The 113,050-nt window shown below is 38.0% G+C and overlaps 2 protein-coding genes across 2 annotated transcripts; one reads left to right on the forward strand and one right to left on the reverse strand.

Moving 5' to 3' along the window:
* The first annotated feature begins 5,512 nt into the window (after window positions 1–5,512).
* Window positions 5,513–35,915, forward strand: IST1 (IST1 factor associated with ESCRT-III). Its single transcript, XM_074199955.1, has 10 exons — window positions 5,513–5,751; window positions 13,311–13,410; window positions 15,700–15,880; window positions 16,057–16,144; window positions 16,451–16,534; window positions 18,066–18,176; window positions 19,081–19,293; window positions 19,931–20,023; window positions 21,091–21,136; window positions 26,908–35,915. The coding sequence occupies exons 2-10, from the start codon at window positions 13,323–13,325 to the stop codon at window positions 27,105–27,107; spliced, it is 1,104 nt and encodes a 367-aa protein (XP_074056056.1). The 5' UTR covers window positions 5,513–5,751; window positions 13,311–13,322; the 3' UTR covers window positions 27,108–35,915.
* PKD1L3 (polycystin 1 like 3, transient receptor potential channel interacting) lies at window positions 28,474–93,719 on the reverse strand. Its single transcript, XM_074212554.1, has 32 exons — window positions 93,425–93,719; window positions 90,461–90,595; window positions 84,692–84,811; window positions 83,125–83,168; window positions 79,037–79,294; window positions 76,025–76,156; window positions 74,225–74,401; window positions 73,576–73,703; window positions 73,359–73,485; window positions 71,919–72,047; window positions 71,179–71,410; window positions 63,480–63,673; window positions 59,739–59,969; window positions 57,446–57,547; window positions 56,213–56,391; window positions 54,972–55,118; window positions 52,836–53,038; window positions 51,549–51,751; window positions 48,904–49,087; window positions 47,319–47,511; window positions 46,989–47,223; window positions 44,274–44,373; window positions 43,338–43,481; window positions 41,897–42,082; window positions 39,266–39,584; window positions 38,157–38,290; window positions 35,230–35,354; window positions 34,564–34,724; window positions 32,549–32,759; window positions 31,591–31,692; window positions 29,525–29,656; window positions 28,474–29,220 (listed from the first exon to the last, which is right to left on the reverse strand). Exons 1-32 carry the CDS (start codon window positions 93,717–93,719, stop codon window positions 29,068–29,070), a joined length of 5,415 nt encoding a protein of 1,804 aa, XP_074068655.1. The 3' UTR covers window positions 28,474–29,067.
* Between the last annotated feature and the right edge of the window lie 19,331 nt (window positions 93,720–113,050).

A 113,050-nucleotide genomic window follows, 5' to 3' on the forward strand; every position in this document is an offset into this window, starting at 1 on the left:
AGAGAGAGATTGAGAGAGAGAGAGAGAGAGAGAGCGCCTTACTCTCCCTTCTAGAAGTATCAAAGTCCAGTGACAAGTCAAAAGTCAAGCCAGGGATGCTGTGGATGACTTTGGGACTTTGGTGTCTTCCATGTATGACCAATCTCTAAACACTCCTCAGGATCTGCTTCACGGCTCTTGAAACAAATTGTTCTTATTGGCCCATTCCACCGGGGGAAGTCTTCACATGCTTGGGGTCAGCATCCCTTGAAGCATTGATGGAACTCTTATTAAATTTCTGAAAAAATTATATTCATATTGACTTTTTACATCATAGTCATTTCCTAGTATTTTATTCTGCCCCCTATCCAGTGAACCTTCCTTTGTGAGAGTCAATCTGTAACCAAGGACCACAACTACTACTTCTAATAGAAAAAAAAGGATATTCAGCATTCTGTCCCATAGCCCCCCACCTTGATAGTAAAAAGAGGGAGATGTGTTTCCTTATTTCTGTTTATTAAAATCACATTGCCTTCAACTTAGTGGTCTTTCTGTTGACATATTTCATTTTCTGTATTCTGATGACTTGACTCTGAATCAATTCATAAAAATCTTCTATTTCTCCAAATTCAAGAGCTTACCTTTTCTGTTTGTTACCTTGGGGAATTTCAGTGGAAGACATTTCTTCTGTCAATGCAGATCAGTCCCTTTTCTGCCATTTTGTAGTCTTTTAAGAGTTCCTTGAGTGCACTCAGAGGTTCAGTGATTGGCCTAGGGTCACAATGTCAAAAATCTTACTTTCAAATGAGTTATAATTATTGAGGACTGTCTTGGGAATCAGTTATTGTTCTCTAATACTTTAACCTCCTCCAGGGAAAGAAAGGTTGCTCTTTTTTTTTTAACCATAGCTCTTGATAATGATCATTGCCATGAAATGAAGTTTACTTTGAAGATGATCATACAGGGTGTCTCAAAAGTCTTATTGCAATTTTCAGCTTTAATAACTTTATAAGTATCAATGTTACAAACGTATATAAATATTTGAAAGATTATTTAAATTTTTCATTAAAATTCAACATCACTGTTGTACTAGTATATCTTAGATTTTCAAACTTTATACAAATTTTTATCATGTTTAAAATTTATAATTGTATGAAATTAGTCTCAAGCTGATCCAAAGAATGAAGTTTCAATGCAAACATGATGGTTTTGAAGTGACCTTAAAAGAAAACAAAACTAACAGAAATGGATCAGGTGATTTTGATCCACAAGAAAAACTGTCACACTCACAATGCATAAACTTGAATTATTTTTCAAAATTCACAAAACTAAACTATTAAAGAAAATTAAGTAAACCTTCAAATCTTGTTTTCTATATGTTTGTAGTATTTGTATTTTTGAAGTTATTAAAGTTTAAAAGTCATTGCAACTTTTGGGACAGTCTATATTCTGACATTTGAAAAGAATTCAAAAGTTGATTTACTCAGTTCTTCAGAAATCAGTATGGCAAATGAAGAGAACAATGCCATAAATTACTTTTTAATATTAAAATCAGAGTCCATAAAAATGCAGAGGTAAAACTGATGTAAGCATTTTTGCAATTCTTCACTAGTTTTGCAAGAAACTTTCTCTCTATATATGTATTATAGGATTAGTGATATGAATGGTACTTGCCATTCCAGATAATTTGGCTTTCATTCAATTACCTTCAATGCTTCAAGAAATGTTATTTTCTAATAGAGGATCTCCTTTTGTTTCTTTTTCCTTACACAGGTATTTTTAAACTTACTTTGTTGTTGAGACCTTCCTTAGTGAAGCCTCCCTTTTTTAAAATAAAAAGTAAAAAAAAAATAAACAAGCTCTTTACTTTTAATTTGGTTTCCCTTTTTAATCCATTACACATTATGTATTTGTTTGAACCCCTTACATAAGGTTCAAATATACACATAACTTATAAGTATTCATAATTATTCTTATGGTTGTAGTTGGGTTATAGTTCTATGTTTTGAGTCATTACACTGAAATACAGTAATTAGTTCATCAACAAGAAATGAGGATGGATCATTTTTCACAGTAATGATAAAATTGGATTTTTTTTTAGTTTTTTTGCAAGGCAATGGAGTTAAGTGGCTTGCCTGAGGCCACAGAGCTAGGTTAATTATCATGTGTCTGAGACTGGATTTGAACTCAGGTCCTCCTGACTCCAGGGCCAGTGCTCTATCCACTGCGCCACCTAGCTGCCCCAAAATTGGGTTTTTAAAGTCAAAATTGGAGTGGAGCGTATATAGATGTATCTGGGGAAACATTATTTTCATTGTGGGTTTATATCCTATAGGAAACTGATATGTCCAGTTAATCCAAGATAAAGCCATTCTATATAATAATTTAATCATCCAGTTGGTTATATTTAATTGATCTACTCTTCCAAGCTCAGACCACAATCCTCTTTAGCTAGATATGGGATTGTTTTTTTAAAGATTTTATTTAGTTTTAGTTTCACAATTTTCCCCCCATTCCTGCTTCCCTCCTCCCATCCCCCACAAAAAGCATTATTAGTCTTTACATTGGTTCCATGTTATCATGTTATGCAGTGATATCATTTGAGTATGATGACAGAGAAATCATTAGATATGGTTCTTAACTGTTTTTGTATTATAAGATTCTTCTGGAAGTCTGATAAAGCTTATGGACCCCTTATTTTTTATTTTTTGCAAGGCAAATAGGATTAAGTGACTTTCCCAAGGCCACACAGTAGATAATTATTGTGTGTTTGAGGCCAGATTTGAACTCAGGTGCTCCTGACTCCAGGGTTGGTGCTCTATCCACTGTGCCACCTAGCCACCCTGACCCCTTTTCATAATCATGTTTTTATATGCATAAAATACATCAAATGACAAATGAAATTATATTAAAATACTTGTATTCAATAAACTATATATGATAAATGTATATATATAAAGCATGCAATATATTGCTACATATGTTCACATTTTATAGAAATATAAGCACATTTAAGTGTTTTTATACAGATGTTTTATTTACATATGTATATGGGTTATCTTCAATTTATCCTATTGTTTCTGTATAGTTCTTTGTATGTTTTGTCCCCAATTAAGTAAGCTCTGTGAGAAAAGAGTTTGCCTTTTGCCTTTCTTTCTATCCTCAGAGTTTCACCTAGAGCTTGGTCCACAAGAGATATTTAATAAATGGTTGATTGTTGGGTAAAAGGAATGTGACTTTTTTTTTGCATAATACTAGTTTTTTAGAATGGCTGTACCAGTTAAGGGTTTCACCACTAACTAATATCTTCCCACACGTCTTTTATAACTGTTTTCATCTTTTATTATCTTAGTCAGTTGAATGAGGGGCATATGGAGTATTCAGAGAGGACTAGCCCACACTAGTTGGAGGGCTTGTGAGCCCTTTTTAGGGCTCTTATCCACCTTTGATGTCTTATCTCTCATTTAACTGTCACCTCTGAGTCCAAGAAGTTGTAACAGGCACAGCTGTAATATCCCAGTAAAGTCATTGTGGCAGGAAAGCTGAATTAGGGGGAATGTCTATCTCAAGTATGTTATTCTGGAGGAATGGACTGATGAGAACACTTTGTTCCAATGATCATAAAGGTGCCCGAAGGAGGCACTGGGGAAAATGTAGTTTGGCCATACATAGAAGATGCCTAAGTCATCCAATGCATCATGAGGTCATTGCCAGCAGCCCCAACTTTTGTCCTGCTACTGAATTTTGATGACTCTAGAAGAGAGTGAGTCTGACAACTCTGTTCAATACCGCCTCACTCAAATCCAATTTTCTTGCAAATCAGAACATCACTCTGTGATGTGACTGATCCTTGAAAATGAAGGGTGAACAACAACAGTTGGATGCATGTGTCACCATGGATTTTCATCAACTTCTGGAACTAGATTTTATTTGGAAATACCAAATATCTCAAATGGTTATAAGATTGTTAATTTTATACAAGAGATATGGGAAATAAAGAAACATAAAGCCTGGTACTATTTCTATAAGACTATTAGCAATGTTGTGAAATGGATATAGTAGTGTTGCTGGAGTTAGAAAGATCTAAGTTCAAAGCCTCCCTAAGATGCTTACTAAACTGTGTGACCCTGGGCAAGTCACTTAACCTCTGCCTCAGTTAACTCATCTGTAGAGTGGAAATAACAGCACCTGCATGTTAGGGTAGTTGTGGAGTTCAAATGAGATAACAGGTAATGCGCTTTGTAAACCTTAAAGCTATATAAATTATTATAAATAATATTTGTCCTCCATTCTCAAAGACGACTGACATCAGGGAGGTGATGCCATGACAAGTACATGAACTGGATTTGAGTGAGGGGGCGCTGTGCCAAGTCCTCAGCCTCACTTTCTCCTCTAGAGCATCAGGGTTCAATTAGCAGTTATGAATCAGGGCGACTGGAGATGGTTGTGGACAGAAGGTCATCAGGTTCACACAGACAGTGAGGGCCAAGTGTCTGAGGACAGGTTCCAACTCCTGTCCTCCTGACTCCAAGGCAGTGCTCTATCCATTGTGCCAACAAACATTTCAAAATATGGTCTGAGGAGATAGCTGCCGTAAGGCAACAAGCAGAAAGTTTGATAGGACTCTAAACCAGATGACCTATAGAAATCCATTCCTACCACAATCACAGAGAATTATAGTTTCTGTATTTAGGATGCTAAAAAACTATACTTATCCAGCCTGGAATTACAAGGTTATGAGTGCAAATGCGAACTCACACTTACTGTGTGACCCTGGACAAGTCACTTCACCCTATTTGCCATAGTTTGCTCAGCTGTAAAATTAGTTGAAGAAAATGGCAAATCACTGCAGTCTTTTTTTGCCAAAAAGACTCCGAAGAGGGTCACCAAGAATCAAAACAGCAGCCAAAAAAACCTGATCTGCAGTTCGATCAGCACAGTGAGAGGTCAAGCTTTGCAGAAATCTCAGCTTTTTAGAACAAAACGTGCTTTTTAGTTTTGTTGAAGGCAATGGGGTTACACGGCTGGGTCATTACTAAGTGTCTGAGGTCCTGACTCCAGGGCCGGTGCTCCATCTACCTAGCTGCCCCTAAAACTATTTTTAAGGGGTAAAAATTAGAAATTTTAGAGAGAATTAGAAAGTCCGGAGAGCGGGTGAGGCGGTGCGGGCGGCCCCGGGTGGGCGAGGGAGGCGGCGCGGGATGCTCGGTAACCATGGTGACCAGGCGGGGGAGGGTCTGAGGACGGCAGCATGGGGGCGGGGAGGCCTCAGTTTCCTCGCTGATGAGATGGCGGTTGGGCTGGTGCCCTCCGAGGCCCCAGACCGGCCCGGGATCCGGCCCGGACTAGCGGCCGCCGCCCGCCGCTCCAGGTGTGTCCACCCCGGTGACCCAGGCCACGTGACCCATCGCGCGGCCGCCCTCCGCAGGTGCAGCGACTTCCGCAGCGGGAAGTAATCCCCGCTCGGAGGGCGCGTCGCCCGGAAGCAGCCTAGAGCCTTCGGGAGCCGGAGGTGGGAGGGGCGGCGGGGGCAAGGCCTGACCTCCAAGGGGCGGTGCCCATCGCCACTAGCGAATGAGGCCTCGCCGGGGCGGGGCCTGGCTTATCCCGACCGGCAGCCGGACCTACCCCGGGAGGGGGCGTGGCCACCCTCCCCGCGGATCCCTCCGCCTGCGCCAGCGGGACTGAGGCCGAGCGAGCCGCCATTTTGGACGCTGGTCTCCCGCCGCCGCCTTCCTCGCCGCCGCCGCCGCCCCGTCCGCTGTCAGGCCGGTGAGTGTGCGGCTCCGGGCTCGCCGCCCCCAGAGACCGCGGGGCGAGGGGACCCCGGAGTCGGGGCCGCTCCGCGAGGGAGCGGGCGGCGCCGCCGGTGCCGCGCCCCGGGCCTTGGGGGTCGAGGGGGAGGGCCCCCAGCTGCCTCGGGTGGGCGGAGGCTGCCAGGAGGAAGTGCCCCGGAGGGTCTCCGCGGGGGCGGGGCCCGCCCTTTGTGGGGACCCCCCCCCCCGTGTCCCGGCCTGGGGCTCAGCCGCGGCCGCCGCCGGTGCCTTTGCAGCCCCGCTCACTTCCAGCCGGGCCCTTGGGGGGGCGAGGCCCACCCGCGGGCGCCGGGCCGGGCTGGTGTCGGGGGGAGGCGCCCCCAGGCTGCCCCCTGAAGCCGGGGTACTCGCCCCGGGGGCCGCCAACTTTGTATCTAATTTTATCGTGATAATCATATTTCAGTATAATTGGGTTTCCATGTCTTCCTCTGCATTTTGATTTTTTAGGGTTTTTTGGCAAGACAATGGGGGTCATTAGTAAGTGTCTGAGGCTGGATTTGAACTTGGATCCTCCTGACTCCAGGGCCGGTGCTCTATCCACTGCGACCCCCAGCCGCCCCCCATCCTATGCATTGAAAGACATCTGAGAAGACCACATTAAGAAAAAAGATTCAGAACCCCTCTCTGAGGGAAATGAACTTGGCCTGGGGTCAAACAGCTCTTACATGGCAGAGGCTTGACTTTGAGGGTCATTATCTATTCTCTAGGATTAATGCTTGATTTGATCTGCTAGGCATCTTTGTTTCCTACTTTTTCATTGTTTCTTTTGGCCTGCCAGAAGAATTCATTAATATTTTCCTAACTCTGGAAAACAATTCTTCAGTCACTTGGTTGGCCTAACACTGAATAAATAAATTGATTTAGGTAGTGTTTCTCTATCCGTGTAACATCTCGAACTACTTTAATGATGTTTTTAAGGCATCTGTGTTTATAATTTTTATAATATTTTATATTTATAATATATAATTATAAATTTTGTAATAATGATAAAATGTAAACAAGCACTTGAAATTTGGTGCTTATAGCCTCTGTTAATGAATAGCAGTGTTTTGTTGAATTGCAGATAGCAGAGATTATAGGAAAGAATTCATTGAAGAATTCTATAAAACACAAATGTTAAAATTATTTAGATTTAAGTTTGAATTTAAAAAATGGTAAAGTTTTCAATGGAACTAAGAATTATATTTCCCATTACTCATTTTTCTTTCAGTCTAAGTTGTTAGGATTGCTTAAATATGCTTCTTTGTCAGCCTTGTGTGTGTGGCTGGATTTAGACATAAAACAGTGCTTACCTCAGGACCCTACTGCTTTTGAAATAGTCTGGGTAAGAAGTATACAGAATTTGCTAGGCTGTGAATACTTTAGCAAGCCTACTTAACTCAATTTAGTACTATTTCATATAGGAGGAAGTCTTAAGTTCATGATAGTATTTTTGTACTCTTTATTGCTCCATTTAGATTTCCATTAGACACTGTAAAATACTCTTGGACTAAAGGGTTTTTTTTTTCCCCCAAGTCTTCATGGCACACTTCAGGAGGCTGCTAAGTGGCTCAGTTGGTTGATGGCTGGAATAAGGAAGACCAGAGTTCAAATCCTGCCTCAGACACTAGCTGTGTGACTATGAGCAAGTCACTCACTTAACCTGTTTGCCGTAATCCATTGGAGAAGGAAATTCTAGTATCTGCCAAGAAAACCCCATGGGCGGTACCATGGGGATATGTATAGTCAGACATGACTAAATAACAGCAATTAAACACACTTTCATTTTGATCAACATAGTGATTCCAATCTGGGACTGTTTTGAAAAGAATATAAAAAATGAATCTTGCTTATGTGTATGTCACAGGGTTCACGATTTAAAAAAAAAGGGTTAGATCATCAAGGTTTTGAATGTAATTTATGGTGTAACATAACAGTAAACTACTTTATTATCCAGAATTCTGTTAACTGAGTCTTTCTAGTAATTGACACTTCCTCAGTGTTTATCCTGAGGAATATTATAATAATGTGCCTTTTTAATCACCAAAGAAAGCTCAGGATGGTTTGTGTTAACTTTATTGTGTTGTGTTCTTTTTCTTTAAAATTGATAATCTTTTACTATGTGGTAAGACTATTAATCAGAATAATTGATAAATGTTTCATTTCCAACTATTTAATATAGTTTACTGTAGCTGTCTTTGGAAAGAAATTCAGGTACTTCAATGTGGGTGCTCCCCTCAAATCCTTTGAAGTCACTTTCATCCTGAGGAATTCTAGTCTATCTTCTCCCATCATTTCTCCATAGGGCCTCTCCCCCAGTGTCATTTATTTTAGGAAATGGAAATACTGGACTTGCCCAAGGCCACACAGCTAGGTAATTATTAAGTGTCTGAGACCGGATTTGAACCCAGCTACTCCTGACTCCAGGGCCGGTGCTTTATCCACAATGCCACTTAGCCGCCCCCTGAGGTTGGATTTGAACTCAGACCAAGTGCTCTAGCCACTGTGCCATCCTGCTGCCCCCAGGTGATCTCATTTGTAGCATGTGTTAACACATATATGGGACAGGTGTCATTGGAGGAGAACCTTTAAGGTGGGGTGTTGCTCTGCTTTGTCAGACAGACCTTTTAGTCAACAAACAGTAAACAGGGGAACCTGTTAGTGATAGGATATGGTAGAATTGAGTAAGCTATAGGCTAGGCTATGGTGGAAGCTCTGACCTTTCCCCTGCCGTCTCCCAGACTCTGCACTTGTGGGGATTGTTGTGACAGGAAGCCATGCAAACCTGGAGCAGTTAACTTTGCCCTTTGGCAAATTTGTGTGGGAGTCAACTGTGGACTTTTTGGGCTAGAATATAACAGTGGTATTTAGAACTTTGAAAGGTTGCTCCTCAGACCCCAGGGAACATTATCAGAAATTTTGTAGAAAGTAAGTGTGTGAGTCTGTAAGTTATCAGTGGCCTCTCAATTTCTCTTCTCATTCATTTAGCAAGCATTTTTCAGGCCCTTACTTTCTACTGGAGCTTTGTTATGGATCAGTAATGCTTATAAGCTTTCAGTGTCTTTCTCCCTCAAGTTTTGCAAACAAGTCTAAACTACAGTTGTACTTGGCTATCATGGTTTTCTGCTTGCAAAGGAGATCATTTCAATGTTGCTTGAGCCATTTTGGATCACTTGATCTTATTGTGGCAGTTGATTTGTGATGGTTAAACTTCCATAGGGAATTGTGACAATCCACATTGATGTTTTTTCCAAATTTATATTGATAAACTTGTTTGGAAAGATTAGAGCTCTTTTAATTGTCCCTGTTGTAGTTTCTTTCTCCATTATTTCATTTTTGTCATACATAAAAATGACAGATTATTAGATATTAATTTGATAAATGATTAAAATAGCAAAGGAAAAGTAAACAGTTAAGTTTCTTAGGCATCTTTCTCTTGGGTATGTTATCTATAGTTTTAAGAAAATGAAATTTTCCAAAGCCAACATTCCATAAATTCCACCTAAATCCTATGGCTGAGTCCTTGTAGGAATAACAGGAATGCCAACCAAGAATCCCTTTCTGGTACTTCCTGGTTTCAACAATTTGTTAGTCATTTCTATATTCAGTGGTTAAACAGCAATTTCTGAATAGTATTCTCAAAGTAAATTTTTTCATTCTGTCCACTATTGCTAGATAAGTTACATGGGAATTAATTTATTATTGTTTTTAATACAGTAAAAACTGGATTGACAAGAACTAATTTCTTAAGTTCTTCAGGCAGTTTAGCTTTAGATGGAAGAAACAAATCATAGGAAAATAAGCTAATAGGTTTTTTAAGCTGCTTCCAAGGAAAATCTTGGGGTTACATTCATCCGAGCAACCTAAACTCTATATGAGATTTAAAAAAAATATTTTATTAAAAACTTTAAACTTTTATTTATTGATTGAGCTAGCTAGGCCCTATTCAGGGTGTGGATGATAACCAGGACCTTATTTGTTTTTGTTTTTGTTTTTGTTTTCAAGGCAATGGGGTTAAGTGGCTTGCCCAAGGCCACACAGCTAGGTAATTATTAAGTGTCTGAGGCAGATAACAAGGACTTTAGATGAAATTATCCCAGTTTGCAGAAGACATTCTAATGTGGGAGACCATATAGACATATATAAATCTGTGTAGAACTTTAAATGTACCCACCTTTAAATGCACATACACACACACACATACATTTAGTACCTGAGTGAAGGATGGACTGAAGTACAAAGATCTGAGGCAGGCTATTGCAGTAATTCAGGTAAGTAGGGCAGTTTTAGAATCTGCTCAATTTTTCACATTCATATTGAATATTTTTGCTTTTAATTTTTTCAAAAATGATCACCTCAGCAGGTTGAAGAAGCCATTGGTGGGGGAGCTGAAAATTGTTACAGCTTTTCTGGAAAGCAACTTAGAACTGCCCCAAAAGTCATTGAGTGGTGTTTATACTCTTTGGCCTCACAGTGCCATTACTGGGCCTAGATCTCAGAGTCAAGAAAGTGGAAAAGTATTGGTTATAATTTGTAGTTACAAAGAACTGGAAAGTAAGGTGATGGAATTACTTGGAGAATGCCTGGTGTTACATGAGTGTAGTAGAATACTGACTGGTATGATGAAAGAGGAGCCCAGAAAGGCATGGCATGCACTTTATACAATAGCAATGGTTCTGTTGAGAAAACTCTGATTAATGCAGCAACTGTATCCCTTAGGCCTGAAATGCTTCATCACCTCTGTCCTTCCAGACTGCTCAGGTTCCCCTTCCAGAAGTCTCTGTCTCTACTGGTTGTTAGGTCTCTCCTTTCTTCCTACTAGAACTGTATTTGTTCCTACGTTGTATTCCTCTGGATTGACTTCTTTAGGGGCTCTTGTGAGGCCCGGGGTTGTCTCTCTTTTCTCTTGATTGCTCAGGTAGTAAATGGAGGCCCTGTCATAGCAGGCACTTAGAAGGTTCCTCAACCTGGTCGGCCTACTCTTTCCTGAACATCTCCATTGCCATGATGGAAAGAAGATTCAATAGGACTCCTTTCATTTCAGTTGCCTGTGTGGAGTTCCTGGGCTAGAGAATCTTTAATTTTAAATTAATCTTGTAATCTGGAACTATAGCTTTTTCCTTATTGTTCTTTGTTTATGGGGGGAAAGCCAATATGGGAAAAGAGTTGTTACTGTTTGAAACAAATTGTAACTTATACAATTTCTGCACTGGCTGTTTGGAAAATCAGAGCAAAAGTTACTTAGAAGAATCAAGGAGTGGTATTGATCTAGTCAGTTTATGTTTACAATCATCTTTTGATGTTAACCATTTCTTTATACTGGTAATTTAATTCAACTATGTTGTATTGAATTTTGTAACTTACTCTAAAAATTATATTGTAGCTAATTTTTATGTAGAAAATTTTGTAGCCACCTTGGCAACACAGCATTAAAGTTCTGACCTGGAAGCCTTTTCCCACTATTTTAGTTAATACAATCTCTAGTGTAGTGTGCTCTTTGACTTGCTAATCTAGTTTCAGTGCTGAAATTTGGATGTTCATTGAGATATGGTTGATGGGTGGTGGGTTTCAGGGTACATAAAAAGAAGAGAAAAATTTGTTGGAATGCTTTCCATTATTTTTTTTCCCCCAAAGCAAAAAATAATGTCTTTGGGCCATTTTTTTCCTGTACCCCTTATATTTGTCAAATTTTTTTTTTGGTTATTCTAAAAGAAACTGTCTTGTTTTTAGAGACTGAGTTGTTTTGAAGATAAGTGGAAAGATTATTGGAGAGAAATAAAAACTGTCCTGACTAAAAAGAGACTACTACTTTTTTTTTTAAGATTTTTGCAAGGCAAATGGGGTTAAGTGGCTTGCCCAAGGCCACACAGCTAGGTAATTATTAAGTGTCTGAGATCGGATTTGAACCCAGGTGCTCCTGACTCCAGGGCCGGTGCTCTATCCACTGTGCCACCTAGCAGCCCCCCCCCACAAGTCTTGTTAAAGAGTTTCCTGTTTTAGAATTTGATGTGGGATGATTTTTCTCTTGGATTGGACAATATATTCCTTTGTGGCCCTCTTTTTCTTTCTCCTCTTTCTGTTTCCCTCTGTCTTGCTTTCTCTTCTCTATTCCTTCCCCCCCCCCCTCCATTTTTGTACACAAGTGGATGTTGGTGGTTAATTTACTCAGCCTTAGGCATCAGTTTCTTCCTAAGGACTGAAACTTGATTAACAGGAAATGAAATGAAAAATAAAAATGAAATGTAAAATCCAAATTAGAACTTCTGACTTATTTGTTTCTTTAGTACCCCCCCCCAAACCCTTTTAGATTCTGGGAGACTTAGGGGATCTTTGTAGTTTTTTTCCTTGTCTTAATTTTGCCTTTTTTTCCTAAAGAGTATGTCGGATGCAGTATAGATCTTTGAATGGCATTTTTATAGCAAAAAGTGTTCCCCTTATAACACTTCTAACAGACCTTGAAAGTTCCCTTAGGTGTTTAGTGAATGATTATTTAGCAATTTGATTTTCTTCATGTTCCCTTATTTTAGAACTACTGGAATTCTATTGAAAGAAATAAGTAGAGAAGCTTTTGTTACAGAATTGGTAGGAGGTCATAGAATCATAATATCGAAATTAAAAGAGGGACCTAGGGCTCCATCCTATCCAAACCCTTCATTTTATGGATAAGGAAACTGAGACCCAGGGAGAATAATGTACTTGTCTAAGATCACACAGGTAGTGAGTATTCAGAGATAGGATCCATCACCTCTGTCTCCTTAGCCGGTACTCTTTCTAATATATCTTATTGATTATGTCCCCTGAAGATAACTTTTGTTAATTTATATGGTTAATAACTCACTTTGCCCATCTTTTCTAACATTTTGTAGAGTTGGGTAAAAATAGGAGTTGCCTGGGCTTTCCTTTTTAGCAGGAGAGCAGGAGGGAGGGGAATTGGATTTGGTTTCCTGTCACTGGAATAAATCAGCATAGTTTTCTATAGCTACCTCAAACAAAATTGTCAGAAAACCTTTTAAAATGTCTCATATTTACCTTATTGATGCAAACATAGTTGGCATCTTCTCACACCCTTCTTCTCGTCTCCCACACACGCTTAATAAGTTTATATAAAACCTGAGTATGACCAACAACCTTTGTTATTTTTAGTGTTATACATTTTTTCCTTTTGAATCTCATTTTATGGGTGTGATGTTTATGCTAATAGTATCACAAATCATCAAATCACATTTCAAATATAAGGCACTGCAAAGATAACTTCAGACAAAATTCTTACCTTAATGATATAATGATAACTATTTTTATATGTAACTTCTTGGCATAAAAATTAAATTAGAGCAACTGTAAAGTGTTAGAGGCAGTGTACATTAGAGGGAAAAGCAGTAGATTCAAAGCTTTAGTAGACTTGACTTCTATTCTCACCTCTGCTGTTAAGCTATAATTTTATCTGTAAAATGTAATGTTCTTTAATTCTGTAATGAATTTGTGATTATTTAACTAGGATTTGACTTTCTAATCAAGCTCCTGTAATTTTTCCTAAAGGAAGTATAAATCATGCTGGGCTCTGGGTTCAAGGCTGAACGCTTAAGAGTCAACTTGCGCCTGGTTATAAATCGTCTCAAACTGCTGGAAAAAAAGAAAAGTGAGTAGTTTGATACATCTCATTGACTTAATTTTTCTTTTTTCCCCAAGTTTTTCAGTGGATCTTGGTGGGCGTCTTCAGTTTGGTTCCCCAGATAGTTTGCTTTCAGATTGTGTAAGATGAGTGACTGAATCTCTTTGAAGGTTAGCTTGTATGAATGAACAGCAAATATAATGAAAACATAGTATATTTTCACAAAGCATTCACCAAACAGCAAGCATTTATGAAGTTCTGGGAACAGTGCTAGGTTCTGGACATACAAACATGAACTTCTTGACTCTTCAGTTCCTCCCAAATTGAGACATTTTTTTGGCTCATAGAACATTTGGTCTTAAGAGTTAATAAAAGCTAGAGAGATATACCTCTCCCTAGCTTCCAAGTCTGTCAAAGGATAGACTTGAAGTCAGAAAGACCTGAGTTTAAATCCAGCCTTAGACCATTACTGAGCAGTGTGATCAATGTATACCATGGAAACAATGTAAAGACTAACAGAATGCCTTCTTGTGGGGGATGGGGGGAGGGAAGCAAGAGTAGGGGAAAAATTGTAAAATTCAGAGTAAATAAATTTAAAGTGGAAAAAAATCACTTCTATCTATCTCAATTTCCTCATACAAAATGGGAATAATAATGGCATCTATCTCCCAGGGCTGTTGTGAGAATAAAATGAGATAATATTTGTAAAGTGCTTAAAAAACCTTAAAGAGCCATGTATGTGAATGTATGTGAATAAATGCTTGCTATTATTGTTGTTAACAAAGTAATTTTTTAATTTTATCTTTATATACATGTTTTATTTGTTTTCCAATTATATACAGTAGTAGTTTCTACCAGTCATTTTCTCCACAAAGTTTTGACTTCTATAACTTTTTCACCTTCCTTCCCCCCTCCCAACAGAAGATCATCTGATAGTCTTTTTATTTGTTTCCATGATATACATAGATCAAAATTGAATGTGTTGAGAAAAAACATATCCTTAAGGAAGATTGGAGATTGGAAAATTATGTAATACATAGGACAACTTTATAAAAACTGAAGATAATTTTTGATCTTCATTTAAAGTCTATATTCCTTCTTTGGATATGGATGTTATTCTCCATCACAGATCCCCTATAATTGTCTCTGATTATTGCCCTGATGGAATGAGCAAGTCCATCAAGGTTGATCATTACTCCATGTTACTGTTAGGGTATACAATGTTTTTTCTGGTTCTGCTCATCTCGTTCAGCATCAATTCATGCAAGTTTTTCCCTTCTGATTTTTAATAGAACCAGTAGTGTTCCTTCATAATTTGTTCAGCCATTCCCCGGTTGATGGACATCCCTCAATTTCTAATCCTTTGCCACTACAAAACAGCTGTTATGAATATTTTTGTACATGTGGAGTTTTTACTCATTTTTCATGATCTCTTTAGGGTATAGACCCAGTAGTGATATGTTGGATCAAAGGGGATACATATTTTCATTGCCCTTTGGGCATAGTTACAAATTGCTCTACAGAAAAATTGGATCAGTTCACAGCTCCACCAGCAATGCTTGTGTCCCAGATTTCCCACATCCTCTTAAGCATTGATCATTATCCTGTCTGATTACATTGACCAATCTGAGAGGTGTAACTGTACTTCAGAGATGCTTTAATTTGCATTTCTCTAATCAGTAATGATTTAGAGCATTTTTTCATATGACTATAGATAGCTTTGATTTCCTCTCCTGAAAATTGCCTTTGCATATCCTTTGACCATTTGTTAATTGAGGAATGATTTTTTTTTACAAATTTGACCCAGTTCTGTATATATTTTAGAAATGAGCCCTTTGTCAGAAACACTAGTTGTAAAAATTGTTTTCCAGTTTATTATATTTTAATCCTAGTAGTTTTGTTTGTGCAAAAACTTTTTAATTTAATATAATCAAAATTATCCAGTTTGTTTTTTATAATGTTCTCTAACTCTTCCTTGTTCATAAACTGCTCCCCTTTCCATAGATCTGACAGGTAAACTATTCCTTGTTCTCCTAATATGCTTATAATATTATTATATCTACATCCTGCACCCATTTTGATCTTATTTTGGTATAGGGTGTGCAAAAATAATTTTACTAAGGGAAAAGTAATAAACCATTAACTATGCTCAAAAATCTCAAGTGGGCTAATTTGGAGTATCGGGCTAACTCAGAAAAATCACTTTTCTGTAGGTCTCATGTTTAGAAGTTTTATAACCTAGATGCAGTGCCTCTTTCCTGATGATTGAAAAACATATTACCAATGTGTAAAGAATATGTATGGTTTATGTCACAGCGGAACTAGCCCAGAAAGCAAGGAAGGAGATTGCAGATTATCTGGCAGCTGGGAAGGATGAACGGGCTCGGATCCGTGTGGAGCATATCATTCGAGAAGATTACCTGGTGGAAGCAATGGAGATATTGGAACTCTACTGTGACCTGCTCCTAGCCCGATTTGGCCTGATCCAGTCCATGAAGTAAGACATGTTAAACTCCCCTGGGATTTTGGCAGGAATGGGCTTGGGAAGGCTGGCATGATGTTATTTTCTTTATCTAAATTGACTGATCTCACAAAGTAGACAAATTAGAATGTCTTTAAGAAACAATTTACAGCACTGTTATTGGAGTTTTTTTCATTTTTATATTTTCTTAGAGAACTTGATTCTGGTCTGGCTGAGTCTGTGTCCACATTGATCTGGGCTGCTCCTCGACTTCAATCTGAAGTGGCTGAGTTGAAAATAGTGAGTACAGTTGATTTCAGTAATTTTTTTAATGCTTCAGAGAAATATTAAGACATCTATCTATATGTTTGCTGCCCATGTTTAGTTCATGTGTGTAGCTGGAGTATTATTATAATTTTTTTGAGGATGGGAGGGAATTTGTATTTTTTTGTCATGTGGAAAAAAAAATTCTTGTTCTAAGATCTTATTTCACCAGATTGATAAAATGTTTAGTAGGGAGTGGAGAAGAAAATGAGCTTTTCTTTTTTTTCCAGTTATTCATTGAGTGGTTTCTGCATCTTTTCTGTGTTCTCTTATTCTCTCTAGGTTGCGGATCAGCTTTGTGCCAAGTATAGCAAGGAATATGGCAAACTGTGTAGGACTAATCAGATTGGAACCGTGAATGACAGGGTAATGAACACACTTGTCAAAAACAAAAAACAGCACAGTGGGCAAAGGGTACTTTTTAACCTCAGATTTTATTAGGGACCCCTGGAAACCTAGAGTAATATAGAGTTGTACACTTCATTGTAGGGAAGGAGAAAAAGGAACAGACTAGGATTATACCATATTTCCCTAAAAATAAATCGTATATGATTTCTCTCTCATCACATCCAGTTTGAATCAATGTATACCATGGAAACAATGTAAAGACTGGCAAATTGCCTTCTGTGGGGGGCGGAGAAGGGAAGTAAGATTAGGGGGGAAAATTGTAAAACTCAAAATAAATAAAATCTATTAAAAAATAAATCCTAACTGGAAAGTAAACCCTGGCATGAATTTTTCAGGATACCTGTAATATAATCCCTACCCCCAAAATAAGCCCCAGTCAGCTAAATGGATGTATTTAGTATATCTGTTGCCACACATGACAGACATATTAAATTATAAAGTAATATTAATATATAATGCAAATAAATATTATTTATATTGATAATTAAAATAAGTGATCATATAAATTATAATTAATTATTTGGAAACACCAGAGAGGACGAGTTTGCATGGAAGGTAAATGCCTATGTAAAGATGGACTTGAAACTTATTGCTGAATGACCACTTGGAGTATAGACACAGCTCACAAATAACACGTGTATTTGATAACATCTGACTGGAAAGGAAGCCCCTCTTCTATGCTCATTTAAGGAGAGCTCTGTTAACTGGACATGAGAAACTAGGACCAGTGGGTCAACAGGAAATGGAATCGCAAGAAATTCAGACTGGAATTTGGGGTTTTTGGAGAGTTGATATGATGTTTCAAAAGAAGATGATATGACAGTATTTGAGTAAATTTAGATTGTTGTACTTGAAAAAAATAAGTCATTCCCTGAAAACAAGCCCTAATGTGTCTTCTGGAGCAAAAATTAATAAAAGTACTGTCTTATTTTGGGAGATATAGTAGATTGATGGGACAGTGATATTGTGGCTGTAACTTTGGTGGTTTGTTTTTTCATCCTAGTCCTGTAATGTTGGCCTATTTTATGTCTTATCACTGTATTCAACATTTATTCAACAACCACATGAAGCACCTACCATGTACTAACCAGAATGACATCATCCCTTTCCTCAAGGAGCCATCTTCCACTGTCTTAATTAACTATGATTGGAAAGGGGACAGTGGAGGAAGAAATGGATTCCAAGTGTGTTAGCAACTCACCCAGATTGTTCAAGCAACCAGCTCTAGTCATTGAGGAGACAAAGACAAAAAAAATTAGTTTTTAGAAGATGGACATATTCGTTGTGTCTAGGGAAAATGTGAATACCAACTCTGCCATGACTTTGGAAGAATAATTTCTTTTCACTTTACTTTTTCTTCAACCATAAAATGAAAAGACAAAAGAACTCTGTAATGAACAGTGTACTAGTGTAGAAATAGTAGAAATATCTTGAAATGAAAATGGGTGTACGTGTTTCCCAAGTAATCTGTTTTGTTTTTTTCCTTCAGCTAATGCACAAATTGAGTGTGGAGGCTCCACCCAAAATTCTGGTAGAGAGATACCTGATCGAAATAGCCAAAAATTACAATGTTCCTTATGAACCTGACTCTGTTGTCATGGTGAGTATAATAGGTCCATTCAAAGTGCTGAGGAGAGGGAGGGTCTCTTAGTAGGATCACCTTCTCCAAATGACTGAATTCCATGTGATGACTTCTGTTTAAAGAAACTGGTAACGCAGGGATCAAATTTCTATCTCTGACTCCCTGGTAATCTGTAGGAATAGTAGCAGCAATATTCATGTATCACATTAAAGTGATCCTTATCTTCCCTGGAAGAAGGTAGCTGCTGTTATCCCTATTTTAGAGCTGAAGAAACTAAGGCAGAGACTAAGTGACTTGCCTAAGGTCACCAGCTATTCACTGTCTGAGACTGGAGGTCACCGTGGGCCTGACTGACTCCAAGTCCAGCACTATCCACTGAACCACTTTTTTTTTTTTTTTTTTAGGTTTTTGCAAGGCAAATAGGGTTAAGTGGCTTGCCCAAGGCCATATAGCTAGGTAATTATTAAGTGTCTGAGACTGGATTTGAACCCAGGTACTTGTGACTCCAAGGCCGGTGCTTTATCCACTACACCACCTAGCCGCCCCCTTTTTTTAAATTATTTTTTAAAAAATTTTTTTATTTTTTAGATTTTTGCAAGGCAGTGGGGTTAAGTAGCTTGCCCAAGGCCACATGGCTAGGTAATGATTAAGTGTCTGAGGCTGGATTTGAACTCAGGTATTCCTGACTCCAAGGCCAATGCTCTATCCAATGTGCCATACTGAACCACTTCTGTGTACTACAAATTACCATCCTTTCCTGTTTCAGAGTTGTGCAGGTCAAGTGAAGTAAATGGTATTATCTTCATTAACATAGATATTCTTTCTGACTTTGAGAAATCCATAATTCCTTACATTGTGAGATGACCCCCCCCCAAACCTCTGGGACTATGGTGTAATTATATTGGTTCTGCTTTTACCTCAGGCAGAAGCTCCCCCTGGAGTTGACACAGATCTTATTGATGTTGGATTCACAGAAGATGTGAAAAAAGGTGGGCATGGAAGAGGAGGAGGAGGAGGAGGTGGTGGTGGTGGATTCACTGCACCAGTTGGTCCTGATGGAACAGTGCCCTTGCCTATGCCTATGCCCATGCCATCACCAGGTTCTCCTTTCTCATATCCACCTCCAAAAGGACCGGTAAGTGTGTGTGTGTGTGTGTGTGTGTGTGTGTGTGTGTGTATACACACACACACATATATGACCTCTGGTATAAATAGTGAGATGTTGTCAAGCTTTGACATTCTGTAACTAAAGACTGAAGAAGCAAAAATACCTGGTATTAAATCTAATGTAAACTTCGGAAAATAAGATTTATTTTGATTAAGGGGCTATTGGTTACATTGTACATCATGAAGCAGCAAAACAAAAGAGAGACTGAAAAAAAAAATCTTTCTTGTAAGTCTCCCAACTATCATTGGGTCTCATTGTAGAAGGACTTTATAGCTGTTTCCCAAGTGGTTGGCAAGAAGTCCTCCAGAACTTTTCTGCATAAAGTACTCTGTAGAGGAGGAGAAGGGCTTTTACTTTTGGCAAAGGGTTATTACCAGGACAGCTTGATGAGTATTCTCTGGGGGAGGATAAAGCTTACCTGCATTTTGGATTCAGTCTTTTAGATTGGAGGCCTTATCTTTATGTCTTTAGAGCTGTTTTAGGTATTATGTTTCTAATAGGCTTCTGAATTGTTATTTTTTTTTTTGACCCAAATAAGAATTCTTTCCTAGTTGCAAAGTGAGGACAATACTGTACCTATGATGTTGCTTTTCTCCTCTTACAGTCGGATTTCAATGGATTGCCAATTGGGACTTATCAGCCCTTTCCCAATATTCATCCACCTCAGATACCAGCAACTCCCCCAACATATGAATCTGTAAGTGCCTGAGCCTCCTTTTCTAAGCAGCAGCTGCAGAGAGAATCCCATGAAGAGAACAGAGTAATGTCCCAGGGAAGGCACAGTTTCATTCAGCCCCTAGTACTAACATGGTTTCTGCTTTGGCACTTTTGTCCTGCTTCATACCTCCTGGGAATTGGTGGTAGTGCTTTGTTTTTCTACAATTGATCTAGGAACAGGAAGACAGGATCACAGTAATGAGATGCAATTATAACCAATCTGTTTTAGGTTCAGTTAGAAAAGTTCATGGAGCATGTGTACCTGATGATGTAGTTTTAGAGTTGAAACATTAAATACCACTTATTTTCAGAAACCACATAAAGGGATATTTCCTATGAAGCATTTCCTGAACTTTTTGCAAGCTCATGTCCATTAATAGCAATTTAGAGGCATGTTTCTACTAGATTGTGTTACATCAGGAAAAAAAAAGAACCAGCCAGCTTGGGTCATGTGTTGAGAAATACTGAAAGGGCTATACAGTCTGAATTAGTCTCTTGAGAAAGGTTGCCCCCTCCTAGGCCTATAGGGTTCTTTTTTTTTTTTGCAAGGCAAATGGAGTTAAGTGGCTTGCCCAAGGCCACACAGCTAGGTAATTATTAAGTGTCTGAGACCGGATTTGAACCCAGGTACTCCTGACTCCAAGGGCAGTGCTTTATCCACTGTGCCACCTAGCCGCCCCTCAGGGTTCTTTTCTTGATATTTTTTCCTCTATGATTGGTGCATCATAGGTTGGGGCTTCTCATTCTTATTTTTAGCAGCTTTTTCTTGGGCTTTGACCTGTGCATGTGCTGGAAACTTGCCTTTGATTGTCTGGGGACAGTGATGGAGCCTGGAAAGGATGTTAGGCTGAGAATTTTCTGGTTGTTTTTGCTTTGCTATTGGTTTGTCACAGGAGGAAGGGCAGCAGAAGGATTCTAGGTGACGGTAGCTCAGTTTCTTTGAGGGTTTGAGAGTCTTTTGTCTTTGGTGAGCAGTTTAACTCTTGTGTAGCCACTGCATTCTCTTGAATAATTTTTTCCTTCATAGTAACACGTTTTGTATTTCAGGTCGATGTAAATACTGATAAGAATGTTCCTTCTACACAGATTGTTGGTAAGTACAGTAGCTTTTGTCATTCCTCCTCTCCCTTAGCCTTGAATGTTTTTCTTTCTCCTAAATCAGATTACCACAAGTATTTCTCAAAGCTTAGTACTCAGCCTTTTGCTCTTCTCTCTGTGCTGTTAGAATTGTCTATTCTCATGGTTTTCCATCTATGTGTTCTGCTTTTAATTCAACATGTTCAGAATATGTTAGCTTTCTGGTGATTTCACTATGATAATTACATATAACATATCTTTATTTTTATCTTTAGAGGTAATAAGATATTACAGCATGCAGCTTAAGTAAACATTAATCAGCTTCAATGTATTTTTGAGATGACATAGATTAGCACAAATGTGCATTTTGAATTTTTCTTCTTCATACTATATGTCACATCTTCCACTGATTATCGATGTAAGTTTAGTCTCAGATTCTTTCTTCATGATGCATTGATGCCTTTTAATTTCCCCACTATAAATTCTCCAGGCATTGAACCTGTTCTTGTAAGAGAGCAACAGTTGAGGGACAGTAAAGAAAATAATCTTGTCTGAATCTATGTGCAAATTCTGTCCCTGTTGGCCCTCACTCTCTTGAAAGTAGGAAAGGGTTGTTTTTTTTTTTTTGGTCTTTTCTTTGAGACCAGGATTAACCTGACAATGATCTAAATTCCACTGCCTTTTAGTGTTATTTTTTTCATTGACATTCTGATACGGTTCTTCTAGGCCCCTGGATTTGAGATCTCAGTATTATTTTGGATTAAACCCTTCACATTAACCAAAGGAAAGTTTGAAACTAAATTTTTAGATCTAAGCAAGTACCATCACATCCTTGATTTGTATTCCCATTTCATTTCTACCAATTGAGGTTTCTGACTTCAGCAGTTTTCTAGTGAGCATCTCTGCACTCCAGTATCTCCCTGTCACCTCTTTATCATTATCAATGTTAGCCTAGCTTTTAAGAATTTTCATAGGGGCAGCTCGGTGGCGCAGTGGATAGAGCACCGCCCCTGGAGTCAGGAGTACCTGAGTTCAAATCCGACCTTAGACACTTAATAATTGCCTAGCTGTGTGACCTTGGCCACATCCTTAACTCCATTGCTAGCAAAAACCAGGGAAAAAAATTATTATAAAAAGAATTTTCTTAATCCAGCTTCCTCTTTTTTCTAACTTTATTTTCTCCTATTTCCCTATTTCCACAAACATATGCTTCCTTTCTGCCTTTCCTTTCTTTGTTCCCCTAGACCTCTGCTTGTTAGCCATTCAATCTGCTTTGACTCTTACTGAACTGTCCTGCCCCTAAACTCTTTTTATTTATTTTTTATTTTTTTATTTTTTTTTTGCCCCTAAACTCTTAGAGAACTTAATCTATACCACTCACACATTGGAATCAGGGGGCCTAGGTTCAAATCTTGCCTTACAGATATAGCGGCTGTGATAACTGGGGCAAGTCACTTTCCCTGTTAGAGCTTCAATTTTTTTTCTTATTTAGAATGGGGATAATAATATTTGAAATATCGACCTTCAGGCATGTTATAAGGAAAGTACTCTGTCCTGCCCTTAAGTGCTGTACATATGTGAACTATTATTACTTATTTTCTTGTTCATTAGTTTGTATATATATATTAGTTTACAACTTGAATGTAAGCTCCTTGAAGGCAGGGCCATGTATAATCATGCTATTGTTAACTATTGGTATAGGTCTGGGTATACACCCAATAAATGGTGATTGATGGCTAGTGGAACTGAGGACTTTAGGATTTCTGTATCTTTGGTTCCTGGTGGGTTTTTTTTTTCCCTTTCAGAGATTTGAATTTGAAAAATAGCATCAAAATTAAAAGAACAAAATCTGGTCTGTAAATTTTGTTGTAGGAAGAAAATTGACAGAAAGATTCTTCCTCATAGCAATATTGGTAAGAAATTCCAGACTAGGATTATCATTTTTAAAAGGTGATCATTTTTTACCATAAGCAACAGTCTTAATTAAAATGAAAGGATTGGCCTGGGGCGGCTAGGTGGCGTAGTGGATAAAGCACCGGCCTTGGAGTCAGGAGTATCTGGGTTCAGATCTGATCTCAGGCACTTAATAATTACCTAGCTGTGTGGCCTTGGGCAAGCCACTTAACCCCATTTGCCTTGCAAAAACCTAAAAAAAAAAATGAAAGAATCGTCAAGGTTTTTCTTGGAAAGAAGATTGAAATATGAACCCCTTTTGGGGGAGGGGGTTGGGGAGAGACTGGTGTATTCTTAGTGAGAAAACCCTCTCTCCCTGGGTTGGTTAGCACCAGTTTTAGGATTGCTCTGGGGTTCTGGACCTCTCCAGGGCCTTCTAGTCATTCTTTTTAGTGGTAGACTTGAACCCAGGCCTTTTGTGGTTCCCCATTCTGGGCATCATTCTCCTTTTCACAGGTCCAGTACTTAGCAAATGCAACTTTAGGACCAAATTATAAGGAAACCTTAGAAATCATCTGATCATTTGAGTAACAATGCCTTTAACAACATTTTCAACAACTAAAGTCAAAGAAAAGTGATACCACATTTAAGATTAGTCAAAAGAAATTTTAAGCCAAATTTAGAATGCAAAATTAACTAGAAGTGTCTTTACACTGGGGAAAAACTATAATTACTATAAAAAAATTAGAAAATATCAATTTTTCAAGGATTTCAATAGTTCCTGTAGTTAAAATTTTAAATTAAAGAAATTTCCCCCATACAGGCTTACTGGTATATGTAAGTCTAGTTTTACAGGCTTAATTATCTCCATTAAAAAAAAAGATTTCCAAGTCTTAGTTAGTACTGTGCTTACAACAGCACCTGTCACAACAATGTTCCTTGGAAATTTACCATGTTATGATTTGACATATGCAGAAGAGTAATATGAATATAGATCCCACTGTCTGATTGTCATATCAGATTTTGACTTTCCTTTAAATCCATACCTTTCCTCATTTGTAAAAGGAAGTCTCCCCATTAGGATTAGATCATAATTAGAAAATTATATTTGTTTTTGTTATTCTGGTGCATTTAATTGACTTACAGGTTTACATTTTTGGGTTTTTTTTTAAGTATATTCCCAAATGGGCCTGAATAGACTGAACTGATATGTATGGACAGAAACTATCTGTTTTCTGAGAACCATTTGTAATGAAATTTAGAGAGGCTTCCACAAAGTGCCATTTTTTGTTGATGGGAGAAAGATTAGACATTGATAAATCATAGTTATATGAAGTATTCAAGAATGTTTCCCATTATTTTTTATTTTTTTTAAGGCAATGGGGTTGAATGACTTGTCTAAGGTCACACAGCTAGGTAATTATTAAGGTCCTCCTGACTCCAGGGCAGTACTCTATCCACTGCATTACCTAGCTGCCCCTCTTTCCATTTTGTTTTAATAAATCTAAATATTTTGGTTAAAAGTTGACTTTGTGTTTTCAGGAAACATGAAATCCTAATTAGTCTGAAAGACTAATCTCTTATTTATTTGTTCATTCATTCATTCTTTTATTTATTAATTTATTTATTTTAGTATTTTATTTGTTTTCCAATTATATACAATAGTAATATGTACCCATCATTTTTTGCAAGGCTCTGAAGTCTACAATTTTTCCCCCTCCTCCCTTCCCTCCCCTCCCCACCACAGAAGGCTGTCTGACAGTCTCTACATTGTTTCCATGCCATACATTGATGTAAATTGAACGTTATAAGAGTAAACATAAGAATAAGAATAAACATAACCCCCCCCCCCCCAAGAAGATGAGAAACCTCAAGAGGAGAGAGAGAGAGAGAGAGAGAGAGAGAGAATGAATTGTACTAAGTCCACCAGAGGGGCAGCTAGGTGGCGCAGTGGATAGAGCACCAGCCCTGGAGTCAGGAGTACCTGAGTTCAAATCTGGCCTCAGACACTTAATTACCTAGCTGTGTGGCCTTGGGCAAGCCACTTAACCCCATTGCCTTGAAAAAACTAAAAAAAAATAAAAGAAAAATAAGTCCACCAGAGAAGCTGCTTCAATATTTTTCCCACAGTTGCTATTACTAGCTGTACCTCCACTCTATTTCTTCCCACTGTCATTTATTCTCTTCTCTCTCTCTCCTTTCATCCTGGCCCTGTCCAAAAGTGTGTTGCATCTAAGTACCCTCTCCCTCGATCTTCCCTCTCTTGTATCATCTATTCCCTCCTTCCTTCCCCCTATTCCACCTCCTTCTTCAGGGCAAGATAGATTTCCTTGCCCTATTAAATGTGTATGTCATTTCCTCCCTGAGCCATTTCCAATGAAAATGAAGGCTCACTCGTTCCCCCCTTGGCTTTTTCTCCCTCCACTCCATTGAAAAAGCTTTTTCTTGACTCTTATGTGAAATCTCTCAACTTCTTCATCTCCTTTTCCTTCCTCCCAGTATTTCCCCCCCATCACCTGTTGACTCCATTCCTTTACTACATCATACCATTATAATCTGCTCCTTCCTATGTCCTATCTATAAATGCTCCTTCTAACAGCTCTTATAAGTGAGAAAGTTTATATGAGTTATCAATATCTTCTTTCCATGCAGGAATACAAATAGTTCAACTTCATTCCTCAGTTAGTCCCTCTCTTCCATTCCTTCCATGGTTCACCAGAGTCCTGTATTTGGAGATCAAACTTTCTGTTCAGCTCTGGTTGTCTCAATAGGAAAGTTTGAAAGTCCCCTGTTTCAGTGAAAATCCATCTTTTCCCCTGAAAGAGGATGTTCAGTTTTTCTGGGTAGTTGATTTCTAAGTTGTAATCCAAGATCTTTTGCCTTCCGGAATATCACATTCCAATCCCTATGAGCCCTTAATGTAGATGCTGCCAGACCCTGTGTAATCCTGACTATGGAGCCTCGGTAGTTGAATTATTTGTTTCTGGCAGCTTTGAGAATTTTCTCTTTGATTTGGGAATTTTGGAATTTGGTTATAATATTCCTGGAAGTTTTTCTTTTGGGATCTCTTTCAGGGGGTGACTGATGAATTCTCTCGATTTCTATTTTACCCTCAGTTTCTAGGATCTCAGGGCAATTTTCCTATATTATTTCTTGAAAAATGAAGTCTAGGCTTTTCTCCTGATTGTAGCTTTCAGATAGCCTAATAATCTGTTTTCAAGGTTGGTTGTTTTTCCAATGAGATATTTCACATTTTCTAATTTTTGGCTTTTTTGGGAAGTTTTATATCTTCCTGCTTTCTTGCAAAGTCATCACCTTCCTTTAGTTCCATTTTGCATTTGAAGGAGTTATTTTCTTCAGAGAGCTTTTTTATCTCCTTTTCCAATTGGCCAGTTCTGCTTTTTAAGGCATTCTTTTCATTTGCCTTTTGTTTTGCTTTTTCCATTAGGCCTAAACTGGTTTTCAACATATTATTTTCTTCAGTATTTTTTTGTATATCTTTCACCAAGCTTTTGATTTGGTTTGCATATTTTTTCTGCATCGCTCTCATTTCTCCTCCCAATTTTTCTTCCACCTCCCTTAATTGCTTTTCAAAATCTTTTTTGAGCTCATCCATAGTCTGAGCCCATTTTCTATTTCTTTTGGAGGTTGAAGACTACTTTTTGATGCATTTAGGATAGTGAAAAACCATTAGTTTAGGATTCAAGAAACAGGGGTTCATCCTTCTGCTACTTACTACCTGTGATACCTAAGCAAGTCACTTCTGGGCTTTAGTTACCTAATTTCTTTGAAATGAGTCAGTCACTTCCAGTTTGAGCATTCTTTATTCTATAAATAGTTTATCTGGAAAGTTTATCTGGTGTTTGTAACTTTTTCCTTATTGTAATTAATTAGGTCCTGGCCCCAAGCCAGAAGCTCCTCCAAGATCCAACTTGAAAACTACTGATGTCTATGACAACTTTGTGTTGCCTGAATTGCCATCTGTCCCTGATACACTACCAACCACATCTGCTGGTGCCAACACCTCAGCATCTGAAGATATTGATTTTGATGATCTCTCCAGGAGATTTGAAGAGTTGAAAAAGAAAACTTAGACCTTTTTTAGGCTGTATCACTCCAGGATTTGGGAGTTGGGACTGAGCAGCTCTCTTCTTGTGATGAAGATTCCCATAGAATTCTGTTTCCTGTATTAACGAATGCTCTCTTCCTCTTGAACTCTCTTCCTGCTGTACCAAATTCTGCTGCTTTCCAGCTCTTCATGACTTCAGGAGGCTAACTATTGGGGATCCTACAAGAACAATAGAGGAATGACTCCTCCAGGAGGGGTTGTTCCTTTAAATATACTTTTTCCATCCCTTTAGTGTGGTTACAGATTTTGTCCTTGGCTATAATGAAACAACTCCACAGGGGAAAAAAGGCAAAGGAAAACATTGTGGGAGAGTCAAAGTTTGCTGGACCATGGGGAAGAGGGTAACAGGGAGGCCTTCCTTAGACCTGGGGCCCAAACTCAGAAACCCATTTGTAAAAGGACATTCATTTCTTGGGTGAGAATTAGGGGCAAGGTGCATACTTCTCACTTCCTCAGATATAAGTTGGGGAGAAGCCATGGGAACCACAGCAATATTTGCTGGAAGCTGGGCAATTCCATTGCATATATACTACTCCTGGCTGGGGGATACTCTTGCCCCTGGATCCAGTTGCAAAGATTTTCTGGAAAGTTGATGGCCTCTCTTCGTTCTCCTGGATTCTCAGGGAGCCCTCTGCGGCCTTTTACCACTTTGGTTTGAATGCTGAGTTTATCTTTAATAAGGATTCAGTATCACGCTCCTGCTTTTCCCCATAGCATATTCTGTTGAAAGTCATTTGTCTTTTCTTCTCAAGTGTACCACTGGCACCTGAATGACAACTTCTAGGTAAGGCAGAAAATGCCTCTTCAAGGATCCTGACTGCCTTAATCCAAGCATTCAAGTCTCTCTTAGTGAGTGAGCTGGAAAGTCCACGACAAATAAGAGGGGAATCTATTTTTATTAGAATACTTTAAGATGATGTGAAATCTTAACAAATACGAATCAAAGAAAACTTTGCTGGTGCCCACATGAGTGTAGTAGTTCTCTGCTTTCCCTGGCTAGGTGGATGGAGACTGACATCCTGATTCTTAACTGAGGCAGTTCCACTCTCCCTGGGGGAAGGCTTTCTGTATCAGTGATGTGATTAGTCTTCTTTTCTGTGTAGTGTATGTGTATAGAAGTTTCAAACAGCTTTTCTTTGATTTTTGAATTGCTTTGTTTCATGGAGATTAGTATCTCCTAATGTAAAGATTCAGTTCCCTGCTTTGCCACCACTTAGCCAGAAATGGAAGGTATCGCTGAGGGGCATTGGGAGTGGAGAGCCTTTAGTGACTGTACATCAAGGGTTGTCTGAAGAAGCGACCTGGGGAAGCACACCAGGCCTCCTAACACCAATCCTGCAGACCTTTAACTTTGAGTTACTTTACATGTTTAAGTTAACTAGTTTGAGGTTATTGTATTTCATAACAGATAGTAAGAGTTATTTCCTGGGTTCATCATAAACTGAACCTCTTGTTAGTGCCTTTGTCTTGCAGAAAAAAAAATCTATTTGATATTAAGATCTGTTCTCTTGCACAGGTTGCATGGAACTAGGCTTCATCCTGACTATTTACCACCACAGTCACTTTGTAAATGTGGGCGGTGGGATTATATACTGGCCATGCAGAGAGAATGCTGGGGGTTCTGCTAGCCTGCTCTACCTCACTGGCAGTGGGGCTGACGGTTCTCCAAGGCTGTCACAGTTCTCTGAGGATGGTCAGTCCAGGGCCTTTGCTCACCTGCACCTCAGAATGCCCGACTTCACACAAATGAATCACACTGATGATATGACTTTAATTCTTCATTGAATCTTACAGAGTTAAGTTTAAAATAAGGATAGGTGTGTGCATCTGTCACTCCCCGGGCTATGCCATGCAAAATATAGACCAGTGGAATACTTAACATTAATCAGCCATGAGAGGAAAACCAAGGATAGGGAATGAGAGAGTCAAGCTGGTTCACTTGCAGAAGCTTCCATGTTGATGCCTGCTGCTACTGGCTCTGTTTGCTCTGGCAGTGCTGCCTTTTGAGGCCTCCCTATTCCTAATAAATTGGAGAATTTTTGCAGCAGAATTTCTGTAAGTGGTGCTTCTTTCTGTGCCTAATTGTGGAATAAAGGAGAATGAAAGTGAGACAAAATTGAAGTAGTAGCTTGAGGCAGAGCAAAAGGAACAGTACTAATGCAGAACTATTCCCATAATTTGCTTCTAGGAAATAAGGTATTAACTGCTGTTATTTAATAGATGAGTGTCAGCAGTGTGCTAGGGACTGGATGAAGAGAAAGGTGGTTTATAGAGCTCTCTGGAGAATAGTAAAGGAGGATAATGGTGCTGGGTGTGCAGCATTCATTCTTTGCTTTAGTGATATTGAGTCTTTATAATTCACTGAGTTGGAGTGTTACCTACCATGATGGACTTTCTCTCCTTGCAGAAGGTCATCATAATTGCAGAAATAAAAAGGTTAGTGATCATAAGCACTAGTAAAATGACACTGGTGATGATCAGAAAGGAGCCCAGGACTGGGTCTAAGGTGACAACCTAGAAAGGCAATAGAAATAATTCCTGAGTACTGTGTGTAAATACTGATAGAATTTTACTTATGGTTCCAGAAAACAAAATGATAGATTATTGTTTAGGAGTCATTCAGAAAAAAAACGCATGTAAATTTAAAAAAAAGGAGAAGAATTATAACTGGAAGGGGTGAGAAAAGTACAACTGCTGATTTAAAGGTATGGTGCCATTGTTGCTTTATAAAGGAATGAATGAATTTTAATAAAACTCTACACTATTTAGCTTCTCTTATTTTTTACGTAGACCTTAGAAAAAAGAGTCCAGTCTCTGAAAGGGCACATCCATGTTCTTTTTTTAAATAACAGGATCGTGTTTAATGAATTTGTAAACACTAGAAGTCTATAACACTCCCAGAAACCTATCATTTAAATAAAAATGTAGCAGGTTTTAAAAGGATAACTGTATAGCCCTTTATCTAGAATTGTTTCATTCTCACAGAAAAATACTTGGTTCTGTCATTTCTTCAGTTTTCAGAAGGGAGATCATTTCTAAACACATGCCTAGCATTGTTTATTTATTTAATTCTACTTCCTTTGATCACAGAACTGCCGTCTTCCCTTGCTTTTTGATCCATTGAATACTCTTCTCTACTGCCTTTTTTTTTAGGTTTTTTTTTAAGGCAAATGGGGTTAAGTGGCTTGCCCAAGGCCACACAGCTAGGTAATTATGAAGTGTCTGAGACCGGATTTGACCCAGGTACTCCTGACTCCAGGGCTGGTACTCTATCCACTACGCCACCTAGCTGCCCCTTCTACTGCCTTTTTAGAAGCTGCTAGGGACTTAAAAATGCCATTTGACTTCAGGTTAAATCCCAGTGTTACTGTTACTGTCACTTTTTTTTTAAAGAATTGGATATAGCAAAATTCTAAGACCCAAGGTCAGAATTAGTTGTAGTAGGATTATTTTTATGTATCTAGCAAAGATTTACATATGTTCTTTAGTTGAATTTCCTCTTCAAGTTATAGAGTTCTAAGGGATTTAACAATGAATTTGAGGGAGCCAAAACAGATGTCTGGACAGTGTGAATGTGACAACCTCCCATTCTCATTGAATTATGGAAGTTTGATAAGAGATCTGAAACGTTACAGAGGGATCTGCATTCTAGCAGCTAGATTTTGAGATGATGCCATCTTTCAAGAGCAAAGTCATCCTTCTAACAGTATCTCTTGATGGTTACATTCTGATAGTTAAAGGAATTTCTCTAATTTGAATTGAACTTTAGTTTTTAAACAGTTTATAAGGAACAAGTGTTTAGCCTTTTACCTTTCCTGAAGATAATTCCTGTTACCCTAAAATGAATATTTGCCAACAATAATAAAGAATTCAGTTCTTCCTAGAATTGTGTTGAATGGTACTGTTGTGCCTCTTGATAATTTTTTGGGTTTTTTCTATATTCTGTTTCTTTTTCTTTGGCTTTTGCAAGGCAATGGGTTAAGTGACTCACCCAAGATCACACAGCTAGGTAATTAAGTGTCTGAAGTTGAATTTGATCTTGATTCTTCCTGACTCCAAGACCAGTACTCTCTCCAGTGTACTTTTTAGTTGCCCTTAGTTGTACATTTTCAAAGAGACATTGAGAAAGGAGTCAGATCACCTTAGTGTTATCTTTGTAAGGTGCTTAATGGGTTTTTGGTTTGAGAAAAGTTTAAGAACAATGTCATTTTGACAACTAATTGTGACAAGGATGAAAAGTAATGGGATCAAAGTGGGTTCTGTTGGGAAAATAAAAGGAATAATCAGCCACTTAGGACTTGGCCATTGTGAGCATGTGAAGAATTTAGAGCAGAGGATCTCAACATTCCATCAGGATAGTTGGGAGCTGTTCTCATCAGCAGCTCCTCTGTAGATGCCCACATGAAGCCAAAAGAATTTAGAAGGGTCTCTGCAACAGGGGCTCTCACCTCGTGGTAATCAAAGATTCCCATCAGAAGACCAACAATAGTTACAGCTGAGTTGGAAAAGGTTCTGTAGTCTGAGATGCTCCATCCGAAGAGAAGGTTGAACTGTGTGAGGGAAGATAGCAGTGAGGAGTAGTGGCCATACAGTGCAGGCCCAACTGGGGAAATGGTCAGTGCAGTGTAGACAAGAGAGCCTGTCATCCATCTCAAGATGATGATGAGTGTGCATCTTTGTTGTTCCCTACTGTATGATGCACACTTTGCATGATCTTGTTTGAGCCTTTTAACAACCCTGTGAAGTAGGTTTTGTCATCCCCATTTTAAATTTGATGGAGTTGAAGCCAAAGGGTGAATGACTTGCCTGGGATCAAACAACTAGGAAGCACCTAAGACCATATTGGACTTGGGTCTTTTTGACTCTAGGCCTAGCTAAGTACATCTACTTTTGTCATCTTGATGTACCTCCTACACTGCATCCCCTCTATGAACTGAAAGGAGGCTATTTATAAATGAGCCTAGAATCACTTAAGTGGTATAGGTCCTCCTTTCCAATCTATCTCCAGTGTTGCAGTTTGTGTGATTTCGGGCAAGCACTTGATGCTCTCTGGGGCCCAGTTTCTTCCTCTGTAAACTAAAGGGTTGGACCAGAAGGCTCTTGAGGTCAGTCTTTTCAGCTCTAGGTTCCACAGTATGACCCCATAAATCCATTACATTTGATAGCACTATCATATCCTACTTTGATGTTGAGCCTCTCAGGGCCATAGGTATTATTTTCTCCATTTTACAGCTAAGAAAATTAATGTGGAGAAAAGTAAAGTGATAGTATTTTTAATTAGTGACAGTTTGTGATTCTAAGTTGACTATTTTCCCTACTGTGCCATCCTGACCTAAGGGCCTCAGATGCTGTTTGCCCAAGATCACCCTCTTGGCAACATGAGGGAAACACAGCAGTGGGGCTTACGGCAATGGAGTAGCCTGTCAGCAGAATCAGAATGATTAGCAGGAAGCCCACCACTTCATCCCATATTCTCTTCAGGGTTGTGCCGATGACCTGGAGTCTGGGGTCGAGGCGCAGCAGGGTCCAGAGCCGAATGTTTGCCAGCAAGATCAGGAAGCCAAGGAGGTAAGTGAGAGCAGTGGTCATTTGTACAGTTTTGTGGAAGTTGATGAATCTATTGAGAAAGTCTGACCATTAGCCACCACTAATAAATCGACACCTCTGTTCCTTTCAGTAATTTTCTGTAAGTTTGATAACTTTATCTACAGGTCTTTTACATTGCCAGTATGGTTCCAGTCAAGATTTATTTCCCAGTAACATTTAGCGAGAACTTGACTTGGGGGTGAATAAGTAGTTGTCGATGGATATAGAGAAGATGTGCTTGAAACTGCTGCTAGGCTAGTCTCTCCTTTCAACCTTAGGGCTCAGACCAGCCCGTCTCCTGTGGACGTGAGCAAAGTCTCATCCCAGTTGGAGAGACCTTTTTCCATGTGATGTCAGCAGGAGAGGCAGAACTCTGGTGCCCTGCTCCTAACTTATTCCCTGCCTAATGACTACCAGATCCGAGACCAGGAGATTCAGTAATATAGCAGAAGAGATTGCAGAGGACAAATTTGTATGAACAGTGAGGGGTTTATTAAAACTTTTCAGAAGTGTAAGACATTTTTGTTAGAGTGGGCTATCTTTTTTTTTTTTTTTTTTTTTTTTTTTTTTTTTTTAGATTTTTGCAAGGCATTGGGGTTAAGTGGCTTGCCCAAGGCCACACAGCTAGGTCATTATTAAGTGTCTGAGGCCGGATTTGAACTCAGGTACTTCTGACTCCAGGGCTGGTTCTCTATCTGCTGTGCCACCTAGCCTCCCCTAGAGTGGGCTATCTCTTATGCCACTGTCTTTCCCTCATCCATTTCCCTTCCTTACCCTCTCTATATTTTTTTTTGTGGGGTGTTTATTTGTGGGATCCGGGATCCCATGAGCCTCATTTTTCTAAAATGTAAAGACCACAGAAACAGAAGTGGGCTGTTTAGTGGTGATGAACAAGGTAGATGAGAATAGAGCCAACACTTTGTTAAGAAAAGTGGAAGGAAAATTATGGCCCTTAGCCCTGCTAGAATCAAGATTTCCACCTGTCAAATCTTAATATAGATAGTACTCTTTAAAGTGTTTGGATGTTTCTTCAGAACTATTTATTTTAAAACCAGCTTATTTTTATGTCCATACTATAATGTGGAATGTCTCACTATAATGTTCTATGCAAAGAGGTGGCCAGGGTACCTTTGGGGACCTTTGGAAAATGTAATGCTTTTATGAAGAATGGGCCCTAAACTGAAACCAAGTTCATTAAGACACTTCACATTGTGTTGGTTGGATGTTGCTCACACAGCAGGTGCATGACCATAATCATTATTTAATTCATTGGATCTAAATGACTTTAACTGGCTAATGTTCAAAACAAAAAACATTAATTCATTCATTAGTTTTGTGATTCTGTTGTGCAGGATATAATTCCATAAACCTTATTCCTTGAGGATTAATATGACTAAATGAAAATAGTGAATAAAATGAGCTCCCTGAAGCTAGGGCTTGTTTTCATCTTTGTTTTAGATTGCCAAAGGCCTGGCACATTGTATTTAATAAATCCTAATTAAACACACACATCATGTTGGAGGCAGAAAGAATTTAATTTAAACAAATGGTTGGGAAGAAATGTGACCAATATTGTAATTTTCTAATTGTTTGCTGTGGACATTGGCCCAAATTTAGTTTTTAACCTATCAGTTAAATATGCCTATGCCTATCAGCATAGAACTATGTGGAAGGCTATAGAGGAAGGAAGAAGTTTTGACTTAGTTTGCTTTCCCACAGTGAGCCTTTATCTACTGCAGAGGCTGCGCTTCTTTGCCATAAGCTGGGGCAGAAATGTAGAAGCCTTTGTACCCTGTGTTTTGGGGACTCACTTAATGCCAGGACTGTTTGCTCACCTGCTTTTATTATGACGATATCGTTCCATATCTTGTTTATGCAAGAAAAAACACTTCAATTGGAGCGCCAGCATTATAAAGCTTATGAGGATTATGCTTGTATTCAGGACATTGCTTTTCTTGATGAAGTATTTCCATCTTTGTTTTTTCAGCTGGTTACCCTTAACATAAGAATAGTGGTTACTACTTACTGCTCATGGGGAAGATTGGATGGTTACTCCTAGAAAATCTTGCTCCAGTAAAGACTGAAATTAATATGATTTTATTCTTGCTTTGTATTATAATATTTCAGAGCTGATTTTTATAGAAGGGCAGATTTTAAATGAGTTAACAAACTTGAATTTTAACAGCCTCTTTTTGGAGAACCAAAAACTTGGTTAGATTTTAAAATAATTATTGGGAAATTTTTTTGATAGAATTAAGGCTAATTATGAATTTTTAGAAAGTTTCACATTGATTTATGACCTAACATTCTCTGTTGTCTCATTTCCCCTTACTGAGAAAACACCACCTTCTATAAATAGCATACCAATCAAAGAATTGAATTAGCCCTCAGTGCAGAGCCTTGGCCTTGCATTGTAGAGAGGAATCACAGGTCTTGGATCTAACACTTATTTCATGCCAACAGTGTTAGGTGATTGACCTTCAGATCATTCCCAGTTTTACCTGCATGAAGATGTAATAAAAGAGTAGCAGAGAGTAGATAATATTTGAGACAATGAACCAGCTGAAACTTCTGTGGGTCTGAATGATCTGTAAACTCTTCACTTTGACAGAACCGAAGAAAGTTCCTAGAACACAGAAAGTTTTGGGAAAGAGTCTGACTCTACTCCTGGAATCCCAGCTATTCAGGTGATCCCCTAGCCAGCCACTGCTACTTCCTTTGATCCCAAATTTTATGAGCTCACCCTGCTCAGAACTTAAATTTGTCAAATAATTGTTATTGGTCCCAAGAGTAAAGGAATAAATGTCTTTAAAAAACAGAGAATATGTAAACATAAGAGTGTTCCTAGTCTTTGTGCAATGAGTTGTTTTTTTAATTTCTACATAAGGGAATATATATTGGCTCAGCTATTAAGGAAAATGAATCAATAAGTAAAAAGAAAATAAGTAAAAGTAAGAATAAAAAAGATGGAAACTGTATAAACTGTAAAAGAAAATAGGTCAGGAAAAATCTTTTTTGACTCAATGCTTAAGTTTGAAGTTTAAGAGAAAAATAGGAAGGCTGGGATGGTAAATAGAACTATATAAGGACTAATATGTAAAAAGTGGAACTTGTATATGTTGTAAATGTTTTAAAGAATTAAAAAATATTTTTTACTCCTTAAGAAAAAGATTCTAATAAAAGTGTTTAAAGAAAACTGAGTGTATAGTTGTCAGCTTTTATTTTGTGCTGTAAGAAAAGCAATGTATAAAAATTTAAGATGTTAATATCCCAATAAAAAACTTCTGAACCTTTATTTCTGTATGAGGTCAGCCTAAACATGCTAGAACTCTGGTCTACAACAGTGGGGATGAGACTGAGGTTTATAAAATCATGAAAGGACTTGTGAATATAGACTTGCTCAGCAGATCCCATAATGCTGGCATCAGAGGCTGCCTCTTGAAACATAAAAGAAGTGTGTTTTACCATCAACCACAGTAAATCCTACCTTACATAGGAAATCCTCCCTTACGTACCTTCTCTGGATTATCCGCAGTGCCACCTAATTGCCCCAAAGAGAAATCTTTTTTTTTTTTATTTTTGTTTTTGGAAGGCAATGGTGTTAAGTGATTGCCCAAGGTTAGAAGTAATACATTCTCAAAGCATTTTAAAAAAGATTCAGATAAATTCTGAGTATTTTGAATCAACCTGAATTTACAAGATGTTGTCAAGGAGGGATACTTTACAAAATCTTTGTTTTATTCTCAAGTGCCTGCTTCATAGTAGCCAATAAATTACTTGTTGGTTGATTTGGTGCCATTCTTAATTAAGAGTCTTGATCTGAGAAGATATGTCTCTTACCTATTTTTTTTTAGGTTTTTTCCAAGGCAATGAGGTTAAGTGGCTTTCCCAAGGCCACACAGCTAGGTAGTTATTAAGTGTCTGAGACCAGAATTGAACTCAGGCACTCCTGACTCCAGGGCTGGTGCTCTATCCACTGCACCACCTAGCCCCCTCTCTTACCTATTTTTTAATGAAAGTGAAAATTGAACTTCCTAACACTGATATGTATTACATACACAACATATAGCTTCTGGAAACAGGACTCTTGTCAGAAACATTCTAAGCTGATTTTCCTACCTGAAATTGGAAGATACTGAGCACAATTTAGAATTATCTCTAAGATGTAGATGACTTTTACTTGAGCCTTTTGTTTCTCCCTAGACAGATCTTAAGTCCTTTTCTTAGCCCACATGGTCTCTAATAGGGACAATGGAGCATCTGTCTTATGGAGGGTCTGGGTTGCCCAAAGCTCCCTGTACAAAGAGAATAGAAGGGTTTGGGCATGGTTGACTCAAGAGAACATAAGAGGTGTAGGGACAGAGCCAGGAGAGATGAAGCCAAGATCTATTAACATTCTAATGAGATTTACACAGTATATTCCTTAAAACCACCCTGAGAGGAGTAGTAGAAGTAATATTCCCATTTTGAGCCAATCAGCAAGCATTAAGTACTTAGCTAGTTTCCAGCCAGTGTGTTAGGTGCTGGGGACACAGAAAAAAAGTGACATGATCATTTGCCTTCAAGGACTCTTTGAGCTGAGGGAGACACTTATGGATAGATGAGTTGATAATAAAAAGAAGGAACAGGAGTAACCTGAGGTCCTAAGAAGTCATGTTTTTTGCCCATTGGCCCTGCTTAGTCAATATGTGATTTGGGATTTAAAGACAAGTTTCTCTGACCTCTTGTACAGTCTTACATTATATGAAATAGGCATTACAGTGAGATTTTGTTATTTTTAGCATCCCTTCCCCCTTGCTCCCAAGTTTTTGCTTTACTAGTAATGAAAACTCAGAGGAATAAGTGCCCCCTCTTAAATCCAATTCACCTGCATGTCATGACATCACCTCTCGGGTGTCGTGGTCTTCTTGGAGTACAAGGATGCAAACAACAACAGGAAAAAACTTTGAGGCAGCTAGGTGGTACCACTGTGTGGAGGTGCACCTGGTATCAGAAAGACTCATCTTGCTGGGTTCAAATCCAGCCTCAGACACAATAGTTGGGGGACTCTGGGCAGGTCACTTAACCCTTTTGCCTCAGTTTCCTCATCTGTAAAGTGAACTGGAGAAGAAAATGGCAGACCGCTCCAGTAAATAAAAAGTTAGAATGTTTGCTTTGGGAGGAGTTCTTATAAGAATTTTTGAGACTTCTTATTCTGCATTGGACCAAAAAATTAAGAAACCTTGATCAGATGCTGAGAAGAAATGAGGGATGATACTTAAGTTGGTCAGCTACCAAGACATCTCAGGTATCTATACAAACTTGAGGTCTTGTAGCCATATATGGTTTTGAAATTAAAATGTCTTCAAAAAGAGAAATACCCTTTATTTATAATGCAATGTCAAAAAAAAATGGAAAGTCTAGAGAGTAGATAATAAAATGGTCTTACCCACACCATTGGACTCCAGGATCAGGGTTACCACACAGAAGAGGTTCACATTAGCATTATAGACAACAAATGCCACAAAAAGGCTTCTGGTGCGTCTGTCCAGCCAGTGACTCAGCTTCAGCTGCTGAAGAATTCTGGGGTAAGCAAAGGAGAAAAGGGGAAAATTATCCAATTCTGTGAAGGGAAAAACATGCCCTAATATTTCTGTCCTCTTTACTACAAAACAAGAGACTAGAGTTTCTTGGTATCTTCTGCCTTTTGAGTGGACAATATTTTATGAAATTTGTGTTTGGTTACAAATGCTAATATTTCTGTTGGTGTTAGCAAAAAACAACACATTTGAATATGAAGTTGGTAAACTCAAAGAAAAATTCTCAGCATTAAGCACCTGAGTGGTATACAACAATAATATTACTAAACATTTATTTAGAAGGAATTTTTTGATACTCTGCCAGTTAATTGCTGATGGGGATACCTTAATTTTCAGTTGAAGCACTGGTCTGGTTAATCTTTATGGGTCAGGTTCAGGATCATTATTTGGGTAATCTGTATTCCCCCACTCCCAAAATGTTGTCGTGCTATTAGTAGTCTCATACAGGGAATAGATCTTCAGAGATCATCTAATGCAACTCTTTTTTTGTATGTGACTTGTCTCAGGTCATGTAATTAGTTAAATGTCAGAGCCAGAACTTGAATCCAACTCCTTCCTTGGGTTTCTGATAATTTTAACATAAACTTTTGGGGTAAATATTGTTCATGTAGAAATTCTTGCTCAAGTGACAGTTAACATGATTTGGCCAAATTTGAATAATACTTGAGCAATGTTGTGCCTGTGGGTGCAAAAGAAAATATCAGAACAGCAATGGAATGTATTTTTGCCCAAATTAGATTGAACCTAAAGACTGAAACAAAACCTGTAACTTGGTATCTAAAAGGTAAATTTCCTTTAAAAAGAAGAATGGCCCCTTTAAACAGTAGAACAGTAAATAGATATGATATCCGTCAACCTGAATTTATGGTATATTTTGATGGCTCTCAAATGCCCAACCTCAAGAATGAATAGAGTACCACATCCCAGAGTCTTTTGCTCAGAGTTCAGACTTGCTCACCTGTGAGCATCTTCAGAGCTGTTCCCAAGAGAAACAACATAACCTCCTCCTGAGTAGACTGAAAACTCTCCTTGGATAGGGTATCCATCCAAGGCTTCCTCACTCTGATAGCACCAAATGCTGTCTTGATTTGTGCTGTTAAGATCAAGGGGGGCCCAGGTAGCTCCATAATTCTTTTTATCTTCCTGATGATATTGATAATAGGGCTTCACTTGTTTGTTAGGAGAAATTATATTTGGAAAGGATACAGTATCTGGAATACGGATCTGGCGAATTTGGACATTGCCTATAAGGAAGGAATTTCCTTCAGCAATATAGCCTGGTGAGGAAAAAAACTCATTAAAGTATCTAGCTTAAGTGAGAGAAGATAGCACTAGCCACTTTACTACTGGAAAGCTAAAATAATCGGATTTGCCTCCACTAAGACCCTAAAGATTTCTTTTTTTTTTTTTTAGGTTTTTTTTTTTTTTGCAAGGCAGATGGGGTTAAGTGGCTTGCCCAAGGCCATACAGCTAGGTAATTATTAAGTGTCTGAGACCGGATTTGAACCCAGGTACTCCTGACTCCAGGGCCGGTGCTTTATCCACTACGCCACCTAGCCGCCCCAACCCTAAAGATTTCAATAGAAATTTTTAAATTTTTTTTTAGATTTTTTTTTTCCAAGGCAATGGGGTTAAGTGGCTTGCCCAAGGCCACACAGCTAGGTAATTATTAAGTGTCTGAGGCCGGATTTGAACTCAGGTACTCCTGACTCCAAGGCCAGTGCTCCATCCACTGTGCCACCTAGCCACGCCTCAATAGAATTTTATAAATAAACTAATCTATGTAAAAATTGTCACTTTATTTGTAATGGCATAAAACTGAACAATCCATGTGTCCAGTGGTGAAAATGTCTGAATACATGAATATGACCAAATATTGCAATAATGACAAATATAAAGAAATGTGAAAAGACAAAAAGTGAGTGAAGAAAAAAATCTTGAAAATCTAATGACTCCAGAAGATGAAGTTGCCCTGTGAAGCCCAACCTGAAATAGGTGATCTTTAACAACTTCAACCATAATATTGTTATGGGTGGTATTCCATAAATTCTAGCACATAACAGTTCTAGTAATATAACTTCTTTGCCAAAAATTGTTGGAAAAACTGGAAAGCAATTGGTCTGAAATTAGTGACAGACTAATATTCCTTACACCACCATAAACTCAAAATGGATATTTGATCTGAATATTAAAGTTCATTCCTTTACATAATAAAAAAGAGGTTAGGTAGCTTCCATAGCAATGACTAGAGGGAGAATTCTTAAAAAAGGGTTAGAGGTGATAACAAATGATAAACTAGAGAAATGGGATTACATGAAATTGAAAAGCTTTTACATAAATCAGTGCAATTAGACTAAGAAAAGAAGTTGTCAGTTGGGGGGGGGATTTTAAAAGGAATAAATCAGCTTTGATCAAATAACTTTGATAATTTCCTGATGGCAAAGATACGTAGGGAAATCGCACAACTGTATAATCGAGATATTTCCCAATAGATAAGTGATAAAGGGATGTGAACACACTCCTCAAAAGAATTGAAAACTTAAAAAATTTCATGGTTTAGGGGAGGCTAGGTGGCGTAGTGGATAAAGCACTGGCCTTGGAGTCAGGAGTACCTGGGTTCAAATCCGGTCTCAGACACTTAATAATTACCTAGCTGTGTGGCCTTGGGCAAGCCACTTAACCCCATTTGCCTTGCAAAAACCTAAAAAAAAAAATTCATGGTTTATCCATTTCAATTCAATGTAAAATAATATACTATAGTAATGGTATAAGTCTAGTATAATAATCACTGTAATAAGAAATGTAAATGGGAATGTTGAAGGAATTGTGAAGAGCAAGCATTACTGGCACGTTGATAGATTTATAAATTCTAGAAAACAGTTTGGAATTGTTCTAAAAAAAGTGACTAAAATGTCCTAGCTTGATCCAGAGATTCTTTGCCAGGCATATACTTCAGGAAGATCAAAGAGAAAAGGCTTTATATATAAAAGGTCCTATATATAGATACATCAAAATATAACCACATTTATTCTGGTAAGAACTGGAAACAAAGTAGGTGTCCTTTAACTGGAGAATGGCTAAAAAGTTGTGGAATATTAATAAAAAGGAACATTACTGTTCTGTAATGAATATGGCTATGAAGAATACAGAGAAGTTTAGGAGATACACAAATTATTGCAAAGTGAACAATATACAAAATGGCTACAACCATGACACTGTATAGGTGAACAAGAGATGAAACTGAAAATTTGTGATAGCGTGGCCCCTAGGAAGAGTAGAGGGAGAACCCTTATGGTTCATTGCACATAGCATCAGACTTGATGAATATTTGAGTTTTGAAGAACCACTTTCTATCTCCCACCCCCTTTCTCTCTTTCTCTTTATCCCTTGTAATAAGGGATGGTTTTCTGAGTGAAGAAGGAAAGGATAGTTAGAAATAAAGGTGAGACAAAACCAAGAATTGCCAATGGAATTTAAAAGGAAAATAATTCTGGGGAACCTATGAGAATTATCAACATCAGTCACTCAGCAGGTACCATGCTAGATGTTGGGAATACAAAGTTCATGGTCCCCACCATATTACTCCTACCTTTGTATTCCCCATACAAGGTAGGGATGAGGGTGTTGTTAGCCCATTGATAGAAGTGTTTAATACGTTTGATCTCCTCAAAGTGGTTATTAATTCTTTTCTCAATGGCTTGATTGAGATAAAACTTGTTGTAATTCCTTTCTGAATGAGTGGAAATCATCAACATTGCAAGAAAGAGGATTTGTACTGTTGGATAGAGAAATCAGATGAATGGTTAAAAGGCAGCATTGGTGTAGTAAATAGAGAGCTTGATTTCTTAGCAATTAATAAGCTTTATTTCCTCTAAGAAATTGAAATTCCCTGCTAGAATTCCCCCCTATTTATTTATTTTATTTTTTATTAAAGATTTTATTTATTTTGAGTTTTACAATTTTCCTCCCGATCTTACTTCCCTCCCCCACCCCATTTATTATCTTACTGTCCATTAGACAATATTTTCCCCCAGAAGAGGTAAAACATATCCCATCTCACATACAGTTTGTTATAAGGTCATGTATAATGTATGCATATATAATGTCTGTGTTCATAAAGCAGAGTAGCACCTGTTTTTCAAAATCTATGGGATGTTTTTTAAAAAAATTTATTTAGGGGCAGCTAGGTGGCACAGTGGATAGAGCGCTGGCCCTGGAGTCAGGAGTACCTGAGTTCAAATCCAGCCTCAGACACTTAATAATTGCCTAGCTGTGTGGCCTTGGGCAAGCCACTTAACCCCATTTGCCCTGCAAAAATAAAAAAAAATTATTTAAGGCAATGGGATTAAGTGACTTGTCCAAGGTTACACAGCTAGGCAATTATTAAGTGTCTGAGGTCAAATTTGAACTCCGGTCCTCTTGACTCCAGGACCAGCGCTCTATCCACTGCGCCACCTAGCTGCCCACTGCGCCACCTAGCTGCCCCCTATGAAATATGTTTTCAGTTGCATTGATAACAGTGGAAGGAAATCATACACATAACATCTTGTCTTTTTGAGTGTCTTAAACATACTTTTCCAAGCACTTCTATAAGTAATTCATTTTTCCTCCTAGCAACATTCTGAGATAGTAGAACTATTATCATTATTTCTCTTATTTATATAGAGAAATTAAGAGTTTTTGTCCAAGGAATTAGCAGAGCTGGGACTAAAGCCTGGGTCTCCTCCTTGATTCTTAAGTCTTTCCATTTGACTACACTGCATTCTAAAACCCAGGAATAAATGCTCAATGGACAAACACCTTCTCCACTGGCATTTCTTCTGTTTGCTCTGAAAGTAAGTTGCTGCTCAACACGCTGTTGTTTTTTTTTTTTTTGTAAGGCAACAGGGTTAAGTGGCTTGCCCAAGGCCACACAGCTAGGTAATTATTAAGTGTCTGAGGCTAGATTTGAACTCAGGTACTCCTGACTCCAGGGCTGGTGCTCTATTCACTGCGCCACTTAGCTACCCCATGTTATGTTTTTTTCATACCGAAAATTTCTCTTGCTATTTGGAGTAGTTGTTTCTCTTTCATGGTTCTTTCTGGAGCTTTAACTGGGCTCTTCATGGCAGGGACTCTATAGATGGGGTTGTTCTCATCTCTTAAACCAGGTGGTGACAAGGAGGGACATCTTGCTGTTAAAAAAAAATGGATGGAGGCAAAGGAAACAATATGCTGGTAAAATACTGGTCAATTTAGCTCTGGACAGAAGAAAGCTAGACCAGAGAAGGAGGATCCCTAAATGTAAGAATTCAACTCAATCCAACCCAACTCAACTCAGTAAGCCTTGGTTAAATATCCACTAAATTGGAAATGCCTTGCTAGTACTGGAGATACAATGACAAAATGAAAATTGGTTTGATCGATGAAGGCATGTTAGAGGTCTCACCATCTGCATTCAATGAGCCCTGCCCAGATTGTACTTGAGCATGATACAACTGGAAGCCAGTCAGTGAACAATCATTTATTAAGCACCTAATAGATAACAAGCAGGAGCAGCTAGGGGCATCAGAGTACATATTAGGCCAGATCAGGAGTCAAGAAGATTCATCTTCCTGAGTTCAAATCCAGTCTCAGACACTAACTGTGTGACCTTGGGCAAATCACTTCACCCTTTTTGCCTCAGTAACCTCAACTGTAAAATGAACTGAAGAAAGAAATGGCAAACCAGTTAAGTTTCCTTGCCAAGAAAACTCCAAATTGGGTCCTAGAGAATTGGACATGAATGAAAATGACTGAACAAAATATATGAAGCACTGTTCTATGAAGTGGGGATGTAAAGAAGGGCAACAGACCCTGCCCTCAAGAAGCTCGCTGTCTAATGGGGAGACCACATGCAAACAACTAGGTACAAACAGGACAAATTGGGTGGGGAAGTCATCTCAGAGGGAAGATCCCAGGAAAATGGGAAAAGGTGACAGAGTTACCCAGGAGACCCAAGATCCTTCTCATCTGTTGTTCTTTCTCTTTGTGGTGCCATGATATCCTGGTCAGCAACAGTGAGAAGAACAGTGTGAGTATCACCACCTATACAAGAGGATAAGAGATTTCTTGTTGAACAGGTATTAGAGGATCCAAGAGGGGGCAGGAGGTTGAATTTTTTGCCTAAAATAAGACTAAAATGAGTCCAATAATACTAATGTTAGAATTACTGAGTTATATCTAATGAGTGAAAGGAATATTATCTTACACACCATTTTGTGAACAAATCTAGATCATGATAAATAGATCTTGCAGTATTGGAAGAGAAGTGATAACTTGATGAATATTTTCTTTGGGATCCCTTTCACCCCCTAATGTATCTTTTTTTTAATGAATTAAAAATGAATTTTAAAAAGTCAAGTATTAAAAATCCAGCTTAGAATAGAAAGTCTACTCCTGAAGCTAGAAAGAAACTTATAGATAATCTAGTCCCACTCTCTCAGTGAATAGGTAAGGAAACTGAGTCCCTGGATAGAGTTAGATGATGTTCCTAAGTTTACCCAGCTAGTTAGAGGAAGCATTAGGACTAGAACTCAGATTCAGATACTGAACATTTGCATTTTTGGCCAATTCAATTGCCATTGTTAATTAGACTGCTATAATGAGGTATAGGGCTGTAAACAGAGTTGTGTAACTTGTTGCTGATGTTCATCCTTCATTCCTGAAGAGGACCATGATATCATGGAGGTGATGTCATGACATGCAAGTGAACCAAATGGCTCCAGGGACCAGATATAGATGGCTGAAATAGAGAAGAATCTACCTGTGGTTTCACTGGTTTACAGAAAATCCTGGTGAGGAAACCTCTTCCAATACAAGTAGACAGCTTCCATGCAACTTAGAATTTCATGGCCTAAAGTTGTAAGAGTCTAATTGACATGTCTAGGTTCACAACTATTATATATTAGATTCAAGACTGGAACCCAGGTGATTTGCACATTGTTTTCCTCATTAAACTGTGAATTCCTTGAGAGGAGGGACTTATTTTTCACCTTTTTCTTTTAATACCTAGTGCTTTAACTATATGTTATCGTCTATCATATAGTAGCTATTTAATAAATATTTTTTGACTTGACTTTGAGGTCAACTCCTCTCCCCATTGCACTATATAGTCTTTCTATCAATGCCTAGCACTTTTAAGAAGTCTTTCAAAGGATCTTTGTAAGTTGTAAGACAAAACCTCAGGGTTGTCTTAATTTGTATTTCTCTTATTATTAGTGGTTTGGAGCATGTTTTTATATTGAATTGATGATTTTCTTTTTTTTTTTTTTAAGGTTTTTTGCAAGGCAAATGGGGTTAAGTGGCTTGCCCAAGACTACACAGCTAGGTTAATTATTAAGTGTCTGAGACTGGATTTGAACCCAGGTACTCCTGACTCCAGGGCCGGTGCTTTATCCACTGTGCCACCTAGCTGCCCCGAATTGATAATTTTCAGTTCTCTTGTGGTAACTCTTCATATTCTTTGACAACTTACCTATTAGAGAATGGGTCTTAAGCTTATAGATTTGGATCAATTCCCTATATATCTTGGATATCAGATTTTTATCAGTGATAGTGATAAAAATTTTTTTTCTATCTGCACTAATTTTGTTAGTGTAAAAATTTCTTAATTCAATTGTTTTTAAATTCTCAGCTCTATTTCTGTTTGTTAACATTCTTCCTCACCTATAATTATGGCAGGTACTTTATTCTTTTTTTAATGTAACCTCTAGTATTCAGAGCAATCAATTTGGAGTATTAATATGTATAAGATGCTGGTCTAAACCTATTTCTGCCAAATTTTTTTTTTCAGTTTTCCCCATTGGTTCCTGTAACATAGGAGCTCTTTCCTTTATAATTTGTGTTCTTGCATTTATCAAACAGTTTTTATTAAATTGCTTTTTTTTTTTTGCTTAGCTAGTCTATTCCACTGTTCACTTTTTCTTTTTAAGCACCACCAAATAGTGGTTAAATGGTGGTTGTTATTATAGTTTTAGGTTTAGTAAGGGTCTGCCCCCTTCATTTTTCTGCTTTTTCTCATTATTTCCCTTGAATTCAGGCCTTCCTAGTTCTAAGGTCAACTCTCTATCCACACTGCCTTTAAGGGTACAGGACAAGATTTTTGAAACTATTTTTGTATTATGGACCTCTGTCACGATCTGGTAAAACCTATGGATCATCATAAGAGGTTGGACTTCAGAAAAACCTGGGAAGACTCACATAAACTGATGTGGAATGAAGGGAGCAGAACCAGGAGAAACATTTATACATTAACAACATTGTGTAATGATCAATTATGATGAACTTAGCTGTTCTCAATAGTATAATACAAAGTTAATTCTAAAAGACTTGTGATGGAAAATACCATCCAAATGCAGACAAAGAATTATGCAATCAAAATGCAGACCACAGCATACTATTTTCAATTAAAAAAAATATGGAACTCAAAATTTTTCAAAAAGATGAATGTTGAAAGCTATCTTTACATGTAATTGAAAAAATAAAGAAAAATCACTTGAATTCCTTCTCAGAATAATATTCTGAAATTCATAAAATTAAACATTCAAGATTACAAAGAAAACTGAGATGCCTTTTGTTATTATTTTGTCTAGTTTTATAAAATACCTCCTTGGTGGTTTGGAATAGCACTAACACTAGAACTTTATTAAATCCCCACTTACTTTCACTGGCTGAATGATGAAGATATTTTGGAGGACTGACAATGCCATTGAAATGACCCAGCTGGTGGCTTGATCTTTGTTCAGCTCTAGGCTATAAAGAGCCGTGAAAAAGGCAGAGGCTAGGCTTGTAACACACAGAAAGAGCCAACAGACATAAATGGACCATTTTGGCAGATGGTTCGAGATGGCTGGCTTCTTTTCCTCTGAGTCCAGCAGAGGGAAACTCATGGTTTCACTGAAAAGAAGAGATTGAAGGCATGAATCTTGCATTTTAATGATGCAGTAGGAGAAAGGTGGGGAATGGGGAGGGAGCAGGAAAGATCCTCTTACCTGCTTGGTCCCTGTGCCATAGAAAGAATCTGGGCCTCCAGGAGCTCCCTGAGTCTTTGGAGTTGGCTGGTGGAGTACAGGAGGTCGTGGGGCTCACTGGTTAGACCTGCCAAAAGTGTTCTGCACTGGAATTGTAGCTTCTCCAGGACCCTGAGCAGGTAATGGTTGAAACTGCGGAGATTTTCTGGAACCTCTGAAAGTACATTCCATATGGATGTGAGGATGCTTCTCAAGAGAAATCCCTCAGTAAATCTTCTTTATAACTCTTTTAACTTTAAAGAATTTTAAAGATACCCACAGTTTAAAATGATTGAAGAAACTACTCTTCACCAGCCCCACCCCATAATCAATAAATATTTTGTTGTTGAGTCTTTAGTCAGGTTCAACTCTTTGGGATTTTCATGGCAGAGATACTGAAGTGGTTTGCATTTCTGTCTCCAGCTTATTTTATAGATGAGGAAACTGAGACAAATGGGGTAAAGTGACTTGTCCAGGGTCCCATGGCTAGTAAATATCAGAAGCTGAATTTGAACTCAGGTCCTCTTGATTTTAGGTCCAACACTATCAACTGCACCATCTAGCAGACATTTACTAGCTGTGTGCCCTTGAGCAAGTCACTTAACCCTGTTTATCTCAATTTCTTCATTTGTAAAATGAGCTGGAGAAGGAAATGGCAAACGACTTCATTTTCTTTGCTAAGAGGATCCCAAATGGAGTCACAAAAAAATCAGTAATAACTGAACAGATCAAGTATTTATTAAGTGAATGGCGCTGGAATTGCAGCCTCTCTAGGACCCTGAAGAGGGAATGGTTTAAATGTGTAGATGTTCTAGAACCTCTGAAAGTACATTCCATATGGATGTGAGGATGCTTTCAGTTTAGTAAGGCTCTGCCCCCTTCATTTTCCTGGGGTTTTTTTTTTCATTATTTTCCTTGAATTCAAGTTTCCTAGTTCTCGGGTCAGTTCTCTGACCTTAAGGCTCAGTCTAACTAATTATTCAGTGTATGGGGAACTGGGAATCCAGATACCAAGCTGGGGTGGGGGGAGAAATCAGGAAGGTCTAATGTAAGGAGGTGGCGTGTGGTCTGAAATCTGAAAGAAGCTAGGGATTCTAAAAGGGCATTACCTGCACCTTCCAAGTAGCCTGGGCAAAGGCAAGTCAAAAGACAACCTCACAGGGTCCAATTTGAAGAAGTATTTATGGGAAATATACTTGGAGAGACATTGTGAGAAGCAAATTGTGTCCAGAAAAAGATTTCTTCGATCATCCTGTCATGTATCATCCCATCCCATCCCATCCCATTGAAATGAACAGGGAGCTACAGGGGCTTCTTAGAGAGAAAGTAGGGCAGTTGGTCTCTGGTGTCTGGGAGTATTTCATTGCGATCATTGTCTATCCTACAATCTTGGAAAAGTCCTTGTTCAGAGTGGCAGAGTGTTTTCCATTAATTAGCAGTCCTGATCAAGAGATTTGGGCTCAGAAAAGGTTAACATTAGCAAGAGATAAAAATAGCTCATCAGTGAAAACAGTGGGAATGTGAGGAGAAGGAAGAGACCTGCTCACTGACATTAAAAGCGCCTTACCTTTTGCCAGATGTGGGCTTGTCTGATGCCATTGACCCCCTTGCCTTTCTAGATGAGAATGAATGAGGCTTGACAACACTTTGACAAGGTCTGTAACACTGTCAGCACTCCAGTTGGAGCCTTCCCAGTGGGAAGGCAAGCATCCATTTTTCAGGTACAAAAATCCCACTGTTTCCTTCAACTCCTGAATGTGGGAACCGAGATGGAAGAAAGTTAGTGGTACCAGTATTTTTTACATAAATTAAAAGTGATCATTTTGAAAGTATCAGAAGAAACGTTAAAGAGTATGGCTATATCTTTTGTTGAGGGAGAAGCTGCTTCATCATCATAGATTTAGATTTGGAAAGGACTTTAGAATACTTTCAAGTGAGACACTCAATTTCAGATGAGGAAACTGAGGTTAAGGGATTTGTCCAAGTGCACACATGTCTGAGCAAGATGTGGACTCAAGTGTCCAGGGCTCTATACCACTGCTGCTTCCATTCATCTAAGTCATTTATTCAGCATACATTAATTGAATACCTACCATATGCCAAGCTGGAGTGTTGGAGACACAAAAGAAAAAAGTGTTGGAGATACAAAAGTGTTGGAGACACAAAAGGAAAAAAAACACAAAAATTACACTCACACACACAAAAGAAAAGTTCTTGCCCTCAAGAAGCTTATATTCTAGTGGGGGTGGGAATTGACACAAATAAGTCGACACCCCACTTCCTCAGAAAGCTGCCACCCCATTCTGTGATTTGGGAATACCTTTAAAAGCAACAACAAAAGAGGAATCGGAACAAGTTAGTCAGTCCATCAACAATCACTCAATTAAGCACTGGACCTACAAAGAAAGGCCAATACAGTCCTTGTCCCCAAGGAGCTCCTGTCCTGTCTGGGCAGAGAGCATGTAAATAACTGGCTACAGATTGGATGGAAGAGGATCTCAGAGGGGGAAATGCTGGCACTCTGGTAGGAGACTGGGATTGGAGCTGGGCCATCCCTCTGCCATTGTTTTTCCTGGGGCCTCCGTTTTGGGGAGTGGTCCAGAGCAGCCAACCTTCTTGACACCACGCCCCTATCCAGGTACCTTCCTGCCACCCCTTTTCAGTGCCATTTTGTGTGCTCCTTCCCCATTAGAATGTATGCTCCTTGAGGACAGGGATTGGCTTTATTCTTCATGAAACTACCCCTGTACTTAGTATAATTCCTAATATATAATAAATAGTTATTTTTTTAGGTTTTTGCAAGGCAATGGGGTTAGGTGACTTGTCCAAGGCCACACAGCTAGGTAATTATTAAATGTCTGAGGCCGGATTTGAACTCAGGTACTCCTGACTCCAGGGCCTGTGCTCTATGCACTGCGCCACCTAGCTGCCCCCATAAACAGCTATTAAATGCTCGTTGTCTCATGTTGCCTCTTTTTCCTGGAGGGAAGCCAGGGAAGCTAAGAGAGAGTGGTGCCAACATTACAACATTACAAGCATGGAGGACAGCCAGTGCCCAGGGATAGTAACAGGAGTTGGAATGTCCTGTGTGGCTGGTGTTGTTGGATCATAGCATGTGTGAAGGGAAGTGAAGTACAAGACCAAAAATGCAGGAGGGTGCCAGACTAGAAACAGAGAGCTCTATATGAGACTCTGAAAGTAATAGGGGAACCACTGGAATTACTGAGTAAGGGGAAGACTACATCACAGAATGCACCATAGAATAATTCTGTACCATAAAATGATTACAAGAGTAATGAGAAAATTGCTAGAAATAAACAAAAAGATCATTTCTAGATACTCAGAAAATTTGCTAAGAAAAATGATAGATTTACGAAATGTCAAGCTCCCCAAGAAATCACAGGTCCTCTATTGACCACAGTAAGCCAATTCATAAATAATGGAAGAAAGTGGAAAGTCTGATGAGGCACGACTTAGTGACTTGGTAAAAATGAAGACAAAAGGAGTACTGGATTCTGTGATGTTTCCTTTCACCCATTAAAAATTATCTGCTATAGAGCATCCAGGCCAAGCAGCACAAAACATTCCTTCAAATCAGTTTTGTAATTCATGATGGGAAAATAAGTCAAATTAAGACAAATTGTGTGAAAAGGGAGACTCAAGGGCACTAGCCACATGGGCCCTGAGGGGAAAGAGCCTGGGACATCAAGAAAACACTGTTAGATAATCCTCTACCAGAAAGGGGAAGGGATGCAGCGGAGTTGGGTTAGGGGGTTAGGGATTATGTATGGTACAACCAGAGGAATGGTGCATAGGATGAGTGGGGAAAGTTCATCTTTTGGTGGTTTCCTATTTTAAATAATTATCCTGGCTAACTAAATGGTAATCTCAATTGATTTTGTTCTATAGAGAAATGTAAATACTATTTAAATGTACATGCAACAAATTTGAAAATTGTGCAATATTTTGCAAACATTTAAAATTTTTTCACTCCTATCTCTATTGAAAAGGAGGGTTCGGGGTGGCTAGGTGGCACAGTGGATAAAGCACCAGCCTTGGAGTCAGGAGTACCTGGGTTCAAATCTGTTCTCAGACACTTAATAATTACCTAGCTGTGTGGCCTTGGGCAAGCCACCTAACCCCATTCGCCTTGCAAAAAAAAAAAATCTAAAAAAAGAAAAGGAGGGTTTTATAATGTGGCTCAGAACTTACCTCAATTATTTTTTGAGTAGTTACTGACCCAAGAGATGTGTCTGAGGTGGAAGATGCCTGAATGGGAAGGAAATGAGATGGAATCTTTTCCTGTGGCTGAATCAGTGGGAAGATTCTCCCAATGATAAGATTGATTGGGAAGAGGATGGAAGCAGTTTGGATGCTGTTGAGCAATTCAGACCAGGTCACATCAAAAGGTCCCACTGAAGGAATACAGATAGTACCCAGAATCACCATGCACAATATCACCACCATAAAACAATTCATACTTTCCATGTCATATATAATTACTTTTATAGTAGGCCAATTTATTATAAGGGGTTTTCTTTCTATTTCCTTGGGGAGGAGAGGGAGAATAGAAGTAAAAGGAAAGGAGCTAGATTGTGCTGTGGACAAAGTACTCAAGTAGGGAAGACCTGAGTTCAAATCCTGTTTCAGAGACCCAGTAACTTTATGGCTCAGAGCAATTCATCCTCTCTCAACTTAAGTTTTCATATCTGGAAAACAGGAATAAAAATAGTACTTACTTCACTGGGTTTTTGTGAGGATCAAACAAATTAACGTTTGTAAAGTGTTTTAATATAAATATTAGCTATTATTATTATTATTATTATTATGGAAAGGAGGATCAGAGATAGATTTTCTTTCCCCCTCCAAGGAAGAAAAAAAGACCATAAGGCCTCATGCCAGACAGGCAGGGAAGCTTTGAAAGTGGCATATTGAATTTATTGTAGTTTTATAGTTTTATGTTTAATATTCCCCTGTTGAATAATATATTAGAATGATCATTTTATTTGGTGTTTGCTAAATCGACATAGAAATAAAATGAAATTTAAAAAAAAATTCTTCCATAGCAGCTTTCCTTGTTTCAGGGTTGGCTGAGATAGAAAACTATTAGGAGCCCAGAACTTGGTGCATTCAGCTGGTAGCCGGCTAGCACAGTGGATAATGCCTGGGCTTGGATGCAGGAAGTTACAGATTCAAATCCTCCTCGGCCATTTACTATCTGTGTCATTCTGAGCAAACTACTTAATCTCTTTCAGGTTGCTTATCTGTTAAAATGAATATATGGTAATAGAAGCCCTTACCTCATAGGGTGTGTAAAGCTCTATAAATGCTAGCTATTATTACAGTTTATTGCTTAATAAATGAAAGGAGGAGAGAGGAGAAAAATCCTCCTAAAATGTTTTATGATCAGGCCACAAAGGAAAGAAGGAAAGGAAGCCACTATTCTTTTCCTGATTCTGGGAGAGGGGAGTAGATGATGAAGGGCCTGTTTGGATTTACCCATATCTTGCATGGTCCTGTCCTCCTCTGGGCTGTTTAGCTTCCAGAACATGATGCTGATGACCATGTTACAAATAAGAAGGGTCATGCAGCAAGACAGTCGCTGGACCCTCGTGACCTGGTTCCAGGGGCTGCAGGTCACCACTGACAGCCACAGATGCTCCTGAGTGAATTTTTCTACAATCATGGAAGAATATAAATTTCTGAAAAGAGAACACAGGAGGCAAGAAATTGTTAGGTTCAATGTCTTCATTCATTTTTAGGAATAGGAAATTCTTGGGCACAGAATGGAAAGATTACTGGGCTTTAGAGGCAAGAGAGACCTGAGTTTGAATCTTACCTCCAATCCTTTCTGTTCCTGTGACCAAGGACAGGTCACCTAATCTCTGAGTCTCAGTGCTCAGTGGGGATAATGCTATCTAAGTATTGTATGAGCTGTACTTTGAACCATAAAGTGCTATATAGTCTTTTATTTCATATGACGATGATAATGATGATGATAACTGGCACTTATATGAAGCATTTTAAGGTTTGCAAAGTACTCTATAAATGTTACATCACTTTGTCCTCAACTCTGGGAAGCAAGTCCCATTGTCATTCCCATTTAATAAATGAGGAAACTAAAGCAGACAGGAAGTAACTGACTTACTTAGAAACACACAGTTATTATGTGCTATAGTTTATATGGTGCTTAGAAAATGTGGGGGGGGGAAGGGGAGGTCTTAACAAAAGTTAAAATAAAAATGAGCTTGAATATTTCATCCTTTTTATTTAACATAATTGCACATGTGCAACCTTTATCAGATTACCTGCTCTCTTGGGTAGAGAAGAGGGAAGAAGAAAAATTTGGAAATCAAAATCTTACAAAAATGAATATAGAAAACTATCATTACATGGAACTGGAAAAAAATAAAATACTAATAAATAATTATTTCATCCTTTTAATTAGTATTAAAAAAATCACTGCGTTCAAAATTATGAATTAATCTATCTGATCCACACTAACCCCACTTCCTGCTTCTCTTTCTTCAGAATAATTTAAGAAAAGACAACCAATTATTAATGTTACTTAATCAGTATTCCCTCACAAACACAAATTAACATGAAAATCCTACCAAAAAAAAATAGGTCTAGAAAGTAGAGGCAAGAACTCTAAATTCCTCACATATTTCCAGGCTTTCTTAGTCACACCTTCATTTAGGCTTTGAACATGTCAGTTAGTAAACATTTAGGAAGGAGCTACTACATATCAAGCTAAATCCTGGGGACACAAAGAAAGACAAAGATAGTCCCTACCCTCAAGAATCCATAGTCTTATGGGGGAGAAAACATGCAAATGGCTACAGTAACAAGCTATAGAAGGGATAAATTGGAGATATTAACAGAGTGAAGGCTCTAGAATCAAGGTGGATTCTAGGGAAACCTAGAATCAAGGTTTCCCATAGAAGATGGCATTTTATCTGGAATTTGATGAAAGATGGGGAAGTCAGGGTCAAGAATGAAAGAAGAGCCCTGCTGGCATGGGGGACAGCCAGGGAAAATGCCTCATCAGAACTATCTATTTGAGGGATGGCAGTTGTCAGAGTAGGGATGGGGGGCTCTTTAGAGAGATGTTGCAAAGGTAAAGTCAACAAGCCTTGGCAACACCTTAAGTATGGGGCAGGGGAGGGGGAAGTGAGAGAGAGTGAGGAGTCCAGGAATGCTCCTAGGAGTGGAGGATGGTGGTACCCTTTAGGGAAGTTGGCAGGAAAAGGCTTGGTAGGAATGGTATCATGAATTCAGTTTAGACATGTTGAGTCTAAGATGCCTACAGTATTTGCATTCTACATATGTTCATTATAAAAATATCTCCAGTGCATCTTGAGAGATCCCGGGAGAAATTCCAGTGGTCTGGTGATTCAAAACATCAATGTGTCCCTTTTAGCTAGGAGTTACTACAGAAATCCTAATGGCAGTCAACAGGATGGAGTGAGACCTAATAGTCTAGGAGATGTGGCAGGAGAAACAGGACAACTTTCATCCTCCTTTTTTTTAGGTCTTTGCAAGGCAATGGGGTTAAGTGGCTTGCCCAAGGCCACACAGCTAGGTCATTGAAACAGGACAACTTTCAATACTGTTGTTATTTACTAGTAATACCTAAAAGAAAAGAGTTCTTTCTTTGAGACTGTTGTGAAAACCTGGTCCTGTTGGCAGTCTCCCAGGTCAACAGCCAGCCAACAATTACACAGGAAATGCCACTTCTTCCTTGTGGTCAAATCGCTGACAATGACTTGGTTTACATACCTGTAATGAAATAGAGCATCACAACATTAGCATTAATGGCAACTGTTTACCAAATGTAAAGGAGGCTGTCTTGACTCATCGAGTAATGAGTTCATGTCATGAGGATACCGTTACTGAAAGTCAAAGCACAGTGGAAAGCATCCCTGAATTTGGAGTCAGAAGCCTTTGGTTTGACTCCCGGCTTGGATACTCACTACCTGTGCCATTTGGGGAAAGTTATTCAAACTCTCTGGGTCTTAGTTCTTCATCTGTAAAATGATCCAAAGAAAATGACAGCCATTTTTATCTCCGTCCAGGCCCTGAAGAGTCCTTTACTGTCTAAGAAGCTAATACCAAGCTAGTGGAAGTATCTAGGGGGGAAAAGATTTCTGGAAGCATTGACATGAGGCCCATGTTCCAGGGTATGAATTTAGAGGGAGTGGAGAGATCTTAGAATTCTGCAGCATAGGAACAGCTGGCCTCTTCTCTTAGTTAACAAACATAATAGGTTAAAATATGCTATGAATGGGCTCTCAGGCTTCCCCTTTGCCCAATCTTGATCAGAAGGACTACCACCAAGGGGACACCTTCCTTCTCTGGCTTCCCTCCTCTCTTCTCTATCCAAACTTCCCCTGAAGAGCCTTGAGGCATCACAGGGTTTCTGCCATTGCTACTGCCCTACCCTCAACTGAACTGAGGGTGTATTTTGGGTTGATTGTTCCATGTATAAAAACAGTTAGCAACTACTCTAGCTGAAATGAAAAGGGCCTGAGGTATGTACATCACATTTTCTACATGATCTAGTGTTTGTGTGGTTATGTCTCCCCACCTACCCAGGATATTGTGAGCTAGGAGGAGGGGGTTAAGGAAGCTTTAGATTCCAGGAGCTCTAAAAGCAGGTCCTCTCTGCAAAACAGTCAGAACACCTGTGGTAGATCTTAATACATTCATAAATGATTGACAGTGACCTTCCTCCCAAATAGATGCTCATTTTACCCAAGTTCTTAGCCCAAGAGTATTGTCATTTTTTATTCTAAAGCTGTATTGGTCCCTCTCCAAGATGCTGGTGACATACACAGGAAAGAAACAAACCTGAATAAGAAGAAAATACTGACCAGGATGGACTGGTACCAGAATTATCATGCCAGAGTCGGACACTATGCAGCTCCCCGAGTGGGGATCTGGTGGAGAGGAGGAAGACGTCTTGTGCCCCCTGTTCAAAGACGACTTTGTGGGGGTCACTCAGGTGGTGAGGATCACTCCGTCCCTCTGACCCATAAAGGATGAGAACAACCTTGAATTGGGTAGAGAAAGAGTAACAAGAATTTCCAACATTTGACATTTGGAGATTGGACCTGAGGAATGAAATGGAAGCTCAAAATGGCTGAGCTTGGGAGGTTCACTTGGTTTCTATGAGGATTCAACTGAAGGATCAGGCCTTTGTATTCTTAGGTCCAGAAAAGGCCAGTGTAGAAGCTGAACATATGCTCTCTTAAGTGATTTATTTTTAAATCCATCAACCAACCAATCAAGATATTGCATATACTAGGAGTGGTGCTAAGACACAGGGATACTGAGAAGAGGAAAACAGAACCTGCCCTTGAGGAGCTCACAGACAATATGAGGTAACTACTTTCATGAGATGCAGAGAGAGTAGAAAGCATCCAAAGGGGACTAGCAGACGAAAGGATTAGGACCACACCACTAGCAGAAGTCAAGTCAGAGTATCCAGGTAGTAATAAAAAACCTTTATTAAGCCCCACTTTGGCTCAAAAGGCAAGAGAATCCCTGGTCTTGAGGAGCTCATAATTTAAGGTGGAGACAACAAATATGTACAAAACAGTTCTGTAAAGGGTACAGAGGAAATAATTGACAGAGGGAAGGCACTGGAATTAAGAGGGATTGAGAAAGAAAGGCTTCCTGTAAAAAAAAAAAGGTGGGATTTTAGCTGGGACTTGAAGAAAGTCAAGAAAGAGATGTTAGAGATGAGGACAGAAAGCATTCCCAGCATAGGGAACAAGCAGAGAAAATGCCCAGAATTAGGAGAGAATGTCTTGCTTGAGGATTGGTAAGGAGGCCAATATCCTCAGGTGGAGGGGGAGAGGACTGGAAGGGAGCAGGGCCAGCTCGTGAAGGACTTGGAATAGAGGATGCTGAAGGTGCTAGGGAGCCACAGTAGCTACTGAGTGAGGTGGGGGAGGGTGTTTGTGTGGTGGACATGGGTGGACCAACATTTTAAGAAAATTGCTTTGATGACTGAATAGGGAGGGAGCAGTGAGCAGCCCATTGCAGTAGTCCAGGGGTGATGTGTTAGGAGGTAACATAGGAATGAAGAACTTTGGGCTCACCTTGGCTGTGGTAGCTGCCCTTCTCCGGTACCCAGTAAAGACCTGAATGAGGTAGTGAGATTGAGAGCTGGGGTGGTTATCTGCCAGGATGGTGACTTTTATCTGTAGAGTGAACACAACCAGAAATATATCCCAGTATTCCCTTAAAATAACCCATGCTTTCTTCTAAAACAGAAACAGGCAAAACTCACTGCTGCAAAATTATCAATATAAAAATTCAGGGCAGAAGTAAGGTATTATGTAGGACAGATGCCCTGGGATATCAGGAATACTGCCTATAGTTGATTTTACACACACACACACACACCCCTATACTCATATAGGGTATCCCAAATATTTATTTATTTGTTTGTTTGTTTGTTTATTTATTTAGTTTTTTGCAAGGCAAATGGGGTTAAGTGGCTTGCCCAAGGCCACACAGCTAGGTAATTATTAAGTGTCTGAGACCGGATTTGAACACAGGTACTCCTGACTCCAGGGCCGGTGCTTTATACACTACACCACCTAGCCACCCCTCAGATATTTATTAAAGCTTAAATCTGCACTATGACTTCTGGGACACAAGGCATATTTGTGTACAAATACACAAACACACATAGACATACATAGACATATATATGTATCCTGTATATTTAACTCACCGTGGCAGTAATGATGGCTGAAGCTACAAGTTTGTCTATACTTTTAGGACAGGTGTGGGGAACCTCCGGCCCTCGGAAGTAGTGGTCTGGCCTTGCCAAGGCAGCCCACAGTAGATGGAGGGGTTGTCAAAATTCAATAGATCTAGGAGCTTTGGGGGGGGGTAATTAATTTAATGTTTGACCAAATATAACCTACAAATTGATATTATAAATATGCAGAATGACCCTTGGCAGAAAAAGGGTTCCCCACCCCAGAATTAGAACCATAGCATCCTTTGACTCTCCATCAGAGTTGCAAGAAATGAATGTATCACTTTCTAGATTAATTAGGGAAGGAGAAATACATTAGGGACAGTTTCCCATCCAAAGAAAACAAGATAGAATGAAAATGCTCAACTTATCTGGCATTTGTTAAGTTTAGAATTTTTTTAAAGAATAAAACAGATAAAAAATGATAAAACAAATTTAGGTGGTAATTTTTTATATTAGAAAAGGATTCTTAATTATTTAAAGCAAATTAGTGAATGACTTTGCATGAATGAGAATCATAATGAATAATAAATAAAATAAATAGTAAATAGGGATAAATCTATGCCATCTTAAAATTCACAAACTGCTTTCTTTACAACAACCTTGTGAAGTTGGTAAAACTAGGTATTATCATTCTCATTTTACAGAAGAGGAAATTGAGAGTTTAAAAAGTTTAGTGAATTGCCCAAGTTCACACAGCTAAGAAGTGATAAGTCAGAATTTTAATTACATTCTTCTGTCCACAAATTCAGGCAGACAAACTGGGTAAGATAGAAATTTTTAACCTTTTTGTGTGTGTGGGGGGCCTCTTTGAGTGTCTGGTGAAACCCAGAACATCTTTTTAAGGTAATGGTTTTGTTTTTTTTAATTGAAATGCTAAATTTCAGGTGGGGATAGTAAAAAGAAAGGTACATTTTTTTCCTCATCCAAATGTATTCCATTCCCTCCCTCTCCACCTGGGATTTTTTCATGGACTCTGTGGATCTATAGACTCTTTGTGTAAGATCCCCTGAAGTAAAATAAGGCACAATAGGATTTAAATTCTGCTAAAATTTCTAGAAATTCTTTTCTAGGCTTTCACTGTACTAAAACCAGAGAAATCACAAATCCTACAAAAAGGGATAGGAGCTACATCCTAAGTCACTTGAGTAGTTGAGAAAGGATGAAGAAAAATGTCCTTCTCTTCAGTTTCTATGCTATACAATAGCACGAGCCCTGGTCTAGGTTCAAGTTTTGTTCTGATCCTATGTTTGTAATCTTGGGTTGTCACTTCAATTCTCTGAACCTCAGTTTCCATATCTGTAAAAGAAGGGAAAGAAACCAGATGATCTCTAAAGTTCCTTCCAGATCTGACAAAGATAATACCAATAATAACAGCTATCATTTACAAAATGTTTAAAGACTTACAAAATACTTTACAAATATGTCATCTGACTCCTTAGATAATGCTATAATTGCTTTCCTTTTACAGAGAAGGACACTGAGGTTGCTAGAGGTTGAGTGACTTGGCAGTGGTCACACAGCTAGCAAGTAGATGAGACAGATTTGAACTCTGGTCTCTGATATTCTTTGTAGGGGTTGGTGGGGAGAACCATTTTGCTAAAGTACACAGTGCACCCCACCTTCTTTCTGTCCTCTCTATCTTTTCTCCAGGCCCACACAATGAAAATGATGTAAAATCCAAAAAGGCTGCCCAGCAGCGACACCCCGACAGGATTGCGGGTCACTCCATGAAAGAGCTTGACTGTGTCTTGGATGTTCACCATCCTGGGCAAGACTCTGAAGGAGCTTCCCATGGAGTCTAGCTTGTTGCAGAGGCACTGGGTCTTGGTAACGGAGCTCTGAGGTCCCACCTGCGGTCAGAGGAAAGGATTGAGTCAGCCAAGAAAGAGCCAAAGGACCATAATGCAGAGAAAACTTTCTGTGACATAGTTGCTCAGGGTCCGCTGGGGACATGTACTCACTACTTGAGGGAACAAATGAGAGGGTTTTTGGTTTTTGCCTTTCATAGACCATGTAAGACATCACCCTCATGATGTCATTGGTCCTCTTTGAGAGCAAAGGACAAACAACAAGATACACACACACACACACACTACATAGGTATAGGGACTGGATCTGTGATTTCATTGGATAAGGAAACTCCTACCAGTGAGTACAGTAGTTCTCTACAACTTCTAGTCTTAGAGAGTTGCCAATAGTTAAGTGACTTGCCCAGGGTCCTAGAGTCAATATGTGCCAGGGGCTGGACTTGAACCCAGGTCTTCTTGCCTTTGAGGCCAGCTCTTTATTCACTACACCATTGTTGTTTCTTACAAATTAAATAAGGAATTTAATTTTTGCCCCAGGAAAGCTTATTTATTTTTATTGAAAATAATGAAAAAATTAGAGTTTAAAAGACTTGCCATATACACTAAATACTTGATTCTTGATATATTTTTTATATATTCTTGATATTTTAAACAATAAATTATTGCTGTTGTTGTTGCTGTTGCAGTTTCATGTCTGACTTTTTGTGGCCTCATTTGGGGTTTTCTTAGCAAAGATATCAGAGTGCTTTGCCATTTCCTTCTCTAGCTCATGTGTCAAGTGGAGAAATTAAAGTAAATGGAGATAGTTACTTGCCCAAGATCACATAGTAAGTGTCTGAGGTCAGGTTTAAACTTAGGAAGATAAATCTTCCTGATTGCAGGTCTGGTACTTTATGTATTGAACCAACCCTTTGTAAAAGTTATTCCACTATCAAAAAGTTAAATAGAACGGTGCCCCTCCTACTCCCAAATAGAGGAAACAGCCAGTAGTGATTGGAGCAGGAAACACCCACAAAACCTAGACTATATCCTGAAGGGCAATGCAACAGGCCTGGCCCTGAGACAGTCAACCATATCACCTGTTGTTTGAACTTCATAGTAATACTGTGAGGTTTGCAGGTGAGGAACTGAGGCTTACACACGTTCAGTGACTTGTTCAGAATCATAAAGTAATGAAATAGGGTACAGTGGAAAGAACACTGGATTTGGAATCAGAGGATTAGAATTTACACTCAGCTTTTCCATTTTCTACTTGTAATTAGGAAGCACAAGGGATAGAGCATTGGACCAGAAGATAGGAAGACCTGAATTCAAATTTGACCTCAGACACTTACTAGCTACCTAAATGAGCAAGAAACTTAACTTTTACTTGCTTCAGTTTCCTCATCTGGAAAATGAGGCCAATAACAAATTTATGTTTCAGGATCAAATCATAAAATATTTGTAAGGTATTCTGTAAACTATAAAGGACCATATAAATATTAGTTATGATGATTTCTGATTTCTGATATTAGGTCCTTAATCTAAATGGGCTTTAGTTTCTTCTGAAAAATGAGAAGTTTGGTCTAATTAATCCTTTGGGTCTCTTCTAGCTCTAATTCCAACCTCTTATGATGGATCCTAAGTTTTTGATTTGGGATTCAGACCCTACTTAAGCCAAGTTTCAAGTTCAAATTTCTCCCTTTTCCCTCCAGAGACCAAGGTGGTGTTAGAGGAAATGTGTTTACATTTGTTATTGCTATGTTTTGGAGTAACTATGCCTTTGTCAAAATAGAGCCTCTGAGCCCAACACACGGCAGTGAATTGGATTTGCCATCTATGGCCACTTGAACCACACAAGAGCCTCAGTGCTCATTAGCCCTTTAAACCTAGCCTCTTCTTTGCTCTCCAAGAATGATCTTTTAGGAAGCAAAAGTCTGACAAAGATACACAAGATTGGACTAGATAATTTTTAAAGTCCTTTCCAATTGGGATAACTTGGAGTAGAATTTAGTATATATAGTACTCTGCATATAAAAGAGAAAAGTACAGTCATTTTGACTTAGACTTACTTTCTCTAACAATGACATATACCCCCATGAAGCAAAATTCTGCAGAATCTTCTGTTTCTCCTAAATGTTCTCTTCTTTCTGTATCTTGGGTTTTTTATTTAATGGGACCTTAAGAACTGTAATGTCTGACTTACATGCAAACTTCTTTCAAAGTCTAGTCTTTCTCTCTCATCACACTCAGTTTGGATCAATGTACAACATGGAAACAAGGTAAAGACTGATAGATTGCTTTCCATGGGGGGGTGAGGGGGGAGGGAAGTAAGATTGGGGGAAAAATTTTAAAACTCAAATAAAATCTTTAATAAAAGAAAATAAAAAATAAAAAAATAAAAAATAGAAAGTCTAGTCTTGTATTGTGAGGTGAAGAATCTATATCACTTAGTAATCATGACTGCAAGCCAAAACAAAACAAATTTCCCACATAGCATTAATCCCATCAAGTTCATCATCTCAGTGAAGGCATGACTGCCTAATACAGGTAGAGGTTAAGTGACTTGTCCAGGATCAAATAGTCAGGAAGTGAGTATCAGGGGCAGAATTTGAATAGAGGTTTTCCTCTATTCCTCCTTCTATTAATCTAGGAACAAATATTTTTTAAATTAATATTTTAGTGTAATTCTTATAATGTATAAATTTTATAATATATAAAATCTGTAGATTTTATATGTATTATATACATAGAATAAATTGAATAAATAAATTATTAGAATAGTAATACATATAAATTATTTTCTAATAAATAAGTATTAAAGTGTTGGGGGTGCCTGCTCAAAATGTTTCACAAATGGAATGTGTCATCAAATTAGTAGACATTGTACCATGCCTTATTGCCTCTTTTGTATTGTTTAATTTAGAGAGGATCTCCCAGTCCTATTATGGAACCCAAGTCTTATTTTATTACAAGGCCTAATTTATTCCAAGGATCAGTTCATTTAGAAGGGGGCTGATTCTTATTTTAATTCTTTAAAGTCCTCTCTAATTTTATTTAGTAGGAAAAGTTTTTCCTTTTATTTTACCTGAAATAGAGTAGTAGTAGCTATCACTTATCCAGTGCTTTACAAGTCTTGCCTCATTTAATTTACATTTGTCAAACTTAAGTGACCCCTGAACTCATGGGACAGTCCAAAGACTTAAACATTTTCCAGATCCATTCTATATTTCCTCATTATAAATGGTGTTTTTTTTGCTGCTTGCTGCCCAGACTTGAAACCTGGCTTACACTTAGTTTATACTGAAGGATCAGTTGAATTTAGCATTTCTCAAGTGTGGCCTGTGAAAGGAAAGAAGAAAATAGAAAGTAGCCACATGCTTCCACTTCTCAGTTTCCTTTGGTGCCCCCAGAACCATCTCAGTCCCCTCTGCACAGGACCCTGCCTCCTTCTGCACTCCAGTTTAGCCCTGGGATTTTCTTGCTGCAGAGGCGTCCATAATGAGACAGCAGCCCTCCTGGGTTTATTGGCAGCTGAGATTCCCCAGAGTCTGGAATAAATCTCTTTCTTACTTGGCAGCCGTTACTCTTCCATGTCTTGTCGTGACGGTCCCAGAAATAACACTGAGTGGCAGCTGTGGTGACCGAGAATCCCAGGAGTGTCTGCTTGGGGTCCTTATGGCTTTCACTCACCTCTGCTGTGATATAGTAGGTGCCTGTTCCATGCTGCAGACTGTCTGGGGAGAGTACCCAAGAGTACTTCTCATCTTGGAACAGAGAATAAATCATAAGTTCAATTACCTCAGGGGAACAAAACAAATTATGTTAGAATCAGTAAAAGATGCTTGGTCCCAACAAATGCCAGACAAATGAATTGGACCAGAGATGTTACTTAAAAGTTGTATTTTCATGCCATTTAAGAGGAAAAACACTATGTACTCTGAACGCAGAGCAAACTATGTTCACTTTTTAAAATTTCTTTAATGTTTTTTCTTTCTTTCTCATGTTTTCCCCCCTCCTAGTTCTAATTCTTCTTTCACAATATAATCAGAATATGGAAATAAGTTAAACATGATTGTACATGAATAACTTTTATCAGATGGTTGTTTACTGCCATGGGGAGGGGAGAGGAAAGGGAGGGTGGTAGAAAAATGCAGAACTCAAAAGCTTGCAAAAGCAAAAAATGTAGACCTTTGTATATAATGGGAAAAATAGATAGAATAAAAAACAACATTTTTTTTTTTTGGTTTTTGCAAGGCAAATGGGGTTGCCCAAGGCCACAAAGCTAGGTAATTATTAAGTGTCGGAGACTGGATTTGAACCCAGGTACTCCTGACTCCAAGGCTGGTGCTTTATCCACTACACCACCTAGCTGCCCCCCAAAAACAATATTTTTAACAGTGAAAAATATCTTAAGGGTCCACATTTTATAGACAAAAAAAATCACATAATTGGACTCAAAAGAAGGTCATTTAATTGCAAATGCAGGACTCTGACTATAAAAGCATCAAGGACTAGAAGTAGGGAGCAACTTCACAAAAGAAAGGATTGATGCTAAGCACATTTTCAGCAATGGTATAGAAAGTCAGCTAAACGAAAAGGCAAAAACTGAGGAAGAAAGACAAACAAAAATTTTAAAAAAGCCTTGTAAATGGACAAGTTCTTTGCAGCAAAAGCAACCAAATTAAAATTCCCTTAGGAAGGTGAAGATGGATACTCAATTAATCAATAAAGATTTATTAAGTGCCTATATTCTGTTGGGCACTCACTCTGTTAAAGGGTATGGAAGAAGAGGCAAAAGACAACCACTGCCATCACGAAGCCTACAATCCAATGGGGGAGACTGCATACAAATAAATATGTACAGAGTAAACTATGTACAGGATAAAGGAGAAATAATGAACAGAAGGCAGGTACTAGAATTGAGAGGAGGGGTAGGAAGGCTGCCTATAGAAGGTAGAATTTTGGATGGGATTTAAAAGAAGCCAGGGAAGTAAGGAGTTGGAGGGAATGAGAGCATTCCAGGCAAAGGGAACAGTCAAAGAAAATAATGGAAGCTGATGAAGTATCCTGGGGTGGAACAGTCTGAAGGTCAGTGTCCCTGAATCAAAGAGTACATGTGGGGAGTAAGATATAAGAACTCTGGAAAGGTAGAAGGCAGCTAGGTTATGAAGGACTTTGCTAATAGAATAAATTCTCCAAGGACCCCGATAAGACAATGGAGAAATTCTAAAAACCTCCAAAAGGTCTCAGAAGAACAATCAGAGAATTAAGTAAAAATATTGAAAAAATCAAAGAACTAGAAATAAATTCTTAAGGAAGAAATCAAGAAGCTGTGAGGATGTTTCCTCAGTAAGGAGGCTTTCTCAGACATACTTTACAAAATCTGGGGTCTGCCTTTGACTTTTGGGTCTCCCTGCAGGTATGTGAGAGTGAGACAAAAGGGGAGACAAAGGAATTTAACCAAACCAATCACAGAACTGGGGGAGGTCTCCCAAGCTGATCAAATCTGAGATTAGACCAGGTCTGCTCTCACTAGTCCTGGGTTGACCCAGGGTTCCTGACCTCTGCAGGCATCCCTGCTCCCATACCTATTACTGAACACTTCCCTGTGATGATTGAGGATCACCTTATGGATGAGATTGTTCAGACTGGAGGGCAGGAGAAAGCCTTTCAAACTGCATGTAAGACTGGGCATTGTCCCTAGCTTTTGCAGAAAGGCAGTAAAAGCTATTTTAATCACTCTAGACTAAGGTTTCATAATTATGAGCCATTTATAACAAAACCTAATCTGGGATGCTGTCTCAAGCAAAAACTACGATCTGAGTGAATTCACCACTGATTCAGCTCAGGCTTGGAGGAAAGACAATTAATGTTATTTTCTTCCTCCCTTTTCCCTTTTCTGGAGACAGTTAAATGAACTGTGGTTCATTTACTCATTTTAAATCCACTTGCTCCCCCCTCTTGGCTTGAGAGCAATTATCCTTTGTCCTAAATGTCTCTTGTTTCTTAAGCCACCAAATAAGATAGACTATTGATCAACAGAAATTCAGAGCTATGGGTTGTTTCCTACTTAAAGCTTACAGATGGAGAATGGTAGAGAACAGAGCATTCCCTATTTGGAGTCAGAAGACTATCTGATCTGTGCAACCTGACCTGCTGTAGAGGAATTAAGGCAAAGTAGAGAAAGTGAATTGTTACAAGTCTGACAATGAATTTGGAATCCAGATAACCCTAAAAACCACAAGCTGGGAAGCACCTTAGGAAGGGAGCAAGGTACAGGCACTTTTGTACTGTCCTTTTTCCCTCAAGGTAGTGACTACTCTATATACAGTAGAATTTTTTTTTTTTTAGTTTTTTGCAAGGCAATGAAGTTAAGTGGCTTGCCCAAGGCCACACAGCTAGGTCATTATTAAGGGTCTGAGGCTGGATTTGAACTCAAGTACTCCTGACTCCAGGGCCAGTGCTCTATCCACTGTGCCACCTAGCCACCCTTTACAGTAGAATTTTTTTAAAAAAATTTTAAAAAAAATTTAAAATTTTTACTTAAAGCAATGGGGTTAAGTGACTTGCCCAAGGTCACACAGCTGGGCAATTATTAATGTCTGAGGCCAAATTTGAACTCAGATCCTCCTGACTCCAGAGCCAGTGCTCTATCCACTGTGTCACCTAGCTGCCCCTACAGTAGAATTTTTTAAAAAAGAAAACCACATTCCAAAAAGGGAACAGATAGTGAGTTGCCCATGCAAACCCTGACTCAAAGGACAGATTAATTATATGGGATTCTCTTCTTATTGGTAGAGATTGCCTCTGGGTTGGTGGTGGGGGTGGGGAAGAAGTTAGTGAGAGTGGGGAAGAAAAAGATCCTTGGTTCTCCTGGATTGCTTTTCTGAGAGAGAAGACACATGATTCCCGTCTCTTTTCAGATCCACCAAGACTGTAGAGAAGCAGGGAGTCTCTATCTTCCCCAACTCTAGCTTGGTACACTGGAGACTTCAGGGAATTTCCCTTTGGGAGGGATCTGGGACTAGCTTGGTAGAGCTGAATTATCTCACTCCCAGAGGAAGAACTCATTCAGTCTATATTGCCTGGTATATATTTTATTCATATTTTTTTCTCTGATTTCTTTTCTTGGATAAATGGATTTAGTTGCTATCTGCTATGTATTCATCGTGGAATTGACAGGAAGAGAGTCAAGCCTTGGATAGAGAAGCTGAAGTCCTGTTAAGGAACAATGATCAAGAAATATAGCTTAAACCTAAGTATTACTCCTTCTAGATTAATAATATTAAGGGAGTAGATAGATTTAATTCTAGCCCAGTATTCCCTCTGTCTTAGGAGAACAGAGAGGTCAGCTTCTGGCTCCAATCTTCCTGGAAGAAATCAAAATTTCCCTTGAGAACAGTGGAAGGAGGACATGCTAATGATGCCTATTCCTACCTTCCTTTGAGTTTGTATCTGATCAGACCCTCATGGACATACCTAACAGCACCAGCAAAAACAAACTAGCTGTCAGTATACTATTAGGAGACACCCTGCCTTCCTTAGGTAAGCCCCGCAAACAAGCCATACCCTGAACTTGGTAGAACAATGATCCTTTGCCCTTACCTTTTGGAACTGATGGTCCTTAGATCTAGCCAGTACCACCAGACCCAGACATGAAGCCCTGCTGCAAATGGACTTTCTATCACAAGGAGACCTTTGCCTCATGGTTACTGTTGTGTTTTACTACTGTTCCTACTCTCCCCTGTTTGACTCTTTGTCTAGCCACAAGTAAGTATATAAATCAAGGTTCAGCCACACTAAAGTGGGTACTCCCCACTGGGGTAGGGGTCCTGGCACATGTGTCTATTCTGCTGCTTTGCTAGCTTGCAAGTTCACTTTGAAATTAAACATCTGTTTGATTTTCTGACTCTCCTGAGTGTAACCTGTTCTGCTTGGCTCCAGTCATCCACAGATTAGAGGTCACATCTGGAAAGAAAAAATCATTGAGGTGGAGGGAGCTGCTAGGGAAACTCCAACCCTAGGAAGGACCTGCCTTCACCAGCTTAGAGTGTGATTGACAACTCAGCTGTCTAACTTCACAGGATTACCTGCTACTGCCCTTAAAAAAAAGAAAAACAGTTCATATATTATCTGAGACATTCAAAGAGAGCTAAACAAGGTCTAATATGATTAATTTAGAGATGAGTGACAGAAGGGAAGTAGGATTTCAGAGGGGGGAAACACCTCATTCCTTAAAGTAATTCAAGATTCTAAGTGGTGGGCCCTACAGAACAATAGCTCTCAGACAGGGGAGAGGATGGGGTGGGATAGAGATGCTCAGGTATTGACTGCTCAGAGCTCAAGAAGGAAAATGATGGATGAGAGACTTCTAATTTCCCCCCCACTTCAAATGAGATAGTATTTGTAGAGCAAATTTTCATAGTGTTTGATGCTTAACAAATATTGACTCCACTCTATTGCTTCTTCTGGAAGAAGCTTCCTAGTTTGTGATGATAAGAATAAATCACTGAGAGGTAAATCACAGAGGGAGAAGTAGGGAGAGAAGTAAACTAGCTGAAAAGGAATGCCAGGGCCACATTGTGAAGCAGCTTTACAGAGATGGAAGATGAGGCAAGAGTTTTGTAATGAACTCTGATGGGGTGGGGTCTAGACCACCTCCTATCAAAGTCAAAGTTGTAGGTTTTGTACTAATTCCCACAAAGAGGAGAAAGCAGTTGAGAACAGGGTGGCATAAGGCTTGGAGAGGTTTGAAGGAGTCATAGGTGCAAAGGAAGTCTCTTAGGCCAGTAAAAGGAAAAAAGGGGATCAAGGAAAGGTTGTCAACTTTACCCATTGTATCTTGCTGCTTCGATTGAGGGCTAATGGTCTTGCGAATATTTTAAGGGGGAAAAATAAATAAGGAGGCAGAATGAAAATAATACTGGAGAGGGACATCACATTAGCGTCAATGGAATAGAATAGTTGGGGATGATTAGATGTTGCATTCTTATCTGAGCTTCAGAAGGAAAGGGATAAAGAGAAGGACTGAACCTGTGGTATAAAATCCCAAATGAAGAAAATCCCTCTACCAGAGCAGGTTAGTACCATTTCACTAAGAAGTACCATTAGTACCATTCTCTCTTAAGAGCACTAATACTATTTCTCACAGTCAGAGAGCTAGTATATGTCAGAGAAAGAACTTGAATCCCAGTCTTCTTAGCTTTTAGGATTAGTGGAAAAGTCCAAACTAACAAAATAAGAAATTGAAATAGTAAGCCACCCAATTTCTGAAAAAAAGAAATTGAACTAGGAACAAATGACCTAAAAAAAACCCCAACTCCCCAGACTTGATGAATTTATACATGAATTATGTTACATTTTTAAGAAGTAATTAATAATTATGAAACAAAAAAATTGAAAAAATGAATACAGAAGGCACTCTTCCAATCTCTTTTTATAAGACCAAAATATAGTCCTCATATGCAAACTAGGGAGAGAAAAGGCATGGAAAGAGAACTATAGATCAATGGATGGCACAGTCAGGCCAGAACTAGGCCTGGAGTCAAGAGGACTTGAATTGAATTTTGCCTTTGGACATTTACTAGCTGGGTGACCCTGGGCAATTCCATTGATCACAGTTTCCTCATCTGATAAATGGGGATAATAATAGCACCTGCCTTCCAGGTTTGTTGTGAGGGTCAAAATGAGATAATAATTGTAAAGTCCCTGGAGCAGAATATGCACAATATATTTGTTAGTTATTATTATTAATGTCTGTGACAGGAAACTATATCAGTGCTTTCAGAAAATAATCACTATGGGAATGTTGGATTAATAGGCATACAAGGATGGTATATTAGGGAAATAATTGGTATAATCATATAATAATAAGATTAAGAAAAACATTTATTTCAAAAGATAGAGAAGGGGCAGCTAGGTGGCACAGTGGGTAAGAGCACCGGCCCTGGAGTCAGGAGTACCTGAGTTCAAATATGACCTCAGATACTTAATAATTACCTAGCTGTGTGGCCTTGGGCAAGCCACTTAACCCCATTTGCCTTGCAAAAACCTAAAAAAAAAATACAAAAGATATTGAAAAAGTCTTTGGTAAGAGACAACACTCATTGATAATAAAATTTTTAAAAATCATACCTACTGGAAGAGCTTTTTTTAATATTCCTAAAAGCATATGTAAAACCAAGAATTAACATTGTTTGCACTAAACACTAGAAATTTTCTCAATGCAAAGTGGTGAAGCCAAAGAAGTCTTTTCTTTCCACTATTATTTGACATAATTCTAGAAATGTTTATCATAGCAATAAGACCAAATAAAATGAAAAGTATAAACATAGACAAAGAGAAATTGTCCACATATGCAGATGACATGATGTTCAACTTAGAAAACTCTTATGAATCAGCAAAGAAATTAACTGAGATGATTTAATAGCTTTACTTTGGTAATAGAATACAACAAAAATCCACATATTTTTATAAGAATTAGCAAAAAATAGAAAGAAAATAGTATAAGAGTGTGAGGAATATATGGGGGTATTTGGGTTCCACAAGAATGTGAAGGGAGATTGTTAGTTTACATTACAAACTGGGGTCTGCCTGAATTGGTGCCTATGGGCAGGTATGTGAGTAAAAGACAAAAGGCTTAGTCTCAATCTTATCAAAAAAGATCAGGTCTTCCCCATCTAGTTCTGAATTAACCTAGGTTCTGTGTCCTTTGCATGCTCAAGGAGGTAGCTGTTCTTGCTCATTAGAGTAATGAGCAGGTTAGGGAAAATGTATGGAGGTGAATGTATCAATTAGATTGTGATCCCAGCTAATGATTGACATGAAGCGGGAGGACTTTCAAAGTGCATATGAGACTTAGCATTTACAGATTTCGGTGCCCCTCTCCCCTTAAAAGAGAGGTGGTTTGTCTTTGCAAAGATGTATTAATAAATGACCATTTTAATCACTCTGGACTAAGTATTCTTGAGCCATTTATAATAAAAAGATACTCCATTAAAATAACTAGGTATGCATAAATATCTAGGAGTTCATTTACCACGATGGGTGTAAGATTTATTTAAGTCCAACTATAAAATATTCTTTTAAAGGAGACTATCTATTATAGAGATAATCGCTTTTATAACTAGGCTATGCCAATATATATTGATATAATAGTCCCTATATTACTTTATAGATTTAATGAAATATCAAGTGTTTCATAGATGGCCTCTGAAGTTCTTTCCAATTCTGAAACTCTTGAATTATAATATAATTGATTGGATTTTACCTTTCTCCCAAATCTGTTCCTTCGGGAGGGTGATGTTTAGATGAAAATGAGTAATATTAGGTTGATACTGGAAGCCAAGATAGAGTGTGATAGAAAGAGAATTTTCAGGCTCTACTGAGACTATCAGAGATTCTTCAAGGGAAGTGATGTTTACTGTGATCACAAAGCAGTCTGTACTCAAGTTGAAGCTGGTGGGATAGGTTTCTATGTTGCTATCTCTCCAGAGTGTTATCTAGAAAAAGAAAAGATGCATTGTCTTCAGGATTTGAGGCTGTTCATCAATGCCCTGGAGTCATTTTCAATTCAGTTTATAAATGTAATAAAAAAATCTTTGCTTCATTTCTCACTTCAATACTTATCGGACATCAATGTCATAAGACTCAAGAATCTTAAGGAATAAGTGTCCCATTATCCAGTAAAACATCTTAGAATAAGAACTGTTGAATTGGTTACCCATATAGATCTGTCTAAGTACCATAAGCCATGAACTTAAAAAAACAAAAACCAACCCGACTTTCACAACAAGGAAGAGGATTAGGACCTAGAACCATGATGGACTTTGAGTCTTGAGGTTTTCTTCTCCTCTAAGGAACTACCTCTTTTTTGTGTGAACCTCCCTAATAAGAATGTAAATAACAAAACAAGGTAATTGCCATTCAATTAGAACTATTTCTTTGTTAAGTGGTTAAGTCCCTTTAACCTCTTCCACTATTGCCTGGGGTCTGACTCTCAATCTGTACCTCTGCATTTTCCAACAGGTCTTGAATTAGAAGAGATTCATAATTAGAGGTGAGTAATACATTTCCAATACTTCCCACAATATCCTGCTTATCAAAATACTTGAAGGGATTAAAAGCCAATCCAGTAACCTAAAGACAAAAAGATCATTGTTATAACCTCAGTAGAGGGCATATTAGGTATCAAAAGTTAGATTAAAGGTTGAGGGGATTTATAGTATTTTCTTCTGAAATTAAATACAAACATCTCTTTGTTACACAGAAACAAATGAAAATGAAAATTAATAAAAGATGAGTCACACTCTTGTGACTCCCATAATCTTGTCACCTGGAGATTTACCTTTTTGCTGAATGGTATAATTGCTCTCTAGGGTAAGGACAAATGATGTGACTAAAGTTGATTAAGAAACATTCAGAAATAAATTCTATCTACTGATATGATCGCATGCTGGGTCAACCATTATTCAGGTTTTTCTCAATTTTTGTACATTTAACTTAGAATGGGTAGAGCCATAACTACTTGCACTCAGGATGAATTCATTTGAGGATAGCGTTGGCTTTGGACCTTTGATTCCCTTAAATTTTAGGAGGTAATCTTAGAATCTGGAAGGCAGGAAGCCTGGTGGTATAAGACAGACTTGGAAGAGAAGTGAAAGTGCAAGGAAATCTTGAGGGTGATAAGCCCTGGGCTGGGTCAGTGCAAAGTGAGAGGACTAAAAGCCGGATCTTAGATTTGGCATGCTAGGGCAAAATCCCAGTCACCCTAACCTAGCTATGGTTCTGAATAGAGGATCTGTTTGTTGTTTAGTCATTTCATGACCCCATTTGGGGTTCTCTTGGCAAAGATATTGGAGTGATTTGCCATTTCCTTCTCCAGTTCATTTTTACAGATGAGGAAACTGAGACAAAAAGGGTTCAGTGACTTTCCCAGAGTCGTGCAGCTAGTAAATGTCTGAAGCCAGATTTGAACTCAGGAAGATGATTCTTACTGAATAGAAATTTTAGAGGAATACATGTTGAAATCATTCAAATCATGACAGAATATAGATAAGTATGGGAACTAGACATGTGGTTTCATGATGGGCAATTCTTGGATATATAACTCATTCTACCAATGCATACTACTGAATATTGAGAAGTCAAGGGCTTTGCTCTAAGGTCACACAGAGGTAGGCTTTGAATGCAACTCTTCATGACTCTGAGATTGTCCCACTATTGATCCCTTGTTGTCAAGTCTACCTCTTACAAAGCACAAGCCTTCAGTTAAATTCAGAAGCTTGTGGCATATAAATATGTCTGCTACTGTACAGTTCCACAGATTTGTGTTTATAAGAACACTTACTGCTCTGATCATTATTTGTAATAACAATGTCACATTTATAGAGTACGTTACCCCCGGCCATCAGAACTGATGGTTTTGTTCAGGAACAACTTCACACTCACTTGAATGTTTACACTTTGGTGTTTACTCAGGAGACTGTCCAAAGTAGAGGTTGATGGAAAGACTAAATGTATAGGTGCTGGATACCCAAGAGTATAGGAGCTCGAAGACAAAGTTGATATATTTTGGCTAAGGGGAAGAAAAGGAAGATGGAATAATTTTTTTTTCTGAAAACCAGAGCTCTAAAGGAAGATTCCCCCACCCTCCCTTTTCCATTACCTTCTTAGCATCATAGTGACAAGAGAAGAAGTCACTATCATTGAAGACTCAGAAGGTTGGCTGTCCTGAAGGAGGGTCTCCTGTATCTTCCCCAGGGCAATCAAAGATGTCTCCAACATGTCTTCCATCTAAATTTGAAGGAAATTATCCCCCGCCTTTTGTCCCATCCTTCTCTGTACCTCAACCCCAGCAGTGCAAGACAGAAGTGATGGAGGGAAAACCAATTCTCAAGCAAAGAAGATCAGAAAGGTACATTTGGGTCATATGACTTCATAGAAGAGACCCTCGGCTTGACTAAAGATAGATCAACCAAGCAAGAGATAATAAAGAAAATGTCTCTTTGCCCTATTGCCAAGGCTTATCTTAGAAATATCATGAGGGAGAATATTTCATTGTCTATGAAAAAAGATATTTGTTCTCCTAAACTGCTCATTTTCTGGGAATGGGATTCCAGTGGTCTTAAGAAGAGTAGTATTGATGAATGGTTGGGGTGTGGGACCCTGGAAGCTTTCGGTGTGTAGTTTCTATAGTAATGATTCTCATGATAGAATTGTTCTGAAACCCTTGAGGAAAGATGAATGGCCCCAGGACCTCCAGAGAGTACAAAGAATTGATATTCAGACCCAGAAGCTAAAGATTCTCCTCCTACCTGTATCCTTTCCTGCTGGATCTCAGACACACTCATTCCAGGAGCTTCCATTTCCTTATTGAAGGAGTTAGAGAGGCAGAGGGTTACTGGAGCTTTCAAACTGAAAGAATTCTCACTTGGAGACTGGACCTTCAGCATCTGCTCACTCAGGTAAAGAAGGGAATTGCTGGCATTGGTCTGGAAATATTAAAACACGAACAAACAAATACAAACACATAGCATCCCTGAGCTTTTTTGTAATGGGCTTGTGCTTTTTTCTGTGCTTTTTCTCTAGGGGGGAAAAAAGTACAAATACTTTAGGAATTCCACACAGATCTTAAGGCTAAAATTCTCTGATATTCCAATGAATATAAATAATGTTATAATTTGATAGAAACACCAAAATCCCATTTTATATTCTTTAATAGGAAGAGTTATTGTAGTTCAAAAGTCCTAGATCAACCTTTGAGGGCTAGCAGTATACAATGCTGAATGTAACAGAAAGAAAGGAATCCAAAGAAAATTAACACTGTTGATGGAGCTGGCAGAGGAAATGAGTGGGCTACATGCATTTTTTTTTATCAGGGAAGGGAGAAAATGGATGTTTGTTATCTGAAAAAAAATTAGTTTAATTAAAAAAAAAGAAATGAATGGCCTAATAAATGGATTCATAGTCTAAAAGAAGCCATGACAGGCTTAAACAAGATTAGGTAGTAGACAAAAAGAAATAGAATACACTCTTCTCCTTTCTCCTCCTTCCTATTATTTTTTTTTCTTCTGCAGAAGAATTGATTTAAAATCAAATAGATAAATATTTGTTGGGCTTCTATAATTAGCAAAGCATTAAGAATAATAGATAACAATTGCATGTTGGAAGAATAAAAATCATTCTCCTAAAGGGTCAAAGGATGTGAACTGTTCCCCGAGGAAGAAATACAAGTTATAAATAACCATACTAAAAGTGCCTTAAGTTAATTAATGATTAGACAAATAATTAGATATTGCTATAAAAGCAATTTTTGAATGACTTCAGAAATCCAATCAACACAAAGACAATCATGATCCAGAGGCCTCAGACACCTCCTCAAAAAATGAGGATGGGGGTGGCTAGGTGGCGCAGTGGATAGGGCACTGGCCCTGAAGTCAGGAGTACCTGAGTTCATATCCAGCCTCAGACATTTAATAATTACCTAGCTGTGTGGCCTTGGGCAAGCCACTTAACCCCATTTGCCTTGCAAAAACCTAAAAAAAATAAAATAAAATGAAATGAGGATGGTGTACATTGAGATAAGTATATGGCCAATGAACCTATTTATTTTTTTGGTGATACATATTTGTAATAGGAGTTTTTTTTTTTTGTTGTATTCAATGTATGTGAGTGTGGTGGGGAGAGTTGGAGGTAGGAGATGGTGGAAGAGAAGGCAGATTTTCATTAATTAAAAAATAAAATAAATAACAATTTAAAAACTAAATAATGGTTACTCTTTTGCAAATTTAATCTAGACAAAGTATAAGGAATGCTAAATTCAGTTTTTAACTACTTAAGATGACCTTTTATACCTCAATATTTTCCTTCAGTAATTCCATCTGTGCTTTTCTCCATGGAGAAATAAACCCATCTCTTCTTTCTTTTCCTGCCCTGAAATTTGTTTAATTGCTCTTTCCCATCATTATAAACAACAAGAACAACAACAAAACCAAACATTTTTTAAAAGTGCTTAAGCTGTCCACAGAGCACTGTGTGAGGCTCTGGAACAGCCCTTGGGTTGACTCTCACTTGACTTTAATCTATCTCTTGACCCTTTCAATTTATTCTCTTACCTGGACTGTGCTGGAAAACTGGGAAGCAAACTCCATCAGAAGCTGGAGGATCTCACAAGCTCTTTGCAGTTTTTGGATCAACTGAAAATCATGAACTGATCTGAAAAAGTCTCTCATTGCTTCATTGAGGACCTGCTAGGAAAAGCAGTGTTTAACAAACATCCCATGTGGTCCTCACAACCATTCTGGGAGGGAGGTGATATTATTATCCCTATTTTACAGTTAGGGAAACTGAGGCAAACAGTAGTTAAAATGACTTGTCCAGGGTCACACAGCTAATAAGTATCTGAGGCCAGATTTGGACTCAGGTCTTCTTTACTTCTGGGCCGGAGCTCTATCCACTCTCTAAGAATAAAGGACCTTACCAGAGGTAGTTCACTTCCATAGCACATGCAAATTATTGCATTTCAGTAATTTATTGGATGGTGATATTCTTGTTAATGCCATTCACTTTCTATTGTCACTTGTGCCCATGCTATAAGTTCTTGTCTTTTTCCAGGAGAGCTCCATCTGGTGAGTCGGCTGCTTGATTCTGACATGGAATAACTGGCGTTGTGACAGTCAGAACATGAGACATTTTGGACTGCATATGCAGCTGCAATGCTTCAAGCATCACTGGTGTATACACCATCCAGAAGTGGCACACTACAATACTGATCAACTCCCAGAAGCTTTTTAGGAGATGGCTACCTTTAGGGATCTCTTTCACAGAAGTTAAAAGATAAAAAAACCAAAGTTACAACAGAAAGGTATAATGATTGACCCAAGGTTTATATAAGTATGGGAATAAGAGCTACTTTCAAAAGTGGAGAAGGGAATTTATAGGGGAAAAAATCCTTTATATTTAGAGAATACATTTTAAATCTGTTAGACTTTGTCTGATTTTCTCAGGAAAAGATTTCTGAAATTTGATGTTCAGGGGATAAGTGCCTCAGTACCAGATGACAACGGGCAGGAAGATGATGGGAAAACATTGAGAAAATAGGACATGGCTTCAAAACTCAAGAGATTAACTTTAAATTGCTAATCTGACATTAGAGAAAACTCATTTCCCCTTTCTTTAATTGGAGAAGAATATTTTCTTTTTTAAAATATGATTTTAAATGGGCGGCTAGGTGGCGTAGTGGATAAAGCACTGGCCTTGGAGTCAGGAGGACCTGGGTTCAAATCCAGCCTCAGACACTTAATAATTACCTAGCTGTGTGGCCTTGGGCAAGCCACTTAACCCCATCTGCCTTGCAAAAAAAAATCTAAAAAAAATATATGATTTTAACTCATACATAAAAAATAACCGGGGCAGCTAGGTGGCACAGTGGATAGAGCACCAGCCTTGGAGTCAGGAGTACCTGGGTTCAAATCCAACCTCAGACACTTAATAATTACCTAGCTGTGTAGGCTTGGGCAAGCCACTTAACCCCATTGCCTTGAAAAAAAATCTAAAAAAAAAAAGAAAAAATAACCAAGTGAATACTAAATTCAAGCTATTTAAATTCTCTTCCTTTTTTGGTCAATGTACATATGCTTTTAGGTATTGGCAATTCGTGCTTACAAACTATGTTGTGTTGGGTTTTTTTTTCATGTATTATGTGAATCCCATTTTCTTTGTAATGAAATTGTCAATCTACTTGTCATATAAAAAACCCTTTTGGGGTTTTTGGGGGGTAGAGATACTGGAATGGAATACCACATCCTTCATCCTTCTCCAGCTCATCTTACTGATGAAGAAACTGAGACAAGCAAAGCCAAGTGACTTGCTCAGGGTCACTCAGCTAGAGTATGAGGTCAGATGTGAACTCAGGAAGATGAGTCTTCCTGACTCCAGGGTGGGAACTCTATCTACTGCACCACCTCTCTGCCCCATACCTCTGTCAAAGTCCATCATCCCATTGCATGATTAAATCTTTTGTTTAGCCATTCCCTTATTACCTTAGGATTGTTTTCAATTTTTCACTATTATCAATAGCATAGCTATGAGCATCTTTGTAAACAATTACTTTTTTTTACCCCCTTTGGGATATTTACTTAGTATATTCTCCTAAAATGGAATTATTATTTCAGAGTCCAATCAGTTTTATAGTCCTTGACAGATTACTCTCCTAAAAAGACACTGAAAAAATTGTTTTGATTAATATTTCTGTAGTTAGTATTAAGGTATACTTTTCATGTGTGATTATTTCCTTTGACCACTTAGGGACAAAATATGGGTTAGTAACATGTTTTAGTTATATAGATAAGATAGATATTTTAATAGTAAGACTTTATAACATTTGTCTTATTTTACTCATTTTATCATTTTCCTTTTAATATTTGTTTTAATATATTTTATGCCTTAAAAGTTTAATATTTCCTGCCCTGTCCTATCCACCTGCCTCCCTCTGGAACATCCATCAGTCTCTATGACCTTTTCACCCTGAAATATTAAAGGCTGAAATGTGGTAAAGAGACACTATAGAATTACTTTTCATATATATATTTTCAGAAAAAGAAATGGTCCCTTTACCAACTAATAGATAAAGTAATGTCCTACTTGGAGAGTAAGGGAGAACTCTCCAGAGCTACTATCCCCAGGATATTAGCAAAATACTAAGAATGTTCATTCTTTCCTTGTTTTCTCAGAATAACCAGGGGATAATAACAATAGCTGATATTTATACAGCCCTTTTGGCTACACAAAGCACTTTTTTTAGGTTTTTGCAAGGCAATAGGGTTCAGTGACTTACCCAAGGCTGCACAGCTAGGTAATTATTAAGTGTCTGAGGCTGGATTTGAACTCAGGTACTCCTGACTCCAGGGCCAGTGCTCTATTCACTTCATCACCTAGCCACCCAAGCACTTTATTTTCAATAGAGCTTTTAGAAATGAATTGATTCATCTCACTTCTCTGATGAAGAAAATGAAACATAGAGATGTATTTTGCTCTCAAATAATATCTGCCTATTTTGATGAAGAAGCAAACCCCAGTCTCTTTCCACTAAACCTTATTCCCCCTTTTACTTTTATTGGCATTTGTACCTGAGAAGATGTATTCTGAAATGATGCTTGAGAATCAGTTGTAAAAACATGCAGGTCTGGTGGTTCCTTGGGGGTTGCAGTTACTTCTGATACAAGCTTTTTAGAAGACATCACAGATAGAGGCTTGCTAAACTTTGTTGTCTTTGGGAGAGGTTTCCTGGCAGGTGAGGATACTGCCAATAGAATCTGCTCTGTGGTCTGAGGCATTACCGATGAAACTGTGATATTATTAAACATTTCTTGGCACAGGGTTTTTGACTAGAAGATATAAAGACAATGACAATAAATAAAAGGGAAATGAGAAATTTTATTTTATTCTTCCCTTCTTTTTTTGCAATATCAGAAATAAGATCTTTATAGTCAGCTTCAGCTAAGAGGCAATGTTATGTAACAGAGAGCATGTTGCACTTATAATTAGGAAATCCCACCTTTGACAATTCACTAACAGTGTGACTGTACCAATTACTTCCTCTCTGGGCCTCAGTTTCTTTATCTGTAAAATGGGAGGAGGTTTAAGAAATTAACTCTAGGGCTTAAATCTAGGATCCTATGATACATTGCACTTGGATATTCATTAAGGGTTTCTAGGTATGAGGCAAAGAAAAAAGTGCTATGAAACTTCTTAAAGAAAAAAGGGATTTTATTCTAACGGAGTTGCAAAGAATAATCAACAACTAAGGTTGTTTTTGAGCATAGATAGAATTAGAATCCAGAATTTTATAGCTTGGATGTCTAATTGAAATCTGTTTGCTTGGTTGATGGAACTTCCTTACATGGAGGAACCTGTTTCTGGGAAAGGGATTTTGACATGTGAGCCAGTGCCTTAGAGAGACTTGCATCGACATGTGGTGAATGGGATCCATTTTGGCTGTGGGGACATTCAAAACTCAATTCTTCCACCTTTCTTGTTCAGTCCATATTTAGTGACTTCTGTAATCTAGCAGATGATCACCATGTTGTAAAGAGACAATCTGTGGGTATTTCTCTCCTCTGAGGACATACGACATGAAGAAATGAGATTTGGTCCTTGGTCTTTATTTTTGCACCTTTCCAGGTGAAGGAGATTGGAGTCTCTGACCTTGTGAGTCTGAAGAGGGCATCCTGGCATCCTGCTGTTAGGATATGGATTCCCTGATCAGTGAATTATTGATGCCCTAAGGAGCAAGGAGTGACTTTTTTGTGAAATGATCTTTGGAATCCCAGTTCAGGGGCAACTGAGACAAGGACTCATCTAACAGAGATGCTGCTTTTCATATGAACTTGGTGGGATCTATGTCATATAAGAGTTGTGCTAAGAGTGACCTACTCTCACCAGAGAATGAAATCCTATAGTAGAGGAGAATCCATATGACCCTGAGATGTTGAGGAGAAGGATGGGTGGAAATGTGTGTATAATTGTCTTTCTGTATCATTTAAATAAATATCTCTTTGCAGAGAGAAGCCAATTGATGAAAAGTGGTTAAATGGAACTATGTTGCTAGTAATTGGCACTTAATGATGGGAGAGGTGGGGTGGAACACATCCAGTGAGCTAGGCACAGTAGAGAAAAGAAAACTATCAGGGTTACCTCTTGGAAATCTAAAGAGCAGATGGAGCAGGCCTTGCCAGTAGGTCAAGCTCTATTTTGAGACAGAAGAGACAGAATTTCAGACCTTACATCTAATCTAACCCAATGCATACCTGAGCAGGTATTTGGCAAAGTAAACTGAAATCCACAGAAGTGATTTTCCTGAGGTCACACAATAAATTAGTGGTGGATCCAAGATAAAAATTAGGGTTGCCTCCTAACTCTTGTCAAATATTCTTTTCATGAATGTTGTTTTTGTTGTTTATCCTTTGTTTTCTTTTTTTTTAGTTTTTTTTTTGTAAGGCAAACGGGGTTAAGTGGCTTGCCCAAGACCACACAGCTAGGTCATTATTAAGTGTCTGAGACCGGATTTGAACCCAGGTACTCCTGACTCCAGGGCCGGTGCTTTATCCACTATGCCACCTAGCCACCCCTGTCCTTTGTTTTCAAAGAAGACCATGATATCAGAAAAATGATATCATGACAAGCAAGTGAAGTATATTTAGCTCAATCACCTCACTTTTCCTCTGGAACCATCTGGATCCAGTGGCTAGATATGAATCAGGATGACTGGAGAGGGCCCTAGATGTGAGATAATCAGGGTTACGTGACTTGCCCAAGGTCATATAGCTAGAAAGTGTCAAGTGTCTGAGGTCAAATTTTAACTCAGGTTCTCCTGACTCCAAGGTTGATGCTCTATTCATAGCTGACCCCATTCTATGAATGAATGATTGGAGAAATGAATGAATCTCATATGAAATTCAGAAAGAATGAATTTGGCAAGAGACCAGTTGATTGTGTGACCCTAGGCAAGTCAAAACTTCTCAAAGTTCAGTTTCAGTGTCGGTTAGTCTCTGAGACTATGCAAAGATCATACAAAGATAATTTGTGACTTTATAAGAGGTTTCCTCAAACTTGTGAAATTATAGGTCCAAAACAAAGTAAAGAATGGAGTGTTTCAGCACCTGAACCATGAAGGGATGGTTCACAAGCTGGTTAGTTAATAGCATGGATAGACAAAGTCAGAACCTTTTTCTCCCCCCTTCAATCTTCCACTTTATTCTTCATTTGCATAAATAGTTCACTGAGAGCCATTTAAAAACAGGATTCTGAAAAGGGGTCCCTAGACTTACCTGACTGTTCCTCAAAAGAGTCTATAACACACAAAAAAAGCTCGATTGTCTCTGAGGTCCCTTCCCATTCTAGAGCTGTAATTTTAAGTAATGAGACTAACTGAGGTATATGAAAGCAAATTAATTTTTATAACCATTTCTTGTACATCTCGTCAGGCAACTTTTAAATTTTAAACCAGGGAAATAAGAATGATTAATTATGTATTTTTCATACTTGAATCTCCTTCATTAGAAGCAGCACAGCATAATGTACAACTTCATAGACTATATGAACTTTGTTGTTGTTATTCATTCACATCTGATTCTTCTTGACCTCATTTGGGGTTTTCTTGGCAAAGATACTGGAATGGTTTCCCATTTTCTTCTCCAGCTCATTTAACAGATGAAAAAACTGAGGCAAACAGGTTCAGTGACTTGTCTAGGTTCACAGAGCTAATAAGTGTTTGAGGCCAAATTTGAACACTTGAAAATGAGTCTTCCTGACTCTAGATGCAGTAACTCCATCCCCTGGGCCACCTAGCTGTCTACCTCTCTTTCTCTGTCTCTATTTAAAATTCATAGAATCTAGCTTAAGTATCTATGTATATAAATGAGTAGATAGACAGATAAATGTGTATGTATAAATTGATAGGTAAATATATATATACATATATACACATAATTATATAAATACATATTCGTTTATACACCCACATACAGATATTTCAATAGGTTTCCTTTGTTGTCCCTAGTATTTTGTTTTGGCATCTAAAAATATTCCTCTGAGAAGGGATCCATCTGCTTCTCAGTCTGCCAAAGGGATCTATCATACAAAGAGGGTTAAGAACCCCTGCTGCAGTGGAGAGAGCTGGCCTAGTTGCCTTGAAGACCTAAGTTGACTCCTGTGGTCTCTCTTATTCTGGCCAAGTCCTTCAACCACCCAGTACTGTAAGAAATTCTGGAAGTTTGTAAATTATGGAAAAAGTTTTCATCCAGAATGCCTCTATACCTGGGGTAGGGAACCTTTTTTTCTGCCAAAACTAAAGCTTGAAAATTAGCCTGCTATATTTTGTCAAACAGTCAAACCTAAAAAGCTCCTAGATTTATTGAATTTCAAGTCCTGCTTGCGGTTGTCTTGGCAGGGCCAGATCAAGTGATTTCACCAGTCTTTGACAACCTGCAGGCTGGACATTCCCTAACCCCAGCTCCATACCAATGAAATCATAAACTGGTCCCAATCCCTATCCTTAAGCCTTCTTTACAGGCAGAATATAATTGTGGGAGAATATAGTCATATCCATATAGAATAAAATACAGCTATTCCAGCATGATTATAGCAGAATTAATCTTCATAAGAAAGAGAGACTAGTGTCATTCCAGAGTACATACTAGAAGCATAAACCACTTACTTGAGAAATGTCAATGATCTGGTGACATCTGGATGAAAGATGATCTGTTAGAGGAAGAAAAAAAAAGAATTCAAGAATTCAAGAAGTCAAGGCTGTGGAAAGAAAAACCAGTTCTTCATTGAAAAAATCTAATCCAGGATCAAAATCACCTGGTTTCAGTACCTGAAACTATTGTTTCCCTCCTGACTGTCAAAAATCATCAAATCAACCCAGTATATATATATATATATATATATATATATAGATAGATAGATAGATATAGATATAGATATAGATATAGATATAGATATAGATATAGGTATAGATAGATATAGATATATAGATATATAGATAGATATACATATATATGTATCTATATACATATATATATGTAGTCATGAATCATTCACTATATTAATTGTCTATCATGGTTAAAAAGGGTCACTTTAAGGGAAATGCTTTTGATTTTACAATAGGTGAGTAAAGAGAGCTAGATAATGCTATCCATGTGGTATAGCAGAGAGGATGTTAAACTTAGGGTCATGAAGAATTGAGTTCAAATCTTGCCTCAGACACTTACTAGCTGTGTGACCCAAGGCAGGTCACTTAACCTTTGTCTATCTCGATTTCTTCACCTATAAATTAGGATGATTAATAGTAGCACCCACTTTCCAAGGGTTGTTGCAAAGATAAAATGAAAGAATATCTTTAAAGAGTTTGCAAATTTTGGAATACTGTTACTGGGTTCTTTTAAAGACAACCTCTATTCCCTGCCAATGTGAGATAGCCTCTATCTGCTTTGGTTTCTGCAATTGTTAAAAATATGGAAACTACCTCATAGGGTGGTTGTGAGAATCAATGAGAAGATATTTGTAAACACTTAGCACTGTGTCTGGCAAATAAATGCTTCTTGCTCTATATTATTTCATATATATATATATATATATATATATTATATATATATATATAAATTACCAGCTTACAAAAAAAGTTTTTGCTTTCTCATCCCTTATTTTTCAGCAGGATGGCATTGTTCTCAAGGAAGGTTATGAATATAAAGTCAAAGGACTGTATGAGTATGGTAAGGAATATTTAATGTGTTGTCAACATTTTTCCTAACATTTAGCTTAGATCTGATTTCTTTTGTGTCACGGGTTTCGGAGTCTGTCTTAATTCTTATGACTACAGAAATACTTTACTTTGCCCTTCTTGCCTGGGTACTTGAATTTAGATGACTAGAATTGTTGCTGAGGTTTGGAGCAATGCATTTCATTTGACCAGAGTGACTTTCAAAATAATACTTTTTGCTAGACTCATATATACAGTATGGGAAGATTAAGTGATAAAAGCATATTCCTCCTATTATTTGAACTTGAAGCATGATTCCAACAATTTGAAGGAAGAGAGCTATTTCATTTCCACTCTTTAAAATAATGAGATAATCACTGCCATGCCCTTCACTATTCTTTATCAAACCAGCAATGACAATGCAAGAGACTTATGCATTATTATAGAAATTCCTGTGTAAATTCTGATATCTGACATGCTGTAGGGAAGAAAGATTGGTTATGTAGGGAAAAACCAGTACCTGAGACAAACTCATTTCTCATCTTAGAAATTTCCCACTTTTTTTTCTTGATCACTGGGTTAAATGGGGCATTCTTTTCATTACTTTCATAGTTGTCATGTGGGTGGTCCTGAAAGGCATCTATTTGGAGTCCAAAGTAGAAAACAGATTATAGTAGCAATAGCTCTTGCAGTGAGAAAGTCTTTGAAAAATCATGGTCTTCACTAAAGTGATAACAGGAAAAAACACAAACAACAATTTTTTAATCTGGCTATCAGAGAACAATAACCTGAAAATGCAGAAGAAACTTATCCTATATTGCCCAAAGTCATACCTTACATTAAGATCCCATCACATTAGAAAGGGTAGCTTAGATCAACAGTCAGGAAAAAGAGAAGCAAATGGAATTCAGATAGATTAAAAGGAAATATTGAAAACAATTTATATTTAAGGGCAATTACCTATTTTTAAAAAAAAGCTCCTCTAGGAAAAATCATTGCTGACCTATAATATGATAGGGTTTTTTTTTAAATGATAGCATTTTGTTTTTTCCCACTCACATATATAGTTTTCAACATTCATTTTTGTAAAATTTTCTCCCTCCTACCAGTCTTTCTTCCTTCCCTAAGACAGCAAGCAATCTGATAAAGTTATACATGCATAATCATGTTAAACATATTTCCATATTAGTCATGTTATGAAAGAAGAATCAGAACAAAAGGAAAAAAAGAAAAAGAAAAAACAAATAGCAAATTTTTAAAAAAGTGAAACTAATATGCTTTGGCCTGCATATAGTTCTTTCTCTGGATGTGGATGCTATTTTCCATTACAAGTCTTTTAGAACTGTCTTCAATCCCAGAAGAGTTAAGGGCATCATAGTTAATCATCACACAATGTTGCTGTTGCTGTATATAAGTTCTCCTGGTTCTGCTCACTTTACTCAGCATCAGTTCATATAAGTCTCCAGGTTTTTCTAAAATCTTCCTGCTCATCATTTCTTAAACAATAGTATTCTGTTACATTTACTTGCCTCAATTTGTTCAGCCATTCTTCAATTGGTGGCCATCCCCTCAATTTCCAATTCTTTGCTACCACAAAAACAGCTACATGTAGGTTTTATAATAAGAAATTTTGCCTTTAAATTCTTTCTAGCTTCAGATATCATCACCATTTAGTATTAAACTACTAGTTATTTTCACAACAAAACTTTCATCAAAATTTGTTTCCTCACTAAAAATAAAATTCTCCCATATACTTAATATATATATATATATATATGCACACAGGTGATTTCACATATGTTTATATACACTAATTTCATCACACACACACACACACACACACACACACACACATATTTGTATGTAGCCTTAAGAACTAAGGTTCCAGTTTTTAAATTAGGAAGGATAAGCACTAAAATGAAGAAATCATGTTAGGTCCTATATCGGTGTTCTTATGCTTTTGTGTGTGTATCTATGGATAACAACTATGCCTTACAATTAAACCTGATTGCCTGGCATTCAGGGCCATTCCTGGCCATCTGGATTCATATCTGGCCACTGCACCCAGATGGCTCCAGAAGAGAAAATGAATTTGGTGTCTTAACACAGCACCCCCTCACTCAAATCCAATTCACAAGCTTGTCATGGCATTGCCTCCTGACATCCTGGTTTTTTGAAGGATAAGTATCATCACCTGGAAATGGTAAGGTCCTCAATAGTAAGGTAATCAATGGTAAGGTCCTCCATATGTGCTTGTTTGTGAATGGCATTATTCTGATTTCATCGCCCCAAGATACTATAGAATTTCCTGGAACAAATCAGAAATCAAACAAAGGAGTTTGGTCTATTCTTCCATATACTAAAGACCAAGTAGATAAAGAATGTCTTCTGCCCAGATGTCAACACAAATTTAATATGTGTATATATAATATATGTATATAATATATACACACATGCACACACAATCCTACTCCACAATTAACACTAAATGTAAATGTATTTGAACTCAGGAAGAATTTAAAGGCAAAATATTATTTTGTAAATCCTAACATTTTGGAGATCAATATTGATTTTTCCAAGAGAGGATTTCACACAATTACTTGCTCCTATCACTGATATTTCCATTTGAAGGTGTCTGTCTATCATTTGCTTCTCTTTTCTTCTATTCATTATATTTTTGAGATCTTAGTGTAGTATAGGGTATTGTGACTTCAGGCAACATCAGAGGAGATTCTTTGTGGCAATTTGCATAGATTGTGGAAATACCTAGGGATTTGTGCCAAGAATGGAGAGCTAAGCTAGAGTAGCTGTGATCTTTATTGTTTTCTTTTTAAATTGATGCCTCTCAAAAAAGAAAAACTGATACCTCACAGTCATTTCTAGATATAATTTCCTTTTAGCAAAGAAAAATATTTGAGTAAAATAATTGAGAAAGCAACTTTCACAACTGGTATGTCAGCATTCTAGATCCATTGTCCCCCATCTTTCCTCTCTCCTCTAGAATCAAGGTTGTTCATTATAACCAATCTGACTTTAGATGCCCTTAAGTACTGTGGTCATTGTGAACATTGTCCTTTTGGTGTTGCTTTCTTCTTTCTGTGTCTTTTCACAGGTCTTCCTGTATTTTCCTGAATTCCTCATATTCATCATATGTTAATGTCCAGTATTATTCTATATTCGGGATGCAATACTTTTTTTTTTTAGGTTTTTGCAAGGCAAATGGGGTTAAGTGGCTTGCCCAAAGCCACACAGCTAGGTAATTATTAAGTGTCTGAGGCCGAATTTGAACCCAGGTACTCCTGACTCCAGGGCTGGTGCTTTATCCATTGCGCCACCTAGCCGCCCCGATGCAATATTGCCATATTTCAGTCACTCCACTAAATAATAGCCACCTCCTTTGTTTCCACCTGTTTTGCTGCCACAAAGAAAGCTGCTCTGGGTACTATGAATAGATATGTCTTTATTGCCTTAGTAATATGAGCTCTGGGTCAAAGAATATGAAGAGTTCATTGACCTTTGTTTTGCAGTAAAATCAGATAATACATGTAATGTACTTTATAAATTTAAATCACTATATAAATTCCAGCTGTTATTATTATTATTAATTTTATTGTCTAAAGAGAACTTTCTCCTTATTAATTTCTCTACTTGTGACCTTCATAAAATCCCCTTGCATCCTCTTTGTGAGCTCTCCACATTGATCTTGCCATCTCTCTGATCTTTAATCTCTTTTAAAATTTTTTTTTAATTTTTTTAGGTTTTTGCAAGGCAATGGGGTTAAGTGGCTTGCCCAAGACCACACAGCTAGGTAATTATTAAGTGTCTGAGGCCGGATTTGAACTCAGGTACTCCTGACTCCACGGTCAGTGCTCTATCCATTATACCACCCAGTCACCCCTTTAATCTCTTTTTATTCACTGGTTCTTCTGATGCCATCAGACATTTCCATATCTTCCTTATCCTAAAAAAACAAAACAAAACAAAAAACACAAAACAAAACAAACTCTTTTACTTGACCCTACCATCTCCTCTTGCAAATGTCCTATATCTCGTCTCCATTTCACAGTTTAAACTCTTAGAAAGAGAGATCCATTCAATATGGACCTATGCTTAGCATGGTTATACATGTGGAGTCTATATTAGATTGCTTTCTGTCAGAGAGAGGGGAGAGAGAAGGGAGGGAGGGGAGCGGGAAGGGAGGGAGAGAGAACAATGTAAAACTCAAAACCCTGCCCAAAAAATGATTGGTGAAAAATATGTTGCATATAGTTGGAAAAAATAAATCAAATATTGAAATTAAAAAGAGCTAGCTAGGGACGGCTAGGTGGAGTAGTGGATAAAGCCTGGAGTCAGGAGTACCTGGGTTCAAATCCGGTCTCAGACACTTAATAATTACCTAGCTGTGTGGCCTTGGGCAAGCTACTTAACCCCATTTGCCTTGCAAAAAGAAAACCTAAAAAAAAAAAGAGCTAGCTATACTTCTTGTTTGTACTTCATTATTATCCATTCATTTCTCAGACTTTTGCTTTTTGGGTGCTAAGCCCATCACTTTACTGAAATAACCTTCTTTAAGATTACCAATGTTTTCTTAATTGCTAAATTCAATAGCCTTTTCACAATCTTCACTTATTTTGATCTTTCTATAGTTTTTGACATTGTTGAACTTCACCTATTAGATACTTTTTCCTTTCTGATTTTGATGGCATTGTTCTTTCCGGTTTCTCTTCTTAACTGACTGCTCCTCATTTTCTTTAGTGGAATTCATAATCCACTTTCTATCTCCTGTATGTTAGTGTAAGCCGTGTCTGTCTTGGATCATCTCACTATAATGCTGTTATTGTATTTTTGCCCAGGATTTCAATGATTATCTCTCTGCTGCTGACTTTCAATTTATATATTCATTCTTCGTCTCTCTACTGTCTCTGGAACATCTTCACCTGGGCAGTCAATAAGCATCTCAAACTCAACATATACTAATTGGACTCATGTTTTCCTCTTAAACTTTATTCCTTCTCCTAACATCTATGCCTTTGAATTCTCAGATCCAAGTTCAGGGTCAGTCTGAAGCATCTGCTATAGGTCAAACTCTATGCTAAAGATGATGGGTGCAGAGAAAGGCAAAGGCACAGCCTCTTCCATTAAGTAGCTCACAGCAGGAGACAACATTCAAACATCTATTTGGGGGCATCTAGGTGGCACAGTGGATAGAGCACTGGCCCTGGAGTCAGGAGGATCTGAGTTCAAATGTGACCTTAGACACTTAATTCCTAGCTGTGTGACCATGGGCAAGTCATTTAATCCTGTTGTCCCCAAAACCCCCAAACAAGACTCAAGTGCAAAGAAGATGTTTGTGTGTGCATACATGTATTTTTGTTATAAATACATATATATATAATATAAATACATATGTGCATATATAATAGAAATACACATGTGCATATATAATGGATGTAATCTCATTAAGTTATATACATATAACACAATGGATGTACAGAGGGAAGGCACTAAGATTAAAGAGGACTGAGAAAGGTTTCTTGCAGAAGGTGAAATTTTAGCTGATATCTGAAGGAAGCCAGGCAAGACAGGAGACAGAGCTAAGGGAGAACATTCCAGATGTGGAAGACAACGAAACACTCAAAGTCCAGAGGTGACACCAGCAAGGAGGCTGGTGTCTCTGGATAACACAGTATATGGAGGGGAGTAAGATATAAGAAGTCTGGAAGGTGAGAATGGACCAGGTCATGAAGGTCTATAAAAGTCAAAACAGTGGATTTTATATTTGATCTTGGAAGAACCAAGGAAACGGTAAAGAGCTAAATAGATATTTATCATATTGAATTTGCTTTCTTCACTCTTAGAAGTTCATGTAAATCTCATGTTTCTCTGAATTTCTCATATTCATCCTATACTATAATTTGCTCAGCCATTCAATGGGCACACACTGTTTCCCCTTTTTTGTACCATAAAGAGTACAACAATGAATATTTTGGTATATATGGATCTTTCTGTCTAGAAAATGATTTTTTTGTTCTGCTTTGTATAAGGAAATGTAAACTTTATATGTAAAGATTAAAATAAAAACTTCTGTATCCTACCCACTTGATTTATTCATACAAGACAGCTGATCTAGGTGATATTTTAAAATTCCATCAGTCTTAAAAAAAAACTCAAATTCTTACCTTCAGCCATTTCTCTCATCCCCTCTTTCTAGTGCTCACTTATAGTTTTTGATCTCTGGAATCACATTTTCCAATTTATATTTCTGACAATTTACAGATTCACCACTTACCATTCTGACAAATGAAAAAATGTTCTTTTGAACAAAGGTCCACTTTAGATGAAACTAAATTCAAATTTCTGGTCACATACATGCAGCTGTTGGAAGGGGAAAGCCCAGATCTTGTAAAGAGGTTGGTAGAGACTTCTGTGGAAGAGAGAGTAAGCAAGTCCAGATGATTATTCTTGTCAGTAGTCAATAAACAAATCTGCTATCTTCTGATCCAGTGGACTTTGTTTCACATTACTATTTTGATTTTATCACTTTCCTCATTTGCAAAATGGCAGGGAAGAAAAGGATGGACTAGCTGACCAATAATGCCCCTTCCAGTCCTAACTCTATTACCTAAAAAACATAGTTTTTGTCATGATTGTTTTTATTTTTTATTTTTATTTTTTTCAAGGCAATGGGGTTAAGTGGCTTGCCCAAGGCCACACAGCTGGGTAATTATTAAGTGTCTGGGGCCAGATTTGAACTCAGGTACTCCTGACTTCAGGGCTGGTGGTCAATCTACTGTGCCACCTAGCCGCCCCTACTGTGCCACCTAGCTGCCCCTACTGCACCACCTAGCTGCCCCTGTCATAAGACTTTAGAAATTAATTTCCCAAGGATGATAACAACATCTAATATTGTCTCTACATTCAGAATCACAAGATTAGAGGATCACAGAGTTGGCAGAAGCCTCAGAGACCTCTAGTGCAACCTAAATAAAATACCTGCTATAAATAACAATGCAGATATATCATCTACTATCTCCTTGAAGTGAGGTGGTGAGGCAGAAAATCTGAAGAAATCCATTCCACTTTTGGGTGACTCTAATTTCTAGGAACTCTTCCCTTTTGTCCAGCCTTAATACGTCTTTCTGCAACTTTTATTCCTCATGTCCAGTTCCTTCATCTGATCCTTATATGATATGATCACCAATATCTTCACCCCCTTCATCACAATTTCCTCTAACATAGTGTCCAAACCCAGTGCAATAATCCAGGTGTAGTCTGATTGAGAAAGAGTATTGTGGGACTATCACTTTCTTATTCTGGAAACTAGATTTCATTGACTTTTTGGGCAGGCATTGAGTTGACTCCTACTGGATTACCAATTCACAAATTAACTCTAGATTTCTTTAAACCGAAACTGTTGAGCTATTTCTCTCTGATTGTGTCCCTATTAAGTTGAATTTTTGCATCCAAGTGTAGTCTTTACATTCATTTGCATTCAATTTCTTCTTACTAGGTTCTGCCCATCATTCCAGTCAATAATCTTAGCATGCTAGCTCTTTGCACCATGTCATCTGGAAATTTGATAAATATGTTTCCATGTTTATTTATTCCTTTATCCAAGTCATTAATAAAACTATCAAATAGCACAGTGCCAAGGACAATCACTGGGGAATTAGAGACCTCTTTTCAAGATACTGATCCTTCAATCAAAGCCATGATTATTCAATGGTTATTGCATTAGTTCTGAAACCATCTACGAATATAATCATCCATCCCATTTCTTTCTATTTTCCTTACAAGATAAGTATGAAGTATTCTGTTAAATGTTTTATAAAAATCTGTGTTTTCCCTTTTTTTGAAATTGGAATACCATTTTTCATCAAGCCTGTGGCATCTTTTCTAACCATCTCCTCAATCTTCATCACCAATTTTCTCAGTGTCCTAGGATGTGATACTCCTGTCAGGAGGTTTTAAATCGAGGGTAGCTAGATACTCTCTCATACACCTGGAATTCCAGCTCCTGTTAAACATTGTTCTACCTTCTCAATCCAACAAGAAGAATTGATATATTAATTTCCTGAGTTGATATTAATTTTGACTTCTTTTTGCTGCCAAAGGGCAGTCACAGAGACCCTCATCTCTACTGAACTACATATTAGTTATTATTATTATTGTGACAGACTTAAACAACAATTAAAGAGATGAAGAAAAATCATCTTATCTAGGCCAGTACCTCTTATTTTATACATGGGAAACAGACTTGGAGGAGACTTAGCTGAGGTCACAGATGGGGTAGCAGCAGATAAGAGGTTCTCAGGCTCCAAGTGCTTTCCTCTTTTCTGTTCTAGGGGAACATCACAAATCACTTCACTTCATCCCTGTTAATCCTCTGACCTTTGAAATATTTTCCTTTCTAGAAGTGAGACCTAATTTGCAAATTTCCTAAAATGAAAGCAAGATTTTTCAGGAGATACATTTAACTCACAAGACTTCTCATCATCTAAGAGCTCAGATTTATGTTGTATGAGTCTCAAATCCTCTTAGGAAGGAAGCAGATCACCTTCCTGTCATTTTAGAGATGGGATAATTGGAGGCCAGAACAAAGAGTGACTGATTGATTATGAAGAAGTACATGGTACTTTTATTTTATCATAAAATTTGATCATATAATTTTTCTAGTAGGAAAAAATGTGTACAGATTAGAATTTATATGTGCTTCTTTCCCAAGTCTTGATTAATATGATTCTGGAAACTGTCTAGTTGATTAGAAAAGCTGATCATTTCTATAAACAGAACCAAAACCAGAGGCTGCTACATAGCTTATCTGATGCTTTTATCATGTTTGGGGAAGGGGTGGGGGCGGGTAGGAAGCAGGAGGAATTGTAAATGCAAGGAAAAAAACCAATGCTTTTTTTTTAATATGGAATATTTTATATATCTTGCACATTGGATCACAGAATCAGAGATTTAGGGCTGGACAAGCCCTCTGAACTCTGCTAATCTAATTCCCTCACTTTACAGATAAAGAAACAGAGGTCCAAGAGGTTTGAAGATTTGCTCAAAGTCACACAGATAGTCAACATCAGAGACAAGAAAGTAGGTTGAATTGAATTATTATCTCAATATTCAGAGAAATAAGAAGGATGAAGTGAAATAATTATACAAAGACCCTCAAAAACTCAATGGACAAAGTAGCATTAGGAGCATGGGATCAGAATACTAAGTAAAGGAGTCTTTGTGATCCTTGATACTTTACCTGGGGCACCTTTTTTCTTATGCTTTATCAATGGATCTGAATCTGTCCCAATCCACCACTTCTCTCCTTCTTCCAGGTAATCTTTAAGACGATCTTCAATTTCCAGGTTCCATGTTGACATCAGCTGACCCCCTTGTCTATGGCAATAATGCTCAGCTTCCCTGAATGAGCAGTAAATCCTGTTAAGTTGATAGCAGTCATTTTTCCTATGCTGCTTTTGGCAATTTAACCTTTCTCCTCTTAGAACATTTTGTCCAATGCAGAACCAAAGCCATATTCCTGTTTGGAACATCATCCTCCCGACCTAGAATCCAGAAGGGACTGGACTATTCTCTTTACCAACTATCTTGTCCTTTTAACATGCACCTGGTGCTTTTGTCATGCTTGGGGGGTGGGGAGAGGGGATTGTAGATAATACAAAGAGGAAACAAAAGCTTTTTTTTTAAATTTAAAGGATTGAGTTCCTCTTAGCTGAAGGGTAAATAAATGAAAATCACAAGTCCATGGACCTTTGAATACAGGCAACCTCACCTGTGTCTATATATCTGAATAATTGCCCTTGCTATGGATTAGACCATTATTTACTTAATATAGAGATGCACAAATAGGCCACCTGGACTATTTGTGCCTAACCTGTGGTAGAGCAATCTGAGCTTATATTGGTCTGATCAACCACAGGCAGACACACTGTAACTTGACTCTAACATATTGATGCCATTTTGGTCCTCTTCCATAATGAAGGACAACCACTAAATAAAAATTGTGTAGTCCTTGACCTGGAGGCTCCTTCCTGATAAAAGGAACATAGCTATATTTTAAGGATTTCTCCTCTATCTGGTTTATGCTCTTGTGGAATTTGGGAACATCATCATCTGCTATTCCTTTGAAATGGCCTCTCTTCTGAGACTTAGGATCACCAGGATCACCATAACACAGTATTGTTTATAAATTAATAAAGAGATTTAATGAAAAAGATTCCCATTGGAGATGCTAGTCTGTCAAGAGGCCTCTTCCCACAGGCTAGCAATCCTTCCCTGGCTGACATTCTAACAAGGGAGTAAGCAAGGATCTAACTGCTCTCTTCCCCATCATTCCCTACAATCTTTCCCTTGTAATTTCCCTAAATTCTCTGTAGATAAGAGTTTGACTTCACATGCCCTGCTTACCAGTCAGTTATCAATGGTGAGTTGACTTCTAGTTATTACTATAACACTACTGTAGTTCTGGTTCCTATAAATGGTGTTTATCACCTTCCCCAGGAGACCAGTTCCCTATCAGTATAAAATGGGGATAGGAAGGAACCATTTCAACATCCTTGTTGAATGTGTTAATAGTGTTGCTGTTCTTTTGAACATTTTTGTTTGTCTGGGTCCCACAACCCTTTCTCTCCTACCACTTTGAAGATCTTTGAAGGCACAGTGGAAATGCCCTCCTCCTGGACTATTCAAATGAGTCTCTATTTCCTACTCCTGAATAATGAGTAAATCTCATTTTCTTACTCTTCCCCCCCCATTCCTCAGAAATGTGGAGCCCACTTGAATCAGCAGCACCTCCCACTGAGTCATGAGTAGTCTGTCTTATCTCTCCTTCTGGTATGTCTTGTTCTGTTTTTTTTTCCCCTAGATTATTGAGGTTATCCCTGGAGGGAATGGAGAAAAAGACCCTACCTTCCTGCTGCTGGGGCAGGCACTTAGGTTCAGGGAGAAGCAGATTTTTGTAATTCTTGTTAAACACATATATTTGTAATTGTGTATATATCAAAGTTACTCCAGGGGGGGAATCTCCAGATCACATGAACAAGATGGAGAACAAGACATTTTTCTTTGATCTCTATGACCTCTCAATCTCTTTAAAACAGAAATTTTGTACCAGAAACAAAGGAATTTCAATTGTCTCCAAGGTCTAGAGCACTCAGAATTCAAAAGAAGGTAACTCACCTTCCCCACCCCAGGAACTGATACTGACTCTGAGCTCATTCAGCTCTTCTCCCCTACCCCTGTTACCAATGGCTTCGAGGCTACACTAATAGACATAAGGTTAAAACAGTCTTAAAACCAAAACCTACCCCTACACACCTACCCCCTCCCCTTTCTTTTCAAAGCCATGGATCCTCACTCCAGACTCTCTAGAAGTTTGCTTAGGACTTGCTTGACAATCAACTTGGCCATAGCCCTTCAGGAGCAAAAGTCTGATGGGGCTGCAATCTGGAAGTGTCAGGGCTGCAAAGCTGTGCTCTGGCAGTGCCAGGAAACCAATCTCTGATCCTCTGGCCCTAGGCCACTTAACTGATGAATAGAGGGAGTGGGACAATCAACTGAACAGGACACTGTGCTTGGGTGAGGCAGGGTACTGTACAGTGCTCCACCAAGCCTGAGCAAAAGAGAACAACATCCAGTGAGGCTCAGTTCTGATCACCCAAAAGTCAATTGGGGGGAGAGAGACCTTGGCTCATGACCATGAATTGCCCAGTGTGGGATGAAGCTAAGATGCTTTGAGATCCCATCCCCAAAAAAACTAAGGAGATGAATGATAAGGAAAATACAGAAGGGAGAACTCCCTGAAAGTTCCAAAGATTTCAGGAATAAGAAAATCCAGATAAAACAACACTTCCACATTGAAGTCCCTTGGTTCTGCAAGAACTTTGTTAAAATAAATCACACCGGGGGCAGCTAGGTGGCACAGTGGATAGAGCACCAGCCCTGAAGTCAGGAGGACCTGAGTTCAAATCTGACCTCAAACACTTAATAATTACCTAGCTGTGTGACCTTGAGCCAGTCACTTAACCCCATTGCCTTGCAAAAACTAAAAAAAAAACCCCAAACAAACCCCACAACTAATAAATAAACAAACAAACAAATAAATAAAGCCTCTAGGTTTAAACTGTTCATAGACAAGAAAAGATAGCTATACCTCCTGTGTCACACAGAATCCCAGAATTTGGTTGGCTGGCAAGGGACCTCAGTCGTTCCCTAATCCAATTTATACCTAAAAGTAATTCCCAGTATGAAAAGTGATTATTCAGTCTCTGAAAAATTCCAAAGATGGGGAAACCTTCTACTTATTGAAAAAACCCTATTCTATTTATGGACAACGCTGGTTAGCAATATTTTCCTGATCACAAAGCATCTCAATCTCCTTTGACAAGGGGAAATTCATTATTTACCAGCCAAGGTCTTTGCTCCATTGACTTGGATGGTTAGAACTGACCCCAGTTGGGTACCACTCTCTTTCCCTTAGGCTTGGTTCTCCCCTAAGTACAGAGATCTGTCCAGGTAACTTGTCTCACTCCCTCTCTGTTCATCAGTTTTCTGAACCAGTGCCGGAATTGTCTCTTTTCAGTTCCTACCCAATTCTTCTGGTTCTTTCCATAAAAGACAAAGAGAATCAGATTAATCCTTTGCCCACAAGATAGCCTTTCAAATATTTGAAGGTAGCTATTGTGTTTCCTTCTTCTCTAGGCTAAACATATCTAGTTCCTTTAATTGATCTTCATATGATTTGAACTAATGTTCCTTCACTTTCTTGATCACTGGCCAATCAATTTCCTTCTTAAATTGTAGTCCAAGTAAAAAAACCTTCAGATGAAGTCAAATAAGAACAGAGTTCAGCAGAACTATCACTTCTTTAGTCCTTGATGTCTGAAACCCAAGATTACCTTAGTGTTTTTGGCTGTCATATCACAGCGCTGACTCATTGGGTTTGCAGTCCAACAAATCTCCTAGTTTTTTTTTTCACATACAGCTGTCTAATCATGTCTACATCACCTCATCCCATTTTAGCTCTGATTCTTCAACTAGATTGAGAAAAACATCTGAATCAATTAAAAGACCTTAGACTATTAAAAAGTCTTTGAAAGTCATTATATGAAGTGAAAAACAGCAGACTGGAAGGCTGAGAAAACCTGATCAAACCCAGAGATCTTATAAAAATTAGCATCCTAGTTGAGGTGGGGGGAGAGCTAGTATAGAAATTATTCTGAGTCTGGAATTCAAGTTGACTTCCCTATCCCCACCCCTTATTTGTCTCATGAGAAGGAAATGCCAGTGGGTGGGAGGAAAGAGCATGGTGTATCCCCATCTTCCCAGTGATATTCTGGCATCCTACTCCCAGGACATCAGTGGCTCTCATTTCCCATATATATCTTAATGGCATCTCCAGATCAGTTGGTTGATCAGATCAATACTTGCTTCAGAAACTAGTCAGGAGGACCTGAGTTCAAATGCGGCCTCAGACACTTAATAATTACCTAGTTGTGTGGCCTTGGGCAAGTCACTTAACCCCATTGCCTTGCAAAATAAAAAAGAAGAAGCTAAAGATAAGTAAATGATGATGTTCCATGCTTTAGGGGAACTTCTTGGGTACACCACAAATGAGAGAAAAATGCTTTCAGTATTTAGTGGGGAGAGAACTGTGCCCCGACTGCTTTGGTGAGAATGGAGAAAAGACACAGGTAGGCACACAATGCAAACAAGCAAGCAATCTGTTTATTGTCCAGAGAGCCAGAATATTTAAAGATAAAAACCACAAAAAGTATGTAATCAAAAATGCAAGCTTGTAAGAATTGTACCCTTTGATTTGGTCAAAGACCTCTGCTGCACTATTTTCCCTCGTCCTGGGTATAGGATTTGTCTAACTCAGTACTGGTCTCTGCACCCGCATAATTGTGTACAGTGTTTTCAGGTATATCTTCCTCCCAAGTTGGATACTCCCTCCATTCTCAGGGTTCTTATCTAGCATTGCATAAATCTTCAGGGATCATGGAGAACTGTAATGGAGCAATCTTTGAGCATGTACCACAAATAAAAGTGTCAGCTAAGACGTGGTCCGAATCATGGATTCACACTCCTGCTCCAATCCTCACAAGTATTAAGCTATATCTCTGCCATATTCAACTTCTCAGGTTGAACCCACTTTCCCCTGGAGTCTGTGTCCCTGAGGCATAAAATATATCACAGAGATTTGGGAGGAATTATATTATCTTAATAAATACCCCATTCTAAAAGATTCTTAAGTCTCACTGATTAAACATTCTCAACTGATAATGAGCATCGATGTATTGAGCTTCTACTATTTAAAGATAATCTTCAACTCTTCGGGGATACCCTTGAATCCTGAGGGGGAGAGGTAGCTAGTCAAACTCTAGGAAGCCACCTCACCAGTAGACATAGGGGACTGGAATAAGAATGCTTTATTAAAGCTTACATGGGCTAAACAAACCTTTTTTCATCTTTTACTTGGAAAGGTGATACTTTGAAAGCAAATATAAAATGTTAAATGTATGTCTACTGAATTTCATCTTATTAGATTCAGCTCAGAATCTATTGGATCCTGACTGTCATCCTGTATATTTACTGTCCTACTCAATTTTGAGTCATGAACAAATCTGATGAATTTATGTTCACACATAAACATCTATATGTGTGTATATGTATAAATAAATTAAATATATATATATATATATTTATACAGAGAGAGAGAGAGAGAGAGAGAGAGAGAGAGAGAGAGAGAGTTAGTTAGTTAGATACTACCAAGAATTCAATGAAAAAAAAAAGAATGGTAGTTGAAGTACCCAGAAATTCAGAAGAGGCAGAATCCAAGAGAGGACCTAGTAGTAAAACTTCAAAAATCTATACTCAAACAAGCAAAATATCATTGAGATTTGGTGGGTTGAAACTCATGGTAAGAATGAAATGCTAAGTAGTCAATCACAGAACCCCAATCTTGTATTTGTGAAAATGATGTTTTTAAATGTACGTCAATCTTAAGCTATTACCTTTATCCTTTTTAATTTTTAAATTTTCTTTATTATGAACTTAGTAGTCAACAAACACATTTCAACATATAAAGAACAAGAAAGGAAAACAAATGAAACTGGGAGCTTTGGATGTAAAATTTAAAATTTGTATCATATCTACATATATTTCTGGAAAAGATTAGTAGCCATTCATAGGAGTTTGGCTTGTGCAATCATATAAGAAAGATCACATGGAGAAAGAATGTCTGTCACCCAGATTAAACACCCACTGTGGGAAGTAGAGGCAAAGGAAAGTCTCTGCTCTCAAGGAGATTATAATCTAATGGAAGAACCAACATGTAAGCAGCTATATGCAAGCAAGTTACTTATGGGATAAACTGGAAATAATTAACAGCAGGAAGGTACAAGCATTAGGTAGGATTGGGAAAGGTTTGCTGAACAAGGAGGGATTATAGGGGGGAACGTGGAAGCCAGGAAAGCCAGAAGGTAGAGATAAAGAGGGAGAACATTCTAGGCATGAAGAACAGCCAATGAAAATGTCCAGTGTTGGAGGATGTAATGTCTTCTTTAAGGGATAGCTAGAAGGCCAAGTGTCATTGGATTGCAGGGTATGTTGGGGATATTGGGAGAAGATTTAATGTAAGAAAACCAGAAAGACAGTGGGAGGCCAGGTTGTGAATGGGTGATGCAAAGGCAAATGGTAGGGGTGAATCAGCTGCAAGACACAACCAACAGCTAAGGGAAGAACCAAAGTAAAGGAATAGTATGGCACAAATAGAAGAGCTGGTCATGTGGTGAGAACAAAAGATGACAGGTGGTTGGTTTCCTTCTAATGTTGAGATGCTCTAGCACATCCAGTAAAATCCCCCTGTGGTGAATTTTGAAGAGAATTTGAAGAAGAGATCCACTGGGTGGGATTATTCAGTGTTATCTGCTTCACTGAAAAAATTTTTTATGCTATCATTTATAACAGTGGCAGTGATTGTGGTGTGAGGGAATGGACGCATTGTTATTTTTTCAAATTAATGAGATAATGTTTTTTTCAAGGGGAAAAAGCTTTTAATTGAAAAATAAATCAATACATCTCAGATAATTCAGTATTTTACAACATTCAATGTAATTATATGTAATTGGTTGAGGAGAATGGTTTTTCTAAGTGGTATGGTGAACTTGAAGCATTTCATTTTGAGCATCAACAGTGGCCCCCTCCCCAATTCAAGTAAAAACTGTGATAGACTTTTATTCTAAATTTATATTATAAACCCATTAGTCCTAATTCTTCCTTAATTCATTAACAAATGAAAGGCACTGTGATACTATCATTTCTGATTGCATCAGTCCCTTTTTATTTATTAGTTTTTTTTTTTTTTTGGCAAGGCATTGGATTAAGTGGCTTGCCCAAGGCCACACAGCTAGGTAATTATTAAGTGTTTGAGGCCTGATTTGAACTCAGGTACTCTTGACTCCAGGGACGGTGCTCTATCCACTGTGCCACCTAGCAGTCCAACTGCACCACCTAGCTGCCTGCATCAGTCCTTTTAATCCCAAATTTAAGACTTTTTCTTCCATACCCTGGGATTTTGCCTCTGAATAAACTCCCTATGATAGTGACATTATTAGCTCTGTATTAAGATCACAAGCAGAACAAGTTAAGTTAGGTAGCTACAAAATCAGTCTATTTGTATCCCCTCCTTATACTTCCTTTTGTTTTCAAAATGATTTATTGATGCTATTTTTTCATATGTATCATACTCACTAAGCATCATCTGTCCCCCTTACCCCCAAGAAAAATCCCCCTCTTGTAACAAATATGTAGAGTCAAACAGAATAAATGATACATTGACCAAGTGTGAGAATTAGGTCCCATTTCATAATTTGTTGCTTAGCTGAATGAATGACTGCTTAATAAAATACTTATTTCCTTCCTTGGGTTAAGGGCATTATAAAAATTAGTTTATTTAATGCTCACAACAACCCTGAAAGGTGAGTGTTAAGGAGAATTAGGAACAGAACAGAATTTTACCTTCTTAGTTTCTCCACCTTTTGAAGAGTAAAATTGTCTATTCAAGAAAGACAAAAAATTATCAGGTACTCTGCTTTTGCTAGAAAAGAGCTCTGGCATGACTGTATAATTAAATACTCCCTCCCTCCCCCTTACTGATTCATGGTCAGGTTAGTATTCAGTTTCCCAGACTTTTCATGGTCTCTTTCTGCCTAGGTGATCTATCGCATACTCCAGTAAATAAACTGATATTATTTATTGATCTCATCCCAATGTTTCTACCAATTCTCTATCCTGGTTCCTGATTTTTCTGCATAAATACCTTTTTAGTACAATACTACTCTTATAGTCTTTGTCTCTTTTCCTCCTCCCCACTCACATTGTTTATCCTCTTTATTTATAATCTACGCTTGTAGGCAACGAGATAGTGCAGTGGACAGAGTAATGGGTTTGGATTGAGGATGGCTCATCTTCCTGTGTTCAGATATGGCCTCAGACACATAACTCTGCGACCTCTGACCAGTCACTTAATCCCTATTTGCCTCAGTTTCCTCACCTGTAAAATGAGTTGGAGAAGGAAATGGTAAACCATTCCCGTATCTTTGCCAGGAATTGGGACCTGGGAATTCATGACCTAAATGGGGTCATGAAGAACTGGACAGTAGTAACAAAAAAGATCATTATGGTCATGGATTTCATTCCATGTCTCAGTGATATTTTGCTCATTTTATTATAATATAGACTTCTGAAGTTTTTTACTGGCCCCTCTCTTGAATTTTTCCTTTTCTGAATTCTGGTTGCCTCAATTGCCAATTTTAATCTTCTCTGTTCTTTTTTAAGTATAAATTCTTTTCAATTGGACTTGCAAGATACAAGGCAAATATATTCTTAGTACCCTTTACTAGATACATTCCATCCCTCGCTAAGAGCCTACCATTTATACATTTTAAGACACGGTCCAGAAATCTAAATCTCATTCTCAGACACTGTTTTCTAAGTCAGTTACTCACTTTCCAAATTCCTTTTCAAGATCCTTTGCCTTTAATGGAAAAATACCACTTATGCCTCTGGAGTCTTCAATTCCATGTACATGATATTGTAATCTTTGGTAATGCTTTCTAAGTTCCATTTGAAAGTACAATTTGCATTCATGTGAATCACCAAAAACAAGCTATTGCCATTCCTTTTGACAAATCTTTAAAGGTTATCTGTTTTGTTTTGGGTACATATCCCAGGAAAATAATAGATCTCTATATTTTTGTTACCAGGTTGGCAAACAGTAGTCTCAACAGTGAGTCACCAACCACCATTATTCTTCTTTTAACCCTTACTGGATGGATTATTTACCCAATAACACTGACAATACCGACAGCACCCTTCTATATTATCAGTACTTGGAAGCAGTTGCTTCATTCTCAGAACATTCAACTCCTTACTCTTCAAGAAGATTCTTTTTTTCCCTTCCAAAGCTGTGAGTGTTTGGTGGTCCATTTTTTCAATTTCCTGTCAATGGCCAGATTTCTCTTCTGCCTCCAAAGAGAGAAGGAGAGAGAGAGAGAGAGAGAGAGAGAGAGAGAGAGAGAGAGAGAGAGAGAGAGAGAGAGAGAGAGAGCTGATGAACTTTTAGTATAGATTGAAGCATACTGTTCCACTTTCCTTATGTTTATTGCTTTTTATTGTAGTTGGGGGGTTTTTGGCAACATGGAAATGTTTTGCATGACTTCACATGTATAATTGATATATTGTTTGCCTTCTCAATGGGTGGGGGAGGAATGAGAGGGAGAGAATTTGGAACTCAAAATTTTTAAAAATGAATGTTAAAAAAATAAATTTATAAAAAGAAAAAAATTAATGCAGATTAAAATTTTTTAAAAATAAAAGTATCTTTGACTGAGAATGGGATTCTGATTTCTGGACCATGGTTTATAACATCCAGAAATAGAATGCATTAAAGAGGGTGCTAAAAATATACATATATATGTATATATAGATTTACCTTGATGTTTTCAAATATAATCAAAAGGACTTTAAGTTAAGAACAGAGGGAAAGGGAAAAAAAAGAATCACTCTGCATAGCTATCATAGAGAATAGCTACAAAATTTATTGGGTTCCAGCCAAAGTAGTACTTAGGGGAAAATTTAATATCTTTAAATTTTTACAGCAATAAAATAGTGAAAGAGCAGATCATGAATTGAGTATGCAACTAAAAAAACTTCTAACATAAAAACCTAAAAAAATAACAAATTAAATAATCCCCAATTAAATACCATATTGGAAATTCTGAAAACCAAAAGGAAGATTAACAAAATTGACAGTAAGAAAACTATTGAGTTAATACATAAAACTAGGAGTTGGTTTTATGAAAATGCCAACAAGATAGATGTACCATTGGTTAATTTGATTTTTTTAAAGAAAAGAAAGAAATTACCAATATCAAAAATGAAAAGGGAGAATTCACCAACAATAAAGAGGAAATTAAAGCAATTATTAAGAATTATTTTGCTAGGGCAGCTAGGTGGCACAGTAGATAGAGTCAGGAGTACCTGGGTTCAAATCTGGTCTCAGACACTTAATAATTACCTAGCTGTGTGGCCTTGGGCAAGCCACTTGCAAAAACATAAAAAAGAATTATTTTGCCAAATTATATGCCAATAAATTTGACCATTTTAGAGAGAAGCTACAATTTGGGAAGATTAACCTAAAAAAGCAACACCAAAACAACTCAACAACAACAACCTCCAGAAGAAGAATTTAGCATAAAACATAAATACATGGTCCATTCAAAATGTTCAAAATATGGGTAATGAGCAAAGCAAACTAGAAACTATAATGCAAAGAGGCAAATTTTATACCAAAGCTTAAAGGATGAGATTCATGACTAGGATAACCACCTTGGAAGGTGGTATCCTACCACCATTCATATGAATGAATGGAAAAGCATTCACTAAATGCCTATTAGCCAAGCACTGTACTAAGCATTGAGTAGTATATGCAAATACAAAAGTGAAGAATAGATAAAAGGGAAGAGGAACATGAATATTATATTGTAACTCACAGCTCTTCAAACCCCGGGGGTCACACAGACATGTTCTGAGCTTGGATCTAACTATAAAAAGTTCATTTTTATTTGACTCATGTTCCTCCACCTAAATTTGCCTTGAAAAATATTCCCATATGTACAGGTTTCCACAAATGTGGGTAAAAGAATCTCCAACTCTCTATTGAGCAAAGGCACAATAGAGAAAGGATAGATTTTACTTTCCCTTATAGGAAATCAATGAATGTGTGAAGGACTGAAAAAAAATCGAATAGTCAGAAGATTAGATTTTAGGTTTTCTATCTATCTATCTATCTAAATATATGTATATATATATATATATATATATGTATATAGTTAAGGAAACCAAGGTCCCCCTCCTCTACCTAGGATGTTTGGGTTCAGGACCTGCCCATGAACTCTCTTCTCAAGTCATGTTAACAAATAAATGTCTGCTTCTGCCATGGAGCTCTGAAAGAACTCTTAATATTCTCCCACTATTGCTGTCATCTCTAGACTAGAAGAATGCACTATAAGGAATCTCCACAACTTCCTAGTGGGGAAGGGAAGGGGAATATAATAAAAGTATCCATGCACTATAAAGAAAGGCACAGGATAAGGAAGAAGAGGCCAAAAGTGGGCTATCAAAACTGGTACAAGAGGGTGGCTCTTTTGACTAAAAAACCCTGACCAAACAACAGTGGAAGCTCAAGTCACTAGAAACTAATTAGAAGCTGTCTTTTTCCTCTATAAAAGGTGATAATTGGCATTCTCATACTCTGTAGAAATATGTTCATTAAATAGAGTGGGGGAACTCTCATAAACAACATTAAGCATATTAAGGAAATATATTCATGTGAGAAAAATTAGGAACAGGATGTGGGAAACATCCAGTGGGTGGGGATCGTTGGTTGGAGGACATAGAAGAAGAAACAGAAATTAGATTGTTTTGTATATTCTGGACCCTCAGTATAGAAAAAATTTGGAAAACATAAAAACTTGGTGAGCATACATGATATAATCATAATGGGAGGCTTCATTGATCTGGACATTTGTTTGAGCTTGTTTTCTGTCAGAAGCAGAACAGTTAATAGCTTGTCTTAATGATCATTTCCTCTTTTTAAAGGTGAAGGAAATGGTGAGGGGAATTCATGAGGGAATAATAAACTTTATTCTCACCAATAAAGAGAAACCAGTTGCTGAAGTAGAAATGCTAGAAAATTTTAGGGAAAGTAATCATTCCATCTTTGACATTCACCATAGGTTTTGGGAAAGTAGATTTAAAAGGGTTCAAAGATGTAAAGTCGCAACTATGGCTCAAAATTTTATAGGATTCAACAAACATAAGGGAAATTCTGAAGAATTAAAAAAAAGCAATTCTGATGACAAGAAAAATGGGAAAGTTTTTTAAAGAGACTGATAAAAATGCACAAGGAACTCACTTACCAATGAGATTTCATGAAGATATGAATAAAAGATAGAAATAATAGCAGGGAATAGAATATTAATTCAGAAGCCTGGAATAGTCTTGTAACAATAGAGTCAGGAACTCAGACTACGTTGAGGATGGTGAGAAATATTAAAAACCAAACAAATCAAACAAACCAAAAAAACAAAAAAAGCTTTTTGTTTTAGTTATATTGAGGAAGTGGATAATGAAAGAAAGGATGAAACCATTTCTTGGAATGAAGAAGATGATAAATGATAACAGATAGAAGTCAGACCTGAAGAATGCTTTTTTTACTTCTTTTTTTTCCTTAGATGGTGAAATCTTGGCAAATTTTTGGAATACAAAGTACAGAACAAAAATGGTTAATAGGGAGTTAAAACTGAAGATAAATAAGGACAAAATAAGAGTGCATCTAATTGCCCTTGATGAATTCAAGTGAATAAGTTTGGATGAACTACAGGATACAAGAAAGAACAACTAGTAGATAGGCAGGAAAGATCTTGCGGGGGGGGGGGGGGGATGAGAGCAGTGCTGTAGACCTAAAAAAGAGCCAAAATTTATGATGAAATTCTCTAACATTTTAAAAGGAGATAAAACATCTGGAAAAGGAAGCAGTAATCATACCTGGTCTTGAAGGCATGGCTTCGTTAAGAATAGGTTAAAGAGAGAGGGAAAGGATCCCAATGTATAATGTTTATAACAGTATTTTTTAATGAAAAGAAATGGAAACAAAGTGATTGAATAATATGATGGTCTAAGAATGTAAAGAAAAATTGTTCTCTAAGGAATGAAAAGAGAGATTTAGAAAAACTTGAGAAGACTTTGATGAACTGATACAGATGTGAACATATTCCTATTCTGTAGGACAGTATAGTTTATATGTTGTCTATACTTAACATTTTATACACTATAGGAAAACAGGAAAACAATTTGTGTATTCACTACAACATTCTAAAGGACAACTTTGAAAATCTTAAGAATGTTGTTTAATTGAATGATCGACCACAATTGCACAAGGCTAATTATGAAGGGTCCTTCCCACCTCTTGGCCAAGACATTAATGGATTATAGGTACAGAGTGAGATACAACCAATTCAACACAATTTTGTTCTGTAATACTTGTTTGTTATAAGGGAGAGTTTTTCTTAGGGAGGAGAAATGTGGAGGAAAGTTGGGGATAGTGTTAGTGATATACAAAAAAAGAAGAAAAGAATGAAAAGAGTATCAATGATACATGTAAACAAATACATAATGGAGAACAAAAGAAAGGTCATGGGAAATAAAGAGAAAAGGGACAATGTTGGTACTCCCCTGTTAAAGTTGTTGTATACTTTAAAAAAAAGTTAAACATGGAGGGTCCATTGTTTCATTATGCAATATTTCTTTTTCTGGTCCTTTTGTATAGGAAATACTTGTTTATTGATGACTGTGAATTTATAATATTTATTGAAGTGAAAAAATGTTAAGACTACAACAGGCCACAGAATCACTGATTTAAGGCTAGAAAGAACCTCAGAGTCTCTATAGTCCAATTCCCTTATTTTACAGATAAGAAAATTGAGGCCCCTCCTATAGATCAGTTGGTAAAGGCAAAAAGTGAATCCAGGTTCTCTGAGTCTAAATTTATCACTCTTTCAATTATGCCTTAAAGTATATACAAATTCTAAAATGTTTTAAGCTAGTGCCTTACATTTACAAATGAAATCTAAAGGTGATAGACCCTTCTATCAAATCTAGCTTTGTACAAGATTTAATTTCATTTTCAACATCTTTTTTTTTCTTGGCAAGGCAATGGGGTTAAGTGACTTGCCCAAGGTCACAATAGCTAGGTAATTATTAAGTGTCTGAGATCAGATTTGAGCTCAGGTCCTCCTGACTTCAGGGCGGGTGCTCTATCCGCTATGCCACCTAGCTGCCCCCCATTTTCAACATCTTTTTTTTTTTTTAGGTTTTTGCAAGGCAGTGGGGTTAAGTGGCTTGCCCAGGGCCACACAGCTAGGTAATTATTAAGTATCTGAGGCCGGATTTGAACTCAGGTACTCCTGACTCTGGGGCTGGCTCTCTATCCACTGTGCCACCTAGCCACCCTTTCAACATCTTTTATAAAGTTTCTAATACAATTTCTCTCAATGTACTTTTCTTAGAGGGTAAGAATTCCATTAACACAAGATTTAATATAAATGATAAAAGAGTTGATGGGATAGATCTACTTAACCAGCCCTAACTTATCCCTTCACCTCTAGTCTCATTTCTCCAACTGCCTTCTGAATAACTTAATATGGGGGTGGCTAGGTGGAGAAGTGTGTAGATCACCCGCCCCGGAGTCAGGAGTACCTGAGTTCAAGTCCGGCCTCAGACACTTAATAATGTGGCCTTGGGCAAGCCACTTAACCCCATTGCCTTGCAAAAAAACTAAAAATTAACAAAAATTTAAAAAATGAATATCTTACTATCTTCAATATCTTAAAAAAGTATGATCTGTAGTCATCTCAAACTGAGATGTAGACATGTTCAAAACTGATCATTATTTTCCTTCCAAACCTTTCTAAATTTACTTTGATTATTGAAGATATCACCAGTTTCCCAGTCACCCAGGCTTACAACTTCAGTGTCATCCTCAACTTTTTCTTACCCCTGCCCCTATCCAAATTGTTGCCGAGTACTATTGTTTTTGCCTTTGAAAGATCTTTCCTATATGTCCCCTTATCACTTCTGATACTGTCACCACTGTGGTGTAGGCTACCATTACTGAATTGTACTATTACTGCTGTTGGATCTACCTTCTTCAAGTCTTTCTCCTTTCCAGTACATCAGCAGTCAAACTGATTTAAAATGTAAGTTTGGCCATATTATTCCTCATTCAATACACTCAAAAGGCTCAAAATCATTAACATGATCAAACGTAAAAATCCCCCACTTGTCATTTAAAATGCCTTATAATTCATCAACCTTTTATTTTTCCATATTTCCTTTATTTTCCCCTTTCCCACAGATTATCTGGTTGTTGTCCTTCATGTTGGAAGACATCACTATTTTGAGGTCAAGGTACAATGGCTGATCAGACCAATATCAGCTCAGAGAACTCTACCACAGGTTGGGAATAAGCAGTGCAAATGAACAATTGAAGGGAAGATGTCTCTGAATTTGTATGTCTCATGTTTTTGTTGAGCTACTACCATTTTACTTTGCTCATAGAGAATAGCAGCTTCTTTGATGCTGGGCAGTCTTTTGCCAGTGTCTCCATGTCACAAATCAATTTCAAATTTCTTCAGAGACTACGTGTATTCTTATATTGCTTCTTCTGATCTTACCTGAGGGCTTTCCTCATAAAAGTTCTTTGTAAAATAATCTTTTAGGCAAACATTCATTTGGCATTCAAACAATGAGGCCAGCCCACTGGAATTGCATTCTCTGTTCTAGAGTATGAATGCCTAAGAGTTCAAATCAAGAAAGGACTTCAGTGACTACTGTCTTCTCTTGCAAAGGGATCTTCATAATCTTCCTAAGATAATTTAAATGGAAGCAATTCTGTTTCCTAGCATGATGCTGGTAGACTGTCCAGGTATCACAGGTATACAACAATGAGGTTGGCACAAAAGCTCTGTAGACCTTCAGTTTGGTAGTCAGTCTAATATCTCTTCTTTCCCACACTTACCTTCATATCCTCCCAAACCCTGAGCATCTATGTGTACATCCCTAGAAAGTACACTGCCAGGGTAAGTGAATTTATCACAGCATTCAAAATTTCTCCATTTCCTTGGAGTCAGGACAAAAGTTTGAATCCAGTTTCAGACATTTGATACTTGCTAGCTGTGTGATCTTAGGCAAGTCACTTAACCTTGACCATCTTGTATCCAGGGCCATCTCCAGTCATCCTGATTCATATCTGACCACTGGACCCAGATGACTCTGGAGAAGAAAGGGAGGCTGAAGGCTTAGCACAGGACTCCCTCACTCAAATCAAGTTCATATGCTTGTCATGACATCACCTTGTCATGATCTTCAAGAACAAAGGACATCATTTGCTGTAGCTGATGGTTCCATGTATTTATGGTATGATGTGGACTGGTGGAGAACCTATGTTTTCAAGTGATAACTGTCAGGCCAAAATGAGCACAAGCAACACAGAATTGGTCCAAACTCTATTGCATCTCAGCCTCAGAGATTCCATTGAATGCACAATCATCTGTGAACAAGTTGTGAATCAACTCTCTTTACATTTTAGTCTTAGCTTGTAGCCTTTCCAAGTTAAATAATTTACTGTAGAGTGGTAGTTGAAATTGATGCCACATTTTTGTCCGTGTTGAAGCCATCAGACAACAATGCCAAAAACATCACGCTAAAAAGCACACAGTCCTTCCTTCCATTGGTAACTGGGAAATCGTGAAAGCATTGTCTGTTGTCCTAAACCTGTGCAAGCATATTGTCATGGAATTGATGTATAATACTGATGAACTTCTCCAAGCAACCATATTTCACCATGATCTTCCATAAGTCTTTCTGACTGACATCAGATAACAAACATTGCATAATGGCCTCCGTTCTGCTCCTGGCATTTCACCTAGAGTTGCTGGGCCAGCAAATATCATGTCGAACATTCCTGAGCTGTTTCTGAAGCCACAAGAACTATCAGGCAGCTGATAATCTTCCAGGTTAAAGATAAATCTACCTGGTAAGAATTTTGCTGGCAATGACTAAGAGAAAGACCCTATCACCTCCACCTCATTGACAGTCAGAGGACAACCCATTTCCTTTTACTTTATATAGATAATGGAGGCATCCTTGAATTCCTTGGGGATAACCTCCTCTTGCCATATAACCCAGAAGATGGCTGTCAGCTTTTGTATGAGCTGCGAACCTTCTGCCTTGTAGATCTCAGCTGGAGTAGAATCAGCTTCAGGCACTTTGCCATACAAGAGGAGCATTCAAAACTTCTTCAGATGAAAGTTCAGCTAGAAAGAAAATGACTTCAACCATAAGGTCAGTGGCTTCATCATTGGTTGATTGTCCATTGAGAATGTTATGAAAGTGTTCAGCTCATCTTTCCAGGATCATGTTCTTATCAGTAATCAATGTGGCTCCATCAGCACTGAGTAGTTGAGATGTACTATTGGTCTTTGGCTCATAAATAGCCTTCAGGACATTATAAAAGTGCTCTGCTTTACTATCAGTATAAAAGTAAATTTCATCTGCCTTCTTATTGAGCCAAGAATCCTTCATCTCTTTAAGCTTTGCTTGCATTTTATTTTTGATGGAATTAAACACTGATTTTTTAGAGACTGATGAACAACCCTGTTGACAAATCCTGTGGATTTTAGTTTTTATTTAGCAACTTTTTATTTAGTTTTATTTAGCAACTTTTGAATTTGCCCATCATTTCTGTTGAATGTTTGTGAGTGTTCTGGCCTAGATGAGTCAACATAATGCTGGAGCCCAAATCTTGGAAAGCTTCCCACTCTTTTTCTGTTCCTCTGTTGCCAATCATGTTTTGGCTCAGCTTTCCTCAAGTAATCAATGAGCTTCCAAGAAGTGCTCTAATCTCTAGCATTAAGTCACATCTTGCCTTGGAGTCAATGCTTTTGTTGAATGTGACTATTTAACTTGGACAGGATAAGACTATGACTGGATAGGACTCATTGCCACCAATTACCTTTGTCATTCTCATATCCTATTTCTTCTTACAATGACATAATCTACTGAATGTTTGCTTGGAGAGTGCATTCGGGAAGTTTATTGTGTTAAGGTTAATGGAAGATAGTATTGGTGATAAGCTCATGAGATGTGCAAATCTTTTGTTGCTGCCATTTCCTACTCCATTCCTCCCATAGACTCTCTACCATGTCTGATAGTCTTTGCCTTCTCTGGCATTAAAATCACCCAGGATTACAAGTTTGTCTTCTTTTGGTGATGATGAGGGTCTCTAGGTCTTCATAAAAATCTTTGAATTCATCAGATTTCATCATGGTGGGAGTAAACACACTGGTGATGATGGCATAGGGCTTTCCTGCAAGCACTGTCATGAGCCTGTCATTCACTCTTTTTAGAAGGCATTCAAACTTGTTGCCTAGATTAGTTTTGATAATAAAACCTCTGCCAGTTTCATAACATATCCCATCATCACTGTGGTCATGTCGGAAAACAGGTATCCAGCTCCAATTTCAGAAAACTGTCTTCTTTTGGCAACCTTGTTTCACCCAGGACTGCTATCTGGATATGATACCTGTTGAGATCTTTTGCCACAAGAGCTATTTATCTTTCAGGTCTACTGGGTTTCATGCTGTTTATAAGTATGCACAACTACCATATACCAGTAGTAAGTGGGATCATTTTTGCAAAAAGCTTTTGTACTTTTTTGTGTATTTTGACCAAAAGGTAGGATTCCACCTGCCATAATAAAAAGCCCAGGATTAGGTGAGGTGAAACAGACAAGTTTTAGGGGACTTTTTCCTAGCCCCTTCCTCATGCCAGGAGGTGGGAAGTGAAGTCCTTAAATAAGGCTTCTCAGACACCCAGGAGGTTGCCAAATCCCACTATTGTTGCTTCAGTCCAGTGAGAAAAGGACCCTATGGCCTGGGCCACCTGTGTGTGTAGGATTATGATTATAGTTCCTAGTGTTTCTGCATCTGCTGTTTCATCACTTGCTCATTTTCACAGTATTTGAGGTAAGTGAAAACAGTAAAATGATATGAGGAATATTTTTTAACTCAAGCATAAAGTAGATTTAAATGAGGTAGAGTTGAGTATAGCCATTGGTGTCATTTTTTCTTTCAGAGTCATTGGAATCCAATGGTAAGACAGAAGTCAAGACAACTAGAGATGGCTCTGGATGCAGTAGATTATCTTGGTAAGACAAATGAATAAACTTTTAAAATATTTATTCTGATGATCTGTAGATGTATATATATATTATATGTGGAGTGAATATTCTCTCAAAACTTTGTAGCCATCCAGATACTTTGCAAATCTAGCAATGATTAATAGTTAGCAAGTTCAGTCACTAAAAGAACGTACTGATTTTAAACTCTGGGTACCAATCTATTAACTTTGTACAGCACAGAAGTTCAAATCTGCTTTAAGCTGATGATAACACTTAAACTCCAAGCCCCTTTCCAATTTGGAACCTCCCTCTGAGTTAAACGAAACCCGTATTTTGCCACGACAACAGGAGCTGGTGGCTCTTTCAGATGTTTGAATAGTAATAGGAAACATAAAGTTAATTATCTAGGGAGGGCTTATACAACTGTTGTACAATGGTGAGGTAGATGGTTTCCAGACATTTATCTATTATCAGGGCAGCTGCCATGCAGTCTAACACTAATATGAGCAGATTTTAGTGTTCTGAATAGCCCTTGGAAAACAGCTTGGGTACAAGAGGAGAAAT

The sequence above is a fragment of the Macrotis lagotis genome, chromosome 1 (genome assembly GCF_037893015.1).
Source record: "Macrotis lagotis isolate mMagLag1 chromosome 1, bilby.v1.9.chrom.fasta, whole genome shotgun sequence".
Lineage (NCBI taxonomy): Eukaryota > Metazoa > Chordata > Mammalia > Peramelemorphia > Peramelidae > Macrotis > Macrotis lagotis.

Coding starts and splice junctions, on each gene's coding strand:
- IST1 (XM_074199955.1), top strand. CDS start 13,323: ATGCTGGGCTCTGGGTTCAAGGCTGAACGCTTAAGAGTCAACTTGCGC. Junction 16,145..16,450: donor AAGTGGCTGAGTTGAAAATA/GTGAGTACAGTT, acceptor TATTCTCTCTAG/GTTGCGGATCAGCTTTGTGC. Junction 16,535..18,065: donor TTGGAACCGTGAATGACAGG/GTAATGAACACA, acceptor TTTTTCCTTCAG/CTAATGCACAAATTGAGTGT.
- PKD1L3 (XM_074212554.1), bottom strand. CDS start 93,719: ATGATGTTCCAAACAGGAATATGGCTTTGGTTCTGCATTGGACAAAAT. Junction 63,674..71,178: donor GGAACAGATTTGGGAGAAAG/GTAAAATCCAAT, acceptor CTCTGTTCCAAG/ATGAGAAGTACTCTTGGGTA. Junction 47,512..48,903: donor AAGCCCACATCTGGCAAAAG/GTAAGGCGCTTT, acceptor ATGTACTTTCAG/AGGTTCCAGAAAATCTCCGC.